The sequence below is a fragment of the Coturnix japonica genome, chromosome 9 (genome assembly GCF_054131305.1).
Source record: "Coturnix japonica strain WE chromosome 9, WE-NBRP24, whole genome shotgun sequence".
Classification (NCBI taxonomy): Eukaryota; Metazoa; Chordata; class Aves; order Galliformes; family Phasianidae; genus Coturnix; species Coturnix japonica.
In genome coordinates this window covers 24,772,660-24,916,838 of record NC_140671.1, presented here as the reverse complement: position 1 = coordinate 24,916,838, position 144,179 = coordinate 24,772,660, and positions in this window count along the sequence as shown.

The following is a 144,179-nucleotide window of genomic DNA, read 5'->3' as shown; positions in this document are numbered from 1 at the left end:
CCTGGAGGTTGCACTTGTGAGGCGGGAGGTGGAAGTTGTGGGGCGGGTGGTGGCAGTTGTGGGGCTGGAGGTATCACTTGTGCGGCAGGAAGTGGCACTTGTGGAGCAGAGGGTGGCACTTGTGAGGAAGAGGTGACACTTGAGGGGCAGGAGCTGGCACTTGTGGGGCAGAAGTTGGCACATGTGGGTCGGGAGGTGGCACTTGTGGTGCGGGAGTTGGAACTTGTGGGGCGGGAGGTGGAACTTGTGGGGCGGGAGGTGGCACTTGTGGGTCAGGAGTTGGATTTGTGGGGCGGGTTGTGGCACTTGTGGGGCGGGAGGTGGCACTTGTGGGGCGTGAGGTGGAAGTTGTGGGGCGGCAGGTGGCAATTGTGGGTCAGGAGGAGGCATTTGTGAGGCAGGAGGTGGATGATGTGGGGCAGGAGGTGGCACTTGTGGGGAAGTAGGTAGCACTTGTGGGGCAGGAAGTGGCACTTGTGTGGCAGGAGATGGCACTTGTGGGGCAGGAGGTGGCACTTGTGGGGCAGGAGGAGGCACTTGTGTGGCAGGAGGAGGCACTTGTGTGGCAGGAGGAGGCACTTGTGTGGCAGGAGGTGGCACTTGTGGGGCAGGAGGAGGCGCTTGTGGGGCAGGAGGAGGCTGTTGTCGGGCGGGAAGTGGCAGTTGTGGGGTGGGAGGTGGCACTTGTGGGGCTGGATGTGGAAGTTGTGTGGCAGGATTTGACACTTCTGGGGCTGCAGGTGGCACTTGTGGGGTGGGTGGTAGAACTTGTGGGGGGTGAGGTGTAACTTGTGGAGCGGGAGGTGACAACTGTGGGACAGGAGGAGGCACTTGTGGGTCGGGAGGTGGCACTTTTAAGGCGGGAGGTGGCAGTTGTGGGGCGGGAGGTGGAAGTTGTGCGGCACGATTTAGCACTTGTGTGGCTGGAGGCGGCACTTGTGGGGTGGGAGGTGGCACTTGTGGGGTGGGAAATGGAACTTGTGGGGCAGCACGTGGCACTAGTTGAGCAGGAGGTGGAAATTGTGGGGCGGGAGGTGAATGATATGGGGCAGGAGGTAGCGGTTGTGGGGCAGGAGGTGGCACTTATGGGGCAGGAGATGGTATTTGTTGTGCAGTAGGTGGCACTTGTGGAGTGGGAGATGGAAGTTGTGGGGCAGGAGGTGACACTTGTGGGGCGGTTGGTGGATGATGTGGGGCAGGAGTTAGCACTTGTGGGGTAAGGGTTGGCACTTGTGGGGTGGGAGGAGGCACTTGTGGGGCGGGGGGTGGCAATTGCTGGGTGGGAAGTGGCAGTTGTGGGGCAGTAGGTTGAAGGTTTGGGGCAGGAGGTGGCACTTGTGGGGTGGAAGGTAAGAAGATTTGGGGTGTGACGTGGAAGTAGTGGGGCGGGAGGTGGCACTTGTGGGGCGGGAGGTGGCACTTGTGTGGCTGGAGGTTGAGGTTGTGGGGCTGGAGGTTGAAGTTGTGGGGCGAGAGGTAGCACTTGTGGGACAGGACGCGGCGAATGTGGTGCAGGAAATGGCACTTGTGGGGCAGGAGTTGGCACTTGTGGGTCAGGTGGTGGCACATGTGGGGCGGGGGTCGACGTTGTGGGGCAAGAGGTGTAACTTGTGGGGCATGAGGTGTAACTTGTGGGGCATGAGGTGGCTATAGAGGGGCGGGAGGTGGCACTTGTGTGGCGGGAGGTGGCACTTGTGGGGCAGGAGATGGCAATTGTGGAGCAGGAGGTGGAAGTTGCACGTCAGGATTTGGCACTTGTGGGGCGGGAGATGGCACTTGTGGGGCGGGAGATGGAACTTGTGTGTCTGGAGGTTAAACTTGTGGGGTGGGAGGTGGCACTTGTGGGGAAGGTGGTGGCACTTGTGGGGCAGGAGGTGGCACTTGTGGGGCGGGAAATGGCACTTGTGGGGCAGGAGTTGGCACATGTGGGATAGGAGGTGGCACTTGTGGGGCAGAAGGTGGATGATGTGGGGCAGGAGCTGGCAATTGTGAAGCATGAGCTGGCACTTTTAGGGCTGGAATTGGCAGTTGTGCGGCAGGAGGTGGCACTTGTGGGGTGGGAGGTGGATGTTGCGTGGCAGGATTTGGCCCTTGTGGGGCGGGAGATGGCACTTGTGGGCCAGGAGGTGGAAGTTGTAGGGCAGGAGGTGGCACTTGCGGGGCGGGAGGTGGCACTTCTGGGGCAGGAAATGGAGCTTTTAGGGCAGGAGGTGGAACTTGTGCAGAAGGAGGTGGTACTTGTTGGGCGGAAATTGGAACTTGTTGGGAGGGAAGAGGTACTTGTGGGGCAGGAAGTGGCTCTTGTGGGGCAGGAGCTGGCACTTGTGGGGCAGGAGCTGGCACTTGTGGGTCAGGAGGAGGAAGTTGGTCAGTCAGTGACGCTTGTGGGGCAGGAGATTATTTGGGGGGGAGGAGGCAGTGGTGTGGACAAATGTGGCACTTCAGGGGAATGAGCTGGCACTTGTGGGGCAGAAATTGGCACTTATGAGGCAGGGGGATGTCTTTGTCGGTCAGGAGGTGGCACTTGTGGGGCAGGAGGTGGCACTTGTGGGTCAGGAGGAGGAAGTTGGTCAGTCAGTGACACTTGTGGGGCAGGAGGTGGATTATTTGGGGGGGAGGAGGCAGTGGTGTGGAATAATGTGGCACTTTTGGGGCATGAACTGGCACTTGTGGGGCAGGAACTGGCACTTGTGGGGCAGGAAATGGCACCAGTGGGGTAGGATTTGGAACCTGTGGGGTAAGAAATGGCACTTGTTGGGCAGGAGGTGGCACGTGTGGGGCGGAAGTGGAACTTGTTTGTCATGTGGCCACAATTGTTGGGCGGGAGGTGGCACTTGTGGGGCAGGAGGTGGCACTTGTGGGGCAGAAGGTGGATGATGTGGGGCAGGAGCTGGCAATTGTGAAGCATGAGCTGTCACATTTGGGGCAGGAATTGTCAGTTGTGCGGCAGGAGTTGGCACTTGTGGGGCAGGATGTGGCACACAGGCAGGAGTTGGCACTTGTGTGGTGGGATGTTGAAGTTGTTGGGCGGGAGGTGGCACTTGTGGGGCGGGAAGTGGCAGTTGTAGGGCTGGAGGTGGCACTTGTGGAATTGGAGTTGGCACTTGTGGGGCAGAAGGTGGAAGTTGTGGGGAAGTATTTGGCACTTGTGGGGCAAGAGGTGGAACATGTGGAGCAGGAGGTGGCATTTGTGGAGCATGAGTTGACACTTGTGGGGCAGGAGGTGGCACTTGTGGGGCAGGAGGTGGAACTTATGGGGCGTTACGTGGAAGTTGTGGGGCGGGAGGTGGCTCTTTTGAGGCAGGAGGTGGCACTTGTGGGCCGGGAGATGGAAGTTGTAGGGCGGGAGGTGGCACTTGTGGGGTGGGAGGTGGTAGATGTTGGGCGTGAGGTGGCACTTGTGGGTCAGGAGGTGGCACTTGTGGGGCAGGAGGTGGAAGTTGTGGAGCGGGAGGTGGCATTTGTGGGGCAAAAGGTGGCATTTGTGGGGCAGGAGGTTGCACATGTGGGGCAGGAGGTGGCACTTGTGGGGAGAAAGGTGGCATTTGTGGGGCAAGAGGTTGCACTTGTGGGGCAGGAGGTGGCACTTGTGGGGCGGAAATTGTAACTTTTTGGGAGGGAAGAGGTACTTGTGGGGCAGGAAGTGGCTCTTGTTGGGCAGGAGCTGGCACTTGTGGGGCAAGAGCTGGCACTTCAGGGGAATGAGCTGGCATTTGTGGTGCAGGAGGTGGATGATGTGGAGCTGGAGGTGGCAGTTGTGGGGCTGGAGGTATCACTTGTGCGGCAGGAGGTGGAAGTTGCAGTGCAGGAGTTGGCATTTGTGGGGCAGGAGGTGGCACCTGTGGGGCAGGAGGTGGCACTTGTGGGGCAGGAGCTGGCACTTGTGGGGCATGAGCTGGCACTTGTGGGGCAGGAATTGGCACTTGTGGGGCAGGAGGTGGATGATGTGGGGCAGGAGGCTGTGTTTGTGGGGTTGGAGGTGACACTTGTGGGGCAGGAAGTTGATGATGTGGGGCAGGAGCTGGCATTTTTGAAACATGAGCTGGCATTTGTGAAGCAGGAATGGGCACTTGTAAGGCAGGAGGTGGAACTTGTGGGGCGGGATGTGGCACTTGTGGGGCAGGAGTTGGCACTTGTGGGTCAGGTGGTGGTACTTCTGGGGCAGGATCGGGCACTTGTGTGGCAGGATGTGGAAGCTGTGGGACGGGAGGTGGAAGTTATGGGGTGGGAGGTGGAAGTTGTGGGGCAAGGATTGGCAATTGTTGGGCAAGAAGTGGCAATTGTGGGGCAGAGGGTGGCACTTGTACGGCAGGAGGTGGCACTTGTGGGACAGGACGTGGCAATTGGGAAGGACATGGCACTTGTGGGGTGGGAGGTGGCACTTGTGGGGCAGGAGGTGGCACTTGTGGGTCAGGTGGTGGTACTTCTGGGGCAGGATCGGGCACTTGTGGGGCAGGATGTGGAAGCTGTGGGACGGGAGGTGGAAGTTATGGGGTGGGAGGTGGAAGTTGTGGGGCAAGAATTGGCAATTTTGGGGCAAGAAGTGGCAATTGTGGGGCAGAGGGTGGCACTTGTACGGCAGGAGGTGGCACTTGTGGGACAGGACGTGGCAATTGGGAAGGTCGTGGCACTTGTGGGGTGGGAGGTGGCACTTGTGGGGCAGGAGGTGGCACTTGTGGGGCAGGAGGAGGCTGTTGTTGGGCGGGAGGTGGGACTTGTGTAACAAGAGGTGGAAATTGTGCGGTGGGATGTGGCACTTGTGGGGCAAGGGGTGGCACTTGTGAGGCAGAAGGTGGCACTTGTGGGGCAGGAGGTGGAAATTGTGGGTCAGGAGGTGACATTTGTGGAACAGGAGGTGGATGATGTGGGGCAGGAGGTAGCAATTTTGGGCCGGGACGTGGCACTGGTGGGGCGAGATGTTGCACTTGTTGGGCGGGAGGTGGCACTTTTGGGGCATAAGGTGAAAATTGAGGGACATGAGGTGGCACTTGTGGGGCAGGAGTTGGCACTTGTGTGGTAGGAGGTGGCAATTGTGGGGCAGGAGCTTGCAGTTGTGAGGCGGGATGTGGAAGTTGTGGGGCGGGTTGTGGCAGCTGTGGGGCTGGAGGTGTCACTTGTGCAGCGGGAAGTGGCACTTGTAAGGCAGGAAGTAGCACTTGTGGGGCAGGAGGTGGCACTTTTGGAGCGTGAGGTGGATGTTGTGGGGCAGGAGTTGGCACTTGTGGGGCGAGAGTTGGCACTTGTGGGGCAGGAGGTTGCACTTGTGGGGTGGGATGTGGTACTTGTGGGGCGGGAGGTGGCACTTGTTGGGGGGGTGGTGGCAATTGTGGGGCAGGAGGTGGCACTTGTTGGGCGAGAGTTGCAATTGTGAGACGGGAGGTGGCAATTGTGGGTCACGTAGTGGCACTTCTGGGTCAGGAGGTGGTACTTGTGGGGCGGGCGGTGGAACTGGTGGGGCTGGAGGTGGCACTTGTGGGGTGGGAGGTGGCACTTGTGGGGTGGGAGGTGGCACTTGTGGGGCAGGAGGTGGCAATTTTGGAGCAGGACGTGGATTATGTGGGGCAGGAGGTGGCACTTGTGGGGCAGGATGTGGAAGTTGTGGGTCAGGAGGTGACATTTGTGGAACAGGAGGTGGATGATGTGGGGAAGGAGTTGGATGATGTGGAACAGTAGGTGGCACCTGTGGGGCAGGAGATGGCACTTGTGGGGCGGGAGGTAAAAATTGTGGGGTGTGAGGTGGAAATTGTGGGGCAAGGGGTGGCAGTTGCGGGGCTGGGGGCGGCACTTGTGGGGCAGTGTGTGGCACTTGAGGGGCGGGAGGTGGCACTTGTGGGGCAGGAGGTGGCACTTGTGGGGCGGGATGTGGCAGTTGTGGGGCAGATGATGGCACCTGTGGGGCGGGATGTGGATGTTTTGGGGAAGGAGGTTGAAGTTGTGGGGAGGGTGCTGGCACTTGTGGGGCGGGAGGTGGCACTAGTGGGGCAGGAGTTGGCACTTGTGGGCTGGGTCATAGCACTTGTTGGGCATGGGTTGGCACTTGGGGGGCAGGAAATGTTACTTGTGGGGCAAGAAGTGGCTCTTGAAGGGCAGGAGGTGGCACTTGTGGGGCAGGAGTTAATTCTTCTGGAACTGGAGGTGGCACTTGTGAGAATGGAGGTTGCACTTGTGAGGCGGGAGGTGGCACTTGTGGGGCAGGAGGAGGCACTTGTGGGGCAGGAGGAGGCTGTTGTCGGGCGGGAAGTGGAAGTTGTGGGGTGGGAGGTGGCACTTGTGGGGCTGGATGCGGAAGTTGTGTGGCAGGATTTGACACTTCTGGGGCTGCAGGTGGCACTTGTGGGGTGGGTGGTAGAACTTGTGGGGGGTGAGGTGTAACTTGTGGAGCGGGAGGTGACAACTGTGGGACAGGAGGAGGCACTTGTGGGTCGGGAGGTGGCACTTTTAAGGCGGGAGGTGGCAGTTGTGGGGCGGGAGGTGGAAGTTGTGCGGCACGATTTAGCACTTGTGTGGCTGGAGGCGGCACTTGTGGGGTGGGAGGTGGCACTTGTGGGGCGGGAAATGGAACTTGTGGGGCAGCACGTGGCACTAGTTGAGCAGGAGGTGGAAATTGTGGGGCGGGAGGTGAATGATATGAGGCAGGAGGTAGCGGTTGTGGGGCAGGAGGTGGCACTTATGGGGCAGGAGATGGTATTTGTTGTGCAGTAGGTGGCACTTGTGGAGTGGGAGATGGAAGTTGTGGGGCAGGAGGTGACACTTGTGGGGCGGTTGGTGGATGATGTGGGGCAGGAGTTGGCACTTGTGGGGTAAGGGTTGGCACTTGTGGGGTGGGAGGAGGCACTTGTGGGGCGGGGGGTGGCAATTGCTGGGTGGGAAGTGGCAGTTGTGGGGCAGTAGGTTGAAGGTTTGGGGCAGGAGGTGGCACTTGTGGGGTGAAAGGTAAGAAGATTTGGGGTGTGACGTGGAAGTAGTGGGGCGGGAGGTGGCACTTGTGGGGCGGGAGGTGGCACTTGTGTGGCTGGAGGTTGAGGTTGTGGGGCGAGAGGTAGCACTTGTGGGGCAGGAGCCGGCATTTGGGGGGCAGGACGCGGCAAATGTGGTGCAGGAAATGGCACTTGTGGGGCAGGAGTTGGCACTTGTGGGTCAGGTGGTGGCACATGTGGGGCGGGGGTCGACGTTGTGGGGCAAGAGGTGTAACTTGTGGGGCTAGAGGTGGCTATAGAGGGGCAGGAGGTGGCACTTGTGTGGCGGGAGGTGGCACTTGTGGGGCAGGAGATGGCAATTGTGGAGCAGGAGGTGGAAGTTGCACGTCAGGATTTGGCACTTGTGGGGCGGGAGATGGCACTTGTGTGTCTGGAGGTTAAACTTGTGGGGTGGGGGGTGGCACTTGTGGGGAAGGAGGTGGCACTTGTGGGGCAGGAGGTGGCAAATGTGGTGCAGGAAATGGCACTTGTGGGGCAGGAGTAGGCAGATGTGGGATAGGAGGTGGCACTTGTGGGGCAGGAGGTGGATGATGTGGGGCAGGAGCTGGCAATTGTGAAGCATGAGCTGGCACTTTTAGGGCTGGAATTGGCACTTGTGCGGCAGGAGTTGGCACTTGTGGGGTGGGAGGATGATGATGTGGGGCAGGAGGTGGAAGTTGCGTGTCAGGATTTGGCCCTTGTGGGGCGGGAGATGGCACTTGTGGGGCAGGACGTGGCACTTGTGGAGCGGGAGGGGGCACTTGTGGGGCCTGAGGTGGCAATTGTAGGGCAGGAGGTGGCACTTGTGGGGCGGGATGTGGAAGTTGTGGGGCGTGAGGTGGCACTTGTGGGGCAGGATGTGGCACTTGTGGGGCATGATGTGGCACTTGTGCGTGGGAGGTGGCACTTGGGGGGGGTGGCACTTGTGAGGCATGAGGTGGCACTTGTGGGGCAGGATGTGGCACTTGTGCGTGGGAGGTGGAGTTTGTGGAGAGGGAGGTGGCGCTTGTGGGGCGGGAGGAGGCACTTGTGGGGAGGAGGTAGAACTTGTGGGGCGGGAGGTGGATGTTGTGATGCAGGAGGTGGAACTTGTGGGGCGGGAGGTGTAAGTTGTGATGCAGGAGGTGGTACATGTGGGGCGGGAGGTGGAAGTTGTGATGCAGGAGGTGGTACATGTGGGGCGGGAGGTGGAAGTTGTGATGCAGGAGGTGGTACATGTGGGGCGGGAGGTGGCACTTGTTGGACGGGAGGTGGTTGATATGGGGAAGGAGGTGGCAATTGTGCGGTTCGAGGTGGCACTTATGGGGCAGGAGGTGAAAGTTGTGGGGCAGGAGGTGGCATTTGTAAGGCGGGAGGTGGCACTTGTGGGGCAGGAGGTGGAAATTGTGGGGAGGAGGTGGAACTTGTGGGGCGGGAGGTGGAAGTTGTGATGCAGGAGGTGGTACATGTGGGGCGGGAGGTGGAAGTTGTGGGGCAGGAGGTGGTACATGTGGGGCAGGAGGTGGAAGTTGTGATGCAGGAGGTGGTACATGTGGGGCGGGAGGTGTAAGTTGTGATGCAGGAGGTGGTACATGTGGGGCGGGAGGTGGAAGTTGAGTGACGGGAGGTGGCACTTGTGGGGCAGGTTGTGGAAGGTGTGGGGCAAGAGGTTGCACTTGTGAGACAGGAGGTGGCACTTGTGGGGCGGGAGGTGGAAGTTGTGAGGCAGGAGGTGGCACTTGGGCAGATTGTGTCACTCGTGGGCAGGGAGGTTCCACTTGTGGGGCAGGAGGTGAAAGTTGTGGGGCAGGAGGTGCCATTTGTAAGGCGGGAAGTGGCACTTGTGGGGCAGAAATTGGCACTTATGGGGCAGGAGGTGGCACTTGTGGTGCGGGAGGTGGCACTGATGGGGCAGGAAATTGAGCTTTTGGGGCAGGAGATGGCACTTGTGGGGCGTAAGGTGGAACTTATGTGGCAGGAGGTGGAACTTGTGGAGCAGGAGGTGGCACTTGTGGGGCGGGAGGTTGGAGTTGTTGGGCAGGAGGTGGAACGTATGGGGTGGGAGGTTGGAGTTGTTGGGCAGGAGGTGGCATTTTGAGGCAGAAGGTGGCATTTGTGTGCCAGGAGGTGGCAATTGTGGGGTACGAGTTGGAAATTGTTGGGCAGGAGGTGGAAGTTTTGGGGCAGGGTTTGGCAGTTGTAGGGCGGGAGGTGGCACTTCTGGGCCAGGAGGTGGAAGTTGTAGGGCAGGAGGTGGCACTTGTGGGGTGGGAGGTGGCACTTCTGGGGCAGGAAATGGAGCTTTTAGGGCAGGAGGTGGAACTTGTGCAGAAGGAGGTGGTACTTGTGGGGTGGAAATTGGAACTTGTTGGGAGGGAAGAGGTACTTGTGGGGCAGGAAGTGGCTCTTGTGGGGCAGGAGCTGGCACTTTTTGGGCAGGAGGTGGCACTTGTTGGATGGGAGGTGGTTGATATGGGGAAGGAGGTGGCAATTGTGCGGTTCGAGGTGGCACTTGTGGAGCAGGAGATGGAAGTTGCGGGGCAGGAGTTGGCACTTGTGGGTCGGGAGGTGGCACTTGTGAGGTGGGAGGTGGCACTTGTGGGGCAAAATGCAACACTTGTGGGGCAGGAGTTATAACTTGTGGGGCAGGAGGTGGAAGTTGTGGAACAGAAGGTGGCACTTGTGGGGCGGGTGGTGGCACTTGTGGGGCGGGATGTGGCAGTTGTGGGGCGGGAGGTGGGACTTGTGGGGCCAGAGGTTGAGGTTGTGGTTCGGGAGGTGGCACTTGTGGAGCAGGAGCCTACACTTGTGGGGCAGAATGTGGCACTTGTAAGGAAGGACGTTGAAATTGTGGAGCAGGTTGTGGCACTTGTGGGGCAGGAAGTGGAAATTGTGGGGCAGAAGGTGGTAATGGTGGGGCAGGAGGTCGCACTTGTGGGCCAAGAGTTGGAAGTTGTGGGGCGGGATGTGGAACTTGTGAGGCAGGAGGTGGAAGTTGTGGTGCGGGAGGTGGAAGTTGTAGGGCGGGAGGTGGCACTTGTGGGGCGGGAGTTGGAAGTTGAGTGACGGGAGGTGGCACTTGTGGGGCAGGTTGTGGAAGGTGTGGGGCAAGAGGTTGCACTTGTGAGACAGGAGGTGGCACTTGTGGGGCGGGAGGTGGAAGTTGTGAGGCAGGAGGTGGCACTTGGGCAGATTGTGTCACTCGTGGGCAGGGAGGTTCCACTTGTGGGGCAGGAGGTGAAAGTTGTGGGGCAGGAGGTGCCATTTGTAAGGCGGGAAGTGGCACTTGTGGGGCAGAAATTGGCACTTATGCGGCAGGAGGTGGCACTTGTGGTGCGGGAGGTGGCACTGATGGGGCAGGAAATTGAGCTTTTGGGGCAGGAGATGGCACTTGTGGGGCGTAAGGTGGAACTTATGTGGCAGGAGGTGGAACTTGTGGAGAAGGAGGTGGCACTTGTGGGGCGGGAGGTTGGAGTTGTTGGACAGGAGGTGGCATTTTGAGGCAGAAGGTGGCATTTGTGTGGCAGGAGGTGGCAATTGTGGGGCATGAGTTGGAAATTGTTGGGCAGGAGGTGGAAGTTTTGGGGCAGGGTTTGGCAGTTGTAGGGCGGGAGGTGGCACTTGTGGGCCAGGAGGTGTAAGTTGTAGGGCAGGAGGTGGCACTTGTGGGGCGGGAGGTGGCACTTCTGGGGCAGGAAATGGAGCTTTTAGGGCAGGAGGTGGAACTTGTGGGGCGGGAGGTGGTACTTGTTGGGCGGAAATTGGAACTTGTTGGGAGGGAAGAGGTACTTGTGGGGCAGGAAGTGGCTCTTGTGGGGCAGGAGCTGGCACTTGTGGGGAGGGAGATGGCACTTGTGTGTCTGGAGGTTAAACTTGTGGGGTGGGAGGTGGCAAATGTGGGGCAGGAGGTGGCAAATGTGGTGCAGGAAATGGCACTTGTGGGGCAGGAGTTGGCACATGTGGGATAGGAGGTGGCACTTGTGGGGCAGGAGGTGGATGATGTGGGGAAGGAGCTGGCAATTGTGAAGCATGAGCTGGCAATTTTAGGGCTGGAATTGGCACTTGTGCCACAGGAGGTGGCACTTGTGGGGTGGGAGGTGGATGATGTGGGGCAGGAGGTGGATGTTGCGTGGCAGGATTTGGCCCTTGTGGGGCGGGAGATGGCACTTGTGGGGCAGGACGTGGCACTTGTGGAGCGGGAGGGGGCACTTGTGGGGCCTGAGGTGGCACTTGTAGGGCAGGAGGTGGCATTTGTGGGGCAGGAGGTGGAAGTTGTGATGCAGGAGGTGGTACATGTGGGGCGGGAGGTGGAAGTTGTGATGCAGGATGTGGTACATGTGGGGCGGGAGGTGGAAGTTGTGATGCAGGAGGTGGTACATGTGGGGCGGGAGGTGGAAGTTGTGATGCAGGAGGTGGTACATGTGGGGCGGGATGTGGCACTCGTGAGCAGGGAGGTGGCACTTGTGGAACTTGTAGCAGGTGTAACTTGTCGGGCAGGAGGCGGCACTTGTGGGGCTAGAGATTGATGTTGTGGGTCAGGAGGTGGCACTTGTGGGGCAGGAAGTGGATGATGTGGTGCAGGAGCTGGTACTTGTGGAGCGTGAGCTGGCACTTGTGGGGCAGGAATTGGCACTTGTGGGGCAGGAGGTGGCACTTGTTGGATGGGAGGTGGTTGATATGGGGAAGGAGGTGGCAATTGTGCGGTTCGAGGTGGCACTTGTGGAGCAGGAGGTGGAAGTTGCGGGGCAGGAGTTGGCACTTGTGGGTCGGGAGGTGGCACTTGTGGGGCAGGAGGTGAATGATGTGGGGCAGGAGTTGGCACTTGTGGGTCGGGAGGTGGCACTTGTGAGGCGGGAGGTGGCACTTGTGGGGCAAAATGCAACACTTGTGGGGCAGGAGTTATAACTTGTGGGGCAGGAGCTGGAAGTTGTGGAACAGAAGGTGGCACTTGTGGGGCGGGTGGTGGCACTTGTGGGGCGGGAGGTGGGACTTGTGGGGCCAGAGGTTGAGGTTGTGGTTCGGGAGGTGGCACTTGTGGAGCAGGAGCCTACACTTGTGGGGCAGAATGTGGCACTTGTAAGGCAGGACGTTGAAATTGTGGAGCAGGTTGTGGCACTTGTGGGGCAGGAGGTGGTAATGGTGGGGCAGGAGGTGGTAATGGTGGGGCAGGAGGTCGCACTTGTGGGCCAGGAGTTGGAAGTTGTGGGGCGGGATGTGGAACTTGTGAGGCAGGAGGTGGAAGTTGTGGTGCGGGAGGTGGAAGTTGTAGGGCGGGAGGTGGCACTTGTGGGGCGGGAGTTGGAAGTTGAGTGACGGGAGGTGGCACTTGTGGGGCAGGTTGTGGAAGTTGTGGGGCGGGAGGTTGCACTTGTGGGGCGGGAGGTGGCACTTGTGGGGCGGGAGGTGGAAGTTGTGAGGCAGGAGGTGGCACTTGGGCAGATTGTGTCACTCGTGGGCAGGGAGGTTGCACTTGTGGGGCAGGAGGTGAAAGTTGTGGGGCAGGAGGTGGCATTTGTAAGGCGGGAAGTGGCACTTGTGGGGCAGAAATTGGCACTTATGGGGCAGGAGGTGGCTCTTGTGGTGCGGGAGGTGGCACTGATGGGGCAGGAAATTGAGCTTTTGGGGCAGGAGATGGCACTTGTGGGGCGTAAGGTGGAACTTATGGGGCAGGAGGTGGAACTTGTGGAGCAGGAGGTGGCACTTGTGGGGCGGGAGGTTGGAGTTGTTGGGCAGGAGGTGGCATTTTGAGGCAGAAGGTGGCATTTGTGTGGCAGGAGGTGGCAATTGTGGGGCACGAGTTGGAAATTGTTGGGCAGGAGGTGGAAGTTTTGGGGCAGGGTTTGGCAGTTGTAGGGCAGGAGGTGGCACTTGTGGGGCGGGAGGTGGCACTTCTGGGGCAGGAAATGGAGCTTTTAGGGCAGGAGGTGGAACTTGTGGGGCATGAGGTGGAATTTGTGGGATGGTAGGTGGAACATGTGGGGCAGGAGCTGGCACTTGTGGAGCAGTCACTCCCTTCTGCCCCACAGCGCCCCATTGCACCACATAGGGACCCATAGACACCCTATACTGCTCCATAGAGCCCCATAGCACCCCATAGTGCCTCACAGCACCCCATAGCAGCACAACATAGTACCACATAGACACCACATAAGGACATATAGCCGCACCATAGAGCCCCATAGACATCCCATAGAGCCCCGTAGGCAACCCATTGTGCCCCATAGAGCTCCCATAGCCACCCATAGAAACTCATTTTGCCACATAGACACACCATAGCGTTCCATAGACACCCCATAGAAACCTCAGAACGCCCCATAGAATCGCATAGAGCTCCATAGGCACCCCATAGAGCCCCATAGAGAACACATAGAGGTACATAGCAACCCATAGGGGGGACATTGGGACACATATGGACACATAGTGACCCTTAGGGAGACATTGGGACACATAGGGTGACATTGGGACACATAGGGACACCATGGATTACAGTGGGAGACAGTGATACCCGTAGAGACACATAGAGACTCTGCTGAGACCCATAAGAGACCCCATAGAGGCACATAGGGACCACATTGAAACCCATAGATACCCATAGGAGGACATTTAAGCCCATAGATACAAATAAGAGACCCCATAGAGGCACATAGCTACCCATAGGGGGGATATTAGGACACATAGGGACACATAGTGACCCATAGGGAGACACTGGGACCCATAGGGGGACATTGGGACACATAGGGATCCCATGGATTACAGTGGGGGACAGTGAGACCCATAGAGACACATAGGGACACTGCTGAGACCCATAAGAGACCCCATAGAGGCACATAGGGACCACATTGAAACCCATAGGTACCCATAGGAATACATTTGGGTCCAGAGATACCCATAAGAGACCCCACAGAGGCACATAGCAACCCATAGGGGAGACGTTGGGACACATAGTGACTCATTAGTGACACAAAGGGAGTCACTGAGAACCATATGGATACATAGAGATCCATAGGGGGACATTGGGACACATAGGGACCCCATAGAGAGACATAGAGACACATAGGGACCCATTTAGAGGCATAATAACCCCATAGAGACCTATAGGGACAGTTGGAGACCCAAAGAGAAACATTGGGACCCAAAGGGGCTGTGTGGGAGATTGGTAATCACAGCCTGAACCTCTGATTAATCAGCTGAGGCAAGTGTGGGGTCAGCTGCGGGAGCACAGGTGAGAGTCATGGAGCTGTGCTCCCGGGAGGGCTGGAGCTCGACTCCACCTCCTCTGAGACCTCATTTAAGGGCTGACCCTCACTCGAGCCGCTTTCCATTATCTTTCCGAGCTCCCTGTTACCGGGTGAGGTCCCAGAAGACTGGAGGCTTGCCAACGTGACTCCCATTTCCAAGCAAGGTTGTCAGGAGGATCCGGGCAACTCCAGGCCTGTTAGCCTGACCTCGGTGCCAGGGAAGGGAATGGAACAAATTGTCTTGAGGGAGATGACAGATGCGGCAGGTGTGGGATGAGCAGGAGATCAGACCTAGCCAGCATGGGTTCGTGAAGGGCAGCTCCTGCTTGACCAATCTGATCTCCTTCTACGATCCTGTGACCCATCTGATGGATGAAGGAAAGAAAGGCTGTTGATGTGCTCTACTTGGACTTCAGCAAAGCCTTCACAACTGTCTCCCATGCTATTCTCCTACAAAAGCTGGCAGCCCTTTTCCAACCTTGAGAATTCTGTGATTCTGTGAGGCAGCATCTCTTGGACATCGCTCTGCAGTGAAGACCGCCCCAGCTTCCTCAGCGAAGGCATCACCACTGGTGAGTTTCTCTCTCGCTTAGAACCTCTGTACATTTGTTACCATCTTTGTTACCATCTGTATAGTTACCACCTAGACAGGGGGACATAGAGAGACACTGGGACCCATAGGGACCCATGGAGACCCATAGACAGTGATTGGGAGCCATAAGGATAAATTGAGACCCATAGAGACCCCACTGAGAAACATAGTGCCCCATAGTGCCCCAAAGAAACCCATAGCAACCCCATAGTCACCCATAGCGCTCCATAGGAACACAAAGATACCCCATAAAGCCACATAGACACCCCATATTGACCCATAGGGGCCCAAAGAGACCCCAGAGCACTTCATAGCTACTCCATAGTGCCCCATAGCAGCCCATGGAGCCTCATAGACACTCCATTGTGCCCCACGGCACCCCATTGCACCCCATAGGGACCCATAGACACAACATACTCCTCCATAGAGCCCCATAAAGACCCACTGAACCCCATACAGACCCTATGCAGACCCCATAGAGCCCCACAGACAACCCATAGATCCCAATAGACACCCCATAGTGCCCAATAGAGCCTCATAGGGACCCAATAGCGCTCCATAGACACCCCATAGATCCCCATAGAGAACCCATAGCCACCCACAGAACACCATAGAGCCCAATAGTCACCACATAGCACACAATAGACACCCCATAGCACACCATAGACACCCCATAGTGCTTCATAGAGACCCCATTCTTCCGCATAGAGCCCCAAAGCGCCGCATAGGAACCCAAGGATACCTCAAAGCACCGCATAGCCACCCTACAGCACCGCATAGCCACCCCATAGAGCCCCATAGACACCACATAGTGACCCATAGCTCCCAAAAGGGGCACAAAGAGACCCCAAATCATCCCATAGCTACTCCACAGTACCCCATAGCAGCCCAAGGAGCCTCATAGACACACCCTTGTGCCCCACAGCAACCCATTGCACCCTATAGGGTCCCACAGACACCCTATACTGCTTTTTAGAGCCCCATAGCATCCCATAGTGCCTCACAGCACCCCATAGCACACCATAGTGCCACATAGACACCACATAAGAACCTATAGCCGCCCCATAGAGACCCCATAGAACACCATAGAGCCCCATAGACACCCCATAGAACCCCATACACATCCCATAGAGCCCCATAGGCAACCCATTGTGCCCCATAGAGATCCCACAGCCACCCATAGAAACTCATTTTGCCCCATAGACACACAATAGCCATGCATAGTGCCCCTTAGAGCCCCATAGACACACCATAGCGCCCCATAGACACCCCATAGAACTCAATAGGCACCCCATAGAGCCCAATAGCTACCCACAGAACACCACAGAGCCCAATAGGCACCCAATAGCCACCCCAAAGTGCCCCACAGACATCACATAGACCCCCATAGTGCCCCACATCGACACACAGTGCCCAATTGAACCCCAAACAGACCTCATAGAGCCCCATAGACACCCCATACTACTCCATAGAGCCCCATAGGCACCCTACAGTGCCCCATAGCCAGTCAAAAGCACCCCATACTACCCCATAGAGCACCATAGACACCCACAGCATCCCATAGAAACCCATAGGGACCCATAAAGACCCATAGCACCTCATAGACACCCCATAGAGACCCCTTAGACATAGACACCTATAGGGAGACATTGGGACACTTAGGGGGACACTAGTACCCAAAGAGACCCATAGACAGACATATGGACCACATAGAGACCAATAGAGACCCCATAGGGGAACACTGGGACCCATAGAAATTCCATAGAGACCCACTGAAACCTCATAGTGACACACTGAGTACCATAGAGACCCATAGAAAGACACTGGGACCCATATGGGGACAAAGGGAGACATCATAGAGACTCATAGGGACCCATTGGGACCAATAGGGACCCATAGAGACCCCATAGAAACCCATGGAGACCCCATAGAGGCACAAAGTGACACATAGAGGGACACCAAGACCCATAGAAACCAGATAGAGACTCCATATAGACACATAGGAACACATAGAGACCCACTGGGACAGTGAGACCACATATAGACTCATAGGGACACATTAGGAGCCATTAAGACCCATAGGGACACATAGGACGACTTTGAAACTTATAGATACCCAAAGGAAGACATTTGGGCCCAGAGATAACCATAAGAGACCCCATAGAGACCCCATAGGGGCACATAGCAACCCATAGGGGGGACATTGGGACACATAGGTACACATTGTGACCCATAGGAAGACACTGGGACCCATAGGGGGACATTGGGACACATAGGGACCCAATGAATTACAGTGGGGGACAGTGAGACCCATAGAGATACATAAGGACCCCGCTGAGACCCATAAGAGACCCCATAGAGGCACCTAGGGACCACATTGAAACCCATAGATACTTGTAGGAAGACATTTGGGCGCAGAGATATCCATAAGAGACCCCACAGAGACCCCATAGAGGCACATAGCAACCCATAGGGGGGACATTGGGACACGTAGGGAAACATAGTGACCCATAGGGAGACACTGGGACCCATATGGGGACATTGGGACACATAGGGACCCCTTGGATTACAGTGGGGGACAGCCAGACCCATAGAGACACATAGAAACCTTGCTGAGACCCATAAGAGACCCCATAGAGGAACATAGGGACCACATAGAAACCCATAGATAGCTATAAGAAGATATTTGGGCCCAGAGATACTAATAAGAAACCACATACAAGCACATAGCAACCCATAGGGGGGACATTGGGACACATAGTGACCCATAGGGAGACACTGCGACCCATAGGGGGACATTGGGACACAAAGGTACAAATAGGGAGACACTGGGACCCATTAGGGGACATTGGGACACATAGTGACCACATGGATTAAAGTGGGGGACAGTCAGATCCATCGAGACACATAGGGACCCTGCTGAGACCCATAAGAGACCCCATAGAGGAACATAGCAACCCATAGGGGGGACATAGAGACACATAGAGAAACACCGTGACCCATGAGGAGACATTGGATACCATAGTGGGACAATGGGACACATAGGGACCACATGGATTACAGTGGGGGACAGTGAGACCCATAGAGACACATAGGGAACCCGCTGAGACCCATAAGAGACCCTATAGAGACACATAGGGACCACATTGAAACCCATAGATACCCATAGGAGGACATTTGGGCCCAGAGATACCCATAGGAGACCCCATAGAGACCCAATAGAAGCACATAGCAAATCATAGGAGGGACATTGGGACACTTAGGGACAGATAGGGAGACACTGGGACCCATAGGGGGACATTGGGACACATAGGGACACCATGGATTACAGTGGGGGACAGTGAGACCTATAGAGACACATAGGGACCTCGCTGAGACCCATAAGAGACCCCATAGAGGCACATAGGGACTGCATTGAAACCCATAGATACCCATAGGAAGACATTTGGGCCCAGAGATATCCATGAGACCCCATAGAGACCCCATAGAGTCCCCATAGAGACCCCATAGTGGCACATAGCAACCCATAGGGGGGACATTGGGACACATAGGGACACATAGTGACCCATACGGGGACATTGGGACACATAGGGATCCCATGGATTACAGTGGGGGACAGTGAGACCCATAGAGACACATAGGGACACTGCTGAGACCCATAAGAGACCCCATAGAGGCACATAGGGACCACATTGAAACCCATAGGTACCCATAGGAATACATTTGGGTCCAGAGATACCCATAAGAGACCCCACAGAGGCACATAGCAACCCATAGGGGAGACGTTGGGACACATAGTGACTCATTAGTGACCCAAAGGGAGTCACTGGGACCCATATGGATACATAGAGATCCATAGGGGGACATTGGGACACATAGGGACCCCATAGAGAAACATAGAGACACATAGGGACCCATTTAGAGGCATAATAACCCCATAGAGACTTATAGGGACAGCTAGAGACCCATAGGGAAACATTGGGACCCATAGGGGCTGTATGGGAGATTGGTAATCACAGCCTGAACCTCTGATTAATCAGCTGAGGCAAGTGTGGGGTCAGCTGCGGGAGCACAGGTGAGAGTCATGGAGCTGTGCTCCCGGGAGGGCTGGAGCTCGACTCCACCTCCTCTGAGACCACATTTAAGGGCTGACCCTCACTCGAGCCGCTTTCCATTATCTTTCCGAGCTCCCTGTTACCGGGTGAGGTCCCAGAAGACTGGAGGCTTGCCAACGTGACTCCCATTTCCAAGCAAGGTTGTCAGGAGGATCCGGGCAACTCCAGGCCTGTTAGCCTGACCTCGGTGCCAGGGAAGGGAATGGAACAAATTGTCTTGAGGGAGATGACAGATGCGGCAGGTGTGGGATGAGCAGGAGATCAGACCTAGCCAGCATGGGTTCGTGAAGGGCAGCTCCTGCTTGACCAATCTGATCTCCTTCTACGATCCTGTGACCCATCTGATGGATGAAGGAAAGAAAGGCTGTTGATGTGCTCTACTTGGACTTCAGCAAAGCCTTCACAACTCTCTCCCATGCTATTCTCCTACAAAAGCTGGCAGCCCTTTTCCAACCTTGAGAATTCTGTGATTCTGTGAGGCAGCATCTCTTGGACATCGCTCTGCAGTGAAGACCGCCCCAGCTTCCTCAGCGAAGGCATCACCACTGGTGAGTTTCTCTCTCGCTTAGAACCTCTGTACATTTGTTACCATCTTTGTTACCATCTGTATAGTTACCACCTAGACAGGGGGACATAGAGAGACACTGGGACCCATAGGGACCCATAGAGATCCAGAGGAAGTCATTGGGACCCATAGAGAGACACTGGGACCCATAGGGACACATAGAGATTCATAGACAGTCATTGGGAGCCATAAGGATAAATTGAGACCCATAGAGACCCCATTGAGACCCATAGTGCCTCAAAGAAACCCATAGCGACCCCATAGTCACCCATAGCGCCCCATAGGAACACAAAGATACCCCATAGAGCCCCATAGACACCCCATAGTGACCCATAATGGCCTAAAGAGACCCCATAGCACCCCATAGCTACTCCATAGTGCCCCATAGCAGCCCATGGAGCCTCATAGACACTCCATTGTGCCCCATTGCACCCCATAGGGACCCATACACACAGCATACTGTTCCATAGAGCCCCATAGACACCCCATAGTTCCCCACAGCACCCCATAGCAGCCCACAGTGCCCCATAGACACCACATAAGGCCATACAGCCACACCATAGAGCCCAATTGAACCACATAGACACCCCATATCGCCCCATAGTGCCTGTAGACACCCCATAGAGCCCCATAGAGACCCACTGAACCCCATGCAGACCCCATAGAGCCCCACAGACAACCCATAGATCCCCAAAGACACCCCATAGACTCCCCATAGAGCCCCATAGGGACCCCATATCGCCCCATAGAGACCCCATTCTTCCGCATAGAGCCCCATAGCAAACCATAGCACCCCATAGTCACCCATAGCGCCCCATAGGAACCCAAGGATACCCCAAAGCACCCCATACCACCCTACAGCACCGCATAGCCACCCCATAGAGCCCCATAGACACCACATAGTGACCCATAGCGCCCCATAGGGGCACAAAGAGACCCCAAATCATCCCATAGCTACTCCACAGTGCCCCATAGCAGCCCATGGAGCCTCATAGACACACCCTTGTGCCCCACAGCGCCCCATTGCACCCCATAGGGACCCATAGACACCCTATACTGCTCCATAGAGCCCCATAGCACCCCATAGTGCCTCACAGCATCCCATAGCACAACATAGTGCCACATAGACACCACATAAGGACATATAGCCGCGCCATAGAGCCCCATAGACATCCCATAGAGCCCCGTAGGCAACCCATTGTGCCCCATAGAGCTCCCATAGCCACCCATAGAAACTCATTTTGCCACATAGACACACCATAGCGTTCCATAGACATCCCATAGAAACCTCAGAACGCCCCATAGAACCCCATAGAGCTCCATAGGCACCCCATAGAGCCCCATAGAGAACCCATAGAGGCACATAGCAACCCATAGGGGGGATATTGGGACACATAAGGACACATAGTGACCCATAGGGAGACACTGGGATCCATAGGGTGACACTGGGACACATAGGGACACCATGGATTACAGTGGGGGACAGTGATACCCGTAGAGACACATAGAGACTCTGCTGAGACCCATAAGAGACCCCATAGAGGCACATATGGACCACATTGAAACCCATAGATACCCATAGGAGGACATTTAAGCCCATAGATACAAATAAGAGACCCCATAGAGGCACATAGCTACCCATAGGGGGGATATTGGGACACATAGGGACACATAGTGGCCCATAGGGAGACACTGGGACCCATAGGGGGACATTGGGACACATAGAGACCCCATGGATTAAGGTGGGGGACAGTGAGACCCATAGAGGCACATAGGGACCACATTGAAACCCATAGATACCCATAGGATGACATTTGGGCCCAGAGATACCCATAAGAGACCACATAGAGACCCCATAAAGGTACATAGCAACCCATAGTGTGGACATTGGGACACAGAGGGGCCCCATGGATTACAGTGGGGAACAGTGAGACCCGTAGAGACACATAGGGGCTCCACTGATACCCATAAGAGACCCCATAGAGGCACATAGGGACCTCATTGAAACCCATAGATACCCATAGGAAGACATTTGGGCCCAGAGATACCAATAAGAGTCCCCATAGAAACCCCAAAGGGGGCCATTGGGACACATAGGGGGGACATTCGGCACTTAGGAACACATAGTTACCCATAGGGAGACACTGGGACCCATAGGGGTATATTGGGACACATAGGGACCCCATGGAACATAGTGGGGGACAGTGAGACCCATAGAGACACATAGGGACTCTGCTGTAACCCTTAAGAGACCCCATAGAGGCACATAGGGACCTAATGTAACCTATGGATACCAATAGGTAGATATTTTGGCCCAGAGATACACATAAGAGACCCCATGGAGACACTTAGCAACACATAGGAGGGACACTGGGACACATAGGAACACATTGTGACCCATAGGCTGACACTGGGACCAATAGGGGGACATTGGGACACATAGGGACCTCATGGATTTCAGTGGGGGACAGTGAGACCCATAGAGACACATAGGGACCTCGCTGAGACCCATAAGAGACCCCATAGAGGCACATAGGGACTGCATTGAAACCCATAGATACCCATAGGAAGACATTTGGGCCCAGAGATATCCATGAGACCCCATAGAGACCCCATAGAGACCCCATAGTGGCACATAGCAACCCATAGGGGGGACATTGGGACACATAGGGACACATAGTGACCTATAGGGGGACATTGGGTCACATAGGGATCCCATGGATTACAGTGGGGGACAGTGAGAACCATAGAGACACATAGGGACACTGCTGAGACCCATAGAGACCCCATAGAGGCACATAGGGACCACATTGAAACCCATAGATACACATAGGAGGGCATTTAAGCCCATAGATACAAATAAGAGACCCCATAGAGGCACATAGCTACCCATAGGGGGGATATTGGGACACATAGGGACACATAGTGACCCATAGGGCGTCACTGGGACCCATAGGGGGACATTGGGACACATAGGGATCCCATGGATTACAGTGGGGGACAGTGAGACCCATAGAGACACATAGGGACACTGCTGAGACCCATAGAGACCCCATAGAGGCACATAGGGACCGCATTGAAACCCATAGGTACCCATAGGAATACATTTGGGTCCAGAGATAGCCATAAGAGACCCCACAGAGGCACATAGCAACCCGTAGGGGAGACGTTGGGACACATAGTGACTCATTAGTGACCCAAAGGGAGTCACTGGGACCCATATGGATACATAGAGATCCATAGGGGGACATTGGGACACATAGGGACCCCACAGAGAGACATAGAGACACATAGGGACCCATTTAGAGGCATAATAACCCCATAGAGACCTATAGGGACAGCTAGAGACCCATAGGGAAACATTGGGACCCATAGGGGCTGTATGGGAGATTGGTAATCACAGCCTGAACCTCTGATTAATCAGCTGAGGCAAGTGTGGGGTCAGCTGCGGGAGCACAGGTGAGAGTCATGGAGCTGTGCTCCCGGGAGGGCTGGAGCTCGACTCCACCTCCTCTGAGACCTCATTTAAGGGCTGACCCTCACTCGAGCCGCTTTCCATTATCTTTCCGAGCTCCCTGTTACCGGGTGAGGTCCCAGAAGACTGGAGGCTTGCCAACGTGACTCCCATTTCCAAGCAAGGTTGTCAGGAGGATCCGGGCAACTCCAGGCTTGTTAGCCTGACCTCGGTGCCAGGGAAGGGAATGGAACGAATTGTCTTGAGGGAGATGACAGATGCGGCAGGTGTGGGATGAGCAGGAGATCAGACCTAGCCAGCATGGGTTCGTGAAGGGCAGCTCCTGCTTGACCAATCTGATCTCCTTCTACGATCCTGTGACCCATCTGATGGATGAAGGAAAGAAAGAAAGGCTGTTGATGTGCTCTACTTGGACTTCAGCAAAGCCTTCACAACTCTCTCCCATGCTATTCTCCTACAAAAGCTGGCAGCCCTTTTCCAACCTTGAGAATTCTGTGATTCTGTGAGGCAGCATCTCTTGGACATCGCTCTGCAGTGAAGACCGCCCCAGCTTCCTCAGCGAAGGCATCACCACTGGTGAGTTTCTCTCTCGCTTAGAACCTCTGTACATTTGTTACCATCTTTGTTACCATCTGTATAGTTACCACCTAGACAGGGGGACATAGAGAGACACTGGGACCATAGGGACCCATAGAGATCCAGAGGAAGACATTGGGACCCATAGAGAGACACTGGGACCCATAGGGACACATAGAGACCCATAGACAGTCATTGGGAGCCATAAGGATAAATTGAGACCCATAGAGACCCCATTGAGACCCATATTGCCTCAAAGAATCCCATAGCGACCCCATAGTCACCCATAGTGCCCCATAGGAACACAAAGATACCCCATAGAGCCCCATAGACACCCCATAGTGACCCATAGGGGCCCAAAGGGACCCCATAGCACCCCATAGCTACTCCATAGTGCCCCATAGCAGCCCATGGAACCTCATAGACACTCTATTGTGCCCCACAGCACCCCATTGCACCCCATAGGGACCCATAGACACAGCATACTGCTCCATAGAGCCCCATAGACACCCCATAGTTCCCCACAGCACCCCATAGCAGCCCACAGTGCCCCATAGACACCACATAAGGCCCTACAGCCACACCATAGAGCCAAATTGAACCACATAGACACCACATATCGCCCCATAGTGCCTGTAGACACCCCATAGAGCCCCATAGAGACCCACTAAACCCCATACAGACCCCATGCAGACCCCATAGAGCCCCACAGACAACCCATAGATCCCCATAGACATCCCATAGTGCCCCATAGAGCCCCATAGGAACCCATAGTGCTCCATAGACACCCCATAGATCCCCATAAAGAACCCATAGCCACCCACTGAACACCATAGAGCCCAATAGGCACCACATACCACACCATAGACCCCCCATAGTGCCCCATAGGAACCCATTCTTCCGCATAGAGCCCTATAGCACCCCATGGTCACCCATAGCGCCGCATAGGAACCCAAGGATACCTCAAAGCACCGCATAGCCACCCTACAGCACTCCATAGCCACCCCATTGAGCCCCATAGACACCACATAGTGACCCATAGCGCCCCATAAGGGCACAAAGAGACCCCAAATCATCCCATAGCTACTCCACAGTGCCCCATAGCAGCCCATGGAGCCTCATAGACAATTCCTTGTGCCCCACAGCACCTCATTGCACCCCATAGGGACCCATAGACACTCTTTACTGCTCCATAGAGGCCCATAGCACGCAATAGTGCCTCAGAGCACTCGATAGCACAACATAGTGCCTCATAGACACCGCATGAGGACCTATAGCCGCCCCATAGAGACCCCATAGAACGCCATAGAGCCGTATCGACACCCCATAGTGCCCATAGACATCCCATAGAACCCCATAGGCAACCCATTGTGCCCCATAGAGATCCCATAGCCACCCATAGAAACTCATTTTGCCCCATAGACACACAATAGCCATGCATAGTGCCCCTTAGATCCCCATAGACACACCATAGCGCCCCATAGAAACTCCATAGAAACCTCAGAACGCCCGATAGAACCCCATAGAGCCCCATAGAGAACCCATAGCCACCCTCAGAACACCACAGAGCCCAATAGGCACCCAATAGCCACCCCATGGTGCCCCACAGTCATCACATAGAGCCCCATAGTGCCCCACATCGACACACAGTGCCCCATTGATCCCCATACAGACCTCATAGAGCCCCATAGACACCCCATAGTGCTCCATAGAGACCCATAGGCACCCTACAGTTCCCCATAGCCAGTCCACAACACCCCATACTACCCCATAGAGCACCATAGACACCCACAGCATCCCATAGAAACCCATAGGGACCCATAAAGACCCATAGCACCCCATAGACACAACATAGAGACCCCATAGATGCACATAGACACCCATAGGGAGACATTGGGACACATAGGGGGACACTGGGACACACAGAGACCCATAGACAGACCTATGGACCCCATAGAGACCCCATAGGGGAACACTGGGACCCATAGAAATTCCATACACACCCATTGAAACATCATAGGGACACACTGAGTACCATAGAGACTCATAGAAAGACACTGGGATCCATATGGGGACAAAGGGAGACATCATAGAGACTCATAGGGACCCATTGGGACCAATAGGGACCCAAAGAGAGACATAGAGACCCCATAGAAACCCATGGAGACCCCATAGAGGCACAAAGTGACACATAGAAGGACACCAAGACCCATAGAAACCACATAGAGACTCCATATATACACATAGGAACACATAGAGACCCATTAGGACCTACAGAGTCCTCATACAGAATCCTAGGGACACATTAGGAGCCATTAAGACCCATAGGGACACATAGGACGACTTTGAAACACATAGAGACGAATAGAAAGACATTCGGGCCCAGAGATACCTATAAGAGACCCCATAAAGACCCCATAGAGGCACATAGCAACCCATAGGGGGGACATTGTGATACACAGAGACACTTATTTATCCATAGGGAGACACTGGGACGCAAATGAGGACATTAGGACACATAGGGACCCCATGGATTACAGTGCGGGACAGTGAGAACCATAGAGACAGATAGGGACCCCGCTGAGACCCATAAGAGACCCCATAGAGGCAGATAGGTACCCATAGGGGGGATATTGGGACACATAGGGACACATAGTGACCCATAGGGGGACATTGGGACACATAGAGACCCCATGGATTAAGGTGGGGGACAGTGAGACCCATAGAGGCACATACGGACCACATTGAAACCCATAGATACCCATAGGAAGAAATTTGGGCCCAGAGATACCCATAAGAGACCACATAGAGACCCCATAGAGGTACATAGCAACCCATAGTGTGGACATTGGGACACAGAGGGACCCCATGGATTACAGTGGGGAACAGTGAGACCCGTAGACAAACATAGGGGCTCCACTGATACCCATAAGAGACCCCATAGAGGCACATAGGGACCCATTTAGAGGCATAATAACCCCATAGAGACCTATAGGGACAGCTAGAGACCCATAGGGAAACATTGGGACCCATAGGGGCTGTGTGGGAGATTGGTAATCACAGCCTGAACCTCTGATTAATCAGCTGAGGCAAGTGTGGGGTCAGCTGCGGGAGCACAGGTGAGAGTAATGGAGCTGTGCTCCCGGGAGGGCTGGAGCTCGACTCCACCTCCTCTGAGACCTCATTTAAGGGCTGACCCTCACTCGAGCCGCTTTCCATTATCTTTCCGAGCTCCCTGTTACCGGGTGAGGTCCCAGAAGACTGGAGGCTTGCCAACGTGACTCCCATTTCCAAGCAAGGTTGTCAGGAGGATCCGGGCAACTCCAGGCCTGTTAGCCTGACCTCGGTGCCAGGGAAGGGAATGGAACGAATTGTCTTGAGGGAGATGACAGATGCGGCAGGTGTGGGATGAGCAGGAGATCAGACCTAGCCAGCATGGGTTCGTGAAGGGCAGCTCCTGCTTGACCAATCTGATCTCCTTCTACGATCCTGTGACCCATCTGATGGATGAAGGAAAGAAAGAAAGGCTGTTGATGTGCTCTACTTGGACTTCAGCAAAGCCTTCACAACTGTCTCCCATGCTATTCTCCTACAAAAGCTGGCAGCCCTTTTCCAACCTTGAGAATTCTGTGATTCTGTGAGGCAGCATCTCTTGGACATCGCTCTGCAGTGAAGACCGCCCCAGCTTCCTCAGCGAAGGCATCACCACTGGTGAGTTTCTCTCTCGCTTAGAACCTCTGTACATTTGTTACCATCTTTGTTACCATCCGTATAGTTACCACCTAGACAGGGGGACATAGAGAGACACTGGGACCCATAGGGACCCATAGAGATCCAGAGGAAGACATTGGGACCCATAGAGAGACACTGGGACCCATAGGGACCCATAGAGAGACACTGGGACCCATAGGGACACATAGAGACCCATAGACAGTCATTGGGAGCCATAAGGATAAATTGAGACCCATAGAGACCCCATTGAGACCCATAGTGCCTCAAAGAAACCCATAGCGACCCCATAGTCACCCATAGCGCCCCATAGGAACACAAAGATACCCCATAGAGCCCCATAGACACCCCATAGTGACCCATAGGGGCCCAAAGAGACCCCATAGCACCCCATAGCTACTCCATAGTGCCCCATAGCAGCCCATGGAGCCTCATAGACACTCCATTGTGCCCCATTGCACCCCATAGGGACCCATAGACACAGCATACTGTTCCATAGAGCCCCATAGACACCCCATAGTTCCCCACAGCACCACATAGCAGCCCACAGTGCCCCATAGACACCACATAAGGCCCTACAGCCACACCATAGAGCCCAATTGAACCAAATAGACACCCCATATTGCCCCATAGTGCCTGTAGACACCCCATAGAGCCCCATAGAGACCCACTGAACCCCATACAGACCCCATGCAGACCCCATAGAGCCCCACAGGCAACGCATAGATCACCAAAGACACCCCATAGACTCCCCATAGAGCCCCATAGGGACCTCATAGCGCCCCATAGAGAACCCATTCTTCCGCATAGAGCCCCATAGCAAACCATAGCACCCCATAGTCACCCATAGCGCCCCATAGGAACCCAAGGATACCCCAAAGCACCACATAGCCACCCTACAGCACCGCATAGCCACCCCATAGAGCCCCATAGACACCACATACTGACCCATAGCGCCCCATAAGGGCACAAAGAGACCCCAAATCATCCCATAGCTACTCCACAGTGCCCCATAGCAGCCCATGGAGCCTCATAGACATTCCCTTGTGCCCCACAGCGCCCCATTGCACCCCATAGGGACCCATAGACACCCTATACTGCTCCATAGAGCCCCATAGCACCCCATAGTGCCTCACAGCATCCCATAGCACAACATAGTGCCTCATAGACACCACATGAGGACCTATAGCCGCGCCATAGAGCCCCATAGACATCCCATAGAGCCCCGTAGGCAACCCATTTTTCCCCATGGAGCTCCCATAGCCACCCACAGAAACTCAATTTGCCACATAGACACACCATAGCGTTCCATAGACACCCCATAGAAACCTCAGAACGCCCCATAGAACCCCATAGAGCTCCATAGGCACCCCATAGAGCCCCATAGAGAACCCATAGAGGCACATAGCAACCCATAGGGGGGACATTGGGACACATAGGGACACATAGTGACCCATAGGGAGACACTGGGACCCATAGGGTGATATTGGGACACATAGGGACACCATGGATTACAGTGGGGGACAGTGATACCCGTAGAGACACATAGAGACTCTGCTGAGACCCATAAGAGACCCCATAGAGGCACATAGGGACCACATTGAAACCCATAGATACCCATAGGAGGACATTTAAGCCCATAGATACAAATAAGAGACCCCATAGAGGCACATAGCTACCCATAGGGGGGATATTGGGACACATAGGGACACATAGTGACCCATAGGGAGACACTGGGACCCATAGGGGGACATTGGGATACATAGGGATCCCATGGATTACAGTGGGGGACAGTGAGACCCATAGAGACACATAGGGACACTGCTGAGACCCATAAGAGACCCCATAGAGGCACATAGGGACCACATTGAAACCCATAGGTACCCATAGGAATACATTTGGGTCCAGAGATACCCATAAGAGACCCCACAGAGGCACATAGCAACCCATAGGGGAGACGTTGGGACACATAGTGGCTCATTAGTGACCCAAAGGGAGTCACTTGAACCCATATGGATACATAGAGATCCATAGGGGGACATTGGGACACATAGGGACCCCATAGAGAGACATAGAGACACATAGGGACCCATTTAGAGGCATAATAACCCCATAGAGACCTATAGGGACAGCTAGAGACCCATAGGGAAACATTGGGACACACAGGGGCTGTATGGGAGATTGGTAATCACAGCCTGAACCTCTGATTAATCAGCTGAGGCAAGTGTGGGGTCAGCTGCGGGAGCACAGGTGAGAGTCATGGAGCTGTGCTCCCGGGAGGGCTGGAGCTCGACTCCACCTCCTCTGAGACCTCATTTAAGGGCTGACCCTCACTCGAGCCGCTTTCCATTATCTTTCCGAGCTCCCTGTTACCGGGTGAGGTCCCAGAAGACTGGAGGCTTGCCAACGTGACTCCCATTTCCAAGCAAGGTTGTCAGGAGGATCCGGGCAACTCCAGGCCTGTTAGCCTGACCTCGGTGCCAGGGAAGGGAATGGAACGAATTGTCTTGAGGGAGATGACAGATGCGGCAGGTGTGGGATGAACAGGTGATCAGACCTAGCCAGCATGGGTTCGTGAAGGGCAGCTCCTGCTTGACCAATCTGATCTCCTTCTACGATCCTGTGACCCATCTGATGGATGAAGGAAAGAAAGAAAGGCTGTTGATGTGCTCTACTTGGACTTCAGCAAAGCCTTCACAACTGTCTCCCATGCTATTCTCCTACAAAAGCTGGCAGCCCTTTTCCAACCTTGAGAATTCTGTGATTCTGTGAGGCAGCATCTCTTGGACATCGCTCTGCAGTGAAGACCGCCCCAGCTTCCTCAGCGAAGGCATCAACACTGGTGAGTTTCTCTCTCGCTTAGAACCTCTGTACATTTGTTACCATCTTTGTTACCATCTGTATAGTTACCACCTAGACAGGGGGACATAGAGATACACTGGGACCCATAGGGACCCATAGAGATCCAGAGGAAGACATTGGGACCCACAGAGAGACACTGGGACCCATAGGGACACAGAGAGAGACACTGGGACCCATAGGGACACATAGAGACCCATAGACAGTCACTGGGAGCCATAAGGATAAATTGAGACCCATAGTGCCTCAAAGAAACCCATAGCGACCCCATAGTCACCCATAGCGCCCCATAGGAACACCAAGATACCCCATAGAGCCCCAGAGACACCCCATAGTGACCCATAGGGGCCCAAAGAGACCCCATAGCTACTCCATAGTGCCCCATAGCAGCCCATGGAGCCTCATAGACACTCCATTGTGCCCCATTGCACCACATAGGGACCCATAGACACAGCATACTGTTCCATAGAGCCCCATAGACACCCCATAGTTCCCCACAGCACCCCATAGCAGACCACAGTGCCCCATAGACACCACGTAAGGCCCTACAGCCACACCATAGAGCCCAATTGAACCACATAGACACCCCATATCGCCCCATAGTGCCTGTAGACACCGCATAGAGCCCCATAGAAACCCACTGAACTCCATACAGACCCCATGCAGACCCCATAGAGCCCCACAGACAACCCATAGATCACCAAAGACACCCCATAGACTCCCCATAGAGCCCCATAGGGACCTCATAGCGCCCCATAGAGACCCCATTCTTCCGCATAGAGCCCCATAGCAAACCATAGCACCCCATAGTCACCCATAGCGCTTCATAGGAACCCAAGGATACCCCAAAGCACCCCATAGCCCCCTTACAGCACCGCGTAGCCAACCCATAGAGCCCCCTAGACACCGCATAGTGACCCATAGCGCCCCATAGGGGCACAAAGAGACCCCAAATCATCCCATAGCTACTCCACAGTGCCCCATAGCAGCCCATGGAGCCTCATAGACACTCCCTTGTGCCCCACAGCGCCCCATTGCACCCCATAGGGACCCATAGACACCCTATACTGCTCCATAGAGCCCCATAGCACCCCATAGTGCCTCACAGCACCCCATAGCACAACATAGTGCCACATAGACACCACATAAGGACATATAGCCGCGCCATAGAGCCCCATAGACATCCCATAGAGCCCCGTAGGCAACCCATTGTGCCCCATAGAGCTCCCATAGCCACCCATAGAAACTCATTTTGCCACATAGACACACCATAGCGTTCCATAGACACCCCATAGAAACCTCAGAACGCCCCATAGAACCCCATAGAGCTCCATAGGCACCCCATAGAACCCCATAGAGAACCCATAGAGGCACATAACAACCCATAGGCAAAACATTGGGACACATAGGGACACATAGTGACCCATAGGGAGACACTGGGACACATAGGGTGACATTGGGACACATAGGGACACCATGGATTACAGTGGGGGACAGTGATACCCGTAGAGACACATAGAGACTCTGCTGAGACCCATAAGAGACCCCATAGAGGCACATAGGGACCACATTGAAACCCATAGATACCCATAGGAGGACATTTAAGCCCATAGATACAAATAAGAGACCCCATAGAGGCACATAGCTACCCATAGGGGGGATATTGGGACACATAGGGACACATAGTGACCCATAGGGAGACACTGGGACCCATAGGGGGACATTGGGACACATAGAGACCCCATGGATTAACGTGGGGGACAGTGAGACCCATAGAGGCACATAGGGACCACATTGAAACCCATAGGTACCCATAGGAATACATTTGGGTCCAGAGATAGCCATAAGAGACCCCACAGAGGCACATAGCAACCCATAGGGGAGACGTTGGGACACATAGTGACTCATTAGTGACCCAAAGGGAGTCACTTGAACCCATATGGATACATAGAGATCCATAGGGGGACATTGGGACACATAGGGACCCCATAGAGAGACATAGAGACACATAGGGACCCATTTAGAGGCATAATAACCCCGTAGAGACCTATAGGGACAGCTAGAGACCCATAGGGAAACATTGGGACCCATAGGGGCTGTGTGGGAGATTGGTAATCACAGCCTGAACCTCTGATTAATCAGCTGAGGCAAGTGTGGGGTCAGCTGCGGGAGCACAGGTGAGAGTAATGGAGCTGTGCTCCCGGGAGGGCTGGAGCTCGACTCCACCTCCTCTGAGACCTCATTTAAGGGCTGACCCTCACTCGAGCCGCTTTCCATTATCTTTCCGAGCTCCCTGTTACCGGGTGAGGTCCCAGAAGACTGGAGGCTTGCCAACGTGACTCCCATTTCCAAGCAAGGTTGTCAGGAGGATCCGGGCAACTCCAGGCCTGTTAGCCTGACCTCGGTGCCAGGGAAGGGAATGGAACGAATTGTCTTGAGGGAGATGACAGATGCGGCAGGTGTGGGATGAGCAGGAGATCAGACCTAGCCAGCATGGGTTCGTGAAGGGCAGCTCCTGCTTGACCAATCTGATCTCCTTCTACGATCCTGTGACCCATCTGATGGATGAAGGAAAGAAAGAAAGGCTGTTGATGTGCTCTACTTGGACTTCAGCAAAGCCTTCACAACTGTCTCCCATGCTATTCTCCTACAAAAGCTGGCAGCCCTTTTCCAACCTTGAGAATTCTGTGATTCTGTGAGGCAGCATCTCTTGGACATCGCTCTGCAGTGAAGACCGCCCCAGCTTCCTCAGCGAAGGCATCACCACTGGTGAGTTTCTCTCTCGCTTAGAACCTCTGTACATTTGTTACCATCTTTGTTACCATCTGTATAGTTACCACCTAGACAGGGGGACATAGAGAGACACTGAGACCCATAGGGCACATAGAGAGACACTGGGACCCATAGGGACACATAGAGATCCAGAGGAAGACATTGGGACCCACAGAGAGACACTGGGACACATAGAGAGACACTGGGACCCATAGGGACACATAGAGAGACACTGGGACCCATAGGGACACATAGAGACCCATAGACAGTCATTGGGAGCCATAAGGATAAATTGAGACCCATAGAGACCCCATTGAGACCCATAGTGCCTCAAAGAAACCCATAGCGACCCCATAGTCACCCATAGCGCCCCATAGGAACACAAAGATACCCCATAAAGCCCCATAGACACCCCATAGTGACCCATACGGGCCCAAAGAGACCCCATAGCACCCCATAACTACTCCATAGTGCCCCATAGCAGCCCATGGAGCCTCATAGACACTCCATTGTGCCCCACAGCACCCCATTGCACCGCATAGGGACCCATATATACAGCATACTGTACAATAGAGCCCCATAGACACCCCATAGTTCCCCACAGCACCCCATAGCAGCCCACAGTGCCCCATAGACACCACATAAGGCCCTACAGCCACTCCATAGAGCCCAATTGAACCACATGCACACCCCATATCGCCCCATAGTGCCTGTAGACACCCCATAGAGACCCACTGAACCCCATACAGACCCCATGCAGACCCCATAGAGCCCCACAGACAACCAATAGATCCCGAAAGACACCCCAAAGACTCCCCATAGAGCCCCATAGGGACCTCATAGCGCCCCATAGAGACCCCATTCTTCCACATAGAGCCCCATAGCAAACCATAGCACCACATAGTCACCCATAGCGCCCCATAGGAACCCAAGGATACCCCAAAGCACCCCATCGCCACCCTACAGCACCGCATAGCCACCCCATAGAGCCCCATAGACACCACATAGTGACCCATAGTGACCCATAGGGGCCCAAAAGAGACCCCATAGCACCCCATAGCTACTCCATAGTGCCCCATAGCAGCCCATGGAGCCTCATAGACACTCCATTGTGCCCCACAGCACCCCATTGCACCCCATAGGGACCCATAGACACAGCATACTGTACAATAGAGCCTCATAGACACCCCATAGTTCCCCATAGCAGCCCACAGTGCCCCATAGACACCACATAAGGCCCTACAGCCACACCATAGAGCCCAATTGAACCACATAGACACCCCATATCGCCCCATAGTGCCTGTAGACACCCCATAGAGCCCCATAGTGACCCACTGAACCCCATACAGACCCCATGCAGACCCCATAGAGCCCCACAGACAACCCATAGATCCCCAAAGACACCACATAGACTCCCCATAGAGCCCCATAGGGACCTCATAGCGCCCCATAGAGACCCCATGCAGACCCCATAGAGCCCCACAGACAACCCATAGATCCCCAAAGACACCCCATAGACTCCCCATAGAGCCCCATAGGGACCTCATAGCGCCCCATAGAGACCCCATTCTTCCGCATAGAGGCCCATAGCAAACCATAGCACCACATAGTCACCCATAGCGCCCCATAGGAACCCAAGGATACCCCAAAGCACCCCATAGCCACCCTCCAGCACCGCATAGCCACCCCATAGAGCCCCATAGACACCACATAGTGACCCATAGGGGCCCAAAGAGACCCCAGAGCACCCCATAGCTACTCCATAGTGCCCCATAGCAGCCCATGGACCCTCATAGACACTCCATTGGGCCCCACAGCACCCCATTGCACCCCATAGGGACCCATAGACACAGCATATTGCTCCATAGAGCCCCATAGACACCCCATAGTTCCCCACAGCACCCCATAGCAGCCCACAGTGCCCCATAGACACCACATAAGGCCCTACAGCCACACCATAGAGCCCAATTGAACCACATAGACACCCCATATCGCCCATAGTGCCTGTAGACACCCCATAGAGCCCCATAGAGACCCACTGAACCCCATACAGACCCCATGCAGACCCCATAGAGCCCCACAGACAACCCATAGATCCCGAAAGACACCCCATTGACTCCCCATAGAGCCCCATAGGGACCTCATAGTGCCCCATAGAGACCCCATTCTTCCGCATAGAGCCCCATAGCAAACCATAGCACCCCATAGTCACCCATAGCGCCCCATAGGAACCCAAGGATACCCCAAAGCACCCACATAGCCACCCTACAGCACCGCATAGCCACCCCATAGAGCCCCATAGACACCACATAGTGACACATAGCGCCCCATAGGGACCCATAGGAACACTGAGATACCCCATAGAGCCCCATAGACACCCCATAGTGACCCATAGGGGCCAAAAGAGACCCCATAGAACCCCATAGCTACTCCATAGTGCCCCATAGCAGCCCATAGAGCCCCATAGACACCCCATAGTTCCCCACAGCACCCCATAGCAGCCCACAGTGCCCCATAGACACCACATAAGGCCCTACAGCCACACCATAGAGCCCAATTGAACCACATAGACACCCCATATCGCCCCATAGTGCCTGTAGACACCCCATAGAGCCCCATAGAGACCCACTGAACCCCATACAGACCCCATGCAGACCCCATAGAGCCCCACAGACAACCCATAGATCCCCAAAGACACCCCATAGACTCCCTATAGAGCCCCATAGGGACCTCATAGCGCCCCATAGAGACCCCATTCTTCTGCATAGAGCCCCATAGCAAACCATAGCACCACATAGTCACCCATAGCGCCCCATAGGAACCCAAGGATACCCCAAAGCACCCCATAGCCACCCTACAGCACCGCATAGCCACCCCATAGAGCCCCATAGACACCACATAGTGACCCATAGTGACCCATAGGGGCCCAAAGAGACCCCAGAGCACCCCATAGCTACTCCATAGTGCCCCATAGCAGCCCATGGAGCCTCATAGACACTCCATTGTGCCCCACAGCACCTCATTGCACCCCATAGGGAACCATAGACACAGCATACTGTACAATAGAGCCCCATAGACACCCCATAGTTCTCCATAGCAGCCCACAGTTCCCCATAGACACCACATAAGGCCCTACAGCCACACCATAGAGCCCAATTGAACCACATAGACACCCCATATCGCCCCATAGTGCCTGTAGACACCCCATAGAGCCCCATAGAGACCCACTGAACCCCATACAGACCCCATGCAGACCCCATAGAGCCCCACAGACAACACATAGATCCCCAAAGACACCCCATAGACTCCCCATAGAGCACCATAGGGACCTCATAGCGCCCCATAGAGACCCCATTCTTCCGCATAGAGCCCCATAGCAAACCATAGCACCCCATAGTCACCCATAGCGCCCCATAGGAACCCAAGGATACCCCAAAGCACCCACATAGCCACCCTACAGCACCGCATTGCCACCCCATAGAGCCCCATAGACACCACATAGTGACACATAGCGCCCCATAGGGACCCATAGGAACACAAAGATACCCCATAGAGCCCTATAGACACCCCATAGTGACCCATAGGGGCCCAAAGAGACCCCAGAGCACCCCATAGCTACTCCATAGTGCCCCATAGCAGCCCATGGAGCCTCATAGACACTCCATTGTGCCCCACAGCACCCCATTGCACCCCATAGGGACCCATAGACACAGCATACTGCTCCATAGAGCCCCATAGACACCCCATAGTTCCCCACAGCACCCCATAGCAGCCCACAGTGCCCCATAGACACCACATAAGTCCCTACAGCCACACCATAGAGCCCAATTGAACCACATAGACACCCCATATCGCCCATAGTGCCTGTAGACACCCCATAGAGCCCCATAGAGACCCACTGCACCCCATACAGACCCCATGCAGACCCCATAGAGCCCCACAGACAACCCATAGATCCCCAAAGACACCCCATAGACTCCCCATAGAGCCCCATAGGGACCTCATAGCGCCCCATAGAGACCCCATTTTTCCGCATAGAGCACCATAACAAACCATAGCACCACATAGTCACCTATAGCGCCCCATAGGAACCCAAGGATACCTCAAAGCACCCCATAGCCACCCTACAGCACCGCATAGCCACCCCATAGAGCCCCATAGACACCACATAGTGACCCATAGCGCCCCATAGGGGCACAAAGAGACCCCAAATCATCCCATAGCAACTCCGTAGTGCCCCATAGCAGCCCATGGAGCCTCATAGACACTCCATTGTGCCCCACAGCACCCCATTGCACCCCATAGGGACCCATAGACACAGCATACTGTACAATAGAGCCCCATAGACACCCCATAGTTCCCCACAGCACCCCATAGCAGCCCACAGTGCCCCATAGACACCACATAAGGCCCTACAGCCACACCATAGAGCCCAATTGAACCACATAGACACCCCATATCGCCCATAGTGCCTGTAGACACCCCATAGAGCCCCATAGAGACCCACTGAACCCCATACAGACCCCATGCAGACCCCATAGAGCCCCACAGACAACCCATAGATCCCCAAAGACACCCCATAGACTCCCCAGAGCCCCATAGAGACCTCATAGCGCCCCATAGAGACCCCATTCTTCCGCATAGAGCCCCATAGCAAACCATAGCACCCCATAGTCACCCATAGCGCCCCATAGGAACCCAAGGATACCCCAAAGCACCCACATAGCCACCCTACAGCACCGCATAGCCACCCCATAGAGCCCCATAGACACCACATAGTGACACATAGCGCCCCATAGGGACCCATAGGAACACTGAGATACCCCATAGAGCCCCATAGACACCCCATAGTGACCCATAGGGGCCCAAAGAGACCCCAGAGCACCCCATAGCTACTCCATAGTGCCCCATAGCAGCCCATGGAGCCTCATAGACACTCCATTGTGCCCCACAGCACCCCATAGCAGCCCACAGTGCCCCATAGACACCACATAAGGCCCTACAGCCACACCATAGACCCCAATTGAACCACATAGACACCCCATATCGCCCATAGTGCCTGTAGACACCGCATAGAGCCCCATAGAGACCCACTGAACCCCATACAGACCCCATGCAGACCCCATAGAGCCCCACAGACAACCCATAGATCCCCAAAGACACCCCATAGACTCCCCATAGAGCCCCATAGGGACCCCATATCGCCCCATAGAGACCCCATTCTTCCGCATAGAGACCCATAGCAAACCGTAGCACCACATAGTCACCTATAGCGCCCCATAGGAACCCAAGGATACCCCAAAGCACCCCATAGCCACCCTACAGCACCGCATAGCCACCCCATAGAGCCCCATAGACACCACATAGTGACCCATAGCGCTCCATAGGGGCACAAAGAGACCCCAAATCATCCCATAGCTACTCCTCAGTGCCTGATAGCAGCCCATGGAGCCTCATAGACACTCCATTGTGCCCCACAGCACCCCATTGCACCCCATAGGGACCCATAGACACAGCATACTGCTCCATAGAGCCCCATAGACACCCCATAGTTCCCCACAGCACCCCATAGCTGCCCACAGTGCCCCATAGACACCACATAAGGCCCTACAGCCACACCATAGAGCCCAATTGAACCACATAGACACCCCATATCGCCCCATAGTGCCTGTAGACACCCCATAGAGCCCCATAGAGACCCACTGAACCCCATACAGACCCCATGCAGACCCCATAGAGCCCCACAGACAACCCATAGATCCCCAAAGACACCCCATAGACTCCCTATAGAGCCCCATAGGGACCTCATAGCGCCCCATAGTGACCCCATTCTTCCGCATAGAGCCCCATAGCAAACAATAGCACCACATAGTCACCCATAGCGCCCCATAGGAACCCAAGGATACCTCAAAGCACCCCATAGCCACCCTACAGCACCGCATAGCCACCCCATAGAGCCCCATAGACACCACATAGTGACCCATAGTGACCCATAGGGGCCCAAAGATACCCCAGAGCACCCCATAGCTACTCCATAGTGCCCCATAGCAGCCCATGGAGCCTCATAGACACTCCATTGTGCCCCACAGCACCCCATTGCACCCCATAGGGACCCATAGACACAGCATATTGCTCCATTGAGCCCCATAGACACCCCATAGTTCCCCACAGCACCCCATAGCAGCCCACAGTGCCCCATAGACACCACATAAGGCCCTACAGCCACACCATAGAGCCCAATTGAACCACATAGACACCCCATATCGCCCCATAGTGCCTGTAGACACCCCATAGAGACCCACTGAACCCCATACAGACCCCATGCAGACCCCATAGAGCCCCACAGACAACCCATAGATCCCCAAAGACACCCCATAGACTCCCCATAGAGCCCCATAGGGACCTCATAGCGCCCCATAGAGACCCCATTCTTCCGCATAGAGCCCCATAGCAAACCATAGCGCCCCATAGGAACCCAAGGATACCCCAAAGCACCCACATAGCCACCCTACAGCACCGCATAGCCACCCCATAGAGCCCCATAGACACCACATAGTGAAACATAGCGCCCCATAGGGACCCATAGGAACACTGAGATACCCCATAGAGCCCCATAGACACCCCATAGTGACCCATAGGGGCCAAAAGAGACCCCATAGAACCCCATAGCTACTCCATAGTGCCCCATAGCAGCCCATAGAGCCCCATAGACACCCCATAGTTCCCCACAGCACCCCATAGCAGCCCACAGTGCCCCATAGACACCACATAAGGCCCTACAGCCACACCATAGAGCCCAATTGAACCACATAGACACCCCATATCGCCCCATAGTGCCTGTAGACACCCCATAGAGCCCCATAGAGACCCACTGAACCCCATACAGACCCCATGCAGACCCCATAGAGCCCCACAGACAACCCATAGATCCCCAAAGACACCCCATAGACTCCCTATAGAGCCCCATAGGGACCTCATAGCGCCCCATAGAGACCCCATTCTTCTGCATAGAGCCCCATAGCAAACCATAGCACCACATAGTCACCCATAGCGCCCCATAGGAACCCAAGGATACCCCAAAGCACCCCATAGCCACCCTACAGCACCGCATAGCCACCCCATAGAGCCCCATAGACACCACATAGTGACCCATAGTGACCCATAGGGGCCCAAAGAGACCCCAGAGCACCCCATAGCTACTCCATAGTGCCCCATAGCAGCCCATGGAGCCTCATAGACACTCCATTGTGCCCCACAGCACCCCATTGCACCCCATAGGGAACCATAGACACAGCATACTGTACAATAGAGCCCCATAGACACCCCATAGTTCTCCATAGCAGCCCACAGTTCCCCATAGACACCACATAAGGCCCTACAGCCACACCATAGAGCCCAATTGAACCACATAGACACCCCATATCGCCCCATAGTGCCTGTAGACACCCCATAGAGCCCCATAGAGACCCACTGAACCCCATACAGACCCCATGCAGACCCCATAGAGCCCCACAGACAACACATAGATCCCCAAAGACACCCCATAGACTCCCCATAGAGCACCATAGGGACCTCATAGCGCCCCATAGAGACCCCATTCTTCCGCATAGAGCCCCATAGCAAACCATAGCACCCCATAGTCACCCATAGCGCCCCATAGGAACCCAAGGATACCCCAAAGCACCCACATAGCCACCCTACAGCACCGCATTGCCACCCCATAGAGCCCCATAGACACCACATAGTGACACATAGCGCCCCATAGGGACCCATAGGAACACAAAGATACCCCATAGAGCCCTATAGACACCCCATAGTGACCCATAGGGGCCCAAAGAGACCCCAGAGCACCCCATAGCTACTCCATAGTGCCCCATAGCAGCCCATGGAGCCTCATAGACACTCCATTGTGCCCCACAGCACCCCATTGCACCCCATAGGGACCCATAGACACAGCATACTGTACAATAGAGCCCCATAGACACCCCATAGTTCCCCACAGCACCCCATAGCAGCCCACAGTGCCCCATAGACACCACATAAGGCCCTACAGCCACACCATAGAGCCCAATTGAACCACATAGACACACCATATCGCCCATAGTGCCTGTAGACACCCCATAGAGCCCCATAGAGACCCACTGAACCCCATACAGACCCCATGCAGACCCCATAGAGCCCCACAGACAACCCATAGATCCCCAAAGACACCCCATAGACTCCCCATAGAGCCCCATAGGGACCTCATAGCGCCCCATAGAGACCCCATTTTTCCGCATAGAGCCCCATAGCAAACCATAGCACCACATAGTCACCTATAGCGCCCCATAGGAACCCAAGGATACCTCAAAGCACCCCATAGCCACCCTACAGCACCGCATAGCCACCCCATAGAGCCCCATAGACACCACATAGTGACCCATAGCGCCCCATAGGGGCACAAAGAGACCCCAAATCATCCCATAGCTACTCCTCAGTGCCCGATAGCAGCCCATGGAGCCTCATAGACACTCCATTGTGCCCCACAGCACCCCATTGCACCCCATAGGGACCCATAGACACAGCATACTGCTCCATAGAGCCCCATAGACAACCCATAGTTCCCCACAGCACCCCATAGCAGCCCACAGTGCCCCATAGACACCACATAAGGCCCTACAGCCACACCATAGAGCCCAATTGAACCACATAGACACCCCATATCACCCCATAGTGCCTGTAGACACCCCATAGAGCCCCATAGAGACCCACTGAACCCCATACAGACCCAATGCAGACCCCATAGAGCCCCACAGACAACCCATAGATCCCCAAAGACACCCCATAGACTCCCCATAGAGCCCCATAGAGACCTCATAGCGCCCCATAGAGACCCCATTCTTCCGCATAGAGCCCCATAGCAAACCATAGCACCCCATAGTCACCCATAGCGCCCCATAGGAACCCAAGGATACCCCAAAGCACCCACATAGCCACCCTACAGCACCGCATAGCCACCCCATAGAGCCCCATAGACACCACATAGTGACACATAGCGCCCCATAGGGACCCATAGGAACACTGAGATACCCAATAGAGCCCCATAGACACCCCATAGTGACCCATAGGGGCCCAAAGAGACCCCATAGCACCCCATAGCTACTCCATAGTGCCCCATAGCTGCCCATGGAGCCTCATAGACACTCCATTGTGCCCCACAGCACCCCATTGCACCCCATAGGGACCCATAGACACAGCATACTGTACAATAGAGCCCCATAGACACCCCATAGTTCCCCACAGCACCCCATAGCAGCCCACAGTGCCCCATAGACACCACATAAGGCCCTACAGCCACACCATAGAGCCCAATTGAACCACATATACACCCCATATCGCCCATAGTGCCTGTAGACACCCCATAGAGCCCCATAGAGACCCACTGAACCCCATACAGACCCCATGCAGACCCCATAGAGCCCCACAGACAACCCATAGATCCCCAAACACACCCCATAGACTCCCTATAGAGCCCCATAGGGACCTCATAGCGCCCCATAGAGACCCCATTCTTCTGCATAGAGCCCCATAGCAAACCATAGCACCACATAGTCACCCATAGCACCCCATAGGAACCCAAGGATACCCCAAAGCACCCCATAGCCACCCTACAGCACCGCATAGCCACCCCATAGAGCCCCATAGACACCACATAGTGACCCATAGTGACCCATAGGGGCCCAAAGAGACCCCAGAGCACCCCATAGCTACTCCATAGTGCCCCATAGCAGCCCATGGAGCCTCATAGACACTCCATTGTGCCCCACAGCACCCCATTGCACCCCATAGGGAACCATAGACACAGCATACTGTACAATAGAGCCCCATAGACACCCCATAGTTCTCCATAGCAGCCCACAGTTCCCCATAGACACCACATAAGGCCCTACAGCCACACCATAGAGCCCAATTGAACCACATAGACACCCCATATCGCCCCATAGTGCCTGTAGACACCCCATAGAGCCCCATAGAGACCCACTGAACCCCATACAGACCCCATGCAGACCCCATAGAGCCCCACAGACAACCCATAGATCCCCAAAGACACCCCATAGACTCCCCAGAGCCCCATAGAGACCTCATAGCGCCCCATAGAGACCCCATTCTTCCGCATAGAGCCCCATAGCAAACCATAGCACCCCATAGTCACCCATAGCGCCCCATAGGAACCCAAGGATACCCCAAAGCACCCACATAGCCACCCTACAGCACCGCATTGCCACCCCATAGAGCCCCATAGACACCACATAGTGACACATAGCGCCCCATAGGGACCCATAGGAACACTGAGATACCCCATAGAGCCCCATAGACACCCCATAGTGACCCATAGGGGCCCAAAGAGACCCCATAGCACCCCATAGCTACTCCATAGTGCCCCATAGCAGCCCATGGAGCCTCATAGACACTCCATTGTGCCCCACAGCACCCCATAGCAGCCCACAGTGCCCCATAGACACCACATAAGGCCCTACAGCCACACCATAGACCCCAATTGAACCACATAGACACCCCATATCGCCCATAGTGCCTGTAGACACCGCATAGAGCCCCATAAAGACCCACTGAACCCCATACAGACCCCATGCAGACCCCATAGAGCCCCACAGACAACCCATAGATCCCCAAAGACACCCCATAGACTCCCCATAGAGCCCCATAGGGACCTCATAGCGCCCCATAGAGACCCCATTTTTCCGCATAGAGCCCCATAGCAAACCATAGCACCACATAGTCACCTATAGCGCCCCATAGGAACCCAAGGATACCCCAAAGCACCCCATAGCCACCCTACAGCACCGCATAGCCACCCCATAGAGCCCCATAGACACCACATAGTGACCCGTAGCGCTCCATAGGGGCACAAAGAGACCCCAAATCATCCCATAGCTACTCCTCAGTGCCCGATAGCAGCCCATGGAGCCTCATAGACACTCCATTGTGCCCCACAGCACCCCATTGCACCCCATAGGGACCCATAGACACAGCATACTGCTCCATAGAGCCCCATAGACACCCCATAGTTCCCCACAGCACCCCATAGCAGCCCACAGTGCCCCATAGACACCACATAAGGCCCTACAGCCACACCATAGAGCCCAATTGAACCACATAGACACCCCATATCGCCCCATAGTGCCTGTAGACACCCCATAGAGCCCCATAGAGACCCACTGAACCCCATACAGACCCCATGCAGACCCCATAGAGCCCCACAGACAACCCATAGATCCCCAAACACACCCCATAGACTCCCTATAGAGCCCCATAGGGACCTCATAGCGCCCCATAGAGACCCCATTCTTCTGCATAGAGCCCCATAGCAAACCATAGCACCACATAGTCACCCATAGCGCCCCATAGGAACCCAAGGATACCCCAAAGCACCCCATAGCCACCCTACAGCACCGCATAGCCACCCCATAGAGCCCCATAGACACCACATAGTGACCCATAGTGACCCATAGGGGCCCAAAGAGACCCCAGAGCACCCCATAGCTACTCCATAGTGCCCCATAGCAGCCCATGGAGCCTCATAGACACTCCATTGTGCCCCACAGCACCCCATTGCACCCCATAGGGAACCATAGACACAGCATACTGTACAATAGAGCCCCATAGACACCCCATAGTTCTCCATAGCAGCCCACAGTTCCCCATAGACACCACATAAGGCCCTACAGCCACACCATAGAGCCCAATTGAACCACATAGACACCCCATATCGCCCCATAGTGCCTGTAGACACCCCATAGAGCCCCATAGAGACCCACTGAACCCCATACAGACCCCATGCAGACCCCATAGAGCCCCACAGACAACCCATAGATCCCCAAAGACACCCCATAGACTCCCCAGAGCCCCATAGAGACCTCATAGCGCCCCATAGAGACCCCATTCTTCCGCATAGAGCCCCATAGCAAACCATAGCACCCCATAGTCACCCATAGCGCCCCATAGGAACCCAAGGATACCCCAAAGCACCCACATAGCCACCCTACAGCACCACATAGCCACCCCATAGAGCCCCATAGACACCACATAGTGACACATAGCGCCCCATAGGGACCCATAGGAACACTGAGATACCACATAGAGCCCCATAGACACCCCATAGTGACCCATAGGGGCCCAAAGAGACCCCATAGCACCCCATAGCTACTCCATAGTGCCCCATAGCAGCCCATGGAGCCTCATAGACACTCCGTTGTGCCCCACAGCACCCCATAGCAGCCCACAGTGCCCCATAGACACCACATAAGGCCCTACAGCCACACCATAGACCCCAATTGAACCACATAGACACCCCATATCGCCCATAGTGCCTGTAGACACCGCATAGAGCCCCATAGAGACCCACTGAACCCCATACAGACCCCATGCAGACCCCATAGAGCCCCACAGACAACCCATAGATCCCCAAAGGCACCCCATAGACTCCCCATAGAGCCCCATAGGGACCTCATAGCGCCCCATAGAGACCCCATTTTTCCGCATAGAGCCCCATAGCAAACCATAGCACCACATAGTCACCTATAGCGCCCCATAGGAACCCAAGGATACCCCAAAGCACCCCATAGCCACCCTACAGCACCGCATAGCCACCCCATAGAGCCCCATAGACACCACATAGTGACCCATAGCGCTCCATAGGGGCACAAAGAGACCCCAAATCATCCCATAGCTACTCCTCAGTGCCCGATAGCAGCCCATGGAGCCTCATAGACACTCCATTGTGCCCCAAAGCACCCCATTGCACCCCATAGGGACCCATAGACACAGCATACTGCTCCATAGAGCCCCATAGACACCCCATAGTTCCCCACAGCACCCCATAGCAGCCCACAGTGCCCCATAGACACCACATAAGGCCCTACAGCCACACCATAGAGCCCAATTGAACCACATAGACACCCCATATCGCCCCATAGTGCCTGTAGACACCCCATAGAGCCCCATAGAGACCCACTGAACCCCATACAGACCCCATGCAGACCCCATAGAGCCCCACAGACAACCCATAGATCCCCAAAGACACCCCATAGACTCCCTATAGAGCCCCATAGGGACCTCATAGCGCCCCATAGAGACCCCATTCTTCCGCATAGAGCCCCATAGCAAACAATAGCACCACATAGTCACCCATAGCGCCCCATAGGAACCCAAGGATACCTCAAAGCACCCCATAGCCACCCTACAGCACCGCATAGCCACCCCATAGAGCCCCATAGACATCACATAGTGACCCATAGGGGCCCAAAGAGACCCCAGAGCACCCCATAGCTACTCCATAGTGCCCCATAGCAGCCCATGGAGCCTCATAGACACTCCATTGTGCCCCACAGCACCCCATTGCACCCCATAGGGACCCATAGACACAGCATATTGCTCCATTGAGCCCCATAGACACCCCATAGTTCCCCACAGCACCCCATAGCAGCCCACAGTGCCCCATCGACACCACATAAGGCCCTACAGCCACACCATAGAGCCCAATTGAACCACATAGACACCCCATATCGCCCCATAGTGCCTGTAGACACCCCATAGAGACCCACTGAACCCCATACAGACCCCATGCAGACCCCATAGAGCCCCACAGACAACCCATAGATCCCCAAAGACACCCCATTGACTCCCCATAGAGCCCCATAGGGACCTCATAGCGCCCCATAGAGACCCCATTCTTCCGCATAGAGCCCCATAGCAAACCATAGCGCCCCATAGGAACCCAAGGATACCCCAAAGCACCCACATAGCCACCCTACAGCACCGCATAGCCACCCCATAGAGCCCCATAGACACCACATAGTGACTCATAGCGCCCCATAGGGACCCATAGGAACAATGAGATACCCCATAGAGCCCCATAGACACCCCATAGTGACCCATAGGGGCCAAAAGAGACCCCATAGAACCCCATAGCTACTCCATAGTGCCCCATAGCAGCCCATAGAGGCCCATAGACACCCCATAGTTCCCCACAGCACCCCATAGCAGCCCACAGTGCCCCATAGACACCACATAAGGCCCTACAGCCACACCATAGAGCCCAATTGAACCACATAGACACCCCATATCGCCCCATAGTGCCTGTAGACACCCCATAGAGCCCCATAGAGACCCACTGAACCCCATACAGACCCCATGCAGACCCCATAGAGCCCCACAGACAACACATAGATCCCCAAAGACACCCCATAGACTCCCCATAGAGCCCCATAGGGACCTCATAGCGCCCCATAGAGACCACATTCTTCCGCATAGAGCCCCATAGCAAACCATAGCACCCCATAGTCACCCATAGCGCCCCATAGGGACCCATAGGAACACAAAGATACCCCATAGAGCCCTATAGACACCCCATAGTGACCCATAGGGGCCCAAAGAGACCCCATAGCACCCCATAGCTACTCCATAGTGCCCCATAGCAGCCCATGGAGCCTCATAGACACTCCATTGTGCCCCAGAGCACCCCATTGCACCCCATAGGGACCCATAGACACAGCATACTGTACAATAGAGCCCCATAGAAACCCCATAGTTCCCCACAGCACCCCATAGCAGCCCACAGTGCCCCATAGACACCACATAAGGCCCTACAGCCACACCATAGAGCCCAATTGAACCACATAGACACACCATATCGCCCATAGTGCCTGTAGACACCCCATAGAGCCCCATAGAGACCCACTGAACCCCATACAGACCCCATGCAGACCCCATAGAGCCCCACAGACAACCCATAGATCCCCAAAGACACCCCATAGACTCCCCATAGAGCCCCATAGGGACCTCATAGCGCCCCATAGAGACCCCATTTTTCCGCATAGAGCCCCATAGCAAACCATAGCACCACATAGTCACCTATAGCGCCCCATAGGAACCCAAGGATACCTCAAAGCACCCCATAGCCACCCCATAGAGCCCCATAGACACCACATAGTGACCCATAGCGCCCCATAGGGGCACAAAGAGACCCCAAATCATCCCATAGCTACTCCTCAGTGCCCGATAGCAGCCCATGGAGCCTCATAGACACTCCATTGTGCCCCACAGCACCCCATTGCACCCCATAGGGACCCATAGACACAGCATACTGCTCCATAGAGCCCCATAGACACCCCATAGTTCCCCACAGCACCCCATAGCAGCCCACAGTGCCCCATAGACACCACATAAGGCCCTACAGCCACACCATAGAGCCCAATTGAACCACATAGACACCCCATATCACCCCATAGTGCCTGTAGACACCCCATAGAGCCCCATAGAGACCCACTGAACCCCATACAGACCCCATGCAGACCCCATAGAGCCCCACAGACAACCCATAGATCTCCAAAGACACCCCATAGACTCCCTATAGAGCCCCATAGGGACCTCATAGCGCCCCATAGAGACCCCATTCTTCTGCATAGAGCCCCATAGCAAACAATAGCACCACATAGTCACCCATAGCGCCCCATAGGAACCCAAGGATACCCCAAAGCACCCCATAGCCACCCTACAGCACCGCATAGCCACCCCATAGAGCCCCATAGACACCACATAGTGACCCATAGTGACCCATAGGGGCCCAAAGAGACCCCAGAGCACCCCATAGCTACTCCATAGTGCCCCATAGCAGCCCATGGAGCCTCATAGACACTCCATTGTGCCCCACAGCACCCCATTGCACCCCATAGGGAACCATAGACACAGCATACTGTACAATAGAGCCCAAAGACACCCCATAGTTCTCCATAGCAGCCCACAGTTCCCCATAGACACCACATAAGGCCCTACAGCCACACCATAGAGCCCAATTGAACCACATAGACACCCCATATCGCCCCATAGTGCCTGTAGACACCCCATAGAGCCCCATAGAGACCCACTGAACCCCATACAGACCCCATGCAGACCCCATAGAGCCCCACAGACAACCCATAGATCCCCAAAGACACCCCATAGACTCCCCATAGAGCCCCATAGAGACCTCATAGCGCCCCATAGAGACCCCATTCTTCCGCATAGAGCCCCATAGCAAACCATAGCACCCCATAGTCACCCATAGCGCCCCATAGGAACCCAAGGATACCCCAAAGCACCCACATAGCCACCCTACAGCACCGCATAGCCACCCCATAGAGCCCCATAGACACCACATAGTGACACATAGCGCCCCATAGGGACCCATAGGAACACTGAGATACCCAATAGAGCCCCATAGACACCCCATAGTGACCCATAGGGGCCCAAAGAGACCCCATAGCACCCCATAGCTACTCCATAGTGCCCCATAGCTGCCCATGGAGCCTCATAGACACTCCATTGTGCCCCACAGCACCCCATTGCACCCCATAGGGACCCATAGACACAGCATACTGTACAATAGAGCCCCATAGACACCCCATAGTTCCCCACAGCACCCCATAGCAGCCCACAGTGCCCCATAGACACCACATAAGGCCCTACAGCCACACCATAGAGCCCAATTGAACCACATATACACCCCATATCGCCCATAGTGCCTGTAGACACCCCATAGAGCCCCATAGAGACCCACTGAACCCCATACAGACCCCATGCAGACCCCATAGAGCCCCACAGACAACCCATAGATCCCCAAAGACACCCCATAGACTCCCTATAGAGCCCCATAGGGACCTCATAGCGCCCCATAGAGACCCCATTCTTCTGCATAGAGCCCCATAGCAAACCATAGCACCACATAGTCTCCCATAGCGCCCCATAGGAACCCAAGGATACCCCAAAGCACCCCATAGCCACCCTACAGCACCGCATAGCCACCCCATAGAGCCCCATAGACACCACATAGTGACCCATAGTGACCCATAGGGGCCCAAAGAGACCCCAGAGCACCCCATAGCTACTCCATAGTGCCCCATAGCAGCCCATGGAGCCTCATAGACACTCCATTGTGCCCCACAGCACCCCATTGCACCCCATAGGGAACCATAGACACAGCATACTGTACAATAGAGCCCCATAGACACCCCATAGTTCTCCATAGCAGCCCACAGTTCCCCATAGACACCACATAAGGCCATACAGCCACACCATAGAGCCCAATTGAACCACATAGACACCCCATATCGCCCCATAGTGCCTGTAGACACCCCATAGAGCCCCATAGAGACCCACTGAACCCCATACAGACCCCATGCAGACCCCATAGAGCCCCACAGACAACACATAGATCCCCAAAGACACCCCATAGACTCCCCATAGAGCACCATAGGGACCTCATAGCGCCCCATAGAGACCCCATTCTTCCGCATAGAGCCCCATAGCAAACCATAGCACCCCATAGTCACCCATAGCGCCCCATAGGAACCCAAGGATACCCCAAAGCACCCACATAGCCACCCTACAGCACCGCATTGCCACCCCATAGAGCCCCATAGACACCACATAGTGACACATAGCGCCCCATAGGGACCCATAGGAACACAAAGATACCCCATAGAGCCCTATAGACACCACATAGTGACCCATAGGGGCCCAAAGAGACCCCATAGCACCCCATAGCTACTCCATAGTGCCCCAGAGCAGCCCATGGAGCCTCATAGACACTCCATTGTGCCCCACAGCACCCCATTGCACCCCATAGGGACCCATAGACACAGCATACTGCTCCATAGAGCCCCATAGACACCCCATAGTTCCCCACAGCACCCCATAGCAGCCCACAGTGCCCCATAGACACCACATAAGGCCCTACAGCCACACCATAGAGCCCAATTGAACCACATAGACACCCCATATCGCCCATAGTGCCTGTAGACACCCCATAGAGCCCCATAGAGACCCACTGAACCCCATACAGACCCCATGCAGACCCCATAGAGCCCCACAGACAACCCATAGATCCCCAAAGACACCCCATAGACTCCCCATAGAGCCCCATAGGGACCTCATAGCGCCCCATAGAGACCCCATTTTTCCGCATAGAGCCCCATAGCAAACCATAGCACCACATAGTCACCTATAGCGCCCCATAGGAACCCAAGGATACCCCAAAGCACCCCATAGCCACCCTACATCACCGCATAGCCACCCCATAGAGCCCCATAGACACCACATAGTGACCCATAGCGCCCCATAGGGGCACAAAGAGACCCCAAATCATCCCATAGCTACTCCTCAGTGCCCGATAGCAGCCCATGGAGCCTCATAGACACTCCATTGTGCCCCACAGCACCCCATTGCACCCCATAGGGACCCATAGACACAGCATACTGCTCCATAGAGCCCCATAGACACCCCATAGTTCCCCACAGCACCCCATAGCAGCCCACAGTGCCCCATAGACACCACATAAGGCCCTACAGCCACACCATAGAGCCCAATTGAACCACATAGACACCCCATATCGCCCCATAGTGCCTGTAGACACCCCATAGAGCTCCATAGTGACCCACTGAACCCCATACAGACCCCATGCAGACCCCATAGAGCCCCACAGACAACCCATAGATCCCCAAAGACACCCCATAGACTCCCTATAGAGCCCCATAGGGACCTCATAGCGCCCCATAGAGACCCCATTCTTCTGCATAGAGCCCCATAGCAAACAATAGCACCCCATAGTCACCCATAGCGCCCCATAGGAACCCAAGGATACCCCAAAGCACCCCATAGCCACCCTACAGCACCGCATAGCCACCCCATAGAGCCCCATAGACACCACATAGTGACCCATAGTGACCCATAGGGGCCCAAAGAGACCCCAGAGCACCCCATAGCTACTCCATAGTGCCCCATAGCAGCCCATGGAGCCTCATAGACACTCCATTGTGCCCCACAGCACCCCATTGCACCCCATAGGGAACCATAGACACAGCATACTGTACAATAGAGCCCCATAGACACCCCATAGTTCTCCATAGCAGCCCACAGTTCCCCATAGACACCACATAAGGCCCTACAGCCACACCATAGAGCCCAATTGAACCACATAGACACCCCATATCGCCCCATAGTGCCTGTAGACACCCCATAGAGCCCCATAGAAACCCACTGAACCCCATACAGACCCCATGCAGACCCCATAGAGCCTCACAGACAACCCATAGATCCCCAAAGACACACCATAGACTCCCCATAGAGCCCCATAGAGACCTCATAGCGCCCCATAGAGACCCCATTCTTCCGCATAGAGCCCCATAGCAAACCATAGCACCCCATAGTCACCCATAGCGCCCCATAGGAACCCAAGGATACCCCAAAGCACCCACATAGCCACCCTACAGCACCGCATAGCCACCCCATAGAGCCCCATAGACACCACATAGTGACACATAGCGCCCCATAGGGACCCATAGGAACACTGAGATACCCCATAGAGCCCCATAGACACCCCATAGTGACCCATAGGGGCCCAAAGAGACCCCAGAGCACCCCATAGCTACTCCATAGTGCCCCATAGCAGCCCATGGAGCCTCATAGACACTCCATTGTGCCCCACAGCACCCCATAGCAGCCCACAGTGCCCCATAGACACCACATAAGGCCCTACAGCCACACCATAGAGCCCAATTGAACCACATAGACACCCCATATCGCCCATAGTGCCTGTAGACACTGCATAGAGCCCCATAGAGACCCACTGAACCCCATACAGACCCCATGCAGACCCCATAGAGCCCCACAGACAACCCATAGATCCCCAAAGACACCCCATAGACTCCCCATAGAGCACCATAGGGACCTCATAGCGCCCCATAGAGACCCCATTTTTCCGCATAGAGCCCCATAGCAAACCATAGCACCACATAGTCACCCATAGCGCCCCATAGGAACCCAAGGATACCCCAAAGCACCCCATAGCCACCCTACAGCACCGCATAGCCACCCCATAGAGCCCCATAGACACCACATAGTGACCCATAGCGCCCCATAGGGGCACAAAGAGACCCCAAATCATCCCATAGCTACTCCTCAGTGCCCGATAGCAGCCCATGGAGCCTCATAGACACTCCATTGTGCCCCACAGCACCCCATTGCACCCCATAGGGACCCATAGACACAGCATACTGCTCCATAGAGCCCCATAGACACCCCATAGTTCCCCACAGCACCCCATAGCAGCCCTCAGTGCCCCATAGACACCACATAAGGCCCTACAGCCACACCATAGAGCCCAATTGAACCACATAGACACCCCATATCGCCCCATAGTGCCTGTAGACACCCCATAGAGCCCCATAGAGACCCACTGAACCCCATACAGACCCCATGCAGACCCCATAGAGCCCCACAGACAACCCATAGATCCCCAAAGACACCCCATAAACTCCCTATAGAGCCCCATAGGGACCTCATAGCGCCCCATAGAGACCCCATTCTTCTGCATAGAGCCCCATAGCAAACAATAGCACCACATAGTCACCCATAGCGCCCCATAGGAACCCAAGGATACCCCAAAGCACCCCATAGCCACCCTACAGCACCGCATAGCCACCCCATAGAGCCCCATAGACACCACATAGTGACCCATAGTGACCCATAGGGGCCCAAAGAGACCCCAGAGCACCCCATAGCTACACCATAGTGCCCCATAGCAGCCCATGGAGCCTCATAGACACTCCATTGTGCCCCACAGCACCCCATTGCACCCCATAGGGAACCATAGACACAGCATACTGTACAATAGAGCCCCATAGACACCCCATAGTTCTCCATAGCAGCCCACAGTTCCCCATAGACACCACATAAGGCCCTACAGCCACACCATAGAGCCCAATTGAACCACATAGACACCCCATATCGCCCCATAGTGCCTGTAGACACCCCATAGAGCCCCATAGAGACCCACTGAACCCCATACAGACCCCATGCAGACCCCATAGAGCCCCACAGACAACCCATAGATCCCCAAAGACACACCATAGACTCCCAATAGAGCACCATAGGGACCTCATAGCGCCCCATAGAGACCCCATTCTTCCGCATAGAGCCCCATAGCAAACCATAGCACCCCATAGTCACCCATAGCGCCCCATAGGAACCCAAGGATACCCCAAAGCACCCACATAGCCACCCTACAGCACCGCATTGCCACCCCATAGAGCCCCATAGACACCACATAGTGACACATAGCGCCCCATAGGGACCCATAGGAACACAAAGATACCCCATAGAGCCCTATAGACACCCCATAGTGTCCCATAGGGGCCCAAAGAGACCCCATAGCACCCCATAGCTACTCCATAGTGCCCCATAGCAGCCCATGGAGCCTCATAGACACTCCATTGTGCCCCACAGCACCCCATTGCACCCCATAGGGACCCATAGACACAGCATACTGTACAATAGAGCCCCATAGACACCCCATAGTTCCCCACAGCACCCCATAGCAGCCCACAGTGCCCCATAGACACCACATAAGGCCCTACAGCCACACCATAGAGCCCAATTGAACCACATAGACACCCCATATCACCCCATAGTGCCTGTAGACACCCCATAGAGCCCCATAGAGACCCACTGAACCCCATACAGACCCCATGCAGACCCCATAGAGCCCCACAGACAACCCATAGATCTCCAAAGACACCCCATAGACTCCCTATAGAGCCCCATAGGGACCTCATAGCGCCCCATAGAGACCCCATTCTTCTGCATAGAGCCCCATAGCAAACAATAGCACCACATAGTCACCCATAGCGCCCCATAGGAACCCAAGGATACCCCAAAGCACCCCATAGCCACCCTACAGCACCGCATAGCCACCCCATAGAGCCCCATAGACACCACATAGTGACCCATAGTGACCCATAGGGGCCCAAAGAGACCCCAGAGCACCCCATAGCTACTCCATAGTGCCCCATAGCAGCCCATGGAGCCTCATAGACACTCCATTGTGCCCCACAGCACCCCATTGCACCCCATAGGGAACCATAGACACAGCATACTGTACAATAGAGCCCCATAGACACCCCATAGTTCTCCATAGCAGCCCACAGTTCCCCATAGACACCACATAAGGCCCTACAGCCACACCATAGAGCCCAATTGAACCACATAGACACCCCATATCGCCCCATAGTGCCTGTAGACACCCCATAGAGCCCCATAGAGACCCACTGAACCCCATACAGACCCCATGCAGACCCCATAGAGCCCCACAGACAACCCATAGATCCCCAAAGACACCCCATAGACTCCCCATAGAGCCCCATAGAGACCCCATTCTTCCGCATAGAGCCCCATAGCAAACCATAGCACCCCATAGTCACCCATAGCGCCCCATAGGAACCCAAGGATACCCCAAAGCACCCACATAGCCACCCTACAGCACCGCATAGCCACCCCATAGAGCCCCATAGACACCACATAGTGACACATAGCGCCCCATAGGGACCCATAGGAACACTGAGATACCCAATAGAGCCCCATAGACACCCCATAGTGACCCATAGGGGCCCAAAGAGACCCCATAGCACCCCATAGCTACTCCATAGTGCCCCATAGCAGCCCATGGAGCCTCATAGACACTCCATTGTGCCCCACAGCACCCCATTGCACCCCATAGGGACCCATAGACACAGCATACTGTACAATAGAGCCCCATAGACACCCCATAGTTCCCCACAGCACCCCATAGCAGCCCACAGTGCCCCATAGACACCAAATAAGGCCCTACAGCCACACCATAGAGCCCAATTGAACCACATAGACACCCCATATCGCCCATAGTGCCTGTAGACACTGCATAGAGCCCCATAGAGACCCACTGAACCCCATACAGACCCCATGCAGACCCCATAGAGCCCCACAGACAACCCATAGATCCCCAAAGACACCCCATAGACTCCCCATAGAGCCCCATAGGGACCTCATAGCGCCCCATAGAGACCCCATTTTTCCGCATAGAGCCCCATAGCAAACCATAGCACCACATAGTCACCTATAGCGCCCCATAGGAACCCGAGGATACCCCAAAGCACCCCATAGCCACCCTACAGCACCGCATAGCCACCCTATAGAGCCCCATAGACACCACATAGTGACCCATAGCGCCCCATAGGGGCACAAAGAGACCCCAAATCATCCCATAGCTACTCCTCAGTGCCCGATAGCAGCCCATGGAGCCTCATAGACACTCCATTGTGCCCCACAGCACCCCATTGCACCCCATAGGGACCCATAGGCACAGCATACTGCTCCATAGAGCCCCATAGACACCCCATAGTTCCCCACAGCATCCAATAGCAGCCCACAGTGCCCCATAGACACCACATAAGGCCCTACAGCCACACCATAGAGCCCAATTGAACCACATAGACACCCCATATCGCCCCATAGTGCCTGTAGACACCCCATAGAGCCCCATAGAGACCCACTGAACCCCATACAGACCCCATGCAGACCCCATAGAGCCCCACAGACAACCCATAGATCCCCAAAGACACCCCATAGACTCCCTATAGAGCCCCATAGGGACCTCATAGCGCCCCATAGAGACCCCATTCTTCTGCATAGAGCCCCATAGCAAACAATAGCACCACATAGTCACCCATAGTGCCCCATAGGAACCCAAGGATACCCCAAAGCACCCCATAGCCACCCTACAGCACCGCATAGCCACCCCATAGAACCCCATAGACACCACATAGTGACCCATAGTGACCCATAGGGGCCCAAAGAGACCCCAGAGCACCCCATAGCTACTCCATAGTGCCCCATAGCAGCCCATGGAGCCTCATAGACACTCCATTGTGCCCCACAGCACCCCATTGCACCCCATAGGGAACCATAGACACAGCATACTGTACAATAGAGCCCCATAGACACCCCATAGTTCTCCATAGCAGCCCACAGTTCCCCATAGACACCACATAAGGCCCTACAGCCACACCATAGAGCCCAATTGAACCACATAGACACCCCATATCGCCCCATAGTGCCTGTAGACACCCCATAGAGCCCCATAGAGACCCACTGAACCCCATACAGACCCCATGCAGACCCCATAGAGCCTCACAGACAACCCATAGATCCCCAAAGACACACCATAGACTCCCCATAGAGCCCCATAGAGACCTCATAGCGCCCCATAGAGACCCCATTCTTCCGCATAGAGCCCCATAACAAACCATAGCACCCCATAGTCACCCATAGCGCCCCATAGGAACCCAAGGATACCCCAAAGCACCCACATAGCCACCCTACAGCACCGCATAGCCACCCCATAGAGCCCCATAGACACCACATAGTGACACATAGCGCCCCATAGGGACCCATAGGAACACTGAGATACCCAATAGAGCCCCATAGACACCCCATAGTGACCCATAGGGGCCCAAAGAGACCCCATAGCACCCCATAGCTACTCCATAGTGCCCCATAGCAGCCCATGGAGCCTCATAGACACTCCATTGTGCCCCACAGCACCCCATAGCAGCCCACAGTGCCCCATAGACACCACATAAGGCCCTACAGCCACACCATAGAGCCCAATTGAACCACATAGACACCCCATATCGCCCATAGTGCCTGTAGACACTGCATAGAGCCCCATAGAGACCCACTGAACCCCATACAGACCCCATGCAGACCCCATAGAGCCCCACAGACAACCCATAGATCCCCAAAGACACCCCATAGACTCCCCATAGAGCACCATAGGGACCTCATAGCGCCCCATAGAGACCCCATTTTTCCGCATAGAGCCCCATAGCAAACCATAGCACCACATAGTCACCTATAGCGCCCCATAGGAACCCAAGGATACCCCAAAGCACCCCATAGCCACCCTACAGCACCGCATAGCCACCCCATAGAGCCCCATAGACACCACATAGTGACCCATAGCGCCCCATAGAGGCACAAAGAGACCCCAAATCATCCCATAGCTACTCCTCAGTGCCCGATAGCAGCCCATGGAGCCTCATAGACACTCCATTGTGCCCCACAGCACCCTATTGCACCCCATAGGGACCCATAGACACAGCATACTGCTCCATAGAGCCCCATAGACACCCCATAGTTCCCCACAGCACCCCATAGCAGCCCACAGTGCCCCATAGACACCACATAATGCCCTACAGCCACACCATAGAGCCCAATTGAACCACATAGACACCCCATATCGCCCCATAGTGCCTGTAGACACCCCATAGAGCCCCATAGAGACCCACTGAACCCCATACAGACCCCATGCAGACCCCATAGAGCCCCACAGACAACCCATAGATCCCCAAAGACACCCCATAAACTCCCTATAGAGCCCCATAGGGACCTCATAGCGCCCCATAGAGACCCCATTCTTCTGCATAGAGCCCCATAGCAAACAATAGCACCACATAGTCACCCATAGCGCCCCATAGGAACCCAAGGATACCCCAAAGCACCCCATAGCCACCCTACAGCACCGCATAGCCACCCCATAGAGCCCCATAGACACCACATAGTGACCCATAGTGACCCATAGGGGCCCAAAGAGACCCCAGAGCACCCCATAGCTACACCATAGTGCCCCATAGCAGCCCATGGAGCCTCATAGACACTCCATTGTGCCCCACAGCACCCCATTGCACCCCATAGGGAACCATAGACACAGCATACTGTACAATAGAGCCCCATAGACACCCCATAGTTCTCCATAGCAGCCCACAGTTCCCCATAGACACCACATAAGGCCCTACAGCCACACCATAGAGCCCAATTGAACCACATAGACACCCCATATCGCCCCATAGTGCCTGTAGACACCCCATAGAGCCCCATAGAGACCCACTGAACCCCATACAGACCCCATGCAGACCCCATAGAGCCCCACAGACAACCCATAGATCCCCAAAGACACCCCATAGACTCCCCATAGAGCACCATAGGGACCTCATAGCGCCCCATAGAGACCCCATTCTTCCGCATAGAGCCCCATAGCAAAACATAGCACCCCATAGTCACCCATAGCGCCCCATAGGAACCCAAGGATACCCCAAAGCACCCACATAGCCACCCTACAGCACCGCATTGCCACCCCATAGAGCCCCATAGACACCACATAGTGACACATAGCGCCCCATAGGGACCCATAGGAACACAAAGATACCCCATAGAGCCCTATAGACACCCCATAGTGACCCATAGGGGCCCAAAGAGACCCCATAGCACCCCATAGCTACTCCATAGTGCCCCATAGCAGCCCATGGAGCCTCATAGACACTCCATTGTGCCCCACAGCACCCCATTGCACCCCATAGGGACCCATAGACACAGCATACTGTACAATAGAGCCCCATAGACACCCCATAGTTCCCCACAGCACCCCATAGCAGCCCACAGTGCCCCATAGACACCACATAAGGCCCTACAGCCACAACATAGAGCCCAACTGAACCACATAGACACCCCATATCGCCCATAGTGCCTGTAGACACCCCATAGAGCCCCATAGAGACCCACTGAACCCCATACAGACCCCATGCAGACCCCATAGAGCCCCACAGACAACCCATAGATCCCGAAAGACACCCCATAGACTCCCCATAGAGCCCCATAGCGACCTCATAGCGCCCCATAGAGACCCCATTTTTCCGCATAGAGCCCCATAGCAAACCATAGCACCACATAGTCATCTATAGCGCCCCATAGGAACCCAAGGATACCTCAAAGCACCCCATAGCCACCCTACAGCACCGCATAGCCACCCATAGAGCCCCATAGACACCACATAGTGACCCATAGCGCCCCATAGGGGCACAAAGAGACCCCAAATCATCCCATAGCTACTCCTCAGTGCCCGATAGCAGCCCATGGAGCCTCATAGACACTCCATTGTGCCCCACAGCACCCCATTGCACCCCATAGGGACCCATAGACACAGCATACTGCTCCATAGAGCCCCATAGACACCCCATAGTTCCCCACAGCACCCCATAGCAGCCCACAGTGCCCCATAGACACCACATAAGGCCCTACAGCCACACCATAGAGCCCAATTGAACCACATAGACACCCCATATCGCCCCATAGTGCCTGTAGACACCCCATAGAGCCCCATAGAGACCCACTGAACCCCATACAGACCCCATGCAGACCCCATAGAGCCCCACAGACAACCCATAGATCCCCAAAGACACCCCATAGACTCCCTATAGAGCCCCATAGAGACCTCATAGCGCCCCATAGAGACCCCATTCTTCTGCATAGAGCCCCATAGCAAACAATAGCACCACATAGTCACCCATAGCGCCCCATAGGAACCCAAGGATACCCCAAAGCACCCCATAGCCACCCTACAGCACCGCATAGCCACCCCATAGAGCCCCATAGACACCACATAGTGACCCATAGTGACCCATAGGGGCCCAAAGAGACCCCAGAGCACCCCATAGCTACTCCATAGTGCCCCATAGCAGCCCATGGAGCCTCATAGACACTCCATTGTGCCCCACAGCACCCCATTGCACCCCATAGGGAACCATAGACACAGCATACTGTACAATAGAGCCCCATAGACACCCCATAGTTCTCCATAGCAGCCCACAGTTCCCCATAGACACCACATAAGGCCCTACAGCCACACCATAGAGCCCAATTGAACCACATAGACACCCCATATCGCCCCATAGTGCCTGTAGACACCCCATAGAGCCCCATAGAGACCCACTGAACCCCATACAGACCCCATGCAGACCCCATAGAGCCCCACAGACAACCCATAGATCCCCAAAGACACCCCATAGACTCCCCATAGAGCCCCATAGAGACCTCATAGCGCCCCATAGAGACCCCATTCTTCCGCATAGAGCCCCATAGCAAACCATAGCACCCCATAGTCACCCATAGCGCCCCATAGGAACCCAAGGATACCCCAAAGCACCCACATAGCCACCCTACAGCACCGCATAGCCACCCCATAGAGCCCCATAGACACCACATAGTGACACATAGCACCCCATAGGGACCCATAGGAACACTGAGATACCCAATAGAGCCCCATAGACACCCCATAGTGACCCATAGGGGCCCAAAGAGACCCCATAGCACCCCATAGCTACTCCATAGTGCCCCATAGCAGCCCATGGAGCCTCATAGACACTCCATTGTGCCCCACAGCACCCCATAGCAGCCCACAGTGCCCCATAGACACCACATAAGGCCCTACAGCCACACCATAGAGCCCAATTGAACCACATAGACACCCCATATCGCCCCATAGTGCCTGTAGACACCCCATAGAGCCCCATAGAGACCCACTGAACCCCATACAGACCCCATGCAGACCCCATAGAGCCCCACAGACAACCCATAGATCCCCAAAGACACCCCATAGACTCCCCATAGAGCACCATAGGGACCTCATAGCGCCTCATAGAGACCCCATTCTTCCGCATAGAGCCCCATAGCAAACCATAGCACCCCATAGTCACCCATAGCGCCCCATAGGAACCCAAGGATACCCCAAAGCACCCACATAGCCACCCTACAGCACCGCATTGCCACCCCATAGAGCCCCATAGACACCACATAGTGACACATAGCGCCCCATAGGGACCCATAGGAACACAAAGATACCCCATAAAGCCCTACAGACACCCCATAGTGACCCATAGGGGCCCAAAGAGACCCCATAGCACCCCATAGCTACTCCATAGTGCCCCATAGCAGCCCATGGAGCCTCATAGACACTCCATTGTGCCCCACAGCACCCCATTGCACCCCATAGGGACCCATAGACACAGCATACTGTACAATAGAGCCCCATAGACATCCCATAGTTCCCCACAGCACCCCATAGCAGCCCACAGTGCCCCATAGACACCACATAAGGCCCTACAGCCACACCATAGAGCCCAATTGAACCACATAGACACCCCATATCGCCCATAGTGCCTGTAGACACCCCATAGAGCCCCATAGAGACCCACTGAACCCCATACAGACCCCATGCAGACCCCATAGAGCCCCACAGACAACCCATAGATCCCGAAAGACACCCCAAAGACTCCACATAGAGCCCCATAGCGACCTCATAGCGCCCCATAGAGACCCCATTTTTCCGCATAGAGCCCCATAGCAAACCATAGCACCACATAGTCACCTATAGCGCCCCATAGGAACCCAAGGATACCTCAAAGCACCCCATAGCCACCCTACAGCACCGCATAGCCACCCATAGAGCCCCATAGACACCACATAGTGACCCATAGCGCCCCATAGGGGCACAAAGAGACCCCAAATCATCCCATAGCTACTCCTCAGTGCCCGATAGCAGCCCATGGAGCCTCATAGACACTCCATTGTGCCCCACAGCACCCCATTGCACCCCATAGGGACCCATAGACACAGCATACTGCTCCATAGAGCCCCATAGACACCCCATAGTTCCCCACAGCACCCCATAGCAGCCCACAGTGCCCCATAGACACCACATAAGGCCCTACAGCCACACCATAGAGCCCAATTGAACCACATAGACACCCCATATCGCCCCATAGTGCCTGTAGACACCCCATAGAGCCCCATAGAGACCCACTGAACCCCATACAGACCCCATGCAGACCCCATAGAGCCCCACAGACAACCCATAGATCCCCAAACACACCCCATAGACTCCCTATAGAGCCCCATAGAGACCTCATAGCGCCCCATAGAGACCCCATTCTTCTGCATAGAGCCCCATAGCAAACAATAGCACCACATAGTCACCCATAGCGCCCCATAGGAACCCAAGGATACCCCAAAGCACCCCATAGCCACCCTACAGCACCGCATAGCCACCCCATAGAGCCCCATAGACACCACATAGTGACCCATAGTGACCCATAGGGGCCCAAAGAGACCCCAGAGCACCCCATAGCTACTCCATAGTGCCCCATAGCAGCCCATGGAGCCTCATAGACACTCCATTGTGCCCCACAGCACCCCATTGCACCCCATAGGGAACCATAGACACAGCATACTGTACAATAGAGCCCCATAGACACCCCATAGTTCTCCATAGCAGCCCACAGTTCCCCATAGACACCACATAAGGCCCTACAGCCACACCATAGAGCCCAATTGAACCACATAGACACCCCATATCGCCCCATAGTGCCTGTAGACACCCCATAGAGCCCCATAGAGACCCACTGAACCCCATACAGACCCCATGCAGACCCCATAGAGCCCCACAGACAACCCATAGATCCCCAAAGACACCCCATAGACTCCCCATAGAGCCCCATAGAGACCTCATAGCGCCCCATAGAGACCCCATTCTTCCGCATAGAGCCCCATAGCAAACAATAGCACCCCATAGTCACCCATAGCGCCCCATAGGAACCCAAGGATACCCCAAAGCACCCACATAGCCACCCTACAGCACCGCATAGCCACCCCATAGAGCCCCATAGACACCACATAGTGACACATAGCGCCCCATAGGGACCCATAGGAACACTGAGATACCCAATAGAGCCCCATAGACACCCCATAGTGACCCATAGGGGCCCAAAGAGACCCCATAGCACCCCATAGCTACTCCATAGTGCCCCATAGCAGCCCATGGAGCCTCATAGACACTCCATTGTGCCCCACAGCACCCCATAGCAGCCCACAGTGCCCCATAGACACCACATAAGGCCCTACAGCCACACCATAGAGCCCAATTGAACCACATAGACACCCCATATCGCCCCATAGTGCCTGTAGACACCCCATAGAGCCCCATAGAGACCCACTGAACCCCATACAGACCCCATGCAGACCCCATAGAGCCCCACAGACAACCCATAGATCCCCAAAGACACCCCATAGACTCCCCATAGAGCACCATAGGGACCTCATAGCGCCCCATAGAGACCCCATTCTTCCGCATAGAGCCCCATAGCAAACCATAGCACCCCATAGTCACCCATAGCGCCCCATAGGAACCCAAGGATACCCCAAAGCACCCACATAGCCACCCTACAGCACCGCATTGCCACCCCATAGAGCCCCATAGACACCACATAGTGACACATAGCGCCCCATAGGGACCCATAGGAACACAAAGATACCCCATAAAGCCCTACAGACACCCCATAGTGACCCATAGGGGCCCAAAGAGACCCCATAGCACCCCATAGCTACTCCATAGTGCCCCATAGCAGCCCATGGAGCCTCATAGACACTCCATTGTGCCCCACAGCACCCCATTGCACCCCATAGGGACCCATAGACACAGCATACTGTACAATAGAGCCCCATAGACATCCCATAGTTCCCCACAGCACCCCATAGCAGCCCACAGTGCCCCATAGACACCACATAAGGCCCTACAGCCACACCATAGAGCCCAATTGAACCACATAGACACCCCATATCGCCCATAGTGCCTGTAGACACCCCATAGAGCCCCATAGAGACCCACTGAACCCCATACAGACCCCATGCAGACCCCATAGAGCCCCACAGACAACCCATAGATCCCGAAAGACACCCCAAAGACTCCACATAGAGCCCCATAGCGACCTCATAGCGCCCCATAGAGACCCCATTTTTCCGCATAGAGCCCCATAGCAAACCATAGCACCACATAGTCACCTATAGCGCCCCATAGGAACCCAAGGATACCTCAAAGCACCCCATAGCCACCCTACCGCACCGCATAGCCACCCCATAGAGCCCCATAGACACCACATAGTGACCCATAGCACCCCATAGGGGCACAAAGAGACCACAAATCATCCCATAGCTACTCCACAGTGCCCAATAGCAGCCCATGGAGCCTCATAGACACTCCATTGTGCCCCACAGCACCCCATTGCACCCCATAGGGACCCATAGACACAGCATACTGCTCCATAGAGCCCCAAAGACACCCCATAGACTCCCCATAGAGCCCTATAGAGAACCCATAGCGCCACATAGAGACCCCATTCTTCTGCATAGAGCCGCATAGCAAACCATAGCACCCCATAGTCACCCATAGCGCCCCATAGGAACCCAAGGATACCCCAAAGCACCCCATAGCCACCCTACAGCACCGCATAGCCACCACATAGAGCTCCATAGACACAACATAGTGACACATAGCGCCCCATAGAGGCACAAAGAGACCCCAAATCATCCCATAGCTACTTTACAGTGCCCCATTGCAGACCATGGAGCCTCATAGACACACCCTTGTGCCCCACAGCGCCCCATTGCACCCCATAGGGAACCATAGACACACTATAATGCTCCATAGAGCCCCATAGCACCCCATAGTGCCTCACAGCACCCCATAGCACAAAATAGTGCCACATAGACACCACATAAGGACATATAGCCACGCCATAGAGCCCCATAGACTCCCCATAGAGCCCCATAGAGAACCCATAGCGCCCCATAGAGACCCCATTCTTCTGCATAGAGCCCCATAGCAAACCATAGCACCCCATAGTCACCCATAGCGCCCCATAGGAACCCAAGGATACCCCAAAGCACCACATAGCCACCCTACAGCACTGCATAGCCACCCCATAGAGCCCCATAGACACCACATACTGACCCATAGCGCCCCATAGAGGCACAAAGAGACCCCAAATCATCCCATAGCTACTTTACAGTGCCCCATAGCAGACCATGGAGCCTCATAGACACACCCTTGTTCCCCACAGCGCCCCATTGCACCCCATAGGGACCCATAGACACACTATAATTCTCCATAGAGCCCCATAGCACCCCATAGTGCCTCACAGCACCCCATAGCACAACATAGTGCCACATAGACACCACATAAGGACATATAGCCGCGCCATAGAGCCCCATAGACTCCCCATAGAGCCCCATAGAGAACCCATAGCGCCCCATAGAGACCCCATTCTTCTGCATAGAGCCCCATAGCAAACCATAGCACCCCATAGTCACCCATAGCGCCCCATAGGAACCCAAGGATACCCCAAAGCACCCCATAGCCACCCTACAGCACCGCATAGCCACCCCATAGAGCCCCATAGACACCACATAGTGACCCATAGCGCCCCATAGAGGCACAAAGAGACCCCAAATCATCCCATAGCTACTTTACAGTGCCCCATAGCAGACCATGGAGCCTCATAGACACACCCTTGTGCCCAACAGCGCCCCATTGCACCCCATAGGGACCCATAGACACACTATAATGCTCCATAGAGCCCCATAGCACCCCATAGTGCCTCACAGCACCCCATAGCACAACATAGTGCCACATAGACACCACATAAGGACATATAGCCGCGCCATAGAGCCCCATAGACATCCCATAGAGCCCCGTAGGCAACCCATTGTGCCCCATAGAGCTCCCATAGCCACCCATAGAAACTCATTTTGCCACATAGACACACCATAGCGTTCCATAGACACCCCATAGAAACCTCAGTACGCCCCATAGAACCCCATAGAGCTCCATAGGCACCACATAGAGCCCCATAGAGAACCCATAGAGGCACATAGCAACCCATAGGGGGGACATTGGGACACATAGGGACACATAGTGACCCATAGGGAGACACTGGGACCCATAGGGTGACATTGGGACACATAGGGACTCCATGGATTACAGTGGGGGACAGTGATACCCGTAGAGACACATAGAGATTCTGCTGAGACCCATAAGAGACCCCATAGTGGCACATAGGGACCACACTGAAACCCATAGATACCCATAGGAGGACATTTAAGCCCATAGATACAAATAAGAGACCCCATAGAGGCACATAGCTACCCATAGGGGGGATATTGGGACACATAGGGACACATAGTGACCCATAGGGAGACACTGGGACCCATAGGGGGACATTAGGACCCTTAGAGACCCCATGGATTAAGGTGGGGGACAGTGAGACCCATAGAGGCACATAGGGACCACATTGAAACCCATAGATACCCATAGGAATACATTTGGGCCCAGAGATACCCATAAGAGACCACATAGAGACCCCATAGAGGTACATTGCAACCCATAGTGTGGACATTGGGACACAGAGGGACCCCATGGATTACAGTGGGGAAGAGAGAGACCCATAGAGACACATAGGGGCTCCACTGATACCCATAAGAGACCCCATAGAGGCACATAGGGACCTCATTGAAACCCATAGGTACCCATAGGAAGACATTTGGGCCCAGAGATACCAATAAGAGTCCCCATAGAAACCCCAAAGGGGGCCATTGGGACACATAGGGGGGACATTCGGCACTTAGGAACACATAGTGACCCATAGGGAGACACCTGGACCCATAGGGGTATATTGGGACACATAGGGACCCCATGGAACATAGTGGGGGACAGTGAGACCCATAGAGACACATAGGGACTCCGCTGTAACCCTTAAGAGACCCCATAGAGGCACATAGGGACCTAATGTAACCTATGGATACCAATAGGTAGATATTTTGGCCCAGAGATACACATAAGAGACCCCATGGAGACACTTAGCAACACATAGGAGGGACACTGGGACACATAGGGACACATTGTGACCCATAGGCTGACACTGGGACCAATAGGGGGACATTGGGACACATAGGGACCTCATGGATTTCAGTGGGGGACAGTGAGACCCATAGAGACACATAGGGACCTCGCTGAGACCCATAAGAGACTCCATAGAGGCACATAGGGACTGCATTGAAACCCATAGATACCCATAGGAAGACATTTGGGCCCAGAGATATCCATGAGACCCCATAGAGTCCTCATAGAGACCCCATAGTGGCACATAGCAACACATAGGGGGGACATTGGGACACATAGGGACACATAGTGACCCATAGGGGGACATTGGGACACATAGGGATCCCATTGATTACAGTGAGGGACAGTGAGACCCATAGAGACACATAGGGACACTGCTGAGACCCATAGAGACCCCATAGAGGCACATAGGGACCACATTGAAACCCATAGGTACCCATAGGAATACATTTGGGTCCAGAGATACCCATATGAGACCCCACAGAGGCACATAGCAACCCATAGGGAAGACGTTGGGACACATAGTGACTCATTAGTGACCCAAAGGGAGTCACTGGGACCCATATGGATACATAGAGATCCATAGGGGGACATTGGGACACATAGGGACCCCATAGAGAGACATAGAGACACATAGGGACCCATTTAGAGGCATAATAACCCCATAGAGACCTATAGGGACAGCTAGAGACCCATAGGGAAACATTGGGACCCATAGGGGCTGTATGGGAGATTGGTAATCACAGCCTGAACCTCTGATTAATCAGCTGAGGCAAGTGTGGGGTCAGCTGCGGGAGCACAGGTGAGAGTAATGGAGCTGTGCTCCCGGGAGGGCTGGAGCTCGACTCCACCTCCTCTGAGACCTCATTTAAGGGCTGACCCTCACTCGAGCCGCTTTCCATTATCTTTCCGAGCTCCCTGTTACCGGGTGAGGTCCCAGAAGACTGGAGGCTTGCCAACGTGACTCCCATTTCCAAGCAAGGTTGTCAGGAGGATCCGGGCAACTCCAGGCCTGTTAGCCTGACCTCGGTGCCAGGGAAGGGAATGGAACGAATTGTCTTGAGGGAGATGACAGATGCGGCAGGTGTGGGATGAGCAGGAGATCAGACCTAGCCAGCATGGGTTCGTGAAGGGCAGCTCCTGCTTGACCAATCTGATCTCCTTCTACGATCCTGTGACCCATCTGATGGATGAAGGAAAGAAAGAAAGGCTGTTGATGTGCTCTACTTGGACTTCAGCAAAGCCTTCACAACTGTCTCCCATGCTATTCTCCTACAAAAGCTGGCAGCCCTTTTCCAACCTTGAGAATTCTGTGATTCTGTGAGGCAGCATCTCTTGGACATCGCTCTGCAGTGAAGACCGCCCCAGCTTCCTCAGCGAAGGCATCACCACTGGTGAGTTTCTCTCTCGCTTAGAACCTCTGTACATTTGTTACCATCTTTGCTACCATCTGTATAGTTACCACCTAGACAGGGGGACATAGAGAGACACTGGGACCCATAGGGACCCATAGAGATCCAGAGGAAGACATTGGGACCCATAGAGAGACACTGGGACCCATAGGGACACATAGAGAGACACTGGGACCCATAGGGACATGTAGAGACCCATAGACAGTCATTGGGAGCCATAAGGATAAACTGAGACCCATAGAGACCCCATTGAGACCCATAGTGCCCCATAGTGCCCCAAAGAAACCCATAGCGACCCCATAGTCACCCATAGCGCTCCATAGGAACACAAAGATACCCCATAGACACCCCATAGTGACCCATAGGGGCCCAAAGAGACCCCATAGCACCCCATAGCTACTCCATAGTGCCCCATAGCAGCCCATGGAGCCTCCTAGACACTCCATGGAGCCCCACGACACCCCATTGCACCCCATAGGGACCCATAGACACAACATACTGCTCCATAGAGCCCCATAAACACCCCATAGTTCCCCAAATCTTTGTTACCATCTGTATAGTTACTACCTAGACAGGGGGACATAGAGAGACACTGGGACCCATAGGGACACATAGAGATCCAGAGGAAGACATTGGGACCCATAGAGAGACACTGGGACCCATCGGGACACATAGAGAGACACCGGGACCCATAGGGACACATAGAGACCCATAGGCTGTCATTGGGAGCCATAAGGATAAATTGAGACCCATAGAGACCCCATTGAGACCCATAGTGCCTCAAAGAAACCCATAGCGACCCCATAGTCACCCATAGCGCCCCATAGGAACACAAAGATACCCTATAGAGCCCCATAGACACCCCATAGTGACCCATAGGGGCCCAAAGAGACCACATAGCACCACATAGCTACTCCATAGTGCCCCATAGCAGCCCATGGAGCCTCATAGACACTCCATTGTGCCCCACAGCACCCCATTGCACCCCATAGGGACCCATAGACACCACATAAGGCCCTACAGCCACACCATAGAGCCCAATTGATCCACATAGACACTGCGTATCGCCTCATAGTGCCTGTAGACACCCCATAGAGCCCCATAGAGACCCACTGAACCCCATACAGACCCCATGCAGACCCCATAGAGCCCCACAGACAACCCATAGATCCCCAAAGACACCCCATGGACTCCCCATAGAGTCCCATAGAGAACCCATAGCGCCGCATAGAGACCCCATTCTTCTGCATAGAGCCCCATAGCAAACCATAGCACCCCATAGTCACCCATAGCGCCCCATAGGAACCCAAGGATACCCCAAAGCACCCCATAGCCACCCTACAGCACCGCATAGCCACCCCATAGAGCCCCATAGACACCACATAGTGACCCATAGCGCCCCATAGAGGCACAAAGAGACCCCAAATCATCCCATAGCTACTTTACAGTGCCCCATAGCAGCCCAAGGAGCCTCATAGACACACCCTTGTGCCCCACAGCACCCCATTGCACCCCATAAGGTCCCACAGACACCCTATACTGCTCCACAGTGCCCCATAGCACCCCATAGTGCCTCACAGCACCCCATAGCACAACATAGTGCCACATAGACACCACATAAGGACCTATAGCCGCCCCATAGAGACCCCATAGTGCCCATAGACATCCCTTAGAGCCCCGTAGGCAACCCATTGTGCCCCATAGAGCTCCCATAGCCACCCATAGAAACTCATTTTGCCACATAGACACACCATAGCGTTCCATAGACACCCCATAGAAACCTCAGAACACCCCATAGAACCCCATAGAGCTCCATAGGCACCCCATAGAGCCCAATAGCTACCCACAGAACACCACAGAGCCCAATAGGCACCCAATAGCCACCCCATAGTGCTCCACAGACATCACATATAGCCCCATAGTGCCCCACATCGACACACAGTGCCCGATTGAACCCCATACATACCTCATAGAGCCCCATAGACACCCTATACTACTCCATAGAGCCCCATAGGCACCCTACAGTGCCCCATAGCCACTCCACAGCACCCCATTCTACCCCATAGAGCACCATAGACACCCATAGCATCCCATAGAAACACATAGGGACCCATAAAGACACATAGCACCCCATAGACACCCCATAGAGACCCCATAGACGCACATAGACACCCATAGGGAGACATTGGGACACATAGGGGGACACTGGGACCCATAGAGACTTATAGACAGACATATGGACCACATAGAGACCAATAGAGACCCCATAGGGGAACACTGGGACCCATAGAAATTCCATAGGGACCCATTGAAACCTAATAGTGACACAGTGAGTACCATAGAGACCCATAGAAAGACACTGGGACCCATATGGGGACAAAGGGAGACATCATAGAGACTCATAGGGACCCATTGGGACCAATAGGGACCCATAGAGAGACCCCATAGAAACCCATGGAGACCCCATAGAGGCACATAGTGACACATTGAGAGAAGTTGGGACCCATAGAAACCACATAGAGACTCCATATAGACACATAGGAACACAAAGAGACACATTGGGACCTATAGAGACCCCATATAAACTCATAGGGACACATTAGGAGCCATTAAGACCAATAGGGACACATAGGACAACTTTGAAACACATAGAGACCAATAGGAAGATATTCGGGCCCAGAGATACCCATAAGAGACCCCATAGAGAACCCATAGAGGCACATAGCAACCCACAGGGGTGACATTGGGACATATAGAGACATATAGTGACCCATAGGGAGACACTGGGACCAATAGGTGGACATTGGGACACATAGGGACCCCATGGATTACAGTGGGGGACAGTGAGACCCATACAGACACATAGGAACCGCACTGAAACCCATAGATACCCATAGGAAGACATTTGGGCCCAGAGATACCCATAAGAGACCCAATAAAGACTACATAGAGGCACAAGAAACTCATAGGTGGGACATTGGGACATATAGGGACACATAGTGACCCATAGGGAGACACTGAGACCCATAGGGGGACACTGGGACACATATGGACACCATGCATTACACTGGGGGACAGTGAGACCAATAGAGACACAGAGGGACCCTGCTGAGACCCATAAAAGAACCCATAGAGTCACATAGGGACCACATTGAAACCCATAGATACCCATAGGAATACACTTGGGTCCAGAGATGCCCATAAGAGACCCCATAGAAACCTTCTAAATGTGTCCCTATGTGTCTCTATGTCACTCTATGGGGTTCCAATGTGTCCCAATGTCCTCCTATGGATATCTATGTCCCCCCATGGGTCCCAGTGTCTCCGTATCTGCCTCTATGGGGTCTCTTATGGGTCTCAGCTGAGTCTCTATGTGTCTCTATGGGTCTCACTGTCCCCCACTGTAATCCATGGGGTCCCTATGTGTCCCAATGTCCCCCTATGGGTCCCAGTGTCTCCCTATGGGTCACTATGTGTCCCTATGTGTCCCAATGTCCCCCCTGTGGGTTGCTATGTGCCTCTATGTGGTCTCTCATGGGTATCTCTGGGCCCAAATTTCTTCCTATGGTTATCTATGGGTTTCAGTGTGGTCCCTATGTGCCTCTATGGGGTCTCTTATGGGTCACAGCGGGGTCCCTATGTGTCTCTATGGCTCTCACTGTCCCCCACTGTAATCCATGGGGTCCCTATGTTTCCCAATGTCCCCCTATGTGTCCCAGTGCCTCCCTATGGATCACTATGTGTCCCTATGGGTCCCAGTGTCCCCCCTGTGGGTTGCTATGTGCCTCTATGGGGTCTCTATGGGGTCTCTTATGGGTATCTCTGGGCCCAAATGTCTTCCTATGGGGATTTGTGGGATTCAGTGTGGTCCCTATGTGTCTCTATGGACTCTCTTATGACATTCAGCGGGGTCCCTATGTGTCTCCATGGGTCTCACTGTCCCCCACTGTAATCCGTGGGGTCCCTATGTGTCCCATTGTCCGCCTATGGGTCCCAGTGTCTCCCTATGAGTCACTATGTGTCCCTATGTTTCCCAATGTCCCCACTATGGGTGGCTATGTGCCTCTATGGGGTCTCTATAGGGTCTCCTATGGGTATCTCTGGGCCCAAATATTTTCCTATGGGTATCTATGGGTTTCAATGTGGTCCCTATGCGCCTCTATGAGGTCTTTAATTGGTCTCAGCGGGGTCCCTATGTGTCTCTATGGGTTTCACTGTCCCCCTTGTAATCCATATGGTCCCTATGTGTCCCATTGTCCCCCTATGGGTCCCAGTGTATCCCTATGGGTCACTATGTGTCCCTATGTGTCCCCCCTATGGGTTGCTATGTGCCTCTATAGGGTCTCTATGGGGTCTCTTATGCGTATCTCTGGGCCGAAAATTCTCCCTCTGTGTATCTATGGGTTTCAGTGTCGTCCGTATGTGCCTCTATGGGGTCTCTTATGGGTCTCAACCGGGTCCCTGTGTGTCTCTAGGGGTCTCACTGTCCCCCAATGTAATGCATGTGGTCCCTATGTGTGCCAATGTCTCCCTATGGGTCCCAGTGTCTCCCTATGGGCCACTATTTGTCCCTATGTTTCCCAATGTCCCCCCTATGGGTTGCTATTTGCCTCTATGGGGTCTCTATGGGGTATCTTATGGGTATCTCTTGGTCCAAATGTCTTCCTATGGGTATCTATGGGTTTCAGTGTGGTCCCTATGCGCCTCTATGAGGTCTTTAATGGGTCTCAGCAAGGTCCCTATGTGTCTCTATGGGTCTCACTGTCCCCCTTGTAATCCATGGGGTCCCTATTTGTCCCATTGTCCCTATGGTTCCCAGTGTCTCCCTATGAGTCAGTATGTGTCCCTATTTGTCCCAGTGTCCCCCGTATGGATTGCTATGTGCCTCTTTGGGGACTCTATGGGGTCTCTTATGGGTATCTCTGGGCCCATATGTCTTCTTATTGGTATTTATGGGTTTCAATGTGTTACCTATGTGCCTCTATGGGGTCTCTTATGGGTCTCAGCGGGGTCCCTATGTGTCTCTATGGCTCTCACTGTCCCCCACTGTAATCCATGGGGTCCCTATGTTTCCCAGTGTCCCCCTATGTGTCCCAGTGTCTCCCTATGGATCACTATGCGTCCCTATGGGTCCCAGTGTCCCCCCTGTGGGTTGCTATGTGCCTCTATGGGGTCTCTATGGGGTCTCTTATGGGTATCTCTGGGCCCAAATGTCTTCCTATGGGTATCTATGGGTTTCAATGTGGTCCCTATGCGCCTCTATGAGGTCTTTAATTGGTCTCAGTGGGGTCCCTATGTGTCTCTATGGGTTTCACTGTCCCCCTTGTAATCCATATGGTCCCTATGTGTCCCATTGTCCCCCTATGGGTCCCAGTGTATCCCTATGGGTCACTATGTGTCCCTATGTGTCCCAATGTCCCCCCTATGGGTTGCTATGTGCCTCTATAGGGTCTCTATGGGGTCTCTTATGCGTATCTCTGGGCCGAAAATTCTCCCTCTGTGTATCTATGGGTTTCAGTGTCGTCCGTATGTGCCTCTATGGGGTCTCTTATGGGTCTCAACCAGGTCCCTGTGTGTCTCTAGGGGTCTCACTGTCCCCCACTGTAATCCGTGGGGTCCCTATGTGTCCCATTGTCCGCCTATGGGTCCCAGTGTCTCCCTATGGGCCACTATGTGTCCCTATGTTTCCCAATGTCCCCCCTATGGGTTGCTATGTGCCTCTATGGGGTCTCTATAGGGTCTCCTATGGGTATCTCTGGGCCCAAATATTTTCCTATGGGTATCTATGGGTTTCAATGTGGTCCCTATGCGCCTCTATGAGGTCTTTAATTGGTCTCAGCGGGGTCCCTATGTGTCTCTATGGGTTTCACTGTCCCCCTTGTAATCCATATGGTCCCTATGTGTCCCATTGTCCCCCTATGGGTCCCAGTGTATCCCTATGGGTCACTATGTGTCCCTATGTGTCCCAATGTCCCCCCTATGGGTTGCCATGTGCCTCTATAAGGTCTCTATGGGGTCTCTTATGCGTATCTCTGGGCCGAAAATTCTCCCTCTGTGTATCTATGGGTTTCAGTGTCGTCCGTATGTGCCTCTATGGGGTCTCTTATGGGTCTCAACCGGGTCCCTGTGTGTCTCTAGGGGTTTCACTGTCCCCCAATGTAATGCATGTGGTCCCTATGTGTGCCAATGTCTCCCTATGGGTCCCAGTGTCTCCCTATGGGCCACTATTTGTCCCTATGTTTCCCAATGTCCCCCCTATGGGTTGCTATTTGCCTCTATGGGGTCTCTATGGGGTATCTTATGGGTATCTCTTGGTCCAAATGTCTTCCTATGGGTATCTATGGGTTTCAGTGTGGTCCCTATGCGCCTCTATGAGGTCTTTAATGGGTCTCAGCAAGGTCCCTATGTGTCTCTATGGGTCTCACTGTCCCCCTTGTAATCCATGGGGTCCCTATTTGTCCCATTGTCCCTATGGTTCCCAGTGTCTCCCTATGAGTCAGTATGTGTCCCTATTTGTCCCAGTGTCCCCCGTATGGATTGCTATGTGCCTCTTTGGGGACTCTATGGGGTCTCTTATGGGTATCTCTGGGCCCATATGTCTTCTTATTGGTATTTATGGGTTTCAATGTGTTACCTATGTGCCTCTATGGGGTCTCTTATGGGTCTCAGCGGGGTCCCTATGTGTCTCTATGGGTCTCACTGTCCCCCACTGTAATCCATGGGGTCCCTATGTTTCCCAGTGTCCCCCTATGTGTCCCAGTGTCTCCCTATGGATCACTATGCGTCCCTATGGGTCCCAGTGTCCCCCATGTGGGTTGCTATGTGCATCTATGGGGTCTCTATGAGGTCTCTTATGGGTATCTCTGGGCCCAAATGTCTTCCTATGGGTATCTATGGGTTTCAGTGTGGTCCCTATGCGCCTCTATGAGGTCTTTAATTGGTCTCAGTGGGGTCCCTATGTGTCTCTATGTTGTATTAGGCGAAATCGGACCCTCGGGATGTAACGTGATAGGCCCTCCCCTGCTGGGTCATGCATATGTAAAAAAGATAAGGATGAAACTGGATACCTATATAAGGGACCCTCACATTCCAATAAACGCCATTTTACAGCTCACCATAATGGTGTAACAAACAGCTGTGACTTGGTCGGGGCCGTCGATACACATTCACAAAGGGACTTGACTTTCCAGGTTACCAGATCGAGGTAACACTCTATGGGTTTCACTGTCTCTCTTGTAATCCATATGGTCCCTATGTGTCCCATTGTCCCCCTATGGGTCCCAGTGTATCCCTATGGGTCACTATGTGTCCCTATGTGTCCCAATGTCCCCCCTATGGGTTGCTATGTGCCTCTATAGGGTCTCTATGGGGTCTCTTATGCGTATCTCTGGGTCGAAAATTCTCCTTCTGTGTATCTATGGGTTTCAGTGTCGTCCGTATGTGCCTCTATGGGGTCTCTTATGGGTCTCAACCGGGTCCCTGTGTGTCTCTAGGGGTCTCACTGTCCCCCAATGTAATGCATGTGGTCCCTATGTGTGCCAATGTCTCCCTATGGGTCCCAGTGTCTCCCTATGGGCCACTATGTGTCCCTATGTTTCCCAATGTCCCCCCTATGGGTTGCTATTTGCCTCTATGGGGTCTCTATGGGGTATCTTATGGGTATCTCTTCGTCCAAATGTCTTCCTATGAGTATCTATGGGTCTCAGCAAGGTCCCTATGTGTCTCTATGGGTCTCACTGTCCCCCTTGTAATCCATGGGGTCCCTATTTGTCCCATTGTCCCTATGGTTCCCAGTGTCTCCCTATGAGTCAGTATGTGTCCCTATTTGTCCCAGTGTCCCCCGTATGGATTGCTATGTGCCTCTTTGGGGACTCTATGGGGTCTCTTATGGGTATCTCTGGGCCCATATGTCTTCTTATTGGTATTTATGGGTTTCAATGTGTTACCTATGTGCCTCTATGGGGTCTCTTATGGGTCTCAGCGGGGTCCCTATGTGTCTCTATGGCTCTCACTGTCCCCCACTGTAATCCATGGGGTCCCTATGTTTCCCAGTGTCCCCCTATGTGTCCCAGTGTCTCCCTATGGATCACTATGCGTCCCTATGGGTCCCAGTGTCCCCCCTGTGGGTTGCTATGTGCCTCTATGGGGTCTCTATGGGGTCTCTTATGGGTATCTCTGGGCCCAAATGTCTTCCTATGGGTATCTATGGGTTTCAATGTGGTCCCTATGCGCCTCTATGAGGTCTTTAATTGGTCTCAGTGGGGTCCCTATGTGTCTCTATGGGTTTCACTGTCCCCCTTGTAATCCATATGGTCCCTATGTGTCCCATTGTCCCCCTATGGGTCCCAGTGTATCCCTATGGGTCACTATGTGTCCCTATGTGTCCCAATGTCCCCCCTATGGGTTGCTATGTGCCTCTATAGGGTCTCTATGGGGTCTCTTATGCGTATCTCTGGGCCGAAAATTCTCCCTCTGTGTATCTATGGGTTTCAGTGTCGTCCGTATGTGCCTCTATGGGGTCTCTTATGGGTCTCAACCAGGTCCCTGTGTGTCTCTAGGGGTCTCACTGTCCCCCACTGTAATCCGTGGGGTCCCTATGTGTCCCATTGTCCGCCTATGGGTCCCAGTGTCTCCCTATGGGCCACTATGTGTCCCTATGTTTCCCAATGTCCCCCCTATGGGTTGCTATGTGCCTCTATGGGGTCTCTATAGGGTCTCCTATGGGTATCTCTGGGCCCAAATATTTTCCTATGGGTATCTATGGGTTTCAATGTGGTCCCTATGCGCCTCTATGAGGTCTTTAATTGGTCTCAGCGGGGTCCCTATGTGTCTCTATGGGTTTCACTGTCCCCCTTGTAATCCATATGGTCCCTATGTGTCCCATTGTCCCCCTATGGGTCCCAGTGTATCCCTATGGGTCACTATGTGTCCCTATGTGTCCCAATGTCCCCCCTATGGGTTGCCATGTGCCTCTATAAGGTCTCTATGGGGTCTCTTATGCGTATCTCTGGGCCGAAAATTCTCCCTCTGTGTATCTATGGGTTTCAGTGTCGTCCGTATGTGCCTCTATGGGGTCTCTTATGGGTCTCAACCGGGTCCCTGTGTGTCTCTAGGGGTTTCACTGTCCCCCAATGTAATGCATGTGGTCCCTATGTGTGCCAATGTCTCCCTATGGGTCCCAGTGTCTCCCTATGGGCCACTATTTGTCCCTATGTTTCCCAATGTCCCCCCTATGGGTTGCTATTTGCCTCTATGGGGTCTCTATGGGGTATCTTATGGGTATCTCTTGGTCCAAATGTCTTCCTATGGGTATCTATGGGTTTCAGTGTGGTCCCTATGCGCCTCTATGAGGTCTTTAATGGGTCTCAGCAAGGTCCCTATGTGTCTCTATGGGTCTCACTGTCCCCCTTGTAATCCATGGGGTCCCTATTTGTCCCATTGTCCCTATGGTTCCCAGTGTCTCCCTATGAGTCAGTATGTGTCCCTATTTGTCCCAGTGTCCCCCGTATGGATTGCTATGTGCCTCTTTGGGGACTCTATGGGGTCTCTTATGGGTATCTCTGGGCCCATATGTCTTCTTATTGGTATTTATGGGTTTCAATGTGTTACCTATGTGCCTCTATGGGGTCTCTTATGGGTCTCAGCGGGGTCCCTATGTGTCTCTATGGGTCTCACTGTCCCCCACTGTAATCCATGGGGTCCCTATGTTTCCCAGTGTCCCCCTATGTGTCCCAGTGTCTCCCTATGGATCACTATGCGTCCCTATGGGTCCCAGTGTCCCCCATGTGGGTTGCTATGTGCATCTATGGGGTCTCTATGAGGTCTCTTATGGGTATCTCTGGGCCCAAATGTCTTCCTATGGGTATCTATGGGTTTCAGTGTGGTCCCTATGCGCCTCTATGAGGTCTTTAATTGGTCTCAGTGGGGTCCCTATGTGTCTCTATGTTGTATTAGGCGAAATCGGACCCTCGGGATGTAACGTGATAGGCCCTCCCCTGCTGGGTCATGCATATGTAAAAAAGATAAGGATGAAACTGGATACCTATATAAGGGACCCTCACATTCCAATAAACGCCATTTTACAGCTCACCATAATGGTGTAACAAACAGCTGTGACTTGGTCGGGGCCGTCGATACACATTCACAAAGGGACTTGACTTTCCAGGTTACCAGATCGAGGTAACACTCTATGGGTTTCACTGTCTCTCTTGTAATCCATATGGTCCCTATGTGTCCCATTGTCCCCCTATGGGTCCCAGTGTATCCCTATGGGTCACTATGTGTCCCTATGTGTCCCAATGTCCCCCCTATGGGTTGCTATGTGCCTCTATAGGGTCTCTATGGGGTCTCTTATGCGTATCTCTGGGTCGAAAATTCTCCTTCTGTGTATCTATGGGTTTCAGTGTCGTCCGTATGTGCCTCTATGGGGTCTCTTATGGGTCTCAACCGGGTCCCTGTGTGTCTCTAGGGGTCTCACTGTCCCCCAATGTAATGCATGTGGTCCCTATGTGTGCCAATGTCTCCCTATGGGTCCCAGTGTCTCCCTATGGGCCACTATGTGTCCCTATGTTTCCCAATGTCCCCCCTATGGGTTGCTATTTGCCTCTATGGGGTCTCTATGGGGTATCTTATGGGTATCTCTTCGTCCAAATGTCTTCCTATGAGTATCTATGGGTCTCAGCAAGGTCCCTATGTGTCTCTATGGGTCTCACTGTCCCCCTTGTAATCCATGGGGTCCCTATTTGTCCCATTGTCCCTATGGTTCCCAGTGTCTCCCTATGAGTCAGTATGTGTCCCTATTTGTCCCAGTGTCCCCCGTATGGATTGCTATGTGCCTCTTTGGGGACTCTATGGGGTCTCTTATGGGTATCTCTGGGCCCATATGTCTTCTTATTGGTATTTATGGGTTTCAATGTGTTACCTATGTGCCTCTATGGGGTCTCTTATGGGTCTCAGCGGGGTCCCTATGTGTCTCTATGGCTCTCACTGTCCCCCACTGTAATCCATGGGGTCCCTATGTTTCCCAGTGTCCCCCTATGTGTCCCAGTGTCTCCCTATGGATCACTATGCGTCCCTATGGGTCCCAGTGTCCCCCCTGTGGGTTGCTATGTGCCTCTATGGGGTCTCTATGGGGTCTCTTATGGGTATCTCTGGGCCCAAATGTCTTCCTATGGGTATCTATGGGTTTCAATGTGGTCCCTATGCGCCTCTATGAGGTCTTTAATTGGTCTCAGTGGGGTCCCTATGTGTCTCTATGGGTTTCACTGTCCCCCTTGTAATCCATATGGTCCCTATGTGTCCCATTGTCCCCCTATGGGTCCCAGTGTATCCCTATGGGTCACTATGTGTCCCTATGTGTCCCAATGTCCCCCCTATGGGTTGCTATGTGCCTCTATAGGGTCTCTATGGGGTCTCTTATGCGTATCTCTGGGCCGAAAATTCTCCCTCTGTGTATCTATGGGTTTCAGTGTCGTCCGTATGTGCCTCTATGGGGTCTCTTATGGGTCTCAACCAGGTCCCTGTGTGTCTCTAGGGGTCTCACTGTCCCCCACTGTAATCCGTGGGGTCCCTATGTGTCCCATTGTCCGCCTATGGGTCCCAGTGTCTCCCTATGGGCCACTATGTGTCCCTATGTTTCCCAATGTCCCCCCTATGGGTTGCTATGTGCCTCTATGGGGTCTCTATAGGGTCTCCTATGGGTATCTCTGGGCCCAAATATTTTCCTATGGGTATCTATGGGTTTCAATGTGGTCCCTATGCGCCTCTATGAGGTCTTTAATTGGTCTCAGCGGGGTCCCTATGTGTCTCTATGGGTTTCACTGTCCCCCTTGTAATCCATATGGTCCCTATGTGTCCCATTGTCCCCCTATGGGTCCCAGTGTATCCCTATGGGTCACTATGTGTCCCTATGTGTCCCAATGTCCCCCCTATGGGTTGCCATGTGCCTCTATAAGGTCTCTATGGGGTCTCTTATGCGTATCTCTGGGCCGAAAATTCTCCCTCTGTGTATCTATGGGTTTCAGTGTCGTCCGTATGTGCCTCTATGGGGTCTCTTATGGGTCTCAACCGGGTCCCTGTGTGTCTCTAGGGGTCTCACTGTCCCCCAATGTAATGCATGTGGTCCCTATGTGTGCCAATGTCTCCCTATGGGTCCCAGTGTCTCCCTATGGGCCACTATGTGTCCCTATGTTTCCCAGTGTCCCCCCTATGGGTTGCTATTTGCCTCTATGGGGTCTCTATGGGGTATCTTATGGGTATCTCTTCGTCCAAATGTCTTCCTATGAGTATCTATGGGTCTCAGCAAGGTCCCTATGTGTCTCTATGGGTCTCACTGTCCCCCTTGTAATCCATGGGGTCCCTATTTGCCCCATTGTCCCTATGGTTCCCAGTGTCTCCCTATGAGTCAGTATGTGTCCCTATTTGTCCCAGTGTCCCCCGTATGGATTACTATGTGCCTCTTTGGGGACTCTATGGGGTCTCTTATGGGTATCTCTGGGCCCATATGTCTTCTTATTGGTATTTATGGGTTTCAATGTGTTACCTATGTGCCTCTGTGGGGTCTCTTATGGGTCTCAGCGGGGTCCCTATGTGTCTCTATGGGTCTCAATGTCCCCCACTGTAATCCATGGGGTCCCTATGTGTCCCATTGTTCCGCTGTGGGTCCCAGTGTCTACCTATGGGTCACTGTGTGTCTCTATGTTTCCCAAGAGAGTTTTCCACTGCTCTAACCCTGCTTTTCTTGGTTTTCCTCCGCTCTAACCCCGCTATTCTTGGTTTTCCTCCGATCTAACTTCGCTTTTCTTGGATTTCCTCCACTCTAACCCCGCTTTTCTTGGTTTTCCTTAGCTCTAACCCCGCTTTTTTTTGGTTTTCCTCCGCTCTAACTTTGCTTTTCTTGCTTTTCCTCCGCTCTAGCCCTGCTTTTCTTGATTTTCCTCTTCTCTAACCTTGTTTTCATGGTTTTCCTCCACTCTAACCCCGCTTTTCTTGGTTTTCCTCCGCTCTAACTTCGTTTTTCTTCGTTTTCCTCCGCGCTAACTTCACTTTTTTCTCTCTTCCTCCACTCTAACCTCGCTTTTCTTGGTTTTCCTCCGATCTAACTTTCCTTTTCTTTGTTTTCCTCCGCTCTAACCCCGCTTTTCACGGTTTTCCTCCGCTGTAACTTCGCTTTTCTTGGATTTCCTCCACTCTAACCCCGCTTTTCTTGGTTTTTCTCTGCTCTAACCCCGCTTTTCTTGGTTTTCCTCTGCTCTAACCCTACTTTTCTTGGTTTTCCTCCGCTCTAACCTTGCTTTTCTTGATTTTCCTCCGCTATAACCCCGTTTTCTTGGTTTTCTTCTGCTCTAACCCCGCTTCTCATGGTTTTCCTTCGCTCTAACTCCGCTTTTCTTGGTTTTCCTCCGCTCTAACTTCGCTTTTCTTGGTTTTCCTCTGCTCTAAGTTCGCTTTTTATAGTTTTCCTCCTCTCTAACCCCGTTTTCTTGGTTTTCTTCCGCTCTAACCCCGCTTTTCTTGGTTTTCCTTTGCTCTAACTTGGCATTTCCTAGTTTTTTGCGCAGAAACCCTGCTTTTCTTGGTTTTCCTCCACTCTAACCCCGCTTTTTTTTAGTGTTCCTCCGCTCTAACTTTGCTTTTCTTGCTTTTCCTCCGCTCTATCCCCGCTTCTCTTGGATTTCCTCTGCTCTAACCCTGGTTTTCTTGGTTTTCCTTTGCTCTAACTTTGCTTTTCTTGGATTTCCTCCGCTCTAACTCCTCTTTTCTTGGTTTTCCTTCGCTCTAACCTTGCTTTTCTTGGTTTCCCTCTGCTCTAACCTCGCTTTTCTTCCTTTTCCTCCACTCTAACCCCATTTACTTTGCTTTCCTCCTCTCTAACTTCGCTTTTCTATTATTTCCTGCGCTCTAACCCCGCTTCTCTTGGATTTCCTCTGCTCTAACCCCGGTTTTCTTGGTTTTCCTTTGCTCTAACTTCGCTTTTCTTGGATTTCCTTCGCTCTAACCTTGCTTTTTTTGTTTTTCATCCGCACTAACTTCACTTTTTTTGGATTTCTTCTGCTCTACCCCCGCTTTTCTTGGTTTTCCTTTGCACTAACTTCGTTTTTCTTGGTTTTCCACCGCTCTAACTCCGCTTTTTTTTTGTTTTCCTCCGCTCTATCCATGCTTTGCTTGGTTTTCCTCAGCTCCAGACCTGCTTTTTTTGATTTTCCTCTTCTCGAAACTATTTTTCATGGTTTTTCTCCGCTCTAACTTCGCTTTTTTTGGTTTTGCCTTCGCTCTGACCCCTCTTTTCTTGGTTTTCCTCCGCTCTAACCCCGCTTCTCTTGGTTTTCCTCCGATCTAACTTCGCTTTTCTTGGATTTCCTCCGCTCTGACCCTGCTTTTCTTGGTTTTTCCTTTTAAAAAAAGTTTTTTTTGGTTTTTCCTTTCTATTTACTGGTGAAAGTAACAACTTGCTCTTTAAACATTAATAGCAATGTTTTTATTAGTCCCAGGGTTCTGATAGAAAGCTAAGCCCCTCCTTCAATAACCAGCAGTCATAGTTGCAGTAAGTGTTAATAACCAAACAGGAAGCAAACTAGGCAGGCATACATTCCATCTCCCAAGTAGCTTTTTGATGGACTCATCATGCGCTAAGCAAAACAAACAAACAAAAAAAATGTTGTTTTTTTAATATGAATAGTTGGTTTGTTTACAGCATGTTTACTGTTTTTCTCAGCTGTGATAGTTAATGTGCTTTCTGTATAATTTGAACCTAAAAACATCACCTGGCTTAGCAATGAAAAGGGGAAGAAATTCAGGTCAGAGCAGCAACTATTGTCAGACTTCTAGCAACTGTTCTCAGAACCTAGAAGAAAATGAAACATTACAGGTTTATAAATATCTGAGGTGTGGGGGCCATAGTGGGGAGGCTAGTCTCCTTCCAGTGGTACGTGGAGACAGGACAAGGGGAAATGGACATAAGCTGGAACATAGGAAGTTCCACACGAATGTTTGCAGGAACTTCTTTACAGTGAGGGTGACAGAGCACTGGAACAGGCTGCCCAGGGGGGTTGTGGAGTCTCCTTCTCTGGAGATATTCAAGACCCGCTGGGATGCCTACCTGTGCGACCTGGTGTAGGGAACCTGCTTCAACAACCTAAATAAACATTGACCATTAGATAACAGGGCTATTTTTGCTATGTATGACTTCCTGAATGGGCTAGAAAAACAGAGACTATTCTTGTTCCTTCCTGAAGGAAAGGAATACAAGAATGAGCATTCCTGCCTTCCTTTTTTTTACTCATTTTTAAAAGTTCAATTTTATTTTTTGTCCTTAAAAACAAATTCCATACACCACCATTGCTTTATCCTCGGAAGAAAGAAGCCGGTTAAAAACACACTCCCCGAATGCAACGGAGATGTTGGAATCACGGTTCCCAGCGTCTACGGCTTGTGAGAGAAAAGAGCGGTTGCGGACAAATCGGTTGCCGAAAAAGAGCGACATTAGCCGGCTGCTTTCCTCCGCTGAGGGGGGTTTCTCTCTGTAGCCCGGAAAGAAGCAATTTTGTGCTCAACTTCTTTTCTCGCTAAAAGCACAACTCCTAGAACTGTATCGAGGTGTTACCTTTCAAATGGGGAAAGATTTCGTTTCTTTCATTTTTTCGGTACTACACTTTTAGTTTCTCTGTCGACAGAGGAAAGAAACGAGTATCTCCTTCTTACATATCTGACTAGCTAGCTGAGTAGCTCTGGGATATACGCCGTCGGAGAGAAATCGACTTGACGTCCCCATCGCTCCTTTCTGGGCTGCAGGGATAAGCTTTTTCCTCTGAAGAAATAAGCCGGCTAAAGACGTACTCCAGAATGCAACGGACAAATCGGTAGACGAAAAAGAGCGACTTTAGCCGGCCGTTTTCTTCCTCTGAGGGGGGTTTCCCTCTGTAGCCCGAAAAGGAGTACTTTTGTGCTCATTTTCTTTTCTCGCTGAAAGCACAACTTCTAGAACTATTTTTATAGTGTTACCTTTCAAATGGGGAAAGATTTCGTTTCTTTCATTTTTTTTAAGTACTACACTTTTAGTTTCTCTGTCGACAGAGGAAAGAAACGAATATCTCCTTCTTACATATCTGACTAGCTAGCTGAGTATCTCTGGGATATACGCCGTCGGAGAGAAATCGACTTGATGTCCCCATCGCTCCTTTCTGGGCTGCAGGGACAAGCTTTTTCCTCTGAAGAAATAAGCCGGCTAAAGACGCACTCCCGAATGCAACGGAGATGTTGGAATCACGGTTCCCAGCGACTGCCGCTTGTGGGAGAAAAGAGCGGTTGCGGACAAATCGGTAGCCGAAAAAGAGCGACATTAGCCGGCTGCTTTCTTCCGCTGAGGGGGGTTTCTCTCTGTAGCTCGGAAAAAAGCAATTTTGTGCTCAATTTCTTTTCTCGCTGATGGCAGAACTCCTAGAACTGTTTCGAGGTGCTACCTTTCAAATGGGGAAAGATTTCGTTTCTTTCATTTTTTTCGGTACTACACTTTTAGTTTCTCTGTCGACAGAGGAAAGAAACGAATATCCCCTTCTTACATATCTGACTAGCTAGCTGAGTAGCTCTGGGATATACGCCGTCGGAGAGTAATCGACTTGATGTACTCTTCGCTCCTTTCTGGGCTGCAGGGATAAGCTTTTTCCTCTGAAGAAAGAAGCCGGCTAAAGACCTACTCCCGAATGCAACGGAGATGTTGGAATCACGGTTCCCAGCGTCTGCCGCTTGTGAGAGAAAAGAGCGTTTGCGGACAAATCGGTAGACGAAAAATAGCGACTTTAGCCGGCCGTTTTCTTCCTCTGAGGGTGTTTTCCCTCTGTAGCCCGGAAAGGAGTACTTTTGTGCTCATTTTCTTTTCTCGCTGAAAGCACAACTTCTAGAACTATTTTTATAGTGTTACCTTTCAAATGGGGAAAGATTTCGTTTCTTTCATTTTTTTTCAGTATTGCACTTTTAGTTTCTCTGTCGACAGAGGAAAGAAACGAATACCTCCTTCTTACATATCTGACTAGCTAGCTGAGTAGCTCTGGGATATACGCCGTCGGAGAGAAATCGACTTATGTCCTCATCGCGAAAGACGCACTCCCGAATGCAACGGAGATGTTGGAATCACGGTTCCCAGCGACTGCCGCTTGTGAGAGAAAAGAGCGGTTGCGGACAAATCGGTAGCCGAAAAAGAGCGACTTTAGCCGGCCGTTTTCTTCCGTTGAGGGGGGTTTCTCTCTGTAGCCCGGAAAAAAGCAATTTTGTGCTCAACTTCTTTTCTCGCTAAAAGCAGAAGTCCTAGAACTCTTTCGAGGTGTTACCTTTCAAATGTGTAAAGTTTTCGTTTCTTTCATTATTTTTCGGTACTACACTTTTAGTTTCTCTGTCGACAGAGGAAAGAAACGAATATCTCCTTCTTACGTATCTGACTAGCTAGCTGAGTAGCTCTGGGATATACGCCGTCGGAGAGAAATCGACTTGATGTCCCCATCGCTCCTTTCTGGGCTGCAGGGACAAGCTTTTTCCTCTGAAGAAATAAGCCGGCTAAAGACGCACTCCCGAATGCAACGGAGATGTTGGAATCACGGATCCCAGCGACTGCCGCTTGTGAGAGAAATGAGCGGTTGCGGACAAAACGGTAGCCGAAAAAGAGCGACATTAGCAGGCTGCTTTCTTCCGTTGAGGGGGGTTTCTCTCTGTAGCCCGGAAAAAAGCAATTTTGTGCTCAATTTCTTTTCTCGCTAAAAGCACAAGTCCTAGAACTCTTTCGAGGTGTTACCTTTCAAATGGGAAAATTTTTCGTTTCTTTCTTTTTTTTCGGTACTACACTTTTAGTTTCTCTGTCGACAGAGGAAAGAAACGAATATTCCCTTTTTACATATCTGACTAGCTAGCTGAGCAGCTCTGGGATATACGCCGTCGGAGAGAAATCGACTTATGTCCTCATCGCGAAAGACGCACTCCCGAATGCAACGGAGATGTTGGAATCACGGTTCCCAGCGACTGCCGCTTGTGAGAGAAAAGAGCGGTTGCGGACAAATCGGTAGCCGAAAAAGAGCGACTTTAGCCGGCCGTTTTCTTCCGTTGAGGGGGGACTCTCTCTGTAGCCCGGAAAAAAGCAATTTTGTGCTCAACTTCCTTTCTCGCTAAAAGCAGAAACACTAGAACTCTTTCGAGGTGTTACCTTTCAAATGGGTAAAGTTTTCGTTTCTTTCATTATTTTTCGGTACTACACTTTTAGTTTCTCTGTCGACAGAGGAAAGAAACGAATATCTCCTTCTTACATATCTGACTAGCTAGCTGAGTAGCTCTGGGATATACGCCGTCGGAGAGAAAACGACTTGATGTACTCTTCGCTCCTTTCTGGGCTGCAGGGATAAGCTTTTTCCTCTGAAGAAAGAAGCCGGCTAAAGACCTACTCCCGAATGCAACGGAGATGTTGGAATCACGGTTCCCAGCGACTGCCGCTTGTGAGAGAAAAGAGCGGTTGCGGACAAATCGGTAGCCGAAAAAGAGCGACATTAGCCGGCTGCTTTCTTCCGCTGAGGGGGGTTTCTATTTGTAGCCCGGAAAAAAGCATTTTTGTGCTCCATTTCTTTTCTCGCTGGAAAGATTTCGTTTCTTTCATTTTTTTCGGTACTACACTTTTAGTTTCTCTGTCGACAGAGGAAAGAAACGAATATCCCCTTCTTACATATCTGACGAGCTAGCTGAGTAGCTCTGGGATATACGCCGTCGGAGAGTAATCGACTTATGTCCTCATCGCGAAAGACGCACTCCCGAATGCAACGGAGATGTTGGAATCACGGTTCCCAGCGACTGCCGCTTGTGAGAGAAAAGAGCGGTTGCGGACAAATCGGTAGCCGAAAAAGAGCGACATTAGCCGGCTGCTTTCTTCCGCTGAGGGGGGTTTCTCTCTGTAGCCCGGAAAAAAGCAATTTTGTGCTCAATTTCTTTTCTCGCTGATGGCAGAACTCCTAGAACTGTTTCGAAGTGCTACATTTGAAAATGGGGAAAGATTTCGTTTCTTTCATTTTTTTCGGTACTACACTTTTAGTTTCTCTGTCGACAGAGGAAAGAAACGAATATCCCCTTCTTACATATCTGACGAGCTAGCTGAGTAGCTCTGGGATATACGCCGTCGGAGAGTAATCGACTTATGTCCTCATCGCGAAAGACGCACTCCCGAATGAAACGGAGATGTTGGAATCACGGTTCCCAGCGACTGCCGCTTGTGAGAGAAAAGAGCGGTTGCGGACAAATCGGTAGCCGAAAAAGAGCGACATTAGCCGGCTGCTTTCTTCCGCTGAGGGGGGTTTCTCTCTGTAGCCCGGAAAAAAGCAATTTTGTGCTCAATTTCTTTATTCGCTGATGGCAGAACTCCTAGAACTGTTTCGAGGTGCTACATTTGAAAATGGGGAAAGATTTCGTTTCTTTCATTTTTTTCGGTACTACACTTTTAGTTTCTCTGTCGACAGAGGAAAGAAACGAATATCCCCTTCTTACATATCTGACTAGCTAGCTGAGTAGCTCTGGGATATACGCCGTCGGAGAGTAATCGACTTATGTCCTCATCGCGAAAGACGCACTCCCGAATGCAACGGAGATGTTGGAATCACGGTTCCCAGCGTCTGCCGCTTGTGAGAGAAAAGAGCGTTTGCGGACAAATCGGTAGACGAAAAATAGCGACTTTAGCCGGCCGTTTTCTTCCTCTGAGGGTGTTTTCCCTCTGTAGCCCGGAAAGGAGTACTTTTGTGCTCATTTTCTTTTCTCGCTGAAAGCACAACTTCTAGAACTATTTTTATAGTGTTACCTTTCAAATGGGGAAAGATTTCGTTTCTTTCATTTTTTTTCAGTATTGCACTTTTAGTTTCTCTGTCGACAGAGAAAAGAAACGAATATCCCCTTCTTACATATCTGACGAGCTAGCTGAGTAGCTCTGGGATATACGCCGTCGGAGAGTAATCGACTTATGTCCTCATCGAGAAAGACGCACTCCCGAATGCAACGGAGATGTTGGAATCACGGTTCCCAGCGACTGCCGCTTGTGAGAGAAAAGAGCGGTTGCGGACAAATCGGTAGCCGAAAAAGAGCGACTTTAGCCGAACGTTTTCTTCCGTTGAGGGGAGTTTCTCTCTGTAGCCCGGAAAAAAGCAATTTTGTGCTCAACTTCCTTTCTCGCTAAAAGCAGAAGTCCTAGAACTCTTTCGAGGTGTTACCTTTCAAATGGGTAAAGTTTTCGTTTCTTTCATTATTTTTCGGTACTACACTTTTAGTTTCTCTGTCGACAGAGGAAAGAAACGAATATCTCCTTCTTACATATCTGACTAGCTAGCTGAGTAGCTCTGGGATATACGCCGTCAGATTGAAATCGACTTGATGTCCCCATCGCTCCTTTCTGGGCTGCAGGGACAAGCTTTTTCCTCTGAAGAAATAAGCCGGCTAATGACGCACTCCCGAATGCTGCGGAGATGTTGGAATAACGGTTCCCAGCGTCTGCCGCTTGTGAGAGAAAAGAGCGTTTGCGGACAAATCGGTAGACGAAAAAGAGCGACTTTAGCCGGCCGTTTTCTTCCTCTGAGGGTGGTTTCCCTCTGTAGCCCGGAAAGGAGTACTTTTGTGCTCATTTTCTTTTCTCGCTGAAAGCACAACTTCTAGAACTATTTTTATAGTGTTACCTTTCAAATGGGGAAAGATTTCGTTTCTTTCATTTTTTTTCGGTATTGCACTTTTAGTTTCTCTGTCGACAGAGGAAAGAAACGAATACCTCCTTCTTACATATCTGACTAGCTAGCTGAGTAGCTCTGGGATATACGCCGTCGGAGAGAAATCGACTTATGTCCTCATCGCGAAAGACGCACTCCCGAATGCAACGGAGATGTTGGAATCACGGTTCCCAGCGACTGCCGCTTGTGAGAGAAAAGATCGGTTGCGGACAAATCGGTAGCCGAAAAAGAGCGACTTTAGCCGGCCGTTTTCTTCCGCTGAGGGGGGGTTCTCTCTGTAGCCCGGAAAAAAGCAATTTTGTGCTCAACTTCTTTTCTCGCTAAAAGCAGAAGTCCTAGAACTCTTTCGAGGTGTTACCTTTCAAATGGGGAAAGATTTCGTTTCTTTCATTTTTTTTCGGTACTACACTTTTAGTTTCTCTGTCGACAGAGGAAAGAAACGAATATCTCCTTCTTACATATCTGACTAGCTAGCTGAGTAGCTCTGGGATATACGCCGTCGGAGAGAAATCGACTTGATGTCCCCATCTCTCCTTTCTGGGCTGCAGGGACAAGCTTTTTCCTCTGAAGAAATAAGCCGGCTAAAGACGCACTCCCGAATGCAACGGAGATGTTGGAATCACGGTTCCCAGCGACTGCCGCTTGTGAGAGAAAAGAGCGGTTGCGGACAAATCGGTAGCCGAGAAAGAGCGACATTAGCCGGCTGCTTTCTTCCGCTGAGGGGGGTTTCTATTTGTAGCCCGGAAAAAAGCATTTTTGTGCTCCATTTCTTTTCTCGCTGGAAAGATTTCGTTTCTTTCATTTTTTTCGGTACTACACTTTTAGTTTCTCTGTCGACAGAGGAAAGAAACGAATATCCCCTTCTTACATATCTGACGAGCTAGCTGAGTAGCTCTGGGATATACGCCGTCGGAGAGTAATCGACTTATGTCCTCATCGCGAAAGACGCACTCCCGAATGCAACGGAGATGTTGGAATCACGGTTCCCAGCGACTGCCGCTTGTGAGAGAAAAGAGCGGTTGCGGACAAATCGGTAGCCGAAAAAGAGCGACATTAGCCGGCTGCTTTCTTCCGCTGAGGGGGGTTTCTCTCTGTAGCCCGGAAAAAAGCAATTTTGTGCTCAATTTCTTTTCTCGCTGATGGCAGAACTCCTAGAACTGTTTCGAAGTGCTACATTTGAAAATGGGGAAAGATTTCGTTTCTTTCATTTTTTTCGGTACTACACTTTTAGTTTCTCTGTCGACAGAGGAAAGAAACGAATATCCCCTTCTTACATATCTGACGAGCTAGCTGAGTAGCTCTGGGATATACGCCGTCGGAGAGTAATCGACTTATGTCCTCATCGCGAAAGACGCACTCCCGAATGAAACGGAGATGTTGGAATCACGGTTCCCAGCGACTGCCGCTTGTGAGAGAAAAGAGCGGTTGCGGACAAATCGGTAGCCGAAAAAGAGCGACATTAGCCGGCTGCTTTCTTCCGCTGAGGGGGGTTTCTCTCTGTAGCCCGGAAAAAAGCAATTTTGTGCTCAATTTCTTTATTCGCTGATGGCAGAACTCCTAGAACTGTTTCGAGGTGCTACATTTGAAAATGGGGAAAGATTTCGTTTCTTTCATTTTTTTCGGTACTACACTTTTAGTTTCTCTGTCGACAGAGGAAAGAAACGAATATCCCCTTCTTACATATCTGACGAGCTAGCTGAGTAGCTCTGGGATATACGCCGTCGGAGAGTAATCGACTTATGTCCTCATCGCGAAAGACGCACTCCCGAATGCAACGGAGATGTTGGAATCACGGTTCCCAGCGACTGCCGCTTGTGAGAGAAAAGAGCGGTTGCGGACAAATCGGTAGCCGAAAAAGAGCGACTTTAGCCGAACGTTTTCTTCCGTTGAGGGGAGTTTCTCTCTGTAGCCCGGAAAAAAGCAATTTTGTGCTCAACTTCCTTTCTCGCTAAAAGCAGAAGTCCTAGAACTCTTTCGAGGTGTTACCTTTCAAATGGGTAAAGTTTTCGTTTCTTTCATTATTTTTCGGTACTACACTTTTAGTTTCTCTGTCGACAGAGGAAAGAAACGAATATCTCCTTCTTACGTATCTGACTAGCTAGCTGAGTAGCTCTGGGATATACGCCGTCGGAGAGAAATCGACTTGATGTCCCCATCGCTCCTTTCTGGGCTGCAGGGACAAGCTTTTTCCTCTGAAGAAATAAGCCGGCTAATGACGCACTCCCGAATGCTGCGGAGATGTTGGAATAACGGTTCCCAGCGTCTGCCGCTTGTGAGAGAAAAGAGCGTTTGCGGACAAATCGGTAGACGAAAAAGAGCGACTTTAGCCGGCCGTTTTCTTCCTCTGAGGGTGGTTTCCCTCTGTAGCCCGGAAAGGAGTACTTTTGTGCTCATTTTCTTTTCTCGCTGAAAGCACAACTTCTAGAACTATTTTTATAGTGTTACCTTTCAAATGGGGAAAGATTTCGTTTCTTTCATTTTTTTTCGGTATTGCACTTTTAGTTTCTCTGTCGACAGAGGAAAGAAACGAATACCTCCTTCTTACATATCTGACTAGCTAGCTGAGTAGCTCTGGGATATACGCCGTCGGAGAGAAATCGACTTATGTCCTCATCGCGAAAGACGCACTCCCGAATGCAACGGAGATGTTGGAATCACGGTTCCCAGCGACTGCCGCTTGTGAGAGAAAAGAGCGGTTGCGGACAAATCGGTAGCCGAAAAAGAGCGACTTTAGCCGAACGTTTTCTTCCGTTGAGGGGAGTTTCTCTCTGTAGCCCGGAAAAAAGCAATTTTGTGCTCAACTTCCTTTCTCGCTAAAAGCAGAAGTCCTAGAACTCTTTCGAGGTGTTACCTTTCAAATGGGTAAAGTTTTCGTTTCTTTCATTATTTTTCGGTACTACACTTTTAGTTTCTCTGTCGACAGAGGAAAGAAACGAATATCTCCTTCTTACATATCTGACTAGCTAGCTGAGTAGCTCTGGGATATACGCCGTCAGATTGAAATCGACTTGATGTCCCCATCGCTCCTTTCTGGGCTGCAGGGACAAGCTTTTTCCTCTGAAGAAATAAGCCGGCTAATGACGCACTCCCGAATGCTGCGGAGATGTTGGAATAACGGTTCCCAGCGTCTGCCGCTTGTGAGAGAAAAGAGCGTTTGCGGACAAATCGGTAGACGAAAAAGAGCGACTTTAGCCGGCCGTTTTCTTCCTCTGAGGGTGGTTTCCCTCTGTAGCCCGGAAAGGAGTACTTTTGTGCTCATTTTCTTTTCTCGCTGAAAGCACAACTTCTAGAACTATTTTTATAGTGTTACCTTTCAAATGGGGAAAGATTTCGTTTCTTTCATTTTTTTTCGGTATTGCACTTTTAGTTTCTCTGTCGACAGAGGAAAGAAACGAATACCTCCTTCTTACATATCTGACTAGCTAGCTGAGTAGCTCTGGGATATACGCCGTCGGAGAGAAATCGACTTATGTCCTCATCGCGAAAGACGCACTCCCGAATGCAACGGAGATGTTGGAATCACGGTTCCCAGCGACTGCCGCTTGTGAGAGAAAAGATCGGTTGCGGACAAATCGGTAGCCGAAAAAGAGCGACTTTAGCCGGCCGTTTTCTTCCGCTGAGGGGGGGTTCTCTCTGTAGCCCGGAAAAAAGCAATTTTGTGCTCAACTTCTTTTCTCGCTAAAAGCAGAAGTCCTAGAACTCTTTCGAGGTGTTACCTTTCAAATGGGGAAAGATTTCGTTTCTTTCATTTTTTTTCGGTACTACACTTTTAGTTTCTCTGTCGACAGAGGAAAGAAACGAATATCTCCTTCTTACATATCTGACTAGCTAGCTGAGTAGCTCTGGGATATACGCCGTCGGAGAGAAATCGACTTGATGTCCCCATCGCTCCTTTCTGGGCTGCAGGGACAAGCTTTTTCCTCTGAAGAAATAAGCCGGCTAAAGACGCACTCCCGAATGCAACGGAGATGTTGGAATCACGGTTCCCAGCGACTGCCGCTTGTGAGAGAAAAGAGCGGTTGCGGACAAATCGGTAGCCGAGAAAGAGCGACATTAGCCGGCTGCTTTCTTCCGCTGAGGGGGGTTTCTCTCTGTAGCCCGGAAAAAAGCATTTTTGTGCTCCATTTCTTTTCTCGCTGGAAAATTTCGTTTCTTTCATTTTTTTCGGTACTACACTTTTAGTTTCTCTGTCGACAGAGGAAAGAAACGAATATCCCCTTCTTACATATCTGACTAGCTAGCTGAGTAGCTCTGGGATATACGCCGTCGGATAGTAATCGACTTATGTCCTCATCGCGAAAGACGCACTCCCGAATGCAACGGAGATGTTGGAATCACGGTTCCCAGCGACTGCCGCTTGTGAGAGAAATGAGCGGTTGCGGACAAAACGGTAGACGAAAAAGAGCGACTTTAGCAGGCTGCTTTCTTCCGTTGAGGAGGGTTTCTCTCTGTAGCCCGGAAAAAAGCAATTTTGTGCTCAATTTCTTTTCTCGCTAAAAGCACAAGTCCTAGAACTCTGTCGGGGTGTTACCTTTCAAATGGGAAAAGTTTTCGTTTCTTTCATTTTTTTCGGTACTACACTTTTAGTTTCTCTGTCGACAGAGGAAAGAAACGAATATCCCCTTCTTACATATCTGACTAGCTAGCTGAGTAGCTCTGGGATATACGCCGTCGGAGAGTAATCGACTTATGTCCTCATCGCGAAAGACGCACTCCCGAATGCAACGGAGATGTTGGAATCACGGTTCCCAGCGACTGCCGCTTGTGAGAGAAAAGAGTGGTTGCGGACAAATCGGTAGACGAAAAAGAGCGACAATAGCCGGCTGTTTTCTTCCGCTGAGGGGGGGTTCTCTCTGTAGCCCGGAAAGGAGTACTTTTGTGCTCAACTTCTTTTCTCGCTGAATGCACAACTCCCGGAACTGTTTCGAGGTGTTACCTTTCAAATGGGGAAAGATTTCGTTTCTTTCATTTTTTTTCGGTACTACACTTTTAGTTTCTCTGTCGACAGAGGAAAGAAACGAATATCTCCTTCTTACATATCTGACTAGCTAGCTGAGTAGCTCTGGGATATACGCCGTCGGAGAGAAATCGACTTGATGTCCCCATCTCTCCTTTCTGGGCTGCAGGGACAAGCTTTTTCCTCTGAAGAAATAAGCCGGCTAAAGACGCACTCCCGAATGCAACGGAGATGTTGGAATCACGGTTCCCAGCGACTGCCGCTTGTGAGAGAAAAGAGCGGTTGCGGACAAATCGGTAGCCGAGAAAGAGCGACATTAGCCGGCTGCTTTCTTCCGCTGAGGGGGGTTTCTATTTGTAGCCCGGAAAAAAGCATTTTTGTGCTCCATTTCTTTTCTCGCTGGAAAGATTTCGTTTCTTTCATTTTTTTCGGTACTACACTTTTAGTTTCTCTGTCGACAGAGGAAAGAAACGAATATCCCCTTCTTACATATCTGACGAGCTAGCTGAGTAGCTCTGGGATATACGCCGTCGGAGAGTAATCGACTTATGTCCTCATCGCGAAAGACGCACTCCCGAATGCAACGGAGATGTTGGAATCACGGTTCCCAGCGACTGCCGCTTGTGAGAGAAAAGAGCGGTTGCGGACAAATCGGTAGCCGAAAAAGAGCGACATTAGCCGGCTGCTTTCTTCCGCTGAGGGGGGTTTCTCTCTGTAGCCCGGAAAAAAGCAATTTTGTGCTCAATTTCTTTTCTCGCTGATGGCAGAACTCCTAGAACTGTTTCGAAGTGCTACATTTGAAAATGGGGAAAGATTTCGTTTCTTTCATTTTTTTCGGTACTACACTTTTAGTTTCTCTGTCGACAGAGGAAAGAAACGAATATCCCCTTCTTACATATCTGACGAGCTAGCTGAGTAGCTCTGGGATATACGCCGTCGGAGAGTAATCGACTTATGTCCTCATCGCGAAAGACGCACTCCCGAATGAAACGGAGATGTTGGAATCACGGTTCCCAGCGACTGCCGCTTGTGAGAGAAAAGAGCGGTTGCGGACAAATCGGTAGCCGAAAAAGAGCGACATTAGCCGGCTGCTTTCTTCCGCTGAGGGGGGTTTCTCTCTGTAGCCCGGAAAAAAGCAATTTTGTGCTCAATTTCTTTATTCGCTGATGGCAGAACTCCTAGAACTGTTTCGAGGTGCTACATTTGAAAATGGGGAAAGATTTCGTTTCTTTCATTTTTTTCGGTACTACACTTTTAGTTTCTCTGTCGACAGAGGAAAGAAACGAATATCCCCTTCTTACATATCTGACGAGCTAGCTGAGTAGCTCTGGGATATACGCCGTCGGAGAGTAATCGACTTATGTCCTCATCGCGAAAGACGCACTCCCGAATGCAACGGAGATGTTGGAATCACGGTTCCCAGCGACTGCCGCTTGTGAGAGAAAAGAGCGGTTGCGGACAAATCGGTAGCCGAAAAAGAGCGACTTTAGCCGAACGTTTTCTTCCGTTGAGGGGAGTTTCTCTCTGTAGCCCGGAAAAAAGCAATTTTGTGCTCAACTTCCTTTCTCGCTAAAAGCAGAAGTCCTAGAACTCTTTCGAGGTGTTACCTTTCAAATGGGTAAAGTTTTCGTTTCTTTCATTATTTTTCGGTACTACACTTTTAGTTTCTCTGTCGACAGAGGAAAGAAACGAATATCTCCTTCTTACGTATCTGACTAGCTAGCTGAGTAGCTCTGGGATATACGCCGTCGGAGAGAAATCGACTTGATGTCCCCATCGCTCCTTTCTGGGCTGCAGGGACAAGCTTTTTCCTCTGAAGAAATAAGCCGGCTAATGACGCACTCCCGAATGCTGCGGAGATGTTGGAATAACGGTTCCCAGCGTCTGCCGCTTGTGAGAGAAAAGAGCGTTTGCGGACAAATCGGTAGACGAAAAAGAGCGACTTTAGCCGGCCGTTTTCTTCCTCTGAGGGTGGTTTCCCTCTGTAGCCCGGAAAGGAGTACTTTTGTGCTCATTTTCTTTTCTCGCTGAAAGCACAACTTCTAGAACTATTTTTATAGTGTTACCTTTCAAATGGGGAAAGATTTCGTTTCTTTCATTTTTTTTCGGTATTGCACTTTTAGTTTCTCTGTCGACAGAGGAAAGAAACGAATACCTCCTTCTTACATATCTGACTAGCTAGCTGAGTAGCTCTGGGATATACGCCGTCGGAGAGAAATCGACTTATGTCCTCATCGCGAAAGACGCACTCCCGAATGCAACGGAGATGTTGGAATCACGGTTCCCAGCGACTGCCGCTTGTGAGAGAAAAGAGCGGTTGCGGACAAATCGGTAGCCGAAAAAGAGCGACTTTAGCCGAACGTTTTCTTCCGTTGAGGGGAGTTTCTCTCTGTAGCCCGGAAAAAAGCAATTTTGTGCTCAACTTCCTTTCTCGCTAAAAGCAGAAGTCCTAGAACTCTTTCGAGGTGTTACCTTTCAAATGGGTAAAGTTTTCGTTTCTTTCATTATTTTTCGGTACTACACTTTTAGTTTCTCTGTCGACAGAGGAAAGAAACGAATATCTCCTTCTTACATATCTGACTAGCTAGCTGAGTAGCTCTGGGATATACGCCGTCAGATTGAAATCGACTTGATGTCCCCATCGCTCCTTTCTGGGCTGCAGGGACAAGCTTTTTCCTCTGAAGAAATAAGCCGGCTAATGACGCACTCCCGAATGCTGCGGAGATGTTGGAATAACGGTTCCCAGCGTCTGCCGCTTGTGAGAGAAAAGAGCGTTTGCGGACAAATCGGTAGACGAAAAAGAGCGACTTTAGCCGGCCGTTTTCTTCCTCTGAGGGTGGTTTCCCTCTGTAGCCCGGAAAGGAGTACTTTTGTGCTCATTTTCTTTTCTCGCTGAAAGCACAACTTCTAGAACTATTTTTATAGTGTTACCTTTCAAATGGGGAAAGATTTCGTTTCTTTCATTTTTTTTCGGTATTGCACTTTTAGTTTCTCTGTCGACAGAGGAAAGAAACGAATACCTCCTTCTTACATATCTGACTAGCTAGCTGAGTAGCTCTGGGATATACGCCGTCGGAGAGAAATCGACTTATGTCCTCATCGCGAAAGACGCACTCCCGAATGCAACGGAGATGTTGGAATCACGGTTCCCAGCGACTGCCGCTTGTGAGAGAAAAGATCGGTTGCGGACAAATCGGTAGCCGAAAAAGAGCGACTTTAGCCGGCCGTTTTCTTCCGCTGAGGGGGGGTTCTCTCTGTAGCCCGGAAAAAAGCAATTTTGTGCTCAACTTCTTTTCTCGCTAAAAGCAGAAGTCCTAGAACTCTTTCGAGGTGTTACCTTTCAAATGGGGAAAGATTTCGTTTCTTTCATTTTTTTTCGGTACTACACTTTTAGTTTCTCTGTCGACAGAGGAAAGAAACGAATATCTCCTTCTTACATATCTGACTAGCTAGCTGAGTAGCTCTGGGATATACGCCGTCGGAGAGAAATCGACTTGATGTCCCCATCGCTCCTTTCTGGGCTGCAGGGACAAGCTTTTTCCTCTGAAGAAATAAGCCGGCTAAAGACGCACTCCCGAATGCAACGGAGATGTTGGAATCACGGTTCCCAGCGACTGCCGCTTGTGAGAGAAAAGAGCGGTTGCGGACAAATCGGTAGCCGAGAAAGAGCGACATTAGCCGGCTGCTTTCTTCCGCTGAGGGGGGTTTCTCTCTGTAGCCCGGAAAAAAGCATTTTTGTGCTCCATTTCTTTTCTCGCTGGAAAATTTCGTTTCTTTCATTTTTTTCGGTACTACACTTTTAGTTTCTCTGTCGACAGAGGAAAGAAACGAATATCCCCTTCTTACATATCTGACTAGCTAGCTGAGTAGCTCTGGGATATACGCCGTCGGATAGTAATCGACTTATGTCCTCATCGCGAAAGACGCACTCCCGAATGCAACGGAGATGTTGGAATCACGGTTCCCAGCGACTGCCGCTTGTGAGAGAAATGAGCGGTTGCGGACAAAACGGTAGACGAAAAAGAGCGACTTTAGCAGGCTGCTTTCTTCCGTTGAGGAGGGTTTCTCTCTGTAGCCCGGAAAAAAGCAATTTTGTGCTCAATTTCTTTTCTCGCTAAAAGCACAAGTCCTAGAACTCTGTCGGGGTGTTACCTTTCAAATGGGAAAAGTTTTCGTTTCTTTCATTTTTTTCGGTACTACACTTTTAGTTTCTCTGTCGACAGAGGAAAGAAACGAATATCCCCTTCTTACATATCTGACTAGCTAGCTGAGTAGCTCTGGGATATACGCCGTCGGAGAGTAATCGACTTATGTCCTCATCGCGAAAGACGCACTCCCGAATGCAACGGAGATGTTGGAATCACGGTTCCCAGCGACTGCCGCTTGTGAGAGAAAAGAGTGGTTGCGGACAAATCGGTAGACGAAAAAGAGCGACAATAGCCGGCTGTTTTCTTCCGCTGAGGGGGGGTTCTCTCTGTAGCCCGGAAAGGAGTACTTTTGTGCTCAACTTCTTTTCTCGCTGAATGCACAACTCCCGGAACTGTTTCGAGGTGTTACCTTTCAAATGGGGAAAGATTTCGTTTCTTTCATTTTTTTTCGGTACTACACTTTTAGTTTCTCTGTCGACATAGGAAAGATAAGAATATCTCCTTCTTATATATCTGACTAGCTAGCTGAGTAGCTCTGGGATATACGCCGTCGGAGAGAAATCGACTTGATGTCCTCTTCGCTCCTTTCTTGGCTGCAGGGATAAGCTTTTTCCTCTGAAGAAAGAAGCCGGCTAAAGACGCACTCCCGAATGCAACGGAGATGTTGGAATCACGGTTCCCAGCGTCTGCCGCTTGTGAGAGAAAAGAGCGTTTGCGGACAAATCGGTAGACGAAAAAGAGCGACTTTAGTCGGCCGTTTTCTTTCTCTGAGCGGGGTTTCTCTCTGTAGCCCGGAAAGGAGTACTTTTGTGCTCATCTTCTTTTCTCCCTGAAAGCACAACTTCTAGAACTATTTTTATGGTGTTACCTTTCAAATGGGGAAAGATTTCGTTTCTTTCATTTTTTTTCGGTACTACACTTTTAGTTTCTCTGTCGACAGAGGAAAGAAACGAATATATCCTTCTTACATATCTGACTAGCTAGCTGAGTAGCTCTGGGATATACGCCGTCGGAGACAAATCGACTTGATGTCCCAATCGCTCCCCAGCGGAGGAAAACCAAGAAAATCGGGGTTAGAGCAAAGGAAAACCAAGAAAAGAGGGGTTAGAGCAGAGGAAAACTAAGAAAAGAGGGGTTAGAGGGGAGGAATACTCTGAAAAGGCGGTCAGAAAGGAGGAAAACCAAGAAAAGCGGAGTTAGAGCGGAAGAAATCAAGAAAACGGGGTTAGAGTGTTGGAAAACCAAGAAAAGCAAGGTTAGAGCGAAGGAAAACAAAGAAAACCGGAGTTAGAGCAGAGGAAATCGAAGAGAAGCGGGGTTAGAGCGCAGGAAATACTAGAAAAGCGAAGTTAGAGCGGAGGAAAACAAAGAAAACTGGGTTAGAGTGGAGGAAAACGAAGAAAACCGGTGTTAGAGCGGAGGGAAACCGAGAAAGGAAAAGTTAGAGCGGAGGAAAAACAGGAAAAGCGGGGTTTGTGCGCAGTATACCAAGAAAAGCAAAGTTAGAGCAAAGGAAAACCAAGAAAAGCGGGGGTACAGCAGAGGAAATCCAAGAAAAGTGAAGTTAGTGCGGATGAAAACCAAGAGAAGTGGGGGTAGATCGGAGGAAAACCAAGAGAAGCGAACTTAGAGCAGAGGAAAATCAAGAAAAGCGAAGTTAGAGCGGAGGAAAACCATGAGAAGAGGGGTTAGAGCAGTAGAAAACCAAGAAAGCGGGATTATAGCGGAGGAAAATCAAGAAAAGCAGGGTTAGAGAGGAGGAAAAGCAAGAAAATCGGGGTTAGAGTGGAGGAAAACCAAGAAAACGGGGTTAGTGCGGAGGAAAACCAAGAAAACCAGGGTTAGAGCAGAGGAAAACCAAGAAAAGCGGGGTTAGAGCAGAGGAAAACTAAGAAAAGAGGGGTTAGAGCATAAGAAATCAAGAAAACGGGGTTAGAGCGTTGGAAAACCAAGAAAAGCAAGGTTAGAGCGAAGGAAAACAAAGAAAACCGGAGTTAGAGCAGAGGAAATCGAAGAGAAGCGGGGTTAGAGCGCAGGAAATACTAGAAAAGCGAAGTTAGAGCGGAGGAAAACAAAGAAAACTGGGTTAGAGTGGAGGAAAACGAAGAAAACCGGTGTTAGAGCGGAGGGAAACCGAGAAAGGAAAAGTTAGAGCGGAGGAAAAACAGGAAAAGCGGGGTTTGTGCGCAGTATACCAAGAAAAGCAAAGTTAGAGCAAAGGAAAACCAAGAAAAGCGGGGGTACAGCAGAGGAAATCCAAGAAAAGTGAAGTTAGTGCGGATGAAAACCAAGAGAAGTGGGGGTAGATCGGAGGAAAACCAAGAGAAGCGAACTTAGAGCAGAGGAAAATCAAGAAAAGCGAAGTTAGAGCGGAGGAAAACCATGAGAAGAGGGGTTAGAGCAGTAGAAAACCAAGAAAGCGGGATTATAGCGGAGGAAAATCAAGAAAAGCAGGGTTAGAGAGGAGGAAAAGCAAGAAAATCGGGGTTAGAGTGGAGGAAAACCAAGAAAACGGGGTTAGTGCGGAGGAAAACCAAGAAAACCAGGGTTAGAGCAGAGGAAAACCAAGAAAGGCGGGGTTAGAGCATAGCAAAACCATGAAAAGCGGGGTTAGAGCGGAGGAAAACTGTGAAAACAAGGTTAGAGAAGAGGAAAATCAAGAAAAACAGGGCTAGAGCGGAGGTAAACCAAAAGAAAGCGGGGTTAGAGCTAAGGAAAACCAAAAAAAAGCGGGGTTAGAGCTAAGGAAAACCAAGAAAAACGGGGTTTGTGCGCAGGAAAACTAGGAAATGCCAAGTTAGAGCAAAGGAAAACCAAGAAAAGCGGGGTTAGAGAAGAGGAAAACCAAGAAAAGCGGAGCTAGAGCAGAGGAAAACCAAGAAAAGCGAAGTTAGAGCGGAGGAAAACCAAGAAAAGCGGGGTTAAAGTGGCGGAAAACCCAGAATAGCGGGGTTAGAGATGTTTTTCTGTTGGTAAGAAAATGAATTTTTTGCAAGATTCAAGAGTGATACCTAAGAGAGAAAACATTTTTTTTCTGGTGTAAGTCTTGATATTAGTGTGAAATACATCGGAAATTTGTCTGAAATGGATAATTCTTATGTTAATGTCATTATTTTGTAGGGGAAGACAGATATTCTGGAATCAATGAGTCATAATTTGTTACAAAGCATCATTTTAAAGAGAATGTGTCTTCTTTTCGAGATGAAACCCAATAATTTAGGGGCACATAGGGACCACATTGAAACCCATAGATACCCATAGGAAGACATTTGGGCACAGAGATACGCATAACAGACCCCATAGAAACCCTATAGAGGCACATAGCATCCCATAGGCGGGACATTGGGAAACATAGAGACACACAGAGACCCATAGGTAGACACTGGAACCCACAGCGGAACAATGGGACACATAGGGACCCCATGGATTACAGTGGGGGACAGTGAGACCAATAGAGACACATAGGGACCTCGCTGAGACCCATAAGAGACCCCATAGAGGCACATAGGTAACACATTGAAACCCATAAATAAGAAGACATATGGGCCCAGAGATACCCATAAGAGAAACCATAGAGTCCCCAAAGAGGCACATAGCAATCCATACGGGGGACACTGGGACAAATAGGGACACATACTGACTCATAGGGAGACACTGGGAACCATAGGGACAATGGGACAAATAGGGACCCCATGGATTACAAGGGGGACAGTGAGACCCATAGAGACACATAGGGACCTTGCTGAGACCCATAGATACCCATAGGAAGACATTTGGACGAAGAGATACCCATAAGATACCCCATAGAGACCCCATAGAGGCAAATAGCAACCCATAGGGGGGACATTGGGAAACATAGGGACAAATAGTGGCCCATAGGGAGACACTGGGACCCATAGGGAGACATTGGCACACACAGGGACCACATGCATTACATTGGGGGACAGTGAGACCCCTAGAGACACACAGGGACCCGGTTGAGACCCATAAGAGACCCCATAGAGGCACATACGGACGACACTGAAACCCATAGATACACAGAGGGAGAATTTTCGGCCCAGAGATACGCATAAGAGACCCCATAGAGACCCTATAGAGGCACATAGCACCCCATAGCGGGGACATTGGGACACATAGGGACACATAGTGACCCATAGGGATACACTGGGACCCATAGGGGGACAATGGGACACATAGGGACCATATGGATTACAAGGGGGACAGTGAAACCCATAGAGACACATAGGGACCCCGCTGAGACCAATTAAAGACCTCATAGAGGCGCATAGGGACCACATTGAAACCCATAGATACCCATAGGAAGACATTTGGGCCCAGATATACCCATAAGATACCCCATAGAGACCCCATAGAGCCACATAGCAACCCACAGGGGGGACATTGGGACACATAGTGACCCATAGGGAGACACTGGGACCCATAGGGGACATTGGGACACATAGGGACCCCATGGATTACAGTGGGGGACAGTGAGACCCATAGAGACACATAGGAGAATAGCATGGGAGACAGTTGTGAAGGCTTTGCTGAAGTCCAAGTAGAGCACATCAACAGCCTTTCTTTCTTTCCTTCATCCATCAGATGGGTCACAGGATCGTAGAAGGAGATCAGATTGGTCAAGCAGGAGCTGCCCTTCACGAACCCATGCTGGCTAGGTCTGATCTCCTGCTCATCCCACACCTGCCGCATCCGTCATCTCCCTCAAGACAATTCGTTCCATTCCCTTCCCTGGCACCGAGGTCAGGCTAACAGGCCTGGAGTTGCCCGGATCCTCCTGACAACCTTGCTTGAAAATGGGAGTCACGTTGGCAAGCCTCCAGTCTTCTGGGACCTCACCCGGTAACAGGGAGCTCGGAAAGATAATGGAAAGCGGCTCGAGTGAGGGTCAGCCCTTAAATGAGGTGTCAGAGGAGGTGGAGTCGAGCTCCAGCCCTCCCGGGAGCACAGCTCCATTACTCTCACCTGTGCTCCCGCAGCTGACCCCACACTTGCCTCAGCTGATTAATCAGAGGCTCAGGCTGTGATTACCAATCTCCCATACAGCCCCTATGGGTCCCAATGTTTCCCTATGGGTCTCTAGCTGTCCCTATAGGTCTCTATGGGGTTATTATGCCTCTAAATGGGTCCCTATGTGTCTCTATGTCTCTCTATGGGGTCCCTATGTGTCCCAATGTCCCCCCTATGTGTTGCTATGTGCCACTATGGGGTCTCTATGAGGACTCTATGGGGTCTCATGGATATCTCTGGGCCCAAATGTCTATGGTATCTATGGGTTTCAATGCAGTCCCTATGTGCCTCTATGGAATCTCTTATGGGTCTCAGCGAGGTCCCTATGTGTCTCTATGGGTCTCACTGTCCCCCACGGTAATCCATGGGGTCCCTATGTGTCCCAATGTCCCCCTATTGGTCCCAGTGTAAGCCTATGGGTCACAATGTGTCCCTATGTGTCCCAATGTCCCTCCTATGTGTTGCTAAGTGTCTCCATGGGGTCTCTTATGAGTATCTCTGGGTCAAAATATCTACCTATTGGTATCCATAGGTCCCTATGTGCCTCTATGGGGTCTCTTAAGGGTTAAGCTCCTGACCCATAGATCTGACCACATCTGCCCCACTGCTGCTCCTGCCCCATAGATCTGACCCAAATCTGCCCCACAGCAGATCCTGCCAAATAGATCTTAACAACAGCAGCTCCTGCCCCATAGATCTGACCCACATCAGCCCCACAGCAGCTCCTACACCATAGATCTGACCCACATCTGCCACACACCATCTCCTACCCCATAGATCTTACCCACTTCTGCCCCACAGCAGCTCCTGCCCCATAGCTCTGACCCACATCTGCACCACAGCAGCTCCTCCCCATAGATCTAACACCCATCAGCCTCACAGCAGCTCCTGCCCCATAGATATGCCCTACATCTGCCCCACAGCAGCTTCTGCCCCATAGATCTGACCCACATCTGCAACACAGGAGCTCCTGCTCCATAAATCTGACCAACATCAGGCCCACATCTGTTCCTGCCCCATAGATCTGACCCACAGCAGCTCCTGCCCCATAGATCTGACCCACATTTGCCACACAGCAGCTCCTGCCCCGTAGATCTGACCCAAATCTGCAACACAGCAGATCCTGCCAAATAGATCTTAACCACAGCAGCTCCTGCCCCATAGATCTGACCCACATCAGCCCCACAGCAGCTCCTACACCATAGATCTGACCCACATCTGCCACACACCATCTCCTACCCCATAGATCTTACCCACTTCTGCCCCACAGCAGCTCCTGCCCCATAGCTCTGACCCACATCTGCACCACAGCAGCTCCTCCCCATAGATCTAACACCCATCAGCCTCACAGCAGCTCCTGCCCCATAGATATGCCCTACATCTGCCCCACAGCAGCTCCTGAACCATAGATCTGACCCACATCTGCAACACAACAGCTCCTGCTCCATAAATCTGACCCACATCAGGCCCACAACTGTTCCTGACCCATAGATCTGCCCCACAGCAGCTCCTGCACCATAGATCTGACCCACATCAGCCCCACAGCCGCTCCTGCCTTATAGATCTTACCCAAATCTGCCCCACTGCTGCTCCTGCCCCATTGATCAGACCAACAGCAGCTCTTCCCCATAGATCTGACCCACAGCATCTCCTGCCCCATAGATCTGACCCACATCTGCCCCACAGCAGCTCCTGCCCCATAGATCTGACCCACGTCAGCCCCACAGTAGCTCCTGCCTTATAGATATGACCCCCATCAGCCCCACAGCATCTCCTGCACCAGAGATCTTTCCCACATCAGCCACACAGCAGCTCCTGACCCATACAACTGACCCAAATCTGCCCCACACCATCTCCTGCCCCATAGATCTAACTCACATGTGCCCCACAGCAGCTCCTGCCCATAGATCTGACCCATATCAGCCACACAGTAGCTCCTGCCTCATAGATCATCACACATCATATGTAAAGCAGCTGCTGCCCAATAGATATGACCCACAGCAGCTTCAGCCCCATTGATCTGACCCACAGCAGCCCCACAGCAGCTCCTGCCCCATAGATCTGACGTACATCATCTCCACTGCAGCTCCTGACCCATAGATCTGACCACATCTGCCCCACTGCTGCTCTTGCCCCATAGATCTGACCCAAATCTGCCCCACAGCCGATCCTGCCAAATAGATCTTAACCACAGCAGCTCCTGCCCCATAGATCTGACCCACATCAGCCCCACAGCAGCTCCTACACCATAGATCTGACCCACATCTGCCACACACCATCTCCTACCCCATAGATCTTACCCACTTCTGCCCCACAGCAGCTCCTGCCCCATAGCTCTGACCCACATCTGCACCACAGCAGCTCCTCCCCATAGATCTAACACCCATCAGCCTCACAGCAGCTCCTGCCCCATAGATATGCCCTACATCTGCCCCACAGCAGCTCCTGCACCATAGATCTGACCCACATCTGCAACACAACAGCTCCTGCTCCATAAATCTGACCAACATCAGGCCCACATCTGTTCCTGCCCCATAGATCTGACCCACAGCAGCTCCTGCCCCATAGATCTGACCCACATTTGCCACACAGCAGCTCCTGCCCCGTAGATCTGCCTCACTTGCGCCCCACAGCAGCCTTCGCCCAATAGATCTGACCCACATGTGCCCACAGCAGCTACTACCTCATAGATCTGACACACATCAGCCCCACAGCCGCTCCTGCCTTATAGATCTTACCCAAATCTGCCCCACAGCAGCTCCTGCCTCATAGATCTGACCCACGTCAGCCCCACAGCAGCTCCTGCCTTATAGATATGACCCCCATCAGCCCCACAGCAGCTTCTACCCCATAGATCTGACCCACATGTGCTCCACTGCAGCTCCAGTCCCGTAGATCTGACCCACAGCAGCCCATGCCCCATAGATCTGAACCTCATCAGCCACACAGCAGCTCCTGACCCATACATCTGACCCAAATCTGCCCCACACCATCTCCTGCCCCATAGATCTAACTCACATGTGCCCCACAGCAGCTCCTGCCCATAGATCTGACCCACAGCAGCTCCTGCCCTATAGATCTGATTCAAATCTGCCCCACAGCAGCTCCTGCCACATAGATCTGACCCTCATCAGCCCCATAGCAGATTTTACCCCACAGATCTGACCCACATCAGCCCCCAGGAGATCCTGCCCCATAGATCTGACCCACATCTTTTCCACACCATCTCCTGCCCCATTGATCTAACTCACATGTGCCCCACAGCAGCTCCTGCTCCATAGATCTGACCCACAGCAGCTCCTGCCCTATAGATCTGATTCAAATCTGCCCCACAGCAGCTCCTGCTCCATAGATCTGACCCACATGTGCCCCAGAGCAGCTCTGCCCCATTGATTTGACCCACATCAGCCCCACAGCATCTCCTGCCCCATAGAACTGAGCCACAGCAGCCACAGCAGCTCCTGACCTGTAGATCTGACCCACATCTGACCCACAGCAGCTCCTGCCCCATAGATCTGACCCACATCTGCCCCACAGCAGCTCCTGCCCCATAGATCTGACCCACATCAGACCCACAGCAGCTGCTGACCCATAGATCTGACCCAAATCAGCCCCGCAGCAGCTCCTGGCCCATAGATCTGACCCACATGTGCCCCACAGCAGCCCCTGCCCCATAGATCTGACCCACATCTGCCCCACAGCAGCTCCTGCCCCATAGATCTGACCCACATCAGACCCACAGCAGCTGCTGACCCATAGATCTGACCCAAATCAGCCCCGCAGCAGCTCCTGGCCCATAGATCTGACCCACATGTGCCCCACAGCAGCTCCAAACTCATAGATCTGACCCACATCAGTCCAACAGCAGATTTTGCACCATAGATATGTCCCTCATCTGACCCACAGCAACTCCTGCCCCCTAGATCTTTCCTACATCATCCCCTCTGCAGCTCCTGCCCCATAGGTCTGACCCACATGTGCCCCACAGCAGCTCCTGCCATATAGATCTGACCCACATATGCCCCACAGCAGCTCCTGCCCCATAGATCTGACCCACATCAGCCACACAGCAGCTCCTGACTCATAAATCTGACCCACAGCAGCCCCACAGCAGCTCCTGCTCCATAGATCTGACCCAAATCTGACCCACAGCAGCTCCTGCCCCATAGATCTGACCCACATTTTCCCCAAAGCAGCACCTAACCCATAGATCTGACCCACATGTGCCCCACAGCTGCTCCTGCCCCATAGATCTGAACCACAGCAGTTCCTAACCCATAGATCAGACCCAAATCTTCCCTACATCAGCTCCTGCCCATAGATCTGACCCACATCTGCCCCACAGCAGCTCCTGCACTATAGATCTGACCCACATGTGCCCCACAGCTGCTTCACGGCACGGTTTCCCCGGCTCGGTGCGGCTCGCGAGCTTTGCGGCGCCGGCTATGCGTTTTTGCCTGCGGAGACGCCACGGGAGCGACATTTGGCTGATTCCGAGGAACGTCCGAGCCGAGCGGTGCCCGCCGGGAGCGATTGGACCGTGCCGGCGCACTTGAGCGGGGTCCGTTCGAGCCGGAAATCCGGACTGCGGGCAGGCCGCGTGGCGAGGGATGGCGAAAGAGTGGCGGGAAGCCGCAACTGAAAAACTCCACAGCCCGGCGCTCAACCGCGCTCGCCTGCGCCCGCTAGTTGCCACCTCTGGAGACGAGCACGCGCTCGCTCCTGCAGACAAAAACGGAAGGCGTAAGAAAAAACTGCTTCGGAAAAGAACGGCGCCGACTACCGGCAGCGGCGCCGAGGGTAAGCGGCGCTCTACGTCGACGTAGCGGTAGGTAAGAAACTACAGCGACCCCCCAGCAAGCTCCGGAGCTTTAGCGACCCCCCATCTCACAGGGCGGCAAAGCCTAGCCGAAAGCGGGTAGACCTGGCAGTTACACGCAAGTCGCACGGGCAGCGACCCCTAGCCACCGCCGCCGAGCACCACGGCCCGCTCGGAGCCGGGTAGACCGTGCCGACCTAGTTGAGCCGCTTAGGCAGCGACCCCTAGCCCCCGCCGCCGAGCACCACGGCCCGCTCAAAGCCGGGTAGACCGTGCCGACCTAGCCGAGCCGCATAGGCAGCGACCCCTAGCCGCCGCCGCCGAGCACCACGGCCCGCTCGGAGCCGGGTAGACCGTGCCGACCTAGTCGAGCCGCATGGGCAGCGACCCCTGGCCGCCGATTCCGTGCCGCCCCCCCCCTTACTCCCCCCCCCCCCCCCCCCCCCCCCCGGAGACGCTCGGAGCTGGGTACACAGTGCCGGCGCAGCGGAGCAGCCACAAGAGCGGCACTTGGCCACTTCCGCGGAACGTCCGAGCCGAGCTGAGTCTGCCTGGAGAGACTGGACCGTGTCGCCGCGGCTCAGATCGCCCGACTCCGCCGAGGAGCGTCCGAGCCGAGCGGAACCCGCCGGGAGCGGTTGGACCATGCGGGCGCACCCGAGCCTCCGCGGCTGAGACCCCCCGGACGCCGCCGCGGAACGTCCGAGCCGAGCCAAGCCCGCCAAGAGCGGTTGGACCGTGCCGGCGCACTCGTGCCGCTGCGGCTCAGATCGCCGGACGCCACCGAGGAACGTCCGTGCCGAGCGGAGCCCGCCGGGAGAGGCTGTGCAGTGCCGGCGCACTCGAGCCGCCGCGGCTCAGATCGCCCGACTCCGCCGAGGAGCGTCCGAGCCGAGCGGAACCCGCCGGGAGAGGCTGGACCGTGCCGGCGCACACGAGCCTCCGCGCTGGCCAGCGGTCGCTGCACGTCCGGCTCGAGTTGGTCGGCACGGTCTACCCGGCTCCGAGCGGACCGAAGCTCATGCGGCGGCGGCCAGGGGTCGCTGAGCGGCGGCCGTCTCACGTCGGCACGGTCTACCCTGCTCCGCCGCGGACGCTAGAGGTCGCTGACGGACGGGCTGGCAGACGTGCAGCGACACCTAGTGACCGCCGCCGAGCCCTCGCGCACGCACGGAGCAGGGTAGACCGTGCCGACCTAGTCGAGCCGCATAGGCAGCGACCTTCAGCAGCCGCCGCCGAGCACCCTAGCCCGCTCGGAGCCGGGTAGACCGTGCCGACCTAGTCGAGCTGCATAGGCAGCGACCCCTAGCAGCCGCCGCCGAGCACCACGGCCCACTCGGAGCCGGGTAGACCGTGCCGACCTAGTCGAGACGCATAGGCAGCGACCTCTAGCAGCCGCCGCCGAGCACCACGGCCCGCTCGGAGCCGGGTAGACCGTGCCGACCTAGTCGAGCCGCATAGGCAGCGACCTCTAGCATCCGCCGCCGAGCACCACGGCCCGCTCGGAGCCGGGTAGACCGTGCCGACCGAGTCGAGCCGCATAGGCAGCGACCTGTAGCAGCCGCCGCCGAGCACCACGGCCCGCTCGGAGCCGGGTAGACGGTGCCGACCTAGTCGAGCCGCATGGGCAGCGACGCCTAGCCGCCGACGCCGTGCCCCCCCCCCCCTTACTCCCCCCCCACCCCCCCCCCTTTCCCCCCCCCCAACAAGAGCGGCACTTGGCCACTTCCGCGGAACGTCCGAGCCGAGCTGAGTCCGCCTGGAGAGGCTGGACCGTGCCGCCGCGGCTCAGATCGCCCGACTCCGCCGAGGAGCGTCCGAGCCGAGCGGAACCCGCCGGGAGCGGTTGGACCGTGCCGGCGCACTCGAGCCGCCGCGGCTCAGATCGCGGGACGCCGCTGAGGAACGTCCGAGCCGAGTGGAGCCCGCCGGGAGAGGCTGGACCGTGCCGGCGCATCCGAGCCACCGCGGCTGAAACCCCCCGGACACCGCCGCGGAACGTCCGAGCCGAGCCGAGCCCGCCGAGAGCGGTTGGACCGTGCCGGCGCAGTCGAGCCGCCGCGGCTCAGATCGCGGGACGCCGCTGAGGAACGTCCGAGCCGAGTGGAGCCCGCCGGGAGAGGCTGGACCGTGCCTGCGCATCCCAGCCACCGCGGCTGAAACCCCCCGGACGCCGCCGCGGAACGTCCGAGCCGAGCCGAGCCCGCCGAGAGCGGTTGGACCGTGCCGGCGCAGTCGAGCCGCCGCGGCTCAGATCGCCCGACTCCGCCCAGGAGCGTCCAAGCCGAGCGGAACCCGCCGGGAGCGGTTGGACCGTGCCGGCGCACTCGAGCCGCCGCGGCTCAGATCGCCGGACGCCGACGAGGAAAGTCCGTGCCGAGCGGAGCCCGCAGGGAGGGGCTGTGCAGTGCCGGCGCACTCGAGCCGCCGCGGCTGAGACCCCCCGGACACCACCGAGGAACGTCCGAACCGAACGGAGCCCGCCGGGAGAGGCTGGACCGTGCCGGCGCACACGAGCCTCCGCGTTGGCCAGCGGTCGCTGCACGTCCGGCTCGAGTTGGTCGGCACGGTCTACCCGGCTCCGAGCGGACCGAAGCTCATGCGGCGGCGGCCAGGGGTCGCTGAGCGGCGGCCGGCTCACGTCGGCATGGTCTACCCTGCTCCGCCGAGGACGCTAGAGGTCGCTGACGGACGGGATGGCAGACGTGCAACTACACCTAGCGTCCGCCGCCGAGCCCTCGCGCACGCACGGAGCAGGGTAGACCGTGCCGACCTAGTCGAGCCGCATATGCATCGCCCTCTAGCAGCCGCCGCCGAGCACCACGGCCCGCTCGGAGCCAGGTAGACCGTGCCGACCTAGTCGAGCCGCATAGGCAGCGACCTCTAGCTGCCGCCGCCGAGCACCACGGCCCGCTTGGAGCCGGGTAGACCGTGCCGACCTAGTCGAGACGCATGGGAAACGACGCCTTGCCGCCGACGCCGTGCCCCCCCCCCCCTCCCCCCACCCTCCGGAGACGCTCGGAGCCGGGTAGACAGTTCCAGCGCAGAGGAGCCGCCACGAGAGCGACACTTGGCCACTTCCGCGGAACGTCCGAGCCGAGCGGAGCCCGCCAGGAGAGGCTGGACCGTGCCGGCACACTCGAGCCGCGATGGCCAGGGGTCGAGCCGTGTTGACCGTGCCGGAGCACCGGAGGCGCCACGGAGACGCCACTTGGCCGCAGCCGCGGAACGACCAGGGTGCACGTATGAGCCGGCCGCTGTTCGCCGGGTCGGGGCGCACCCGGGCTTCTCGGTTCGGCCTTGCTTGAAGCTGGCCGTCCCGCCACCGCCACCGCGGTTTTGCCCTTTTGTCTGCGTGTTTGTTTGTTCATCCGTTCGTTCGTACTTTGGTCCGTTCGATTGTTTGTCCATGCCCCCACGCGCCCTCTCGGTTTTATTATTTTCCGTTTGTTTGTTTGTTTGTTTGTTTGTTTGTTTTTCTCGTGGGTTCTTCTTTATTTTCCCCTTTTTTAGATTTTGAAAAAGCCGCCCCACCCCCCCCGCCTCCCCAGCTCTGCAGGAAGAGCGTGGGTGCGTGCGCGGGCCCCGCCCACCAAGGTCCGTTCGGGCCGGATATCCGGACTGCGGGCAGGCCGCGTGGCGAGGGATGGCGAAAGAGTGGCGGGAAGACGGCAGCGGCGAGAGGTGGGCCGGCGGAGGGTGGCCGCGTCCCCCGCGGGGTTCGCGCCTAGCCTCTCTCCCAGCCGGCAGATGAGGTGGAACGGTACGTGGGATTTTCGGCGGGAGGAGGAGGTGGTGGCGGTGGTGGCGGTGGTGGCGGCGGGGCTGGGGGGTGGCGAGGCGTTTTGGCGGGCTCCGGTCGCCGAGTTGAGCCGCCATTGGGCTGAGCCGTCAGGAGCACCCCGGCGGAAAAAGGAAAGAAAAGAAAAAAAACAAACGGGCCAATCGGGTCCAAACAAATAACCGAGCGAGTGACCGACCGACCGACCAAACAAAAAAAAAAAAACAAAAACAAAGACAAACAAACAAATAAAAAAACACGGTCGCGGGCCGGTCGGGCGAGATGCGTCCGGGAGAGGGCGGGTTGTGGGCGAGGGCCGGGGTGGGGACAGGCGGAGGCGGGTCGCCGTCGGGTACGGGTCGGGTTCCCGCTCGTGCGGTGTGGACTGGGGGGGGGGAAGGTGGAAGACGGACGCGGGGCCGGGAAGATCAGGCGCCGGCAGCCAGGTCTACCCGCATACCCGCAACCCCGCCGCGGACCCCCGGCCACGCAAGCGACCCCCTTCTTCGTGACAGAGGCCGTGCCGGTCCAGGCCGGGCCGGGCCTACTCACGCGCGGGCGACGAGGAGAAAGAGAAGAGAAGAGAAGAGAAGAGAAGAGAAGAGAAGAGAAGAGAAGAGAAGAGAAGAGAAGAGAAGAGAAGAGAAGAGAAGAGAAGAGAAAGAAGAGAAGAGAAAGAAGAGAAGAGAAGAGAAGAGAAGAGAAGGGAAGGGAAGGGAAGGGAAGGGAAGGGAAGGGAAGGGAAGGCAGAAGTCAAAGAAAAGTAGAAGAGAAGAAGGTGTGAAAAAGTACAGATAGATCGTAAAATGTCGCGGTAAAATAAAATAATAAAATAAAATAAAAGTAATAAAAAGATGGGGGTGGGTCAAGGGCGGAAGCGGTCGGGTCGGGTCGGGTCGGGTCGGGTCGGGTCGGGTCGGGTCGGGGGGCGGCTGGCCGTTCGTCGTACCCTTACCGCTTGACACAGCTGCGTGACGCGCGGCTACTGCCGACACGTCTACCCGCGGCACGGAAGGGAAACGGCACCAGCCGACAGGTCAACCCCGCTACGGCCGACACGTCTACCCGCGGCACGGACGGGAAACGGCACCGGCCGACAGGTCAACCCCGCTACGGCCGACACGTCTACCCGCGGCACGGACGGGAAACTGCACCCACCCATCGAGCGGGTGGATGGTCGCCCAGGTCTACCCCGCGCCGCCACGAAGCGGGAAGGTGGATGCATGGATGGATGGATGGATGGGGAAAAACCGGGCGAAAGGGGGCCTGGCACGCGCTCGCGCGCGACCAGCCGCACACCCCCTTTTCCACGCGCCGGCGCACGGAACCCCCCGAACGGAGGACGGAAGCAACGCAGCAAGCGCCGGGTCTCCCAGCGGGTGCTGGGAGGTTGCACCAGGTAAAAGACCAAGAGGTACCAATTGTCACCAGAGTGGTTCAGACGGCAGTACCGCACCAATAGGGACTCATTGCTCCCCATTCACAAGCTAATTCGCCAATTAGAGAATCAGGGAGTGATTAGCAAAACTCACTCGCCTTTTAACAGCCCCATATGGCCAGTGTGTAAAACCAGTGGGGAATGGAGGCTGACGGTGGATTACCATGGCCTGAATGAAGTCACACCTCCATTAAGTGCTGCTGTACCAGACATGCTAGAACTCCAGTATGAACTGGAGTCAAAAGAAGCTAGGTGGTATGCCACCATTGACATTGCTAATGCCTTCTTTTCCATCCCATTGGCTGCAAAATGTAGGCCACAGTTTGCTTTTACCTGGAGAGGTATTCAGTACACCTGGAACCGTTTACCTCAGGGGTGGAAGCACAGCCCAACAATTTGCCATGGATTGATCCAAGCTGTTTTGGAACAGGGTGATGCTCCTGAGCACTTGCAGTATATTGATGATATTGTAGTGTGGGGCCATACAGCAGCAGAGGTTTTCAAGAAAGGGAAACAGATAATCCAAATTCTTTTGAAAGCTGGTTTTGCCATTAAGCGCAGCAAGGTGAAGGGGCCTGCCCAGGAAATCCAGTTCTTAGGTATAAAATGGCAAGATGGACGTCGTCACATCCCAGCAGATGTGATTGACAAAATCACTGCTATGTCTCCGCCCACCGACAAGACAGAGACCCAATCTTTTCTGGGAGTAGTGGGCTTTTGGAGAATGCATGTCCCAAACTACAGCCACATAGTGAGCCCCCTCTATCAGGTAACACAGAAGAAGAATAATTTCTCATGGGGTCCTGAGCAGCAGCAGGCTTTTGAGCAGATAAAACAAGAAATAGCCCATGCCGTGGCCTTGGGGCCAGTACGGACGGGGCAGGATGTGAGGATCCGAGGCCGACCCCTAGGATTTTGGAGTCAAGCATATAAAGGGTCTGAGGAGCGCTACACTCCGACTAAGAAGGAGATCTTAGCCGTGTATGAGGGGGTTCGGGCTGCTTCTGAAGTAGTTGGGACAGAGGTTCAGCTTCTTCTAGCACCTCGCTTGCCAGTAATAAACTGGATGTTTAAAGGACAGGTTCCCTCCACCCATCATGCTACTGATGCCACTTGGAGTAAGTGGATTTCATTAATTACTCAATGAGCTTGAATGGGAAAACTCAGCCGTCCTGGAATTCTAGAAGTGATCATGGACTGGCCTGAGAGTAAAAAAATTGAAACACCACCTACAGAAGAGGTATCACGTGCTAAAGAGGCACCACCATACAATGAGCTACCAGAAAACGAAAAGTAATTTGCCCTATTCACAGACGGATCATGTCGTATTGTAGGGAAGCATCGCAGATGGAAAGCTGCTGTATGGAGCCCCACACGACAAGTTGCAGAGGCCACTGAAGGTAAAGGAGAATCAAGTCAATTTGCAGAGGTAAAGGCTGTTCAGCTGGCTTTAGATGTGGCTGAACGGGAGAGGTGGCCAATGCTTCATCTTTATACTGATTCATGGATGGTGGCAAATGCCTTATGGGGGTGGCTGCAACAGTGGAACAATCCTCTGCTACCAAATCTGTCACGGTTTGAACGAAAAATCCACCTGCGTCCGTGACAAGGGCCGTGGGCCCCTGAAGGGCCCTCAGCCGAAAAGAAAAAGTTAATTAAGAAAACAGCGGCAACGATGTAAGGAGGCACAGTTATTTACTAAATACTATATCGAAATACAGGATAACACAATAGAATACAATATAATTGAAAATTGAGCTAATGAATCAAGCAAAATAGGAGAGAGAATGAGTCCCGTAACCGAGAGGCCTACTGTGAATCTGGGCGAACGGCTGAAGGCTCCCACACACTGCCCTGAACGCCAGAACTCGAAAGACGTCTGTCTGTTCTGCGACAGAGTTAATATAGAGTCCAGGTCCCGTGACCCATCGTGTTGCTCTCTGGGAGATGGAGTCTTCTTCTGTAAGTTGCAGATTCAGTAAAATTATTCATGCTTTATATGATGTTATGATGTGGAATACTGATAGCAAAATTACAACATTATTAAACCATGACAATCTGACCCACAGCAGCTCCTGCCCCATAGACCTGATTCACATGCGCCCCACAGCAGCTCCTGCCCAATAGATCGGACCAACATATTGCCCACAGCAACTCCTGCCCCATAGATCTGACCCACATCTGCCCCAAAGCATCTCCTGCCCCATAGATCTTTCCCACCATCAGCCCCACAGCAGATCCTGCCCCATAGATCTGACCCACATATGTCGTACAGCAGCACCTGCCTCATAGATCTGACCCACATCTGTCGCACAGCAGCTCCTGCCCCATAGGTCAGACCAACATCAGCCCCACAGTAGCTCCTGCCCCATAGATCTGACCCCCATCAGCCCCACAACAGCTCCTGCCCCATAGATCTAACCCACATCAGCCCCACCGCAGCTCCTGCCCCATAGATCTGACACACATCATATGTAAAGCAGCTGCTGCCCAATAGATATGACCCACAGCAGCTTCAGCCCCAAGGATCTGACCCACATCAGCCCCACAGCAACTCCTGCCCCATAGATCTGACCCACATATGCCCCACAGCAGCTCCTGCCCCATAGATCTGACCCACATCAGCCCCACTGCAGCTCCTGCCCCATAGATCTGACACACATCATATGTAAAGCAGCTGCTGCCCAATAGATATGACCCACAGCAGCTTCAGCCCCATTGATCTGACCCACAGCAGCCCCACAGCAGCTCCAGCCCCATAGATCTGACCCCCATCAGCCACACTGCAGCTCCTGCCCCATAGATCTGACACACATCATATGTAAAGCAGCTGCTGCCCAATAGATATGACCCACAGCAGCTTCAGCCCCATTGATCTGACCCACAGCAGCCCCACAGCAGCTCCTGCCCCATAGATCTGACGTATATCATCTCCACTGCAGCTCCTGACCCATAGATCTGACCACATCTGCCCCATTGCTGCTCTTGCCCCATAGATCTGACCCAAATCTGCCCCACAGCAGATCCTGCCAAATAGATCTTAACCACAGCAGCTCCTGCCCCATAGATTTGACCCACAGCAGCCCCACAGCAGCTCCTACACCATAGATGTGACCCACATCTGCCACACACCATCTCCTACCCCATAGATCTTACCCACTTCTGCCCCACAGCAGCTCTTGCCCCATAGCTCTGACCCACATCTGCACCACAGCAGCTCCTCCCCAAAGATCTAACACCCATCAGCCTCACAGCAGCTCCTGCCCCATAGATATGCCCTACATCTGCCCCACCGCAGCTTCTGCCCCATAGATCTGACCCACATCTGCAACACAGCAGCTCCTGCTCCATAAATCTGACCAACATCAGGCCCACATCTGTTCCTGCCCCATAGATCTGACACACATCATATGTAAAGCAGCAGCTGCCCAATAGATATGACCCACAGCAGCTTCAGCCCCAAGGATCTGACCCACATCAGCCCCACAGTAGCTCCTGCCCCATAGATCGGACCCCCATCAGCCCCACAGCAGCTTCAGCCCCAAGGATCTGACCCACATCAGCCCCACAGCAGCTCCTGCCCCATAGATCTGACCCACATCTGTCGCACAGCAGCTCCTGCACCATACATCTAACCCACATCTGCAACACAGCAGCTCTTACTCCATAAATCTGACCAACATCAGGCCCACATCTGTTCCTGCCCCATAGATCTGACCCACATCAGACCCACAGCAGTTCCTGCCCCATAGATCTGACCCACATCAGACCCACAGCAGCTCCTGCCCCATAGATCTGACCCACATCTGTCGCACAGCAGCTCCTGCCCTATAGATCTGACCCACATCAGCCCCACAGCAGCTCCTGCCCCATAGATCTGACCCACATGTTCCCAAGAGCAGCTCTGCCCCATTGATTTGACCCACATCAGTCCCACAGTAGCTCCTGCCCCATAGATCTGACCCCCATCAGCCCCACTGCAGCTCCTGCACCATAGATCTGACACACATCATATGTAAAGCAGCTGCTGCCCAATAGATATGACCCACAGCAGCTCCTGCCCCATAGATCTAACCCACAGCAGCCCCACAGCAGCTCCTGCCAAATAGATCTGACGTACATCATCTCCACTGCAGCTCCTGCCCCATTGATTTGACCCACATCAGCCCCACAGTAGCTCCTGCCCCATAGATCTGACCCCCATCAGCCCCACTGCAGCTCCTGCCCCATAGATCTGACATCCATCAGCCTCACAGCAGCTCCTGCCCCATAGATATGCCCTATATCTGCCCCACAGCAGGTCCTGCACCATAGATCTGAACCACATCTGCAACACAGCAGCTCCTGCTCCATAAATCTGACCAACATCAGGCCCACATCTGTTCCTGCCCCATAGATCTGACCCACATCAGCCCCACAGCAGCTCCTGCCCCATAGATCTGACCCACATCAGACCCACAGCAGCTCCTGCCCCATAGATCTGACCCACATCTGCCACACACCATCTCCTACCCCATAGATCTTACCCACTTCTGCCCCACAGCAGCTCCTGCCCCATAGCTCTGACCCACATCTGCACCACAGCAGCTCCTCCCCATAGATCTAACACCCATCAGCCTCACAGCAGCTCCTGCCCCATAGATCTGACCCAAATCTGCCCCACAGCAGATCCTGCCTAATAGATCTTAACCACAGCAGCCCCTGCCCCATAGATCTGACCCACATCAGCCCCACAGCAGCTCCTACACCATAGATCTGACCCACATCTGCCACACACCATCTCCTACCCCATAGATCTTACCCACTTCTGCCCCACAGCAGCTCCTGCCCCATAGCTCTGACCCACATCTGCACCACAGCAGCTCCTCCCCATAGATCTAACACCCATCAGCCTCACAGCAGCTCCTGCCCCATAGATCTGACCCACATCAGCCCCACAGCAGCTCCTGCCCCATAGATCTGACCCACATCAGACCCACAGCAGCTCCTGCCCCATAGATCTGACCCACATCTGTCGCACAGCAGCTCCTGCCCTATAGATCTGACCCTCATCAGCCCCACAGCAGCTCCTGCCCCATAGATCTGACCCACATGTTCCCAAGAGCAGCTCTGCCCCATTGATTTGACCCACATCAGCCCCACAGTAGCTCCTGTCCCATAGATCTGACCCCCATCAGCCCCACTGCAGCTCCTGCACCATAGATCTGACACACATCATATGTAAAGTAGCTGCTGCCCAATAGATATGACCCACAACAGCTCCTGCCCCATAGATCTAACCCACAGCAGCCCCACAGCAGCTCCTGCCCCATAGATCTGACGTACATCATCTCCACTGCAGCTCCTGCCCCATAGATCTGACCCAAATCTGCCCCACAGCAGATCCTGCCAAATAGATCTTAACCACAGCAGCTCCTGCCCCATAGATCTGACCCACATCAGCCCCACAGCAGCTCCTACACCATAGATCTGACCCACATCTGCCAAACACCATCTCCTACCCCGTAGATCTTACACACTTCTGCCCCACAGCAGCTCCTGCCCCATAGCTCTGACACCCATCAGCCTCACAGCAGCTCCTCCCCATAGATATGCCCTACATCTGCCCCACAGCAGCTCCTGCACCATAGGTCTGACCCACATCTGCAACACAGCAGCTCCTGCTCCATAAATCTGACATACATCAGGCCCACATCTGTTCCTACCCCATAGATCTGACCCACAGCAGCTCCTGCCCCATAGATCTGACCCACATCAAACCCACAGCAGCTGCTGACCCATAGATCTGACCCACATCTGCCCCATAGCAGCTCCTGCCTCATAGACCTGACCCACATGTTCCCCACAGCAGCTCCTGCCCCATAGATCTGAACCACAGCATCTCCTGCCCCATAGATCTGACCCACATCAGCCCCACAGCAGCTCCTGCCCCATAGACCTGACCCACATGTTCCCCACAGCAGCTCCTGCCCCATAGATCTGACTCACATCAGACCCACAGCAGCTGCTGACCCATAGATTTGACCCACATCAGCCCCACAGTAGCTCCTGCCCCATAGATCTGACCCCCATAAGCCCCACTGCAGCTCCTGCCCCATAGATCTGACACCCATCAGCCTCACAGCAGCTCCTGCCCCAAAGATATGACCTACATCTGCCCCACAGCAGCTCCTGCACCATAGATCTGACCCACATCTGCAACACAGCAGCTCCTGCTCCATAAATCTGACCAACATCAGGCCCACATCTGTTCCTGCCCCATAGATCTGACCCACAGCAGCTCCTGCCCCATAGATCTGACCCACATCAGCCCCACAGCAGCTCCTGCCCCATAGATCTGACCCACATCAGACCCACAGCAGCTCCTGCCCCATAGATCTGACCCACATCTGTCGCACAGCAGCTCCTGCCCTATAGATCTGACCCAAATCAGCCCCACAGCAGCTCCTGCCCCATAGATCTGACCCCCATCAGCCCCACTGCAGCTCCGGCCCCATAGATCTGACACACATCATATGTAAAGCAGCTGCTGCCCAATAGATATGACCCACAACAGCTCCTGCCCCATAGATCTAACCCACAGCAGCCCCACAGCAGCTCCTGCCCCATAGATCTGACCTACATCATCTCCACTGCAGCTCCTGCCCCATAGATCTGACCCAAATCTGCCCCACAGCAGATCCTGCCAAATAGATCTTAACCACAGCAGCTCCTGCCCCATAGATCTGACCCACATCTGCCACACACCATCTCCTACCCCATAGATCTTACCCACTTCTGCCCCACAGCAGCTCCTGCCACATAGCTCTGACTCACATCTGCACCACAGCAGCTCCTCCCCATAGATCTAACACCCATCAGCCTCACAGCAGCTCCTGCCCCATAGATCTGACCCACATCAGCCCCACAGCAGCTCCTGCCCCATAGATCTGACCCACATCAGAACCACAGCAGCTCCTGCCCCATAGATCTGACCCACATCTGTCGCACAGCAGCTCCTGCCCTATAGATCTGACCCACATCAGCCCCATAGCAGCTCCTGCCCCATAGATCTGACCCACATGTTCCCAAGAGCAGCTCTGCCCCATTGATTTGACCCACATCAGCCCCACAGTAGCTCCTGCCCCATAGATCTGACCCCCATCAGCCCCACTGCAGCTCCTGCCCCATAGATCTGACACACATCATATGTAAAGCAGCTGCTGCCCAATAGATATGACCCACAACAGCTCCTGCCCCATAGATCTAACCCACAGCAGCCCCATAGCAGCTCCTGCCCCATAGATCTGACGTACATCATCTCCACTGCAGCTCCTGCCCCATAGATCTGACCCAAATCTGCCCCACAGCAGATCCTGCCAAATAGATCTTAACCACAGCAGCTCCTGCCCCATAGATCTGACCCACATCAGCCCCACAGCAGCTCCTGACCCATACATCTGACCCACATCTGCCCCACACCATCTCCTGCCCCATAGATCTGACCCACATCTGTCGCACAGCAGCTCCTGCCCTATAGATCTGACCCACATCAGCCCCACAGCAGCTCCTGCCCCATAGATCTGACCCACATGTTCCCAAGAGCAGCTCTGCCCCATTGATTTGACCCACATCAGCCCCACAGTAGCTCCTGCCCCATAGATCTGACCCCCATCAGCCCCACTGCAGCTCCTGCCCCATAGATCTGACACACATCATATGTAAAGCAGCTGCCCAATAGATATGACCCACAGCAGCTCCTGCCCCATAGATCTAACCCACAGCAGCCCCACAGCAGCTCCTGCCCCATAGATCTGACCTACATCATCTCCACTGCAGCTCCTGCCCCATAGATCTGACCCAAATCTGCCCCACAGCAGATCCTGCCTAATAGATCTTAACCAGAGCAGCCCCTGCCCCATAGATCTGACCCACATCAGCCCCACAGCAGCTCCTACACCATAGATCTGACCCACATCTGCCACACACCATCTCCTACCCCATAGATCTTACCCACTTCTGCCCCACAGCAGCTCCTGCCCCATAGCTCTGACCCACATCTGCACCACAGCAGCTCCTCCCCATAGATCTAACACCCATCAGCCTCACAGCAGCTCCTGCCCCATAGATCTGACCCACAACAGCCCCACAGCAGCTCCTGCCCCATAGATCTGACCCACATCAGACCCACAGCAGCTCCTGCCCCATAGATCTGACCCACATCTGTCGCACAGCAGCTCCTGCCCTATAGATCTGACCCACATCAGCCCCACAGCAGCTCCTGCCCCATAGATCTGACCCACATGTTCCCAAGAGCAGCTCTGCCCCATTGATTTGACCCACATCAGTTCCACAGTAGCTCCTGCCCCATAGATCTGACCCCCATCAGCCCCACTGCAGCTCCTGCCCCATAGATCTGACACACATCATATGTAAAGCAGCTGCTGCCCAATAGATATGACCCACAACAGCTCCTGCCCCATAGATCTAACCCACAGCAGCCCCACAGCAGCTCCTGCCCCATAGATCTGACGTACATCATCTCCACTGCAGCTCCTGCCCCATAGATCTGACCCAAATCTGCCCCACAGCAGATCCTGCCAAATAGATCTTAACCACAGCAGCTCCTGCCCCATACATCTGACCCACATCAGCCCCACAGCAGCTCCTACACCATAGATCTGACCCACATCTGCCACACACCATCTCCTACCCCATAGATCTTACCCACTTATGCCCCACAGCATCTCCTGCCCCATAGCTCTGACCCACATCTGCACCACAGCAGCTCCTCCCCATAGATCTAACACCCATCAGCCTCACAGCAGCTCCTGCCCCATATATATGCCCTACATCTGCCCCACAGCAGCTCCTGCACCATAGATCTGACCCACATCTGCAACACAGCAGCTCCTGCTCCATAAATCTGACATACATCAGGCCCACATCTGTTCCTACCCCATAGATCTGACCCACAGCAGCTCCTGCCCCATAGATCTGACCCACATCAAACCCACAGCAGCTCCTGCCCCATAGACCTGACCCACATGTTCCCCACAGCAGCTCCTGCCCCATAGATCTGAACCACAGCATCTCCTGCCCCATAGATCTGACCCACATCAGCCCCACAGCAGCTCCTGCCCCATAGACCTGACCCACATGTTCCCCACAGCAGCTCCTGCCCCATAGATCTGACCCACAGCATCTCCTGCCCCATAGATCTGACCCAAATCAGCCTCACAGCAGCTCCTGCCCCATAGATCTGACTCACATCAGACCCACAGCAGCTGCTGACCCATAGATTTGACCCACATCAGCCCCACAGTAGCTCCTGCCCCATAGATCTGACACCCATCAGCCTCACAGCAGCTCCTGCCCCAAAGATATGACCTACATCTGCCCCACAGCAGCTCCTGCACCATAGATCTGACCCACATCTGCAACACAGCAGCTCCTGCTCCATAAATCTGACCAACATCAGGCCCACATCTGTTCCTGCCCCATAGATCTGACCCACAGCAGCTCCTGCCCCATAGATCTGACCCACATCAGACCCACAGCAGCTCCTGCCCCATAGATCTGACCCACATCTGTCGCACAGCAGCTCCTGCCCTATAGATCTGACCCAAATCAGCCCCACAGCAGCTCCTGCCCCATAGATCTGACCCCCATCAGCCCCACTGCAGCTCCTGCCCCATAGATCTGACACACATCATATGTAAAGCAGCTGCTGCCCAATAGATATGACCCACAACAGCTCCTGCCCCATAGATCTAACCCACAGCAGCCCCACAGCAGCTGCTGCCCCATAGATCTGACCTACATCATCTCCACTGCAGCTCCTGCCCTATAAATCTGACCCAAATCTGCCCCACAGCTGATCCTGCCAAATAGATCTTAACCACAGCAGCTCCTGCCCCATAGATCTGACCCACATATGCCACACACCATCTCCTACCCCATAGATCTTACCCACTTCTGCCCCACAGCAGCTCCTGCCACATAGCTCTGACTCACATCTGCACCACAGCAGCTCCTCCCCATAGATCTAACACCCATCAGCCTCACAGCAGCTCCTGCCCCATAGATCTGACCCACATCAGCCCCACAGCAGCTCCTGCCCCATAGATCTGACCCACATCAGACCCACAGCAGCTCCTGCCCCATAGATCTGACCCACATCTGTCGCACAGCAGCTCCTGCCCTATAGATCTGACCCAAATCAGCCCCACAGCAGCTCCTGCCCCATAGATCTGACACACATCATATGTAAAGCAGCTGCTGCACAATAGATATGACCCACAACAGCTCCTGCCCCATAGATCTAGCCCACAGCAGCCCCACAGCAGCTCCTGCCCCATAGATCTGACGTACATCATCTCCACTGCAGCTCCTGCCCCATAAATCTGACCCAAATCTGCCCCACAGCAGATCCTGCCAAATAGATCTTAACCACAGAAGCTCCTGCCCCATAGATCTGACCCACATCAGCCCCACAGCAGCTCCTACACCATAGATCTGACCCACATCTGCCACACACCATCTCCTACCCCATAGATCTTACCCACTTCTGCCCCACAGCAGCTCCTGCCACATAGCTCTGACTCACATCTGCACCACAGCACCTCCTCCCCATAGATCTAACACCCATCAGCCTCACAGCAGCTCCTGCCCCATAGATCTGACCCACATCAGACCCACAGCAGCTCCTGCCCCATAGATCTGACCCACATCAGACCCACAGCAGCTCCTGCCCCATAGATCCGACCCACATCTGTCGCACAGCAGCTCCTGCCCTATAGATCTGAGCCACATCAGCCCCACAGCAGCTCCTGCCCCATAGATCTGACCCACATGTTCCCAAGAGCAGCTCTGCCCCATTGATTTGACCCACATCAGCCCCACAGTAGCTCCTGCCCCATAGATCTGACCCCCATCAGCCCCACTGCAGCTCCTGCCCCATAGATCTGACACACATCATATGTAAAGCAGCTGCTGCCCAATAGATATGACCCACAACAGCTCCTGCCCCATAGATCTAACCCACAGCAGCCCCACAGCAGCTCCTGCCCCATAGATCTGACGTACATCATCTCCACTGCAGCTCCTGCCCCATAGATCTGACCCAAATCTGCCCCACAGCAGATCCTGCCAAATAGATCTTAACCACAGCAGCTCCTGCCCCATAGATCTGACCCACATCAGCCCCACAGCAGCTCCTACACCATAGATCTGACCCACATCTGCCACACACCATCTCCTACCCCATAGATCTTACCCACTTATGCCCCACAGCATCTCCTGCCCCATAGCTCTGACCCACATCTGCACCACAGCAGCTCCTCCCCATAGATCTAACACAAATCAGCCTCACAGCAGCTCCTGCCCCATAGATCTGACCCACATCAGCCCCACAGCAGCTCCTGCCCCATAGATCTGACCCACATCAGAACCACAGCAGCTCCTGCCCCATAGATCTGACCCACATCTGTCGCACAGCAGCTCCTGCCCTATAGATCTGACCCACATCAGCCCTATAGCAGCTCCTGCCCCATAGATCTGACCCACATGTTCCCAAGAGCAGCTCTGCCCCATTGATTTGACCCACATCAGCCCCACAGTAGCTCCTGCCCCATAGATCTGACCCCCATCAGCCCCACTGCAGCTCCTGCCCCATAGATCTGACACACATCATATGTAAAGCAGCTGCTGCCCAATAGATATGACCCACAACAGCTCCTGCCCCATAGATCTAACCCACAGCAGCCCCACAGCAGCTCCTGCCCCATAGATCTGACCTACATCATCTCCACTGCAGCTCCTGCCCCATAGATCTGACCCAAATCTGCCCCACAGCAGATCCCGCCAAATAGATCTTAACCACAGCAGCTCCTACCCCATAGATCTGACCCACATCAGCCCCACAGCAGCTCCTGACCCATACATCTGACCCACATCTGCCCCACACCATCTCCTGCCCCATAGATCTAACTCACATGTGCCCCACAGCAGCTCCTGCCCATAGCTCTGACCCACATCTGCACCACAGCAGCTCCTCCCCATAGATCTAACACCCATCAGCCTCACAGCAGCTCCTGCCCCATAGATCTGACCCACATCAGCCCCACAGCAGCTCCTGCCCCATAGATCTGACCCACATCAGACCCACAGCAGCTCCTGCCCCATAGATCTGACCCACATCTGTCGCACAGCAGCTCCTGCCCTATAGATCTGACCCACATCAGCCCCACAGCAGCTCCTGCCCCGTAGATCTGACCCACATGTTCCCAAGAGCAGCTCTGCCCGATTGATTTGACCCACATCAGCCCCACAGTAGCTCCTGCCCCATAGATCTGACCCCCATCAGCCCCACTGCAGCTCCTGCCCCATAGATCTGACACACATCATATGTAAAGCAGCTGCTGCCCAATAGATATGACCCACAACAGCTCCTGCCCCATAGATCTAACCCACAGCAGCCCCACAGCAGCTCCTGCCCCATAGATCTGACGTACATCATCTCCACAGCAGCTCCTGCCCCATAGAGCTGACCCACATGTTCCCAAGAGCAGCTCTGCCCCATTGATTTGACCCACATCAGCCCCACAGTAGCTCCTGCCCCATAGAACTGACCCCCATCAGCCCCACTGCAGCTCCTGCCTTATAGATCTGACACACATCATATGTAAAGCAGCTGCTGCCCAATAGATATGACCCACAGCAGCTCCTGCCCCATAGATCTAACCCACAGCAGCCCCACAGCAGCTCCTGCCCCATAGATCTGACGTACATCATCTCCACTGCAGCTCCTGCCCCATAGATCTGACCCAAATCTGCCCCACAGCAGATCCTGCCAAATAGATCTTAACCACAGCAGCTCCTGCCCCATAGATCTGACCCACATCAGCCCCACAGCAGCTCCTACACCATAGATCTGACCCACATCTGCCAAACACCATCTCCTACCCCGTAGATCTTACCCACTTCTGCCCCAAAGCAGCTCCTGCCCCATAGCTCTGACACCCATCAGCCTCACAGCAGCTCCTGCCCCATAGATATGCCCTACATCTGCCCCACAGCAGCTCCTGCCCCATAGATCTGACCCACAGCATCTCCTGCCCCATAGATCTGACCCACATCAGCCCCACAGTAGCTCCTGCCCCATAAATCTGACCCCCATAAGCCCCACTGCAGCTCCTGCCCCATAGATCTGACACCCATCAGCCTCACAGCAGCTCCTGCCCCATAGATATGACCTACATCTGCCCCACAGCAGCTCCTGCACCATAGATCTGACCCACATCTGCAACACAGCACCTCCTGCTCCATAAATCTGACCAACATCAGGCCCACATCTGTTCCTGCCCCATAGATCTGACCCACAGCAGCTCCTGCCCCATAGATCTGACCCACATCAGCCCCACAGCAGCTCCTGCCCCATAGATCTGACCCACATCAGACCCACAGCAGCTCCTGCCCCATAGATCTGACCCACATTTGTCGCACAGCAGCTCCTGCCCTATAGATCTGACCCAAATCAGCCCCACAGCAGCTCCTGCCCCATAGATCTGACCCCCATCAGCCCCACTGCAGCTCCTGCCCCATTGATCTGACACACATCATATGTAAAGCAGCTGCTGCCCAATAGATATGACCCACAACAGCTCCTGCCGAATAGATCTAACCCACAGCAGCCCCACAGCAGCTCCTGCGCCATAGATCTGACGTACATCATCTCCACTGCAGCTTCTGCCCCATAAATCTGACCCAAATCTGCCCCACAGCTGATCCTGCCAAATAGATCTTAACCACAGCAGCTCCTGCCCCATAGATCTGACCCACATCTGCCACACACCATCTCCTACCCCATAGATCTTACCCACTTCTGCCCCACAGCAGCTCCTGCCACATAGCTCTGACCCACATCTGCACCACAGCAGCTCCTCCCCATAGATCTAACACCCATCAGCCTCACAGCAGCTCCTGCCCCATAGATCTGACCCACATCAGCCCCACAGCAGCTCCTGCCCCATAGATCTGACCCACATCAGCCCCACAGCAGCTCCTACACCATAGATCTGACCCACATCTGCCAAACACCATCTCCTACCCCGTAGATCTTACACACTTCTGCCCCAAAGCAGCTCCTGCCCCATAGCTCTGACACCCATCAGCCTCACAGCAGCTCCTGCCCCATAGATATGCCCTACATCTGCCCCACAGCAGCTCCTGCCCCATAGATCTGACCCACAGCATCTCCTGCCCCATAGATCTGACCCACATCAGCCTCACAGCAGCTCCTGCCCCATAGATCTGACTCACATCAGACCCACAGCAGCTGCTGACCCATAGATTTGACGCACATCAGCCCCACAGTAGCTCCTGCCCCATAGATCTGACCCACATCAGCCCCACAGCAGCTCCTACACCATAGATCTGACCCACATCTGCCACACACCATCTCCTACCCCATAGATCTTACCCACTTCTGCCCCACAGCAGCTCCTGCCACATAGCTCTGACTCACATCTGCACCACAGCAGCTCCTCCCCATAGATCTAACATCCATCAGCCTCACAGCAGCTCCTGCCCCATAGATCTGACCCACATCAGCCCCACAGCAGCTCCTGCCCCATAGATCTGACCCACATCTGCCACACACCATCTCCTACCCCATAGATCTTACCCACTTCTGCCCCACAGCAGCTCCTGCCACGTAGCTCTGACTCACATCTGCACCACAGCAGCTCCTCCCCATAGATCTAACACCCATCAGCCTCACAGCAGCTCCTGCCCCATAGATCTGACCCACATCAGCCCCACAGCAGCTCCTGCCCCATAGATCTGACCCACATCAGACCCACAGCAGCTCCTGCCCCATAGATCTGACCCACATCTGTCGCACAGCAGCTCCTGCCCTATAGATCTGACCCAAATCAGCCCCACAGCAGCTCCTGCCCCATAGATCTGACACACATCATATGTAAAGCAGCTGCTGCCCAATAGATATGACCCACAACAGCTCCTGCCCCATAGATCTAACCCACAGCAGCCCCACAGCAGCTCCTGCCCCATAGATCTGACGTACATCATCTCCACTGCAGCTCCTGCCCCATAAATCTGACCCAAATCTGCCCCACAGCAGATCCTGCCAAATAGATCTTAACCACAGAAGCTCCTGCCCCATAGATCTGACCCACATCAGCCCCACAGCAGCTCCTACACCATAGATCTGACCCACATCTGCCACACACCATCTCCTACCCCATAGATCTTACCCACTTCTGCCCCACAGCAGCTCCTGCCACATAGCTCTGACTCACATCTGCACCACAGCACCTCCTCCCCATAGATCTAACACCCATCAGCCTCACAGCAGCTCCTGCCCCATAGATCTGACCCACATCAGACCCACAGCAGCTCCTGCCCCATAGATCTGACCCACATCAGACTCACAGCAGCTCCTGCCCCATAGATCCGACCCACATCTGTCGCACAGCAGCTCCTGCCCTATAGATCTGACCCACATCAGACCCACAGCAGCTCCTGCCCCATAGATCTGACCCACATGTTCCCAAGAGCAGCTCTGCCCCATTGATTTGACCCACATCAGCCCCACAGTAGCTCCTGCCCCATAGATCTGACCCCCATCAGCCCCACTGCAGCTCCTGCCCCATAGATCTGACACACATCATATGTAAAGCAGCTGCTGCCCAATAGATATGACCCACAACAGCTCCTGCCCCATAGATCTAACCCACAGCAGCCCCACAGCAGCTCCTGCCCCATAGATCTGACGTACATCATCTCCACAGCAGCTCCTGCCCCATAGAGCTGACCCACATGTTCCCAAGAGCAGCTCTGCTCCATTGATTTGACCCACATCAGCCCCACAGTAGCTCCTGCCCCATAGATCTGACCCCCATCAGCCCCACTGCAGCTCCTGCCTTATAGATCTGACACACATCATATGTAAAGCAGCTGCTGCCCAATAGATATGACCCACAGCAGCTCCTGCCCCATAGATCTAACCCACAGCAGCCCCACAGCAGCTCCTGCCCCATAGATCTGACGTACATCATCTCCACTGCAGCTCCTGCCCCATAGATCTGACCCAAATCTGCCCCACAGCAGATCCTGCCAAATAGATCTTAACCACAGCAGCTCCTGCCCCATAGATCTGACCCACATCAGCCCCACAGCAGCTCCTACACCATAGATCTGACCCACATCTGCCAAACACCATCTCCTACCCCGTAGATCTTACCCACTTCTGCCCCAAAGCAGCTCCTGCCCCATAGCTCTGACACCCATTAGCCTCACAGCAGCTCCTGCCCCATAGATATGCCCTACATCTGCCCCACAGCAGCTCCTGCCCCATAGATCTGACCCACAGCATCTCCTGCCCCATAGATCTGACCCACATCAGCCCCACAGTAGCTCCTGCCCCATAAATCTGACCCCCATAAGCCCCACTGCAGCTCCTGCCCCATAGATCTGACATCCATCAGCCTCACAGCAGCTCCTGCCCCATAGATATGACCTACATCTGCCCCACAGCAGCTCCTGCACCATAGATCTGACCCACATCTGCAACACAGCAGCTCCTGCTCCATAAATCTGACCAACATCAGGCCCACATCTGTTCCTGCCCCATAGATCTGACCCACAGCAGCTCCTGCCCCATAGATCTGACCCACATCAGCCCCACAGCAGCTCCTGCCCCATAGATCTGACCCACATCAGACCCACAGCAGCTCCTGCCCCATAGATCTGACCCACATCTGTCGCACAGCAGCTCCTGCCCTATAGATCTGAGCCACATCAGCCCCACAGCAGCTCCTGCCCCATAGATCTGACCCCCATCAGCCCCACTGCAGCTCCTGCCCCATAGATCTGACACACATCATATGTAAAGCAGCTGCTGCCCAATAGATATGACCCACAACAGCTCCTGCCCCATAGATCTAACCCACAGCAGCCCCACAGCAGCTCCTGCCCCATAGATCTGACGTACATCATCTCCACTGCAGCTCCTGCCCCATAAATCTGACCCAAATCTGCCCCACAGCAGATCCTGCCAAATAGATCTTAACCACAGCAGCTCCTGACCCATACATCTGACCCACATCTGCCACACACCATCTCCTACCCCATAGATCTTACCCACTTCTGCCCCACAGCAGCTCCTGCCACATAGCTCTGACTCACATCTGCACCACAGCAGCTCCTCCCCATAGATCTAACACCCATCAGCCTCACAGCAGCTCCTGCCCCATAGATCTGACCCACATCAGCCCCACAGCAGCTCCTGCCCCATAGATCTGACCCACATCAGCCCCACAGCAGCTCCTACACCATAGATCTGACCCACATCTGCCAAACACCATCTCCTACCCCGTAGATCTTACACACTTCTGCCCCAAAGCAGCTCCTGCCCCATAGCTCTGACACCCATCAGCCTCACAGCAGCTCCTGCCCCATAGATATGCCCTACATCTGCCCCACAGCAGCTCCTGCCCCATAGATCTGACCCACAGCATCTCCTGCCCCATAGATCTGACCCACATCAGCCTCACAGCAGCTCCTGCCCCATAGATCTGACTCACATCAGACACACAGCAGCTGCTGACCCATAGATTTGACCCACATCAGCCCCACAGTAGCTCCTGCCCCATAGATCTGACCCACATCAGCCCCACAGCAGCTCCTACACCATAGATCTGACCCACATCTGCCACACACCATCTCCTACCCCATAGATCTTACCCACTTCTGCCCCACAGCAGCTCCTGCCACATAGCTCTGACTCACATCTGCACCACAGCAGCTCCTCCCCATAGATCTAACACCCATCAGCCTCACAGCAGCTCCTGCCCCATAGATCTGACCCACATCAGCCCCACAGCAGCTCCTGCCCCATAGATCTGACCCACATCAGACCCACAGCAGCTCCTGCCCCATAGATCTGACCCACATCTGTCGCACAGCAGCTCCTGCCCTATAGATCTGACCCACATCAGACCCACAGCAGCTCCTGCCCCATAGATCTGACCCACATGTTCCCAAGAGCAGCTCTGCCCCATTGATTTGACCCACATCAGCCCCACAGTAGCTCCTGCCCCATAGATCTGACTCCCATCAGCCCCACTGCAGCTCCTGCCCCATAGATCTGACACACATCATATGTAAAGCAGCTGCTGCCCAATAGATATGACCCACAACAGCTCCTGCCCCATAGATCTAACCCACAGCAGCCCCACAGCAGCTCCTGCCCCATAGATCTGACCTACATCATCTCCACTGCAGCTCCTGCCCCATAGATCTGACCCAAATCTGCCCCACAGCAGATCCTGCCAAATAGATCTTAACCACAGCAGCTCCTGCCCCATAGATCTGACCCACATCTGCCACACAGCAGCTCCTGCCCCATAGCTCTGACCCACATCTGCACCACAGCAGCTCCTACACCATAGATCTGACCCACATCTGCCCCACAGCAGCTCCTGCCCCATAGACCTGACCCGCATGTTCCCCACAGCAGCTCCTGCCCCATAGATCTGACCCACAGCATCTCCTGCCCCATAGATCTGACCCCCATCAGCCCCACAACAGCTCCTGCCCCATAGATCTAACCCACATCAGCCCCACAGCATCTCCTGCCCCATAGATCTGACCCAAATCAGCCCTGCAGCAGCTCCTGCCCCATAGATAAGACCAACATCAGCCCCACAGTAGCTCCTGCCCCGTAGATCTGACCCCCATCAGCCCCACAACAGCTCCTGCCCCATAGATATAACCCACATCAGCCCCGCAGCAGCTCCTGCCCCATAGATCTGACCCACATCTGCCCCAAAGCATTTCCTGCCCCATAGATCTTTCCCACATCAGCCCCACAGCAGATCCTGCCCTATAGATCTGACCCACATATGTCACACAGCAGCACCTGCCCCATAGATCTGACCCACATCTGTCGCACAGCAGCTCCTGCCCCATAGATCAGACCAACATCAGCCCCACAGTAGCTCCTGCCCCATTGATCTGACCCCCATCAGCCCCATAGTAGCTCCTGCCCCATAGATCTGACCCCCATCAGCCCCACAACAGCTCCTGTTCCATAGATCTAACCCACATCAGCCCCACAGCAGCTCCTGCCCCATAGATCTGACGTACATCATCTCCACTGCAGCTCCTGCCCCATAGATCTGAACAAAATCTGCCCCACAGCAGATCCTGCCAAATAGATCTTAAACACAGCAGCTCCTGCCCCATAGATCTGGCCCACAGCATCTCCTGCCCCATTGATCTGACCCACATCAGCCCCACAGCAGCTCCTGCCCCATAGATCTGGCCCACAGCATCTCCTGCCCCATAGATCTGACCCACATCAGCCCCACAGCAGCTCCTGCCCCATAGATCTGACGTACATCATCTCCACTGCAGCTCCTGCCCCATAGATCTGACCCAAATCTGCCCCACAGCAGATCCTGCCAAATAGATCTTAACCACAGCAGCTCCTGCCCCATAGATCTGACTCACATCAGCCCCACAGCAGCTCCTACACCATAGATCTGACCCACATCTGCCACAAAGCAGCTCCTGCCCCATAGCTCTGACCCACATCTGCACCACAGCAGCTCCTCCCCATAGATCTAACACCCATCAGCCTCACAGCAGCTCCTGCCCCATAGATATGCCCTACATCTGCCCCACAGCAGCTCCTGCACCATAGATCTGACCCACATCTGCAACACAGCAGCTCCTGCTCCATAAATCTGACCAACATCAGGCCCACATCTGTTCCTGCCCCATAGATCTGACACACAGCAGCTCCTGCCCCATAGATCTAACCCACAGCAGCCCCACAGCAGCTCCTGCCCCATAGATCTGACCCACATCACACCCACAGCAGCTGCTGACCCATACATCTGACCCACATCTGCCCCACAGCAGCTCCTGCCCCATAGACCTGACCCACATGTTCCCCACAGCAGCTCCTGCCCCATAGATCTGACCCACAGCATTTCCTGCCCCATAGATCTGACCTACATCATCTCCACTGCAGCTCCTGCCCCATAGATCTGACCCAAATCTGCCCCACAGCAGATCCTGCCAAATAGATCTTAACCACAGCAGCACCTGCCCCATAGATCTGACCCACATCAGCCCCACAGCAGCTCCTACACCATAGATCTGACCCACATCTGCCCCACAGCAGCTCCTGCCCCATAGCTCTGACCCACATCTGCACCATAGCAGCTCCTCCCCATAGATCTAACACCCATCAGCCTCACAGCAGCTCCTGCCCCATAGATAAGCCCTACATCTGCCCCACAGCAGCTCCTGCACCATAGATCTGACCCACATCTGCAACACAGCAGCTCCTGCTCCATAAATCTGACCAACATCAGGCCCACATCTGTTCCTGCCCAATAGATCTGACCCACAGCAGCTCCTGCCCGATAGATCTGACCCACATCAGCCCCACAGCAGCTCCTGCCCCATAGATCTGACCCACATCAGACCCACAGCAGCTGCTGACCCATAGATCTGACCCACATCTGCCCCACAGCAGCTCCTGCCCCATAGACCTGACCCACATCTGCAACACAGCAGCTCCTGCTCCATTAATCTGACCAACATCAGGCCCACATCTGTTCCTGCCCCATAGATCTGACCCACAGCAGCTCCTGCCCCATAGATCTGACCCACATCAGCCCCACAGCAGCTCCTGCTCCATAGATCAGACCCACATCAGACCCACAGCAGCTGCTGACCCATAGATCTGACCCACATCTGCCCCACAGCAGCTCCTGCCCCATAGACCTGACCCACATCAGCTTCACAGCAGCTCCTGCCCCATAGATCTGCCCCACAGCACCTCCTGCCCCATAGACCTGACCGACATGTTCCCCACAGCAGCTCCTGCCCCATAGATCTGACCCACAGCAGCTCCTGCCCCATAGATCTGACCCACATCAGCCCCACAGCAGCTCCTGCCCCATAGATCTGACCGTTATCAGCCCCACAACAGCTCCTGCCCCATAGATCTAACCCACATCAGTTCCACAGCAGCTCCTGCCCCATAGATCTGACCCAAATCAGCCCCGCAGCAGCTCCTGCCCCATAGATCAGACCAACATCAGCCCCACAGTAGCTCCTGCCCTATAGATCTGACCCCCATCAGCCCCACAACAGCTCCTGCCCCATAGATCTAACCCACATCAGCCCCACAGCAGCTCCTGCCCCATAGATCTGACACACATCATATGTAAAGCAGCTGCTGCCCAATAGATATGACCCACAGCAGCTTCAGCCCCAAGGATCTGAACCACATCAGCCCCACAGCAGCTCCTGCCCCATAGATCTGACCCACATCTGCCCCAAAGCATCTCCTGCCCCATAGATCTTTCCCACATCAGCCCCACAGCAGATCCTGCCCCATAGATCTGACCCACATATGTCGCACAGCCTCACCTGCCCCATAGATCTGAACCACATCTGTCGCACAGCAGCTCCTGCCCCATAGATCAGACCAACATCAGCCCCACAGTAGCTCCTGCCCCATAGATCTGACCCCCATCAGCCCCACAGTAGCTCCTGCCCCATAGATCTGAACCCCATCAGCCCCACAACAGCTCCTGCCCCATAGATCTAACCCACATCAGCCCCACAGCAGCTCCTGCCCCATAGATCTGACACACATCATATTTAAAGCAGCTGCTGCCCAGTAGATATGACCCACAGCAGCTTCAGCCCCAAGGATCTGACCCACATCAGCCCCACAGCAGCTCCTGCCCCATAGATCTAACACCCATCAGCCTCACAGCAGCTCCTGCCCCATAGATATGCCCTACATCTGCCCCACAGTAGCTCCTGCACCATAGATCTGACCCACATCTGCAACACAGCAGCTCCTGCTCCATAAATCAGAACAACATCAGGCCCACATCTGTTCCTGCCCCATAGATCTGACCCACAGCAGCTCCTGCCCCATAGATCTGACCCACATTTACCACACAGCAGCTCCTGCCCCATAGATCTGACCCAAATCTGCCCCACAGCAGATCCTGCCAAATATATCTGAACCACAGCAGCTACTGCCCCATAGATCTGACCCACATCAGCCCCACAGCAGCTCCTGCCCCATAGATCTAACCCACATCAGCCCCAGAGCAGCTCCTGCCCCATAGATCTGACCCAAGTCAGCCCTGCAGCAGCTCCTGCCCCATAGATCAGACCAACATCAGCCCCACAGTAGCTCCTGCCCCATAGATCTGACCCCATCAGCCCCACAACAGCTCCTGCCCCATAGATCTAACCCACATCAGCCCCACAGCAGCTCCTGCCCCATAGATCTGACACACATCATATGTAAAGCAGCTGCTGCCCCATAGATATGACTCACAGCAGCTTCAGCCACAAGGATCTGAATCTCATCAGCCCCACAGCAGCTCCTGCCCCATAGATCTGACCCACAGCTGCCCCAATGCATCTCCTGCCCCATAGATCTTTCCCACATCAGCCCCACAACAGATCCTGCCCCATAGGTCTGACCCACATCTGTCGCACAGCAGCTCCTGCCCCATAGATCAGACCAACATCAGCCCCACAGTAGCTCCTGCCCCATAGATCTGACCCCCATCATCCCCACAGTATCTCCTGCCCCATAGATCTGACCCCCATCAGGCCCACAACAGCTCCTGCCCCATAGATCTGACCCACATCAGCCCCACAGCAGCTCCTGCCCCATAGATCTGACCCACATGTTCCCAAGGGCAGCACTGCCCCATTTATTTGACCCACATCAGCCCCACAGTAGCTCCTGCCCCATAGATCTGACCCCCATCAGCCCCACTGCAGCTCTGGCCTCATAGATCTGACACACATCATATGTTAAGCAGCTGCTGCCCAATAGATATGACCCACATCAGCTCCTGCCCCATAGATCTAACACACAGCAGCCCCACAGCAGCTCCTGCCCCATAGATCTGACGTACATCATCTCCACTGCAGCTCCTGCCCCATAGATCTGACCCAAATCTGCCCCACAGCAGATCCTGCCAAATAGATCTTAACCACAGCGGCTCCTGCCCCATAGATCTGACCCACATCAGCCCCACAGCAGCTCCTACACCATAGATCTGACCCACATCTGCCACACAGCAGCTCCTGACCCATAGCTCTGACCCACATCTGCACCACAGCAGCTCCTCCCCATAGATCTAACACCCATCAGCCTCACAGCAGCTCCTGCCCCATAGATAAGCACTACATCTGCCCCACAGCAGCTCCTCCCCATAGATCTGACCCACATCTGCAACACAGCAGCTCCTGCTCCATAAATCTGACCAACATCAGGCCCACATCTGTTCCTGCCCCATAGATCTGACCCACAGCAGCTCCTGCCCCATAGATCTGACCCACATCAGCCCCACTGCAGCTCCTGCCCCATAGATCTGACCCACATCAGACCCACAGCAGCTGCTGACCCATAGATCTGACCCACATCTGCCCCACAGCAGCTCCTGCCCCATAGACCTGACCCACATGTTCCCCACAGCAGCTCCTGCCCCATAGATCTGACCCAGAGCATCTCCTGCCCCATAGATTTGACCCACAGCATCTCCTGCCCCATAGATCTGAACCCCATCAGCCCCACAACAGCTCCTGCCACATAGATCTAACCCACATCAGCCCCACAGCAGCACCTGCGCCATAGATCTGACCCACATCTGTCGCACAGCAGCTCCTGCCCCATAGATCAGACCAACATCAGCCCCACAGTAGCTCCTGCCCCATAGATCTGACCCCCATCAGCCCCACAGTAGCTCCTGCCCCATAGATCTGACCCCCATCAGCCCCACAACAGCTCCTGCCCCATAGATCTAACCCACATCAGCCCCACAGCAGCTCCTGCCCCATAGATCTGACACACATCATATGTAAAGCAGCTGCTGCCCAGTAGATATGACCCACAGCAGCTTCAGCCACAAGGATCGGACCCACATCAGCCCCACAGCAGCTCCTCCCCATAGATCTAACACCCATGAGCCTCACAGCAGCTCCTGCCCCATAGATATGCCCTACATCTGCCCCACAGAAGCTCCTGCACCATAGAACTGACCCACATCTGGAACACAGCAGCTCCTGCTCCATAAATCTGACCAACATCAGGCCCACATCTGTTCCTGCCCCATAGATCTGACCCACAGCAGCTCCTGCCCCATAGATCTGACTCACATTTGCCACACAGCAGCTCCTGCCCCATAGATCTGACCCAAATCTCCCCCACAGCAGATCCTGCCAAATAGATCTTAACCACAGCAGCTCCTGCCCCATAGAGCTGACCCACATCAGCCCCACAGCAGCTCCTACACCATTGATCTGACCCACATCTGCCACACACCATCTCCTACCCCATAGATCTGACCCACTTCTGCCCCACAGCAGCTCCTGCCCCATAGCTCTGACCCACATCTGCACCACAGCAGCTCCTCCCCATAGATCTAACACCCATCAGCCTCACAGCAGCTCCTGCCCCATAGATATGCCCTACATCTGCCCCACAGCAGCTCCTGCACCATAGATCAGACCCACATCTGCAACACAGCAGCTCCTGCTCCATAAATCTGACCAACATCAGGCCCACATCTGTTCCTGCTCCATAGATCTGACCCACATTTGCCACACAGCAGCTCCTGCCCCATAGCTCTGACCCAAATCTGCCCCACAGCAGATCCTGCCAAAATAGATCTTAACCACAGCAGCTCCTGCCCCATAGATCTGACCCGCATCAGCCCCACAGCAGCTCCTGCCCCATAGATCTGACCCACATCTGCCACACACCATCTCCTACCCCATAGATCTTACCCACTTCTGCCCCACAGCATCTCCTGCCCCATAGCTCTGACCCACATCTGCACCACGGCAGCTCCTCCCCATAGATCTAACACCCATCAGCCTCACAGCAGCTCCTGCCCCATAGATATGCCCTACATCTGCACCACAGCAGCTACTGCCTTATAGATCTGAGCCACATCAGCCCCACAGCAGCTCCTGCCCCATAGATCTGACCCACATCAGACCCACAGCAGCTGCTGACCCATAGATCTGACCCACATATGTCACAGAGCAGCACCTGTCCCATAGATCAGACATACATCAGCCCCACAGTAGCTCCTGCCCCATAGATCTGACCCCCATCAGCCCCACAGCACCTCCTACACCATAGATCTGACCCACATCTGCCACACAGCAGCTCCTGCCCCATAGCTCTGACCCACATCTGCACCACAGCAGCTCCTCCCCATAGATCTAACACCAATCAGCCTCACAGCAGCTCCTGCCCCATAGATAAGCCCTACATCTGCCCCACAGCAGCTCCTGCACCATAGATCTGACTCACATCTGAAACACAGGAGCTCCTGCTCCATAAATCTGACCAACATCAGGCCCACATCTGTTCCTGCCCCATAGATCTGACCCACAGCAGCTCCTGCCCCACAGATCTGACCCACATTTGCCACACAGCAGCTCCTGCCCCATAGATCTGACCCAAATCTGCCCCACAGCAGATCCTGCCAAATAGATCTTAACCACAGCAGCTCCTGCCCCATAGATCTGACCCACATCAGCCCCATAGCAGCTCCTACACCATAGATCTGACCCACATCTGCCACACACCATCTCCTACCCCATAGATCTTACCCACTTCTGCCCCACAGCAGCTCTTGCCCCATAGCTCTGACCCACATCTGCACCACAGCAGCTCCTCCCCATAGATCTAACACCCATCAGCCTCACAGCAGCTCCTGCCCCATAGATGTAACCCACATCAGCCCCACAGCAGCTCCTGTCCCATAGATCTGACCCAAATCAGCCCCGCAGCAGCTCCTGCCCCATAGATCTAACCCACATCAGCCCCACAGCAGATCCTGCCCCATAGATCTGACCCCCATCAGCCCCACAACAGCTCCTGCCCCATAGATCTAACCCACATCAGCCCCACAGCAGCTCCTGCCCCATAGATCTGACACACATCATATGTAAAGCAGCTGCTGCCCAATAGGTATGACCCACAGCAGCTTCAGCCCCAAGGATCTGAACCACATCAGCCCCACAGCAACTCCTGCCCCATAGATCTGACCCACATCTGCCCCAAAGCATCTCCTGCCCCATAGATCTTTCCCACATCAGCCCCACAGCAGATCCTGCCCCATAGATCTGACCCACATATGTCGCACAGCAGCACCTGCCCCATAGATCTGACCCACATCTGTCGCACAGCAGCTCCTTCCCATAGATGAGACCAACATCAGCCCCACAGTAGCTCCTGCCCCATAGATCTGACCCCCATCAGCCCCACAGTAGCTCCTGCCCCATTGATCTGACCCCCATCAGCCCCACAACAGCTCCTGCCCCATAGGTCTAACCCACATCAGCCCCACAGCAGCTCCTGCCCCATAGATCTGACACACATCATATGTAAAGCAGCTGCTGCCCAATAGATATGACCCAGAGCAGCTTCAGCCCCAAGGATCTGACCCACATCAGCCCCACAGCAGCTCCTGCCCCATAGATCTTACCCACATCTGTCGCACAGCAGCTCCTGCCCTATAGATCTGACCCACATCAGCTCTACAGCAGCTCCTGCCCCGTAGATCTGACACACATGTTCCCAAGAGCAGCTCTGCCCCATTGATTTGACCCACATCAGCCCCACAGCAGCTCCTGCCTCATAGATCTTACCCACATCTGTCGCACAGCAGCTCCTGCCCCATAGATCTGACCCCATCAGCCCCACTGCAGCTCCGGCCCCATAGATCTGACACACATCATATGTAAAGCAGCTGCTGTCCAATAGATATGACCCACAACAGCTCCTGCCCCATAGATCTTACCCACATCGGCCCCACAGTAGCTCCTGCCCCATAGATCTGACCCCCATCAGCCCCACTGCAGCTCCGGCCCCATAGATCTGACACACATCATATGTAAAGCAGCTGCTACACCATAGATCTGACCCACAACAGCTCCTGCCCCATAGATCTAACCCACAGCAGCCCCACAGCAGCTCCTGCCCCATAGATCTGACGTACATCATCTCCACAGCAGCTCCTGCCCCATAGATCTGACCCACATCAGCCCCACAGCAGCTCCTACACCATAGATCTGAACCACATCTGCCCCACAGCAGCTCCTGCCCCATAGCTCTGACCCACATCTGCACCACAGCAGCCCCTCCCCATAGATCTAACACCCATCAGTCTCACAGCAGCTCCTGCCCCATAGATGTAACCCACATCAGCCCCACAGCAGCTCCTGCCCCATAGATCTGACCCAAATCAGCCCCGCAGCAGCTCCTGCCTCATAGAGCTAACCCACATCAGCCCCACAGCAGCTCCTGCCCCATATATCTGACCCCCATCAGCCCCACAACAGCTCCTGCCCCATAGATCTAACCCACATCAGCCCCACAGTAGCTCCTGCCCCATAGATCTGACACACATCATATGTAAAGCAGCTGCTGCCCAATAGATATGACCCACAGCAGCTTCAGCCCCAAGGATCTGACCCACATCAGCCCCACAGCAGCTCCTGCCCCATAGATCTTACCCACATCTGTCGCACAGCAGCTCCTGCCCTATAGATCTGACCCACGTCAGCCCTACAGCAGCTCCTGCCCCGTAGATCTGACACACATGTTCCCAAGAGCAGCTCTGCCCCATTGATTTGTCCCACATCAGCCCCACAGCAGCTCCTGCCCCATAGATCTTACCCACATCTGTCGCACAGCAGCTCCTGCCCCATAGATCTGACCCCCATCATCCCCACTGCAGCTCCGGCCCCATAGATCTGACACACATCATATGTAAAGCAGCTGCTGTCCAATAGATATGACCCACAACAGCTCCTGCCCCATAGATCTAACCCACAGCAGCCCCACAGCAGCTCCTGCCCCATAGATCTGACGTACATCATCTCCACAGCAGCTCCAGCCCCATAGATCTGACCCACATCAGCCCCACAGCAGCTCCTACACCATAGATCTGACCCACATCTGCCACACAGCAGCTCCTGCCCCATAGCTCTGACCCACATCTGCACCACAGCAGCTCCTCCCCATAGATCTAACACCCATCAGCCTCACAGCAGGTCCTGCCCCATAGATAAGCCCTACATCTGCCCCACAGCAGCTCCTGCACCATAGATCTGACCCACATCTGCAACACAGCAGCTCCTGCTCCATAAATCTGACCAACATCAGGCCCACATCTGTTCCTGCCCCATAGATCTGACACACAGCAGCTCCTGCCCCATAGATCTAACCCACAGCAGCCCCACAGCAGCTCCTGCCCCATAGATCTGACCCACATCACACCCACAGCAGCTGCTGACCCATACATCTGACCCACATCTGCCCCACAGCAGCTCCTGCCCCATAGACCTGACCCACATGTTCCCCACAGCAGCTCCTGCCCCATAGATCTGACCCACAGCATTTCCTGCCCCATAGATCTGACCTACATCATCTCCACTGCAGCTCCTGCCCCATAGATCTGACCCAAATCTGCCCCACAGCAGATCCTGCCAAATAGATCTTAACCACAGCAGCACCTGCCCCATAGATCTGACCCACATCAGCCCCACAGCAGCTCCTACACCATAGATCTGACCCACATCTGCCCCACAGCAGCTCCTGCCCCATAGCTCTGACCCACATCTGCACCATAGCAGCTCCTCCCCATAGATCTAACACCCATCAGCCTCACAGCAGCTCCTGCCCCATAGATAAGCCCTACATCTGCCCCACAGCAGCTCCTGCACCATAGATCTGACCCACATCTGCAACACAGCAGCTCCTGCTCCATAAATCTGACCAACATCAGGCCCACATCTGTTCCTGCCCAATAGATCTGACCCACAGCAGCTCCTGCCCGATAGATCTGACCCACATCAGCCCCACAGCAGCTCCTGCCCCATAGATCTGACCCACATCAGACCCACAGCAGCTGCTGACCCATAGATCTGACCCACATCTGCCCCACAGCAGCTCCTGCCCCATAGACCTGACCCACATCTGCAACACAGCAGCTCCTGCTCCATTAATCTGACCAACATCAGGCCCACATCTGTTCCTGCCCCATAGATCTGACCCACAGCAGCTCCTGCCCCATAGATCTGACCCACATCAGCCCCACAGCAGCTCCTGCTCCATAGATCAGACCCACATCAGACCCACAGCAGCTGCTGACCCATAGATCTGACCCACATCTGCCCCACAGCAGCTCCTGCCCCATAGACCTGACCCACATCAGCTTCACAGCAGCTCCTGCCCCATAGATCTGCCCCACAGCACCTCCTGCCCCATAGACCTGACCGACATGTTCCCCACAGCAGCTCCTGCCCCATAGATCTGACCCACAGCAGCTCCTGCCCCATAGATCTGACCCACATCAGCCCCACAGCAGCTCCTGCCCCATAGATCTGACCGTTATCAGCCCCACAACAGCTCCTGCCCCATAGATCTAACCCACATCAGTTCCACAGCAGCTCCTGCCCCATAGATCTGACCCAAATCAGCCCCGCAGCAGCTCCTGCCCCATAGATCAGACCAACATCAGCCCCACAGTAGCTCCTGCCCTATAGATCTGACCCCCATCAGCCCCACAACAGCTCCTGCCCCATAGATCTAACCCACATCAGCCCCACAGCAGCTCCTGCCCCATAGATCTGACACACATCATATGTAAAGCAGCTGCTGCCCAATAGATATGACCCACAGCAGCTTCAGCCCCAAGGATCTGAACCACATCAGCCCCACAGCAGCTCCTGCCCCATAGATCTGACCCACATCTGCCCCAAAGCATCTCCTGCCCCATAGATCTTTCCCACATCAGCCCCACAGCAGATCCTGCCCCATAGATCTGACCCACATATGTCGCACAGCCTCACCTGCCCCATAGATCTGAACCACATCTGTCGCACAGCAGCTCCTGCCCCATAGATCAGACCAACATCAGCCCCACAGTAGCTCCTGCCCCATAGATCTGACCCCCATCAGCCCCACAGTAGCTCCTGCCCCATAGATCTGAACCCCATCAGCCCCACAACAGCTCCTGCCCCATAGATCTAACCCACATCAGCCCCACAGCAGCTCCTGCCCCATAGATCTGACACACATCATATTTAAAGCAGCTGCTGCCCAGTAGATATGACCCACAGCAGCTTCAGCCCCAAGGATCTGACCCACATCAGCCCCACAGCAGCTCCTGCCCCATAGATCTAACACCCATCAGCCTCACAGCAGCTCCTGCCCCATAGATATGCCCTACATCTGCCCCACAGTAGCTCCTGCACCATAGATCTGACCCACATCTGCAACACAGCAGCTCCTGCTCCATAAATCAGAACAACATCAGGCCCACATCTGTTCCTGCCCCATAGATCTGACCCACAGCAGCTCCTGCCCCATAGATCTGACCCACATTTACCACACAGCAGCTCCTGCCCCATAGATCTGACCCAAATCTGCCCCACAGCAGATCCTGCCAAATATAT